This window comes from Etheostoma spectabile, chromosome 1, assembly GCF_008692095.1.
Source record: "Etheostoma spectabile isolate EspeVRDwgs_2016 chromosome 1, UIUC_Espe_1.0, whole genome shotgun sequence".
Classification (NCBI taxonomy): Eukaryota; Metazoa; Chordata; class Actinopteri; order Perciformes; family Percidae; genus Etheostoma; species Etheostoma spectabile.
Genome location: NC_045733.1, coordinates 8,154,165 through 8,276,060, shown reverse-complemented (window position 1 = coordinate 8,276,060; position 121,896 = coordinate 8,154,165). Strand labels below are relative to the sequence as shown.

Sequence of the window (121,896 nt, the reverse complement as noted above, 5' to 3'; positions counted from 1 at the left end):
TGTTTTATGTGTCTGCAGAACAAGAACCTGCTGAAAAACAGTTTTTAAACTGAGTCAGGCCCGTTTTTACATTGTAATGTAATCGTTACTTTTTCTAACTTTCCTGAATAATAAATATATGAAATGAAAGTTGGGTGTAGTTATGCAGGGTATCATGCTCTAATATACTGGAATTAACAAGGGCGTACATGTCCCATCCTATCAAATGCAACCTAATGTCAATTAAGCAGTTTGTACACACCCACTGTCCTGAGAACCAGTCTAATCAGGTTTATAAGTGAAAACACTTGTGTGGGTGTACAAACTGGTGTGTTTTAGGTTAAGCTTATTCTGCTGTTTGTTTACGGTGGGTTGGACACAAAAATAAAGTACTGTTGTATACAAGTTCACACAGACACACACAGACACACACACACAGACACACAGACACAGACACACACACACACACACACACACAAATAAAGGTCAATGAGAACTTCTGATACTTTAGGGATGGTGTTTTATGACAGCTATAAATAACAACAAAAATCAGTTGCCCCCACAATGTAGATAAGGGTGAATGGTTACATTAGACAAACGCTCATATATCGATGCTACATAAGGGAAACAACCATTTTATGGCACAATCGGAGGACACTGTGGTTTGAAAGACTGCACAGTGAGAAGCCAACAAACCTTTACAACTTAATGAGCCAGAATATGTTGGGTTGGGAGCTACTGAGGTTTTATGATCCAGAACGGGTCCGTGTGAAAAAGCTGACAGAGTTGTCAGAATGTATATGGCTCTGACCTGAGTCCAACTCTGACTCTTGACATCGTCACTGCCACTTTGAGCCTGGTGGAATATTTGACTTGAGGTGTTTCTCTTGCATGAACAGTACTGGAGCCCGGAGAGATTCTGCCAATCAGAGTATCACAGCCCACAAACTACTGTATGTAGGTCAAGTTTGGCACGAGTTGGGTCAACTGAGACAACAGTGATAGAGAGAGCTAATGAAGAATACAAGAGTGGTTATGATACAGAACAGGGAGAGAGGCCTGTGAAACCAAGCGAAAAAAATCAAAATCAAAAACACCAAACCCCACTGTTCCACACCTGTAAATAGAAGAAGATAAAAACTCTGGAAACACGATGGTAATTACAAGGATCTCAATGTACAATATGTCAGCTGCGTGTAGAAAACAGATGCATTCAATTGATTATTTAAAAAATATATATATTTATATGCACATACTCTTTTGTACAGCGGCTAAACACTTGTTTGGTATTAAAATGTGCACCCCTGTATCTATTGTTTTGTCTTTAAATATTACTACCTTGATTTACACTGCTTACTTAACATTTTCGCCAGAAATGTGTGTTTTAGTAAGTTAATAAAAGGAGGTAAGCAACAATTCTGCCTTCCCTTTCATAAAACATCCAAGTGAAATGCCAAGAGTTCTTAGAAACAAAAATAGAGAACTAGTAAGAGTAGGTAACTAGTTTTTTTTCACCTGCATATATATATATATATATATATATATATATATATATATAGTGAAATTAACAATTAACCCCGGATCTCTTCTTTAGACACTGGCTGAGTTATAGGTTTGCAAACACAAAAAAAGAGAAAGAGGTTGGGAGAGATTTCTATTTGGCTAAACATCAGTGTTTGCCTGCTGACTGAAACACAGATGAATAGACATTGTACTGTTTGTTTAAAAAAGAAAAGAAAAGAAAAAGTCCTAATATACTGTTCTAGACCTGCAAGATTGTGTTGTTGCAGGAGAGACGTTTGCAGTCTGCTGACAATTAAGATAAGCTTTTCTCCAGTGATGTTGTCAAAAGGTTACGCAAACAGTGTATGAATGGCCAAGAGACAGCACATACTGTATGCTCCTCCATCACAGAGGATTGCAATTGCTTGAATTTGTTTGTAGTCAAGTTGTTTATTAAGAGATTACAAACTACTTCAGTCACCCAGATTTTAATTGTCTTACTTTTTAAAGTGTATTTCATATTAATGACATAAATTCTTGCAAAATAATTATTCAACTTTACGTGAATCCTGAGTAACCTTTTAAAAAATACTTAGAATCAAATAAGGAAAATGAAGAATCCATTCATTGAAACAGCACTCCTTATCTCAATGCAACATATTAACACCAAAGGACATTTCACTGATTAAAAACCAACCATCACTGAAAGGACACACAAACATACACACAAATTACATACTAAAATAATTCAAATGTGCTCTCTTTCTCCCTACTCATTCTCATTATCACATTCCCGCCAAAATATTCACACACTCAAACAAAATATAGCAAGGAGAGTTAAAGAATCCAACAACAACAAAAAAAGACGGGTGGTACACGAATAAAAGCATCAAAAATGATGCAGATATAATGCTATTAATCAGTCAACATTTCAATAATGTCTCTGTGACTGAGTCTGATACAGTGTTTCGTGTCGCCAGCAAGGAGAGAGAACTACACAAGCCTAGGCTCTGGGCCAATATGGACTCATTAAAGGTTAAGACGGGCACATTTGAGATATATATTATATAGATATATAGATAAATATCAATATATCTATATATATCTATATATAGATATATAGATATATATATATAATTCAAAAATATACCTGACATTGAGGCTGAAACAGTCTCAGTCTTGTCTTTCCGTGTTTGAACTGTTCGCTTTGGTAAAGGGTGTCACTCGCTTCGTCATGTCGCTTGCTTCATTATTTTTACTCTACCTTTCAGTTTTAAATAGTCAGGAATTGTACCTAAGGGAGGTGTAAGCGCTTTGCATTCAAGGCAGCATCACAGCCAGGAGGGCGAATTAATGCTGGACCCCGTCCATACTCTTCTTCTGCACCTTTTCCTCTACAGTTCTGGTGCTTTTTTTTCTGGGTGCACTCGACTCTCCATGGGGTGAAAGTGCATAGGAGTTGGGCTCCCACTGTTGCAGCAAGGATCCGCTCACAGTAGTAAGGCCTTTTTGTTTCTCCAAAAACAATGTGACTGCTTACGCATCTGAGTGTCTGCACAGTGAATCTTTCAAAATGTGTGTTTGTACGAGAGAGAAAGAAAGAGAGAGAGAGAGAGAGAGAGAGAGAGAGAGAGAGAGAGAGAGAGAGAGAGAGAGAGAGAGAGAGAGACAGAGAGAGAGAGAGAGCAAAGTGTGTTTTATGTGCATTTGTCACCTATGTGTGTGTGTGTGTGTGTGTGTGTGTGTGTGTTGGTGAAAGGCAGGTGGTTGAGGGACTGCCTCTCCTCTTCTTTTTCATGCGACTCTGTCCTTTTCCTTCGTCCTCCCGCTACTGACGCTCCTCTCCCTCCTCCTCTTCCTGGATGACCTGGATGTCATCTGACGGGGAGGTGGGCAGGCTGGCTGGCAGGCTGGGGAGGAGGCCGTCAGGCTGCTGCTGTTTGCCCAGCTCTTTGCTCTTCTCCTCCTCCTCGATGGTCTTCTTCCACACCTTGTGGTTCTCTGTCAGGTGCTGCATGATGCTGCAGAACAATCTGCGGCGCCTCTTCCTCCTTTCTGCAACGGAGAAAACAAGGAAATGTTTCAGGAAGTCTAGATTACTCTGTTTTTGCATAGTAAACTTGACAGTACTGGTGAGCTGTTGGTGTCTTACTTGGTGCCAGCTCGTCCTCTAGCTCGTCATCCTCATCTTCATCTGTGTCTGTGTCCACCTGCCCCTCCTCATCGTCCTCGTCTGATCCCTCTCCATTAATCCAGTGGCCGGGAAGTAGGCCAGCGGCGTCGTAGGAGTTACAAAGTGGTCCTACAATATGTGTTATGAAGGACTCCTGTAGCTTTGCCAGCTGCGGGGAGGAGCGGTCCATGAAAGGGCTGATGGGTAATCCCAACCCAGCTTCCTCATCACCCTGCAGTTTAAAAAAAACAAAAACAAAAAGAGTATGGTCAAAAATGTCTCAGGGACATAGATCATTAGCGATGTGCCTTGATACAAACTACATCACAGACACAGAGGAACATTTTTTTGTATAATGCAGAAAGCCATATTACCTATGCAGGATAATGTGTTATCATCATGTTGTAAATTTGAATCTCTGGGATAAATTATGGAGGGATTATTGATGTCAGTTATTAATCTGTTTTTGTCTCTCCCCCCTTTTTTCTTGTTTGTCCTTGTTTACTGTATTTGTAACCTTGGTGTTAGGTTCAGGGTGGGGCTGTTCAAAAGATGGATTTGATATATAAATGTGTCAGTTATATGTTCTCTTTAAAAGGCAGTTTGTAGTGGGGAAAAAACAAGAGAGAATTTGGTGTTGCTTTTTACTTGAAGAGGCCATATGCTAATTTTCAGGTTCATACTTGTATTTTGGGTTTCTCAAGATCATGTTTACATGCCTTGATGTTAAAAACACACATGCTTTTCCTCATACTGTCTGTCTGAATATACCTGTATCACTCTATCTGAAATGTTCCGTTTGAGCACTTCTCTCTTTGAGCTAATGGAAAACTCCAGTCTGCTCTGATTGGCTTGTGAAAAAAATATTGCACAAGGTAGTTCTAAAGCGGTGGCTAAAGCCTGCATGTGACATGGGAAGGTGAGCTAAATCTAAAATGGCTTGTTGAATTCTATGTTTTCTAGGCAGTCCACAAAAACATACTGACTGGGTTGTCTGATTTTTTTGTGGGTTGGTAGGCACTCCAGATAACCAAATGTATGTGTACAAGCACTAAAAAAGTGAGTTTTTTGTAATATGCCCCCTTTAAGTTAGAAATATGAAGATAAAGATAGAATTACATGTTTGTGTTAATTCGATACCCTCCGCAGCATAAGCATGCAGTCGTACCTGCTCATAAAACTCATTGACGATGCCTTCTGTCCACTTGAGGTGTAGATCACGGACTTTGGCCGGCCCATTGATATCTGCCAGCTTGATACACACTTGGCACACCAGCAGCCTGTCGTTCTCATTGGTCCAATCAATTCCCGGACTGTTCACATCATTCACCTGTTAACAAACAAGCAAACAAACAAAGATGGATGCCTTAGTACAACTGGACAACTGATTTTTCCAGCATCCATTATGCTGCAAGCTGCTCCACTAAACTGTAACGTACCATCCTCCTAATGTTTCAATAAATTATTTGCCAGAAATTAAAGGATCAATAAATAGATAATTATCTATTCTGATCATACAACTCAGATTTCTTCATCTCAGACCTTGGCATTGAACTCAGCCAGGAAGTCAAAGTGCTTCTTGAGGTCTGTGGCCAGTATAGCCTCGATGACGAGGAAGCGAAAACGCTTGAACTCCACGTGATCCAGGTTGACCAGGAAGTTGAACTCGGGCCGGGACAGATAGAGGCTCCAGGCAGACGCAGCGTGGTGGTTCTCCAGCACCGACCTGTCATTGTACAGTACCGCCTGCACCGCACAGGAGGGAAAAGCAAAGCGGTGAGAGAGGGGAGAGATGGCATGCTAAGAAGATTCCTACAATTTCCTTTCAAATGTCAATAACACATTTGCCTACATATTATGTATGCATATGTGCAACACAATTTGTATTGACTTTAAAAATGGCACTTAGTAAAATGAGGTAAAAAATGGACAGGACTTGGTTATGAAAGTAGAAATGTAACAGGCACAAAGTATAGCTGTAGAGAGAAGCAGGTTAAAAGCAGTTACGGGGAAATTAGACAACACAAAAGGTTTAAAAGATACTTTTAACAGACATGGTGGTTGTCAACATTAATAGTAATCAATAGGTTGGGTTCAGGGTTCCCTCTCCTTTCTTGTAACCCACTTTCCTGGGACTTAAAAAAAAGAAAAAAAAAAAAAAAAAGACAGACAGTGGGGGTGCTATCACTGGTCATGTTGAGAAAGTACAATATTTAAACTGGGACATGCAGTTACCCTTTTCACCCTCATTTACATGGCGGGGAGAGAGCACAAATGGCCATGTGGTGTGGAGTTAATTATACATGATCTCTCCTTGAGACACAGTTTGGAGAGATAATTTAATAATTAGAAATAGGATTTATAATTTATCTCGGGACGTCAAATAGTGATCACCCTTCTGTAAACCTTGCTTAAAAAAAGGCTTCTTTTAAATTATACTATGCATTTATTCTTGTGTTTTATGTGTCCTAATGTTTCTATTTTGTTTTTAACTGTCTATTCATGTGTCTTATTGATTTTTAATGCTTATGACTTTTAACTGTTTGTACTTGTGTTTTATCTGTTTTAATGATTTTGTGTAAAGCACTTTGAATTGCCCTGTTGCTGAAATGTGCTATACAAATAAAGCTGCCTTGCCTTGCCTTGCATAGCTTGGCTTTGTGTTATATAGTATGTAAGGAAAAGTCATCTATGAAAATGTTGACTTTGAAGTTAAAGATTAACCGTAAAACTGGAAACACAGGGTTTGTGTAGGATACTCATAATACATGAGGACACAACATTATTTCAAGTGAATTGTTTCTAGTTCTGCAAATTCAACAAGGTGCAAACCTGTTGCATAACATGTCCCTCACCACGGAGTGGATAACTTAGGAAAGTACGGACAAAGGCATAAATGCTGATACAGAAGCAAATGCAAGATCCAAAATGTTATACCGCTTGATGATTATCCATGGAGGATATTGTGTATTTCTTTGTAAAGCTTGGCCAACTGTGATAATAGTGCACATACACATACAGTATGTACAGTTATGTACAGGTATAATAGAAATGTTTAAAAAGCACAGTGCTCCAGTGATAACAAGCAAATTGGTCACCAAGTTTGAGAAGATTCACCAATGAAAGACATAAAAACTCATGTAGTTCATTTTAGCAGGAAGGACACAAGTTTGAAAAAAAGCTACGATGACATCTAACCCTGTGTGCCAGACATCAAGTCCAGGACTGTCCTGATGTACACAAGGACAGGACCGATGTTCGTGGTGTCATCAACATACTAGGTATACATATATACTAGGTATACAGTATATGTATGCTGACTGGCAGGGGTTATAGAATTTCTCTTCGGGGAGGTTAGTCTCACTCCCTCAGTTGCTTGTGTATATACACTCACCGGCCACTTTATTAGGTACCCCATGCTAGTAACGGGTTGGACCCCCTTTTGCCTTCAGAACTGCCTCAATTCTTCGTGGCATAGATTCAACAAGGTGCTGGAAGCATTCCTCAGGGAGTTTGGTCCATATTGACATGATGGCATCACACAGTTGCCGCAGATTTGTCGGCTGCACATCCATGATGCGAATCTCCCGTTCCACCACATCCCAAAGATGCTCTATTGGATTGAGATCTGGTGACTGTGGAGGCCATTTGAGTACAGCAAACTCATTGTCATGTTCAAGAAACCAGTCTGTGATGATTCCAGCTTTATGACATGGCGCATTATCCTGCTGAAAGTAGCCATCAGAAGTTGGGTACATTATGGTCATAAAGGGATGGACATGGTCAGCAACAATACTCAGGTAGGCTGTGGCGTTGCAACGATGCTCAATTGGTACCAAGGGGCCCAAAGAGTGCCAAGAAAATATTCCCCACACCATGACACCACCACCACCAGCCTGAACCGTTGATACAAGGCAGGATGGATCCATGCTTTCATGTTGTAGACGCCAAATTCTGACCCTACCATCCGACTGTCGCAGCAGAAATCGAGACTCATCAGACCAGGCAACGTTTTTCCAATCTTCTATTGTCCAATTTCGATGAGCTTGTGCAAATTGTAGTCTCAGTTTCCTGTTCTTAGCTGAAAGGAGTGGCACCCGATGTGGTCTTCTGGTGCTGTAGCCCATCTGCCTCAAAGTTCGACGTACTGTGCGTTCAGAGATGCTCTTCTGCCCACCTTGGTTGTAACGGGTGGTTATTTGAGTCACTGTTGCCCTTCTATCAGCTCAAACCAGTCTGGCCATTCTCCTCTGACCTCTGGCATCAACAAGGCATTTCCGCCCACAGAACTGCCGCTCACTGGATGTTTTTTCTTTTTCGGACCATTCTCTGTAAACCCTAGAGATGGTTGTGCGTGAAAATCCCAGTAGATTAGCAGTTTCTGAAATACTCAGACCAGCCCTTCTGGCACTAACAATCATGCCACGTTCAAAGTCACTCAAATCACCTTTCTTTCCCATACTGATGCTCGGTTTGAACTGCAGGAGATTCTCTTGACCATGTCTACATGCCTAAATGAGTTGCCGCCATGTGATTGGCTGCTTAGAAATTAAGTGTTAACGAGCAGTTGGACAGGTGTACCTAATAAAGTGGCCGGTGAGTGTACAGACGTGGTGAAATGTTTATGCATAAACCCATAGTTTGAAGATCTGATCTTTTGTTTCTGTCAACACAAGTGTGTTTATGTGTCCCAGTGAGATAAAATTAGTTTGTCAATTCAATCTAAAACACCTTAAAGTACCAATGAATGCCTATTTTATCTTAAATTACCTGAGGTGCATTAGTGGCTACTAGAAAGGCATTTGTGCGACCGGGATGGTCATAGTCGTGCATTGCAGCTGCTACATAAAGGGCCATGAGCTCCAGGGCAGGTATGTTCCAGGCCAGGCAGCCATAGCTGTCATCTGAAATTGAGGAGCTTTTGGAGGAGGCGTAGGATATCCTGCCTGGAGAGATCCCACTATCTGAATCTGGAACATGACAACAGACAAGATAGCTGTCAGTCACAGTGATGGAAAACAAAGTGTAGATCTACACTGCCGTTGTAAAATCCAGTTAGAATTGTGGCTTTTCCACAACTGAGCAAAATCTTACTTTTGACTTTCATATAACCGCCATTTTCTCATCCCCTTCTCTCTTTCCGCACTTTTCAAATGACATCTGTTTTGGCAGCGTCACTGTTTGACTTCAGTGACTAAGCCTATTTCTAATGACGCTATAATATCATTAGTAGATTAAGTAGAGTATGACGTGGTAAAGTCCACACCCAATAAAAGAAGAAACCTCTAAAAGTCACAAACTAAATCAGTCAGAATTACTGTATTTCTGACATCAGAGGGTGGCGAAATAGAGAGAAAGAGTCTACACACTAAAATGTTTCTCTTTATTTGGTGACCTAATTGGACATTTCTTTGTAAGATTATTTTGTAAAAATGGATTGGCCTGAGACGTCTAAAAGGTTTCACTCCTTTACAGATGTCTGCATTATAACATGTGTTTTATAAACTGTAACAACAATCTTTGACCACTGAGTTTATGAGCCCTACCTGTGTCACTTCCTGTCACATGCTCACTGTGAATCTGCTGGAACCCGGGAATTGGTCGAGTGGTCAGGTACCAGACAGCATGGAGCACATCAGTAGCATGGACCCTGTTGTGATCTGCAACCAGAATAGTTAATTTAAAATAAATCTATTTTTACCACTTACAGTACACCAGCACACAATAGAAAAATTACATTGTTTATGGACAACTAAAACGGCATCTTAGCTTTACCACACAATGGCAATTATAAATATAAACATCCTGGAGTAACACATCAACAAACTCCAACTACGAGTCTTTTAATTTCTTGAACACTACACAGAGTGATACTTACAGGGAATGTCCCTGTAGCCACTTTCCAGAGCACAGAAGTATGCCATGAACTCCCTCACAGGGATCTTGAAAATTTCAAACAGACATGTATCCTGGAATAGGGTGTAAGTCACCTGTGGAAACACAAGCCAGCTTTACTGAAACAGCATTCAGAACAGGACAGATCACCAGCACCCTTGGAGATGGCGGCAGGTTGATGACGTAGCTGCACGGCAAGGCACGCTAACCACGATGAGCCACGCTTTCACTAAGCCTTAGAAAGTAGAACCACTCTGCTTATGCTGCTCCTAACCAAGTATTTCCACTTCATTTAAGTACTACTAAACCATTGATCCTGCAAACCATGCCTCCGAAAGTTACAAAAAGTAGATCAGATCAAGGAGTTACAAGCCCGGACGATGGAGGAGATGTATTGACATTGGCATCCATAGCAGCTTTATTAGAGGAAAATCGGAAAGCCCTCTCTGCTGACTTCAACGCCACTATGGCAAAATTGGAGAAAAGGCTTGATCACATACAAGCGACGGTATCCGACAATGTTGGGAAGATTGGGGCGCTCGAATTAAATGCTAACCTACAGGACGAACGCCTGCTAGCTATGGAAATATCATGTGCCAAGCTAACTGAAAGCAATGCTAAACTAGCTGCTAAAGTCACCGATCTGGAATCCCGTAGCCGGCGCAAAAACATCAGAGTGCTAGGCCTACCGGAGTCAATTGAGGGATATAATCCATCCACGTTCTTCTCTATGATGCTGTTTGAGGTCTTCGGCAAGAAGATTCTGGATTCTCCGCCGGAGTGCGACAGAGCTCACCGGACCCTTGCAAAGAAACCACAGCCGGGCCAACGGCCGAGACCGGTCATCATCCGTCTTCATAAATACCAGGTCAAGGATAAAATAATCCGCGAAGCACGGATGATGAGGGGTCAGTTGAAATACCGGGACAATTTGATATTCATCTACGAGGACTACGCTCCGGAGGTTCTGGAACAACGACATCAGTACCGTGAGGTAATGGCGGAGCTATACAAACTAGAACTTAAGCCAGCCTTGCTGTTCCCTGCCAGGCTCACCATTAAACTGAAGGAGGGAGGTAGGAAAGGCCTTGCATCGGTTGTGGAAGCAAAGGAATACATAGCGTCTATTCGTTAGACTATCATTATTCACCAGACATTTGAGCATGATTGTACTTGTCTGGTTAACGGCAAACCAGAACAACAGACTGTGTCTTGGTTAGCCTTTTCGTTTTCCTTATTTTTTCTGCAGCCCCTGTGTGCGTAAGCATTTTTGAAGTATAGTCTTATGGGTTTTATGAATGATTAACAAGACAGTTGACTTTTGTCCCACTAGGTATTGTATTTCTTGAGTTCATGTGATTTACTCTCCCTATCTTACGTTTGGGTATTTTTCTTCAATACATTAATCTTATTTCAGTGGAAATAGGGATGAGTATTTCTAGGTGGTTAAAGAGCTAAAAATATAATTGGCAGTTACTTTTCCTTTTCTTTTTCTTTCTTTTAATTCTAAATTAAACTTTTGTTGGAAATAGACGTGGATTATCGTTATCCGTGTAAGCGTTTAAGAATATAAGATGATTTTTATGTGTTACATGTTACTTTTATAAGATCCCAGCAAACCTTTTGGTCAATCAACTTAAATATTATAGTATTATCTCATATGGCGTTCGATGATTTAAACTTTGATGGAGAGGAGTTAATGTCTGTACTGATATTGGTAAAAATTTAAATTGTAAATATATATTCCTGAACAATTAAAAAACTTAAATTATGTAAATAACTACTCATTATGCACCTTAATATTAGAAGCTGTGGAAACATCATGAGGAATTAGCTAATTTACTTTTAACCTCTGACTGTAGCTTGATGTCATCGGCTGCAGTGAAACCTGGATTAATGACAGGACCTTTACTGTAGTCTTAATCTTAATGATACAAGCTAGTCACCAAAAACAGACTGGCCGCCCAGGTGGTGGTGTCTGTTTATATGTGCATGCCAGACATCATATGGATGTTGTGATGATATTGTCTTAGATGATAATCAGTGTGATTCACTCTTTATTGAGATAAACCTCAAAAAGCTAAAAAACTTATAGTAGGAGTAATTTATCGTCCCCCGACTCTGACTTTGATACTTTTAAAATTAAAATGGAAGACATCTTATTCTCCATAAACAGGAAAAACAAAGATTGTTTCGCTAGGGGACTTTAATATTGATGTTCTCAAAGAAGATGCTATCAAAAATGCCTTATTAATACTTTACATTCTTCTTCCTTTTTTTGTACCATAAATCAATTTACTAGAGTGACTCACTCCACAGAGTCAGCTATTGACAATATCATTACAAACATTCAAAATGCTAGGCTTGAATCTGGAGTTGTGTTATCAGATATTACTGACCATTTTCCAATTGTTTATTTCTAGAATCTGATAGTAAGATTAAATTACAGAAGCAAAAAAACTAAAAACTAAAATCCTAAATGAGAACTCTCAACAATTGAGGGGTAGTTTACAGGCAAAAACTTGGAAGTAATTATGATTGTAATGATCCAGACACTGCATATGACTACCTATTAAATGAAATCACAAATTCTATTAATCGTACCATCCTGAGAAGACTGTAAATTATGGTGGAATTGGTCATAACCCTGGCTCACAAAGGGTATTTAAAATCTATTGCGCATAAGAACAAACTTTACAAAAAGTCTTAAAAAAACCAAGTGCCAAGAATAAGAAATTATACAGTAATATAGGAATAACTCACACATATATTAGGAAAAGTAAAAGTAGCCATTATTCATACCTCATTCAAGCATCTAAGGGTGACTCTAAGAAGTCTTGGAAAGTGCTAAATGAAGTACTTAATAAGAGCAAAAAACAGCACGTGCTTCCAGATATGCTAATAACTCCTCAAACGATATGATCTAGCAAACACTTTTAATAATTACTTTGCCTCACTTGGGGAAAAACTTTCTAATAATATAAACACAACCGCAGGGTATTTTCTCTAATCACTATTTGCAAGGCAACTACAACAATTCTTTCTTTATGAAGCCAACGGACTGCAACGAAGTCATTAAAATCATTTCAGACTTACGAAGTTCGTACACTGGGTGAGGATGAAATCTGTAGCTAATTCTGAAGCCATTGCAGGTTGATATCATTGAGCCACTACTTATTGCATAAAACCTTTCGTTGTTCTCTGGAATTGTGCCGAAAAGGGCAAAAATTCTAAAATTATACCAGTTTTTAAATCTGGGGATAAAAATGATATGAGCAATTATCGTCCCATATCTATTTGCCTACAATTCTAAGGTTTCGAGAGAGTAGTGTACAAGAGGTTAAATGGATACACTTGACAAGTAAATATTATTGTTTCTTCCCAATATGGCTTAGGAAAATTAGTACCACATGCATGGCTATACTAGATCTGACTGAAAAGATCAATGATGCCATTGATAAAGGTGACTGTGGTATTGGTATTTTTTAGATTATCCAAAGCATTTGATACTATTGATTTGGATATCTTATTGAACAAATTACATCATTGGAATTAGAGGACTAGCACTTAGTTGGTTCAAAAGTTATCTATGTGGCAGACAGCAATTTGTAAATATTAAGGAACAAATTTCTTTAAGAAAACCCATTAAATTTGGAGTCCCTCAGGGATCCATTTTGGCCCTCTTCTGTTTTTGTATAGTGTAATGACTTTGAAAATTCCACTAAGGTTTTACATAAGTTTATTGCTGATGACACAAATTTATTCATATCACATAAGAGTCCAATTGGACTGGAAGAAATAATAAATAGAGAATTAAGAAATGTAGAAATTGGTTTCGGTGTAATAAATTATCTCTTAACATTAAAAGACAAATTACATGTATTTCATTCTAATCAAAACCAAATAGTAAACAAGCATGTCTGTGTTAAAATAAATGAACAAATAATTGAAAGAGTAAATGCCACTAAATTCCTTGGAGTTTATATTGATGAAAATTTAAATTTCAAATGCCATATTGATCACCTAATTAAAAATTATCTAAATATGTCGGACTATTTTTTAAAACTAAGACATTTACTTCCACACCCTACACTGCATCACCTTATATAAAACTTGTTTGAACCGCATTTAAATTATGTAATACTATATGGTGTAACACTTTTCCTAGCCATTTGGGAAAACTACATAGTTTACAGAAAAAGTTATACGGCATTAATGTGGTCTGAGCCTAACACCCCACTCGTCCTCTATTCATCGTCTTGGATTACTGAGGCTCCCTGAACATAACATATATCATAATGCCGTATGATGTTCCAGGTTGTTCACAGGTGAAACGGCAGGTTATGTGAGCTTGTCCCAATCTGTCGTCCCTGTATACCTATGATACAAGGGGGAAAATGCGAATTACTGGTAAAAACGTCGGTTAAAATGTACGAGCCTGAGTATAGTTTGTAGGGGACCGCAGATTGGAACGAGCTTGAGGAAAACTTAAAATTGGTGCATTCTGTCTCCATCTTTAAGAAACGTGTCAAGGAAAAAATGCTTTTTCATATTGTTGATCATTTTTATAAATTCTATAATTTGTGCTGGGATTGTTTGTTTATTGTGTTTGGGTTTTGTTTGTTTTGTTTGTCTATGGTAATGAGTTTGGAGGTGTGTTGGTTGTTGGGGTGTTTGTTTTCGGGCCCCTCTGAAAGCTTTAGTAGCTTATTTGGGGTTCCCATTTCATGCGTCTGTATAGGATTGTTGTGCTCATGGAATGTGTCTGAATGTACAATAATGAGTGTGAAATAAACGAAACGAACGAAACGAAACAAACCCTCACTGATACTCAGTAGAAACATTAAACATTATCATAGAATAATTTCATCGTCTGCTGAAATGTAATTTGAAAGCTAAAAAAGTAATTTAAACTCCCTGAAATGTGTATAAATTAATAATAGTAAAATAATAATAAGTGTTGCACATTTAGATTCAATTTAAACTAAAAGTCCTGCTAGCAGGCTGCAATGATGATTATATCCAACTTCATGGAACGGTTTGATTTCTTTATCAGGAATGGACAAGCCAGCCAATTCAAACACATACTATTACAGCTACAGGAGATAACTGGTCTGCGCTTGTTGTACTAACATAGCTTAGTATCCTTCCACTCTTCCCTCCTGTTCGGTCCACCAGGTCAAAAATCTGGAAGTTCCAGGTGTTCATCCTCTCCATGAGAGCCTCATGTTCCTCCAGCATAGGATCTACTTTGAACTCCTGCTCACCCTGAGCAATCACAAAACGTTGTAGAGATTAGCACAAGTACTTTTTTTATTGACATATAATGTTCTAAACAAAAAAACTGAATCCATATATACTTAATCATTGTAAGCAAGTCTACGTACAAGTATGAGCTAACTGTCTGAAACACAACTACAGCTGATACTTATGGGAAGGAAAACTACAAATAACATGACAAATGGAGTAACTGTTCCATCTTCAGTAAACAATCGTATTGGAACTAGTAGCCCGGTAATCACACACCTCTGATTCCTGAGTCTGTTGGTCTGTGCTCGAGCGCTTCAGCATCTCCTCCTCCGCCTGCCCCTGGTTCCCTGCAACGCCTAGCCTCCCGTCCCCAGACAAGTCCGCCTCCACGCTCTCCTCCCTGATCAGAGGCTCTCCTGGGAACTCTTCAGCCGCTGCATACACAGAGCACAATGAATGGTGAGCCTTAACGCACACGCACACACACACACATATAAACATATTTATTTTATTTTTTGCTCTGCATTATCACATTGCTTTTCATGTGAATGGATTTAAAAAAAATACAAGGCAGTCACATATTTAAATGGGCTTTTGATACTAGAATCACTAGTATATATAGATTATTTATTTTACATATTTTAACCCTTGTATTGTCTTCACTTTTGGACCCTCTCGTATCCCTTGGGTCAAATTGACCCGTGACTTCTTTGCGGTTTTAAAAACAATTCTGAAATGAAAAAATGTCATAATCTATTAATAAATATTGTACATATATGTTTAGGGAATGCAATCAGTCTCTACCAGAACACAATTAAAAATCGAAGTGGTATTCGTTTTTTGTCATAATGTTATAATTCATGTTAAAAATCCATGTGATCTTTGTTATGGTCATATCCAGAACAATTTTCTGAGTCAGAAATACATACAGAAAATAAAGTGTAAGTCTAGCAATTCAACACATTATAAGTTTATCAATACAACCCTTCATTGGAATATCACAGGGACAAGACATACAATGTGAAATGCTCATTCTTTTGTGTGTGTGCACACTTCTGTCTGCATTTGTATGCACAAACTTGCATTATATTTGGAGTCCAGCAGAGGGCAGCATTAACCCCCTAAACTTCTTACAGAAGTGTTACTCTTTTAATCTCCAACACGTAGCAGTGGTCAAGGCTGTCTGCCTCCACATCAATGTGTATTAAATTGAATTGTATGTACCTGAGCGCCTGCGTTGAGCCTCATTGGCAAATGGTTGATAGGATTCCCCTGTATCTCCGCTTGAAACGCCTTTGAGCATCTGACGACCACAGCTAGAAAGGACACAAATTCACAGCAAAGACAAATTGCAACACATCTTTTGTTAGAAGCACTAACATAACAGTAACACAGTAACATGCCACTTAATTACTGCAGGTCTCACCTGGTGCACAGGTGAGGAGGGAAGATGGAGCTACGGAAGGTCTGCTGGAAATCAGGTGAGCTGAGGGTGTAGCCCAAAGGCTTGTGCAGGTTCAGATTGACACTTGGCTTTGTCAGGAAGTCAGCCGTGTCTGGGAACTCCACAGGCGATCGAGTGACAAGAGACGACGAAGAACCTGCGCCTACTGCGAGAGCACCGTGGCTTGGTGAGGTGAGTGGACTCAGGCTCGGAGAGGCGCCTGGAGGGAATATGGGAAAAGAGAGAGGCACGGGATTCAGTCAAAACATGATAAATTAATCCACACAAGTGTCTTTGGGAAGCAGTCTTACCTGCTCTCCTGGACCCTGCATGATAGGTGAGGGTAACAGAAGAAGATCTCTGCTTGGGAATGGTGAGCAGATTTGGATTGGGCCCATTAGACAGACCAGAGCTGGAACACAAAACACATATATTCTACACTGGCTCTAAAATAAAACATTTATTAACCATAGTTTTTGCACAGATAAGGAATAAGATATCTTATGCTCGATATCTCACTGTCAGGCATTTTGCCTCAAACCCAAAGAAGCTCACTTCCAATATAGCCAGTCTCTACTGCCATCCCGTGGAGAGATATTGACACTACACCCTGGTATCAACAGCAAGTTTATTTTTTGAGTAAATTAAACACTGTGTAATGGATTTGTTCACAGTCACTAAAGATGCCGGATTTTCTCTTGAAGCTTGCAAACAGGAGGTACCGATATTATAGTCGACTTAAACTTATTCCTTGATTGTGTAAAATGTGGATCTGTTTCTTAGTTTTTACTCAGAGAAGAGACAACACTATTCTATGGTGTGGTAACAAGTCCTTGTGCTTTTGTTTTCTCTGCGCAAGCTGAAACTCACACAAGGCTTACGGGTACATTTTATTGTTGGCAGAAACACAATGGAAGGAAGTGATGGAACACAATTTCTCTCAGTTTCTTGTTTGTGGATAACACCTGATATAACACAAACTGAGAGAGGATCGGTCAGTTTTATATATATATATATAAAAAATATTTAATATGTACATTTGTTTCTCAGCTGATGATAGCAGGATTTGGTCTGCCCCATAAAGTCGGGTTTATTGATTAGAAAGCTAACTTTGGTATATGTATGTAAAGGAATTGAGGAAAAAGTAAACTTGTGAATACAATACTTACAGTTTTAACTGTCAAATTAGGTTTCTCTATTCAAAACCAAATGCAATCTACATTTCTCACCTTGTTATCTCAATGCAGATGTAAACTACACAGTTGACCTGATTTCCTGTGAAGTGCACTATTTCTATTTATATAATGAAGAGGATTTCTCGCATATTTAGAAATCACTGAGGCCCATTCATAACTTGAACAGTGAACTCAATGTGCGCAGGTGCTGCTGAGCAACCTGAGGAAGAACATAGCTGGAGTACAGTCACATCATTCAGATCTTGCAAGAATAGCCATTAATCTGCTCCAAAACTAGACAGATTCAGGGTAAAGTACAGCCTAGATGATGCATGTGAGCAATTCTCAAGACAGTGTGTGTCTGGAAGTATGTGTGGGTACCTGGTCAGGTTGAGGTCCGGGAGGGGTCTCTTGCCACTGTTGCGTTCCCAGCGTAAAGACGAAGGGTCAAGAGGTGGGAGTGCAGAGCACGAGGAGGAGGTTGAGCTGCGCCTGGGCTGAGGGGTGGGGAGGCTGTTTCTGCTGCTCAAACCCTGATGGGGAAAAGAAGTCTCCAGTGTATATATACTGTATATACTGTACACACTATACACACATATATATATATATATATATATATATATATATATATATATATATAAGTACACACACACACACAATGTTTTTACACAAACTGAAGACGCTGGTCATATACTTAAACATTTTCACATGTGAAAAACGATGAAGCCATTAGAAGGCACCTGCAAAAAGAAAACACAGGGTTGCAAGGGCCATACCTTTAAACCGGCTCAACTTTTTCCACAATACGTCATGGAGCAACACAATACATCATTTCCTCAAGTATGTTTGAGGTTGAATTCTCTTTTCTACCTTGTGACCATCAAGATGAAGGCTACAATGACTGTTGCTCTGTTAACTTTCCAAAGCTTTAAAATGATTTCTCACACAGTTAAAACTGCTGTGTTTGAAGGAACGATTAGTGTCTGAGTTAGTTCCTAAGTTTAGATACTAGGACTCCTTCAGTTCTGGGACTTTTTGTCTGACTGGAATGGGAATTGCTCATCTCTTTATGTATCCATACTAGGTTGGTGCAGTGGTAATACTTGTACCAACCTTTATGGGTTTCCTGTCAATCCTCTCTACAGAGTCCTCCACCTCATCACAGGGGTAGAAACCCGGGAATGGGGTGAAAGGGTTGACCCTGGGCCGGCACGAGCCTGAAAATGTCCCCATGAGGCTTGAGATGCTGCGCAGGCTTGAAATGGTGTGTGGCGAAAGAGAAGAGTCCATCAGCAGGTCTGACACCAGGTTCCTGGCCTCGTTGATGACTGAAAGATCCACGCCGTTGCCACTCACTGCACCCTGCCATATGCACACATACATCACACATATTAGGGAACAGGGCAGTAAATGCACTGTCAGTGCAGCACACACAAAAGTAGTTTTCAAAATGTTCGTGGTAATGTTTTTTTCTTTTGAATGTGATAGAATAGATCCCAAATGTTGGCTTATAGCTTGTTTGAGAAAGTGTTGTCTCGCAGCCTCCTGCTGAAGTGTACTGTAATATGGAGAACAAACAGTGTGACAACCTACTGATTCATAGCACTAACTTAAAAGGATGTTTGGGTTAGCCGTGTTGCAGTAGGAACAATAACAACTACAGTATAAAAATAAAAAATAGAATAAACAATAAATAAACAATATCTAGAGCCCATATGAGAAGTGCAGTGCGATGCTTATGTCTAAAGTGAAAGTGTAAGAAAACACAACAGGTGTGATGCTTGCTTTATTCAGGGCAGGTTTAAGGTGGGAAAATGTCCTGGCTGGCTCGGCTCTCTGTCTAACAGTAACAAGTCATTTTTGTTCTGTGGGAGCTAATATATTTGACAGATTACGCAGATAGTTCAAACAAGAAAAAGAATGTCAGAGTAAGATAAAATGTGGCATGGCAACAATTCCATGGCCATAGTATGGCAGGTTTTACACAATGTGTATTTTGCCTGACCAAAAGATGTCAGCAAGAGAACTGAATGTCCTAAAGATGACTTATGGGCAGCTTCTACTGTTGGACTACAGCGGCCGCTCTCTCTAAATAGATATGTATTATCTGTGTGTTACCTGGATGAACCACCTTCAAACTCATGACATGAACACAGTACTGACCTGATATTGTGGTTTGTACCAGTGTTTCAGATCCCAGTCCCACAAGATCATCTGAAAAACACAAGAGATCAGTCAGTCAAATGTCATCATTGCAAATATTGTTTGTGCATAACAGTAAATATGAAATCATATTTCCCATAGAAAGAGCACAGGCTTTGACCTATGCTCCACTTTTAGCACACGGCCTAACAACTTTTCAGCAAAGGCACTAGAAGTTCAACGACAAAACTTCTGCTCATCTATTCTGTCCTTTACCCAAACACACAGTGTAGTAACAGTTTACACTGTCCTGCACCACATGATGCACTTTTAGTAAGGGTATGCTAATGCACAATGCCTTTGCGACAACAGACTGAGGCCTTTCACTAAAAGCAAAAGAAGAAAAGCAAACCACTAAACCACCAAAGTGCGTCTACAATGGAGCTATGAGATCTTATCTGGCTCCAACTACGTCAATCGGCACCACTTCCACACTATCTGTTGGTACCCAAACAGGAGGTCTCACACATTACAGTGGTTTACAGTCAAAGTTGTTGCAGGTTTCGTAACACTAAGTTGATAGACCTGAAATAATCTAATCCTTGAGAACAAGTATAAGTATGGAATTAGTTAGATAGCATTTAACTAGATTTGTACAGTCAAATTATACTTTTGCACATTTACTGATTTTCCTGCATGCATTTCATTTTGTGTTAGCCATGCACATTTACACTTAGTGAAAGCACTGAAATATATAACCTCTGACAGCATAACAATTGAAAACATAAAGTCAACTATTTGTGATGAATCCTAGTCCAATCTGTCATGCAGCGACAACCCCCCCCCCCCACCTATTTTAGGTCTACCTGCATGTTTTAATGGGTAGAAATATAGCAGTTTGCAATGTAAAATCTGGGCCGTATTCATTTCTGTTAAAAAGCCAGCAAGCAGTCTCACCCACCACCACAAGGGGGACAAACAGAGGATTTTTTAAGCCTCATTTTGAGAAACTCCACTAACACCAAGGACCTCAACCTAACACACTAAAACATGAAAAACAAACCCTCACATATCCTTCTTTTTACCATGACCCAGTCATCATATTATCAGGAAAAAACAAAGCACATCATATCACATTAAAAATGTAAAAAGATTTTTACTCTGGATTGTCAATGTCAAGAACTTCAATAAGATATTATACTATGCAGTAATTTAGCAAACCAAATTAAAATCAGATTTTTAAAGTTAAAATGTAATGTGCACTCTTTCACTACTTTTCCACATTGTGTGATTACAAAAAGAACACATGCCAGTTTGCAAAAGCTTTAAAGCCAGGTTTTTAATGTAAGAAAAACATTTGTATACTAGCTTTTCTTTCCAGCTTTCTGTAATAGTAATGATTTTAAACAGATGTTTTAATTTTCTGTATTTGATGCATACAATGCATTAAAGCTATTACTAAGGTTGTTAAATTAATCAGTGGCTCTATCCCATCTCCTCTAATCAGTAACTGTTTCATTGATCAAAGTGGGATGGTGGGTGTTTGTCATCAGCATCTGTACAATGCTGCCAAACATTTAATATGGCAAATAAGCCCTGCCATGGCAACCCAACATAGAGGCCAGCAAACAATGCTCCATACACCATGGCAACAGGATGGCGGGAGACGGCCGGAGGACAGAATTGTTGGCCTTCTGCTTGTTTATGGAGAGAAGCAGAAGGGTTGAAACGGAGAGGTAGATGGGTAAAAGCTGAAGGACAGGATGTCATTAAGGATGGGAAGGTGACTTAAGGACAGAACTATACAGAGATAAAAAGAAAAGAATAAAAGAAACAGACAACTAAATACGATGTACGCTTGGCCTTCATTTACCTCAAATAAAGATAATGTTTTGTTCCATTTTTTATTGACCCTTAAGCTCAGTACACAGAGACACACTCAAATGTCTTTAATGTGTCACACAATATGGCGTAGTATGTGTACAATCTGTCTACACCTCACCATTACAGTATGCCTATGCATAATCTGTGCACAATGGACAAAACATAGATGTCCTCTCTGCCTCTTACAAGGCACAGAAACGGGAAAAGATGGCTGAATTGGGGTTATTACCACCATTACATTATGTGCCATGTAGTCTATACTGACGACCTTTAATTTACAGGATTGTTCCGGTGCCGCCGGAGATTCCGCTGGATGTCCCTTGCCTTCCACGTTGTTTGTGTTGGCATTCTAAACTCCAGTCGATTCGGAAAACGTCCTCCGAGCTATAACCGACAATCAAATTAAATTAAATCTTTTTTTTTTAAATTCTCATCAAACACTCGACAGCCATTTGAATTGCAGAGCTCGCCCCATCAAAAACAAGTTCCTTCCCAAGGCTATTTTGAAGAGGTGCCGTATCTGCGTCCGGCCATGCGTCTGGCGCTTAGCGCAGCCCAAGAAGATTGTCATTGGTTTAAAGAAATGCCAATAAAACCAGAGCAAGTTTTTCTCCTATCCTGTATTGTTGTGTGGACTAGTCAGACCTTCCCCCGCAGGGCTGTGGAGGAAGGTCTGACAATGCGAGATTATGTGCAAAGCAACATCTTATTTACATTGAGGGCCTTGTGCAAGTGATGAGATTAAAATGTTGAACAGGAGATATTTTCTTTAGGGTTGTTATGACAACATGACATGAGGGCAGACCCAGAGATTGAGACACACAACTCAGGCTCAGCTGCTGACACTTGAGACACCTGTGCACATGCACACACTCATGCAATTTATTTGTTATTTTTCTTTTTTGAACTATTACATCTATTATTTATTTTGTACTACTTTATACTTCTACTCAGTTACTCAATTACGTATATATACATATACATACACACACACACACACAAATCTATTAAAGATAATAATCTATTATTATAATTATTATTCATAATCACATAAATAGTATATTTTGCCCTTACTTTTATTTAAGTAATGTTTTGCTTGCATGATGTTTTACTTGTAATGGAGTAGTTTTAAGAAACAATATAAATCAGTAATATAATAAGAAATCATGCTTTAAACCAAAGCTATTAGTATTAAAAAGAAGACATGTTTGATTTTGTGTGGACATTTGTGCAACTGCTAATTATAGATATGGGTCATGTCTGCAAGAATGCCTGACAGCCTACCTTTTCAACTTGACCTCTACTGCTCATATATTTCACTACTTTTTATTTAAATCTTCAACAAACGGGCACAGACAGGGCTTGTTAGACTCATTCAATTGGCCATATCCAGTGTATCTGCCATTCTGTGTGCACACCTACATGTGGATGAAGCTTATTTATGGTGTCGGTATTTACAAAAGGGAAATAACTGCACTATATTTATGCACACCTGCACAAATATATAGATTTAAAGCAAACAAGGACACACACACACACACACACACACACACACACACACACACACACACACACACACATGCACTTAAATGCACATGGAAAAAATGAAGTACACGTCAAAATATCACTTCACACACACACAATTATTTAACATATAACACAAGTAGTAAATATTTCCTAACTGGAGTCAATAAACCTGCACAAGCTATTAGATGGCCAGTTGTTACACCTGTGTGTCATATTAGCTAGGCTCTGTGGCGTGAGAGGTGCTAGAACTGATAAAAACACGCTAATAAGAGTGTGGGGGACAGAGAAAAGGTATCAATGGCAGGAAGGCATTTGTATGGAGAGAAGCAGGGCACTGCTGACGTCAGTGTGCGGCGACACAGCGTCAGCAACCGTCTGCACACGACGATAATGAGGACTGGGCTCTGGTTGTCAAGACACACACAGGAAAAAAAGATGATACGGAGAGAGGAAAAGAAAGCACAGGCTGGGTTGATTCTTTTAAGCATGTTCAGGAAAGAGAGCTAACCAGATGTGCGTGTGTGCGTGTGTGCGTGTGGCCCATTGGTCGGGCATAGCTTGAACTGCCAAGATATGGCTAGCCTGTAGCAGAGTGCCAAAGCTCTGGCAGGTTAGCTGACAGTAGGCCAGCAGCTGAGGCAACTAAAGGAAGGAGCAGACTGCGATTAAAAAAACAGCCTCTGAACTTTTGACCCAGACTGACTCACTGCAAAGATGTTTCCTACACTCAAACACACACAAAACCGACCCATATAAGAAGATATTTTGCAACTATACTATAATATATTCTGGATTTAATACACTTTCTTTCATCTGCAAAATGCATTTTGTGTTAAATATTAACATAACATTAAATTCAACAGTCTCACTAAATAGTTTTAAGACTTTGGAAGAAAAAAAACATCAAAAAGTTGCACAAATGTATACGATGAACTCTACCTTCCAGGGTTGAACATTTCAGAAACTTATTGTGTTCTTGGGTTTGTAGCCATTGCCCTTTATAAAATAATGATTAATATGCAACAAGGACTTATTTTTAGCCACTTTTTGGCATGATGTCTTGGAGCAAAATCTACATAGAAAAATGATTAGTGCTAGACTCTCAGTATAAACTCAAGAAGATTTTTCTTTGCTGTGCATCTTTTATCTGTCAATTCAAAAGCCCTGTTGACACTATTAGCACGTATCTCTGCATAGTTATGTCTTGAAAGATTAACTTCATAGAATTTCTTAAGATGATGTTAATTTGAATGTTTAAAACATGTATCTAACACACGACACATTTGTAATTATTTATATACCGTATGTTATCATTTTATTAATAATTGCTAATATTCTTTGTTTAAATCTCGCAGCCCAATGGACAGATTTTTGGTAACTTTAGTTTCACTAATATATATTAGACTACTTAAAACGTAGCTAGCATGACACTTTGGATCAGTCGCTTTTCAAAGTCACAATCTGTCACTGTCCGCCGAGTAGTTTAAATAATAAGTTGGTAGATAAAGTGACAAAGTTGTTGTCTGTGAAAGGTTTTATGAGATAAAGTATTCCTCCCAGTGGAACCAGCAAGACAATCCACAGGACCAAAGACTTGTAAAAATCTTTTTGCATCTGTGCTGCTTGGCTCACCACCAGCCTACAGGTCAACAGGGCCAACGGGAAAACTCATGGTACTCCAGATGGTTAGTCCGCCTATGGCTGTCACCAGTGTTGTCAGGGCAACCTGGCAGGCCCATGGTAAAATTCTTTGACTCGGGAATGGAGCTTGTGCAAAATGTCATCCCTCTCTTTCACACTCGTCTACCACTTCACTGGACTGGTGTTGTAAAACCCTGAAAAACCCAGCACTTATTAGTGTAATTTGGAGTCTTCTTTTAAACTACTTAAGTATGACAAGATCTGTTTCTTTTTTAAAGATTATTTTTTGGGGCTTTTCCCTGTTATTAGTGACAGTGGATAGACATGAAAGGGGGAGAGAGATGGGGGATGGCACGTAGCAAAGGGCCACAAGTTGGACTCGAACCCGGCTTCCTTGAAATTGTTAAAATTCAAATTAAATTCAAATCATCCAAAGCGTCTCGTTAGTCTGGTTATAGTAGACACTGTCTACTATATAGTCTACAATAATATATACTATATATAGTATAGTTCTGCAAAACTTTATATCTCGACAGACAGAAATGAACAGCTTGAAACAATCCACTGTTGTCCAATATTCCTCTGCCCACTACACGCTACATCCTCTGCTTTATAGGTAAACAAGCATTTATGGCCGACGTTACTTTTGGGCATGTCACCATAGAATTTTCACTGAAAAATGTACAGTGAACAATCAACAGGAGACACAGCTTGCTGGCGTAAAGAAAACAGTGGATGTGGAGAAATGTTAACTTTAGGAAAGCAAGAGACGGTGGAGAATGGTAGCAAAGAGCAAGTATCAAATACTGAGGTTGGATGTTTCTTGAAGTAATAAGTTTAACAGGAAACACTAACACTTAGAATGCACACCGTGTTATACATGTAATGTGATGTTTGCCTCTGGTAAGACAAAGTTTAAAGATTTTGAAAGGGAGTTTTGTAAGTTTCTACCTCTCTAACAAAAAGGCACATGTTGGGGTTTAGTTCATGGTCAACCAAGGGTGTTACAACTGTTCAATTATTATTAAACAGAACAATGATGCCTGTTTGTCTTCTGTCATACATTTTTCATAAAGCCTAATGTAATTCAGTTCAAAGGTAGGTCTGAAGATTAATCCATACAGGCTTTCTTTACCTGATACAAGTATCACATGACATGTGATACTATAAGATAAGCTGATCTAAAGCACAAAGTAGTACAGGTTACCAGCCAGGCAACTATCCAACCAGTGTGCGGTATCTGTATGGCATTAGGTTACTTGACACCATGTTCCCATATGCTACAAAAGAATAACAATGTAGTAACAATGAGTTAATGTCACACGACACCAGCACAGAGGGAACGCTGGTGTAACTTAAACAGTTTTGGCTCTGGATATTTTTTTTTTTTTTGTATAATTTAGATTACATTTTAGAAACACCCATCCCAACTCACCAACAACTTTTTAGCAAACTAAAAGGATCCGTGAGCCCATTGTTATCTGTGTTTCCATGGCAGTATAAAGACCCTTGGAGATAGGGCTAATTAGCAGGGCCACATGGAATCTGCGCTCGCAGAAATCTGCAAACAAATTAAAAAAACAAAAATTAAATTGTTAACACATCTCCACCCCAAGCAAAAACATTCAGCTAAATTCTGCAAATGTTCATGACCTGACCGCAGCCGGTGAAGCTGGACAGATAACATGGGCGCAGAAATAACAATAGCTCCGCTTCACAGCTAATGCAGTTCGGTATGGCTGCCTATGTTTTATTTAAAAACAAAAGTAGCATTCACAGCTGTGTGTCTCCACAGCAAATCATCTGTTGAGTGTTTGAGATTGTTTTCTTAAGATTATTTGTGGGGCATTTTCAGCCTTTATTTTGATAGGACAGCAGAAGACATGAGAGGGGAAAGAGAGGGAATGACATGCAAGAAAGGGCTGCGGTTCAGAGTCAAACCCGGGCCCGCTGCGTGGAGGAGTAAACCTCTATATATGGGCGCCCGCTCTATCAACTGAGCTATACAGGCGCACGAGTGTTTGATGGTTATTTATTTGTGCTTTTGAACGTAAGCCATGAAACAATCAGAAAATACCATTTTGTTTCTCTCATTCACAGGCTATCTTATTTACAGCACCACAGCGCTCTCTCTCTCTCTCAGTCCGCTTGCCCGTGCCATGCTCTCAGCTCAATCGCTCCATCTGTCTCATTTTCTCTCTGTCTTTTTTAAAATGAGTTGAGAAGCTGACCACAATACCTGACTGTATTTTTAATGTTGTCAAACAAAGAAAACATTTTGAAATCGCAATTAACAAAAGTTGAAGCAGTTGCGGCGGTTATACCTACAAACATCATCCCAAAAGTACCCAGAGTAGGTAATTTTTGTGGGGTCAAATGTCCACAGAATTTAATTTAGAACGTGGTCTGTGTGGTCGAAACACAATAAGTTCCTCAAAAGGATCCTAGTCCCTGGGAAAGGTTTCTGCTGTCGAAAAGGGGCTATAGTGTCCTTACTGATATATTCATGTGGAACACACATGTGCCATACCAATTTTTTATTAAACCAACCACAAAGTTTCAGTAAGTTTTCATCACATTACAAGATTGCTCTGAGGCACTATTACACAGAACGCATTTTGTGTAAACAAATCTTTTTCCTCTTCACACCTCAGCATTATCGCACATTAGATAGGGGCGGTATGCTTATTATCATCTGTACACTAAACAACTAATGCATGATTGCTATCTTGTAATACAGTAAGCTTTGGAAACTGTACATCGACATGCATTCACCCACAAAGTAGACACACCCACCTCGAGCTCATGACCTGACCTTTGTCAGAATGGAACTTAGAGTCAAACAACTTTCCCAAACCTCCCTTTGTCTCTCTCCAGACAGCCATGGTTGTTGTTCTCCAAGGATTAATGAATTCCACTTTCCGTGTTGAGCTACACTACAGATGCCTTTTCATATGCACCACCCACTAGCCTCAAGTCTAAGAAAGTGAACAGAGTTTGTGTGTAACTGTTATTTGTGGGGGACATCTTTAACACTGATGTATCACCTACTCATGAGTTTGTGATGCTTAGTGCATTCCAAGAAGAGGAGGACTTTCTATGTTAAAGGGTTTTCTGTGCTGTGTTGATGTAGACAGTAGTTTCTCAGTAGTTAGATATTAAAGATAATTTAAATATAACCAACTAGTTGAGTTCCAGATTTGACCTATTTAAACACAGATATAATATTCTTATTTTTTTTTTATTCAGTCAAGTTTTGCCACCAGATATGCCACAAGCTCATATTAATTACTCAATTAACTTAATTAACTCAGTTTTACTAAAACTAGCAAAAACATTTGACCTCAGGACTAGAACTACATAAAAAAGCTAGCTGCAAATATAACACTGAACCAGGATCAGAAGGATTTCCAGCAAAACAAAACAATAAATCCACAACATCAAATTCAACAACCAAGCCTGTCTGGTTTACGTCAGCAAAGCTCAGAGTTTGTTGCAGCAGAATGAGTGCCCTACACAGTCCTCTCATCCTCTATTTCAGGTGCACATCATGTGGTTTTACTACGGCGTTTTGTTTACATAAGTCAGGAGATGTACAGCACCCAACCTATAGACACACACCCACTAATTCCTTTGAAGCAGAGAAGATAGCAGTTGCTGTCTGCTTTCTGGGTGTTGTGCATTTTTCTCAGAAAAGTACAGATGGACCAGAACAAGGCTGACAGAAAAACTGAGTGAATGAGTTGCGCGTTTGCAACATGAGCCATTTTAGCGGTAGCAGGACAATTTCTTTGTTTGATGGTGCTCCTTCCCAATATTGTTATTTTGCCAAGGCCAAAAAACTGGACAAATCCAAGGGACATGAAAGTGGTGTGGTTTTATCAGACATGTATATGGCCATCATAGTTGGTTTCCATCATTGTGGAGAACCATTAAACAGGCACAGGTTCCTAAAAGGCTACATTTGCTATAATTTGCAGAAGCATGGGTGTGAGATGAGTTTGAGGAGGATATGGTGAAAACGTTTGGAGGCTCAGGAAAGGAAGGCAAGACGAGACATCCCTCAGGCTTCTCTAGGGCTGCAGGTGTGTCTTTGTTTCAAGAGAAAGCCTCAAGGGATACTTAAAGGTCCCAGCGGATCTTCCACATGGTCAGATTTACTGCATCTCATTTGACCTGGGATCACTTTAGCATCCTCCAGAAAGAGATGCCGAAAAAAAAAAAAAGATGGATGGATGACTGGAAAGGTTAGAGCTATATTGGTCGGTCAAAGATGATTACTTTTTCACTTAAGCTTTTGAACTTTTCATAATTTTCCACCTTTCAAAGTATCTTAGCTATTTTCATCAATACAGCAAATAAGAAAATATAAGTTGACAGCAAGTTTTGGGCAAACAGTAAAACAGAGCTTCAGAATATCTGCATTTACCCACATATTTAGTCAGTGTGAGGAACATGGAATGAGCCGTTTTTACTCACCTATTCATTTTACTCAACCATTTGTGTTTTCCCTTGCCGTGCATTGTGTTGCGGAAAATGCTTCAAAAGATCATTAAGTGGAACAGGCAACAAGTTGTGCAATACGATTGTCTACTGTAGCTGTAGGCTGCCTAGTGGGCGGCTCTGCGACACAGCAAAATTGTGTTTTGAGGTCGACTGAGTGTCTTCTTTTTTGGAAATCAAAATATGGTCACCCCATTTTAAACATTATATTAAAAGTGAACAAGAGGGTTCATTTTCAGGATTTCAGGACTCCCTTTCATTTTGTAAAATAAGGGACCGTTCGGTATTTATGGAATGGACCACCGGAGGAAAATAGGGGAGGGTTATGTCTTTTTATTCTTTGTTGAGGGGAAGGTCGTACTAATTTTTTCAGTCTAGGAGGAGGGTCACCCAACTTTTGTATTCATGAAAACAGCAACATTTCAACGTGGTTTGTTTGGTGCATATTTTTCCATGTGGCTTCATGTAGCTCTTTAAGTCTAGGCCCCTCATCGCTAGCAGATGAGTCCCTCCCTGTTTCCCTGTTTAGTCAGCCAGACAATTTGAGCTGTAGCTTTGTAGAGATGCGCGATTGCCCAAACTGAATAAATCCTGCCCGCACATACAGTATAAACACAAAACTGCTTTGCTAGTTCCATCATGTTGTAAATAAGACGTCTGCTGGAAAAAAATAATTGTATTCATTAGCATGATTGACGTCCTATTTAGTTCAAAAATATCAAAAAAGCTTTTATTTTGAAAAGTCGAAGCTCTTGGACAACACGCAGCCAGGAGGGCATGAGACAGGAGGTTTCCAGGCTGCTATCTAGGCTTGAATTTAAAACATGTCCAATTCTATAATATAAATTTGGTTTTGAATTCTTACCTATATTTTAATTAAAAAAATGTACTAAAATAAAAAATATATTTTTTTAAATGTAGTTTGCATATAATAAATTGAATTGAATCAATTTGTTATTGACAGTAAACATTTTGCTGGTTATAACTTATTTAGTTTGTTTCCGTACATTTTCTTTTACCGGCCAGATTATTTGTTTTAAAGAAAATATAAATAGCATTATAGAATTATACAGCAATATTATAATCATAAAAAATTACAGAAAACCTTTTTCTTTTTATTGTTAGATAGAAGATAAAGAGATGAATGACAAGGTGTTTCGTAGTGACGAGACAGAATCCTCAGTTTAACTGTCAAACTTTGTCTGTATGAGTCAATGAGTACTTCCACAATCTGAATAAGGTCAGCCCCAGTAGATCAATGATAAACCTTTTCCCACAACAGTATTTTTCATGCTCAAATGGTCTGTAACGTTTTGATTTTACTCAACAGCCAAACTCATTAAGCCAATGCTGGCAAAATACAGCCTGCACACTACGTGCAGTGTTTAAAGACCGACAAAACCATAAAAAGAAAACCAGATGAAGTTGTATTTGAATCTGACCTACACCATGCATCTTTTCCTTTTCAATATAATTCCCCTGTGTGCTATCTACTAAATCAGAAATGACAGAAAATTTGAAAAATGTAATCTCATAAACTGCTAGAAAATAGGTCGCATCTACTAAGGAGTTGCTTGGACATAGTATTTGAAACTGTGTCCTTTATTCTGTATTCACTTACAGAGCTAAGCTGCAGGTTAGATACGCTCTAGGTATTTACTTAACTGTTTATGGAAGACTTGTCACACATTACATTCTTCACTGCACACACATATTTAAAAAAATAAAAATTTATTACTCATTAACAGAGTTCAGATTATTAAAAGTGATTCAAATAACAATTACATTTGTTTTTATTTTGTTATTCTACAGGGACTATTCCGATTGAGATTCAGAATCTCTTTTACACAGGAGTCCTGGCCAAGACAACAGACTTAAAACAATTCCAGTTGGGGACTGCAAAAAGACTGGCCTTAAAATAATCCTCAAATCGAGTCAAAAGGAGAAAATCTCAGGATGACAATTTTACATAACAAAACATATTCCAGATAAAGGAATTTAATCCATGCATGACTTTAGCCCCACATTTACTGGAAACCATTCAGTAAATCATGAGCCTATAAATAGCAGTCTGCAGTACAGGCTATGTATGCAGGTTACATATTATCTCAGCTCAGATTTTCTGTTGAGCTGGAACGCACAATTCATAGCTATCACAAAAGATTGGCAAGAATATATGCATGTATGACCTTTGGAGAGTGGTGGCAGAGAGCCCAAGAGTAAATACTCTGAATAGTACTTACTCAAAGACCTTTCTGCTGACATTGATTTGCTGATCTGCAGGTTCATATAAATATCCCAGGTCCACCCAGTGTTAACACAAGTAATTATTAAAAGGACCATTGACCTTGTGACGCACAGAGAGTACAATCAGAGCCTGATGAGGGCTTCGTGTCATAAAATAACATTTAAGCAACTGCTTATTATGGTACAATAAGTAACCATCTCTGATTGGTCCCTCTGTTTTGTTTCCCTTTACTTACTGTAACACCTGCATTTTCCTCTACAGTACTTAGATCAGCGCAAGTTTGGTTTCCAACATCTGTTTGAAGTTAGTACTATGAAAGCTATGCCAGGGGACAAAGGTGATCTCAGTGCCAATGTTTCTATTGATACTGTGCCCAGGCAGCCCTGGATCAGATGGCTTTACTGTCCCAAGACATCCTGCACACGTGAAAGTGTTATATAAATATTTGATTGCATGGCTTTTTGATTAAGCATATATTTTATAACCATACATTTGTTGTATGTTTACCATCTTACTCATTGAGTTTTGTTTTTTTTAACTCCCCAAAAACCTAATGCCGTGTTTAAACCGGCAATAGTGTTAGGTCAAAAACTACAGCCTACACATTTCTATAAATGGGACCGCTCTGGGCTCTGGCACAAAAACACAGGGTAGTCCGTTAAAAACGTTGACCCTGGCTCACCTATGCAAAACATCGTCATACAGCAACACACTAAATGGCAAATCAAATATGTGCAAGTGCACATTCCAGGTAGATTACTCTGTAACGTGGACAGCACAGCTCAAGCGTGTACGTCACAATCACCATAACTGAGATTAAATTATGCCACTGTGATAACTTTCCAGAGTTGTAAAACTCTTCCTCATAATATAATAACCTTCTGCCTGGTGTTTTAGCATCTGATAGGCCTTTAGTATGTCATCATGGATAAGATCTGATAACAGTAATTGAATGACAATTCACATTATGTTCCAATTCTTGAAAACATTTAGTATGTTAACGGTCACATGTACTGAGGCTTGATAAAAAAAAGACAGGGAAACATTGTGGACATGCTGATAGGACACCTTTGAAACTGTTCAGTCGTGTATAATTCAGTGCTGAAGTGATTAGTGCATTAAGAGAAAATTAATGGGCAACAATTTTGAAGATGGATTGATTGGTTAAGTCATTCATCAAGCAAAAATGCTGCACACACTGTGGCTCCAATGTCTCAAATGTGAGAATAAGCTAAACTTTCCTTTTCTACTATGTCAATTAAAAATACATTATGTTACAGAAAAACACAAACTGTGACGTTAATTGTTTTATTGCTTGGGATGTTTTGCAATTTATAGTTAGTAATTTGTTGTACTTTTTTTCTATTCTGACAGGTATTTTGACAAAAAGAAATGGTCCATATTCTAACTTAGACTGTTTCCTTCCATCAAAGCGCATACACGTCAGGTATGTCCTTCGTGCCCTTCATCCTTTTTTGACCACTGTGGAGCCCAAGACCGAGCTATAGTTTGGAGGATGGGAGGCCTGAGTACAACAGGGAGGTTATACCTGATATGGACATGGAGCTACATGAGGGAGGCTCGAAGCCTTGTAAGGGAACATCTGGCTTTATCATGGAATCAGTGCAGGCTCCTCTCATAAACACAACCTAACGCCTGAGCCCTGGAGCTCTGGCCAATAACAAGCATGTGAACAAAAACGCCATCCATCAGAGCCGAGCAGTGGGAGGAGGAGTTAACAGGGAAGTACAGAGAGAGTGAGACAGACACAAAGAACAGAAAGAAGAGACACCACAACAGAAATTGTGTGTTGAGTAAATCATTTACAATCAGGTGATCAACGCTGGCTGTAGTCAGCTTCTTATTTCTACTTTACGTATCAGATTCACCAACCTCAACTTGTGATAACAGAGGGTGGGGGGTTGAATTAAAAGAAAAACCTTAAGAAGCTTACAGTTGTACGCTGAAAGTTAAAAGTCAAAATCAATATAGAACGGGACGCTCTGGAGTGCCTCAACATCTGTCAGTCTACTTGGGTTTATAGTTATTCTAAAACACACTTAACTAACTTATGGTTATACAGTATGAGGGATAGGGTTAGGCTAATTTAACCAAATTCAATAAACTCTTCTAGACAAATTCATAGTGAGTCTGTTTGTGTGCTACATAGCAACAAAGGGCAAGTTGCAGCCTGTCCTTCCCTGCTCTCCTGACGGTGGTGTGAAGGCCTGGGTTTGATCACAGAGAGAAAGGTCAGCATCATACGGGGATCCTCCTGTACGGGGTACAGCTACAAAGGTATTTCCGTCTAGCAATTGTAGCTGGATATTATTTTTACAAAGTCTGATAGTCTACAGAAACTTTGCTAAGTGATATAAGATCATAAAATAAGTGCTGTAAATCAATACATTCACACACACTCAAACCCCAGAGAGTTTTATTATTAAGCTTTACAGCTCTATGAAACCTTTAAGCCTCTTTTTGAGTCAATATTTTGGTTTTACAGCAGCTTATATACTGTATGGTTCAGTCCAGTCAGATCACCGCTCTAATCAACTGCCGGTTCTAGCGGTAGCAACCAAAAAGCTCTGACTAAAACTCTTGAACGTTACCTGCCTGACAGCAGACAGACAAAGTTAACAACTAGCTGGTAAAGAAAGTGAAACACGTAGCGACCTAAATACGCACACATTTTTCTCAGGCGTTAGTGGAGGCCAAACCAGAGATAAAAGAAAAGGGAATTTTGGACTTACATTCCTAAGATGCCGAGAAACATGACCCAAATGAGATAATAATGTTGCTCTATGGCTGCTGGATGTGTAAGTAGGCAACTGTTTGCTAACATATTAACAGGTAGAAGGCCAAGATATTACAAAACTGTGTGTCTGTAAGCTAGTTTTCTGGTTTTGGATTTCTTCTGCCCTCTAGTCTCCAGAAATCCAAGAATGCAACAAACATACTCCAGTTCTGTCATTCTATTCGACACGGATGTTATGGGCAAAACGCCCTCCTTCAGTGGGAGGCAAATACCCACAAGTGTGCAAAAATCCACTTCCCTTGGTATGGCCAGACAATGGACTACTGAATGCTTTCTACTACAATGTGTGGGCACACAGCAACCCCATGGTGATAGTTGCAACACTATAACACGTCGGGGACTAAATCCTACAGTAGCGTAAGAGGCCAAAAATGTCTTTTGTCGCAATGTCAGAGAGCAATAAGTTAATGTTTCATGAGAATAATCCACCCTGGGTTGGTACTGGGGTGGAGTGTTTTGGTGTTTCACATTGTGTAGTCCCTGGTGTTTTAGCGCACACATGATGAAGTGAGACTGTCATTGTGCCAAGAGGCCACTACGCTCCAAGAAACAAACATGGAGAAGCTGCTGTTGGAAAAGAGAAAGTGAAGACGCAAGTTTTACAAATCCAAAACACAGGAAGGACGACCAGTCGAGTCAAGAAGTACTGACCAACCAATCAATTCCATAAAGTTATGCTGTAAATCTGTCCAACAATTTCTATAAAACAAGATCATAGAAAACAGTATAGATGCTCCTAACGACTAATTTCCCTGACATTTACAGGTCCCATGGTATGAAAATTTCACTTTATGAGGTTTAATGTTAATATGCGGTAATATTAAGGTCCTAGGTCTACTAAGGTCTATATAAAAGTATTCAAAGAGCACCATGTCATGGGACCTTTAAACTAGTCAAGTAGTCTAAGTCTAAGTAAGAAAACACTCAAAAGAAAAACATGGATTGCATTGAGCAATTTGTAATCTATAAGGTTAACACTAGAAAGGCCAATGGATAAAATGTACCCAGCCTGGCATTTTTAAATGCATGTAACTCTGTTATTATAAAACCCCTTCATTTCTCAGTCCATGATTTTTCCAAAAAGGGGTTTTTAATCACTAGTGATTTGGGGGTAAAAAAGAAAATTGATCAGCCCAAAAAATCGCCAGCGGGATTTTTTCCCCTGCGGGAAAGTGTTTCCAGCCATTCTTTTATCTTTTCCACCAAAAGAGAAACCTAGATTTGACTGATGAGGGGAAATCGATCAGGGGCGATTAATAGCCGTCATTTTCACAGATGGAGGAATTTTCACCCGATGATGGGGACCCCACCCCTTTATCTCGCAGGACTTCCTGATGCTAACAGACAGGTGTCTCGTTGCAGTCCATTCCCACACCATTGGACTTAAACCCGTGTGCAGTTTTAAGTTAGCCTCGCATACTAGATAAAGTAATTGAAAAATTTTTATTTTTTTTTTGTCCTAAACCCAATGGGCAAAAGTTCAAAATGGAGCGGAACTAGGGGGAAAATCACCCCCTGGGGGTGTGTGTGTGTGTGTGGTGTGTGTGGTGGGGTTTGTGGTGTGTGTGTGTGTGTGTTTTTTGAGCTGTAAAAACCAAAAGGGGCCAAAACTACTTAAATTTTATTTTGTCAATTTAACTTGTAAAAAAAAAAAAAAAAAAAAAAAGATATTTTGGGGTTACCGACGGTTCGGGCGGGGGGGGAAATATGTCGCCAGCATTTTAGGAGTAAGGGGAAATCGGTCTTTTACGAGTATCTGAATATTTTGTGTTTTAAAAGGCCTTTTTAAATTTTTAACCCTTTTTTCAATTCCCAAAAGCCCTTTTAATGCCTCGGGAATTTAATAGTCCCCGGCTGCTTTGCATTGCTCTTCAAGCGCAGCGTGCAAGCGGATTCTTGAGCTACTGGCTAACCCTGTTCAAGCACATGGTTGGCTACTTCAGTCAAAACATATGTGAGCCGGGTACTGCGAGTGGTTTCAGTGTATGCCAAACCAGGGGAAGGAAAAACCGGGATGACTCAAAACCCCCGTTTTCGGTAAACAGGTGGAACAGGACTAAAGACCAAGGGAAAAGGACAAGGCAGATTGGCCTAAAATAAAACAAAAAACACAACAACAACAAAAAATTAATAAATTAATAAAAAGTATTTTTGGTGTAACTGTAAGAGCATCAAATTTTTTCAAATGGGAAAATGCGCACACCCCCAAAAATAGACCACAAAAAAACATCCTAATGCTGTTAAAAAAAGTTATTAAACAATGAAGTGAATAAGTTATAATTTTGAAAAAAGCAGTCTTTTTGAAAGTGACAATCTAAACTTCCTTACAAATGCATCACGAAGTTTACATTTAACAGCTTTTTCAGAGACTGGGGTCTTTATTACTCTGCCCCCTTCCCCTCTTAGACGACAGACTCAGCAGGGGTGCTGGCAGAGTGCGGGCGAAACCCAAAGCTGAAACCCCCAGAGTCAGCTTTTCGTCTGTAAATTAAATTAGACTCGGGAAACTCGTGACATCACCTGAGAAGATGCCACATGGATAAATATGGAAACTGGTCGTCAAAGAGTCAAGTCCCCAAAAAAACCATGAGGTAGGTTTTTAAACAATTTTTGGAAAGCAAAGGGGGGCCGACATGTACGATTTCCCAAATTTGTGTAATACAATCCTTTTGGACAAGCTTTAAACTCCTAGGAATAAAGACATTGTGGCATTGCTGAAAAAAGGGGACCCCATTTAAATAGTACCTAAAGCAAATATAGCAAATTATTGCCAAGTGGAAGAATGCAGCAGCCTAAAGAGAGAGCTAGAAAATGAGAAGTTGTTTAAAGAGACTTCTTCAAGAAACGTGGCATTTGCACATATCACGCAAAATTTAAACTTTTTTTTTCTCAGAACTCATTCCACTTTGTGAAATAACAGTCGCCAAAAGCGGGTTTAAAATCTATTTTTTAAAATCTTTTTTAAATACTTTTTCAAGAATGTGATTTTGCCCTTTCGTGTAGTTTTTAATCTGAAGCTCTGACACACTGGATGGACAAATCATTTAGCTACAGTATCATGATATATAATATTGACTTAGGGACACCCACAAAACGTTTCATTGCGGTTTGTTTTGGAGAGTAGCGTTGCCTGAACGTCCTCCTGAATGTGACCTTTAACTTGTTTCTCTAACTGCTCTGTTGCTCCATGACATGCAAACAGTTAGATTCACTGCATTATCTGCATGTACAGCCTATTAATGTGTCTAAAACATGATAAATTATCTTCACTGTGTACATAGCTTAACAGACTACCTCTAAAATAGGTTTAGCTTGAGGGCTGCACAGTATTTTTTTTAGCTTTAGTAATCTTTGATTCAACAAGCAATTAAAAGGTGATTAGTTAGATTACATATTGATGCCTTACCCCATGACTGGCACATGACGTAAAGGTGAAATGTATGATGATTATGAGTGTCTTTTAAGCATACCGTGATAAATTGGTCTCTGTACCTTAATGTGGTTGTGACAGCAAGCAAGAGCATTTGTATCTGCATGGGAGGATAAATTCTTATTTTTTGTAGCATGCTACTTGGTGTCATTATTGCCATTGAGCCCAGTTGTACTCCACTGTATCCATATTCTTTCAGATCACTGTAAACCCAGTGATCTGAAAGTGAATTAAAATGTATTGTGATTACAAGATTTGCACATTTAAGCCAAGCTGTATTTACACATATATTAAGGCCAACATTGCAGTGTTTGTTCAGCCCAAATACCTGTGCAAAAACTACAATTGCATACAACATGTATTTTGTCCCCACAAATGGAAAAAATATGATAACCTTATAGTCCATTAGGAGTCTCACCAAAAAAATAGATAAAGAAAGCAGAAAAGAACTGTTAACCAACTAGCTAGCCTAGAAAAATGTAAAATTAATTTAGCATCTTTTGTGTTCCTTAATTTATTTTGTCTGTTTTTGCTACTTGTACAAACTACCAACCTGATGTGTGCATTTTTGTATTACTTAGCAACAGTAACACAAAACTTTCCTATATGATCCCTATGGCGGGTACAGTTTATCTTACGACGCAAATACTGCATCTTTAATCCATGCCTACCCCCTGCCAACAACTTCTGTCTGCAGCCGAGCACCGGGTGCCTAATGCCCCGTGTCTATGGTGCCATGCCAGGGCGCCTGCTGTTGATATGTGGCATCAGGTCCACTGTTGACCCCAGTGATCCTGTGATACAGCAAGGGTTGGGACAGATAAGGACAAAAGGAGTTTCGCACAGCAGCAGGCAATCCAATGCACTGCGGACTGTATCATTATAAGTAAGATCCAACTCTGCAAAGATTTTATAGTGTACAAATACATTAATATAGTGTATCTTTATGAAATAAAGAAAGATATAACTGGCTTGCGTCACTCTACAGTGTCAAGTGTGCCCATGAAGCTAAGGAAGATTCAGTGCCTTGACAAACAACATCTGTAACAGTTTCACTAGTGTGAACTGGTCTTCTGCTTGAATGAAAGTCTCTAAACCACTGCCAATCAGGGCTTGATTCCTGTATATCATTCCCCAGAAATTAATTTGAGCACATCATGTCAAGGAGGCCTTTCCAGGGATTAATAACAGTTCGGGGCAGGCCACAGCTCGGACTGTATCTGAACAGCACATTAGACCGACGGCGGACGATCTCCTTGGTGTGTCAGGGCCTTTCGCTGCAGAGAGGGTGTGCGTTTAAAAACCTGTACCCTCCGCTCCGCTCGCTCTGCCATCAGTGAGCTCCGTATGACTGCTGCAAACACTTATCTCTGCAAATAGACCCACCAGTATCTACTGGTGCTCGTTTATCTCCAGCAGCAGCCTGGATCAGCCACAAAATCTTACATCACAGTCTTCAGAGCACAGACGCAGCAGACATGATGACCGTCTGGTACATTACTTCGTCATTGCTCTCTAACTTTTCTCACAAAAAAAAACAAAGACGCTGCCTTGTGTGTGTCAGGCAAGCATAAGCAAACTATTCTGTTTTTGGTATTGTAGCTTTCACGTTGACAAAACAAGTAACTCTTGCAAAGTGAAAACTAAAACAATAATGAGTTGTGAAAAGATGAAGCACGCTGTTATTTTAACTTGAAATGTAGATAAGCTTTTTGTTTGGTCCACTCTAACGGGTCAAATTTTGTGTGCAACAGGAGAGAAAAAGGCAGGGCGGAGGGGTGAGGGGGATGATACAGGTCCCCGGGAATTGATTAAACTGAACAATGGCGAGCAGATCCAAAGCAACCTTGGCTGGATGGGGGAGATATGACACTGGAGCTCAGAGTCAGAGACTTTCCTCAGACACAAAATATATCTACAAAATCTCACTTACATTATGTGAGGGGGTGGGTGGGGGGTGTCAAGCATTTGAGTCTGTGTGTGTGTGTGTGTGTGTGTGTGTGTGTGTGTGTGTGCGTGTGTGCACGCTTGTGTGTTGGGGGAGGGGCGGACAAGGGTTAGAGCAAGAAAGAAAAGGAGACAGTGACAGACTAAAGAAAAAGTGAAGAAAAGGGGGTGGGGATTGGCCGGGAGCAGTTTCTCCAAAAATGCTTATGCTTAAACCTCACCAATACACTTTGAAACATTTACTTTTACCATAAGTCACTCAAAATAAATTGTGCAGTTATTGGAAATGGCGATCCTGTTGGTTGAAGTTAGGGTTTTCATTGCAGTGACTAATAGAGCTTCTCAGTTTGCCCTTTTCAGTGGGATCTGCCCTCAGCTGCTAAACACACACAAGCCCTCCTCTGTAGCTGCGGCTGACGTCAACCGTCACTTAGCAACCGCCTTTTGGTGTAAAAGCAGCAGTGCTGACACCGTTTTCAAAAGAGACGCACAGAGAAAGACAGAAAGAAATTCAGAGAGAATGAGAGACAGAGATTGAGAGAATAAAACGAGGGAGAGAAAGGGAGGGAGGGAGAAAGTAAGTGACTACAATTTTGGTGTGATTCCTGTGGGATGTTTAAATGAAATTGCAATGAATAAAGAAAAAAACAAAACATTATTGTAAGCATTTTCAGTGCAACAAAAAAAAGCTGGAATCAGGCTTGTCTGACCATCCCATCACATAATTACATAAAGCTTTCAGAATAGTGAAGGAAAAGATGTTATATAATAAAGTCGTCTGGAGACTATTAACAGTCAGTAAAACCTATGGTATGTACTCACTTAAATACAACTTGATTTTACTACATCCCTCCCCTCATGCTTTAATTCCCACAGCAACAATTTACGCATGGGCTCACACCATCTATGTCATGGCAGTCTAATTTAACCAACCTGGACTAAACATACCCAAGCTCTCTCTCCCTATACTCTCACCCTGTCACTGCACTAAGCAAACAGTCAACACATGCAAGGTTCAACAACCTCATCCTGAACTGAAAAGCTCAGCCACCTGAAATGTTTGCATTGTTGCGTCTCTTGTGGAGTGATCAAAATCCTTTGAAACGAGCTGTGCAGTAAAAACTCTCCAAAACTCCTCAAACTAAAAAAAACTTGATCGTGTTGCAAATAAAACCAACAGCGCGGGGAACATTTTGTTATTACTTATCTTTTCAAATCATTTTACATTTGCTACTTTTTCAAGTAGTAAAAACAGACAAAGTATGAGAAGCTGATACAATGGTTGCAGAAGGAAAAAAAAAAAAAGAAGCTCTAATTAGCCCCAACTTAGTTGATGGCAGTGGCTCGGCATCCTCCTCTCCAGTCCAACATTCTGGGCCTCAGCGATACACAAACACAGCCACGGATGAGCTTTGTGCAGACAATAATACAAGCAGATCGACGAGGTCAGGAGATCACATCAAGGCTCATTAGAGAACAATAAGACACGCTGCACGGCTCTTTATCCACAGTTTAAAACAGAGCATCAAATAAGCTATAACCCCAACATTGTCATACAAGTATATTAATAATAATAATAATGGCAAAGACATGAACAATAATATTTGGTGAGCCCTCTTTTGAAGGTGACTCTTCAGACACTAAAGTCATTAGGGTTAGCTCTGGTAGACCTATCATGAAAACTAAAGAGCAGCAAGCTAATTGCTGGGGATCATGACGCAAACCGTTTCCAGGGTAACCTGAGTTTTGGAGTACCCGCTCCAGCATTTCCTCATCTGTTTGCACTCACACCAGCAGGCTGACAATGCAGCCGCTGCATCCTGTTTCACTCTGCAGTCAGCCAAACACACAGTACCTCACTCAACTTAACCCTTTCTACTTGTCCTGCTGCTGCCGATGAAACATTTAAAGCAGCTAAGCACAACAGTTCTCACGTTAAAGACTAGAGGAGTAGAATGAGAATATAATTCACAGAAGCCCGTCCGGATCCAAAAACAACAAACCACATATTAAAACAGTACAATTCCCAAAATAATAAAATGATACAGGCAACATTCACAAGTGCTGATTCAGCTCTTGATCTGGCATTTCTAAAATGTTATCAAAGCTACCTGTGGCATTGATGACGCGTTGCTAAGCAATGAATTAGGACATCTTGGTCTTCATTTCGCAACTGTTACACAAGCTCCTAAACACGGAGGTTAACTTCACACGTCACTCTCTTCAGTCAAGCAACAGCTCCGCTTCCCTTTTCAGCAAATAAAATAAGATTATAATAATCAGCTCTAAGACACATTAACAACACTCTCACTAAAGAAGGCCATATTTATATAATACCTGGATTGTAAATTAAACTGGATGCAGAATAAGACTTAATACTAGTATTATTTTCAGATGGATCTGAGAGAAATTGCACACAACACTGTTCATATCAAGATTTAAGTCTTTTTAAAATAAATCAAAAATAAACACACATCACATTTAACTGAAGATAACATTTAATGCTCTTTATTTCAGAGCAATCCACTTTTTCTCTGTCAGCACAGTTCTTAGGAGCGGCAGTCTATTTCAACTAAAGCGATATCAATTGTATAAAAAGAACAAATGAAAAATAAAGGTTGAGCTCAAAAGGTTATTAAACTAATATACTATACTTATCTTAATTAAATTACATTTGTTTTTTGTTGAAGCACAAAAAGAAGATTGTGGTGAACCTAGCATCAGGGTTTAGTTTGAGTATCCTTTATACATTTATTTGTTTAGAAGGAAGCAATAGATAGATTAATATATATATATATATATATATATATATATATATATATATATATATATATATATATATATATGCGCCATCACGCTTGTGATGTGAGGGATTTATTGTGTACTGGAAAATAAAATTGACTGCTTGTTTCAGCACGCACAACTCATCTTGAATTTCCCACGTGTTGTTTAGACAGTGAACCAAAGGCAAAAGAGCTAGCAGACAGTTTTCCTGAACGCACAGAAGCTTTCATTTCCACAGACAATACAGATAAAGAGGCTGAGGATGCAACCAGTAAAAACACTACACTGGGTACAATGTCATTTGGACATGATTCTATCTCATTAGACCACTGACAAAAAACAACAAGGATATTATTATTTTAAGTCACAAATCTACTATTAAATTTTAAACCAAAAATCTACTATTATTGATTGATTGATTGATATCTTTATTTCGAACATGCAAGAGAAAGTGTATACAAATATTAGATTTAACACTAATTACTTTGGCTGTACTTGTCTGTACAATACTGATGGAGGAGGATTTGTCCAATCCAAGTATACATTACAACTAGTTCAGTACATGTACACCACTGTGCTGATCATGTCAGCATTACATTGAGTTTCAGCAAGAACAAAAAGTCAAACAATCAAAAAAAATATATTATTTTGAAATACTTCAATAGCTTTGTTTCATTTCTGAATGAATAAGCTGAGTGGTTTCTCCGTGGCATTTGTTTCTCCTAAAGATTCGTTCTATTGCACAGCGTCTGAAGACGGACAATTTTTCTTTCTCATCACGGCTGGAGGCAGACACTATATTCTACAGGGCGATTAATAAGACTTCGCATTTTTTTTTCTTTTCTTCTTTGCAATCACCCTGTGGTACGTCACTGGGTTGTGACGTCAATGTTATATCATTCCACATGGCTTTACAGCAAGTGAACGTGACAGCTGAGAGCTGCTCTGCGTTTCATTGCTCTCCCTTCCAACCGTTCTCTCTGCAGCCTGCTTCTCTGTTCTTGTCTGGAGAGGGGGTTAGTTAAGTGTATTATTTACCCCTGCCTGCCCCCGTGGAGTGGTAACCACACAAAAAGAGGGCCTTCTCCCTGAATTGTACGCTGCACTGTCAGCACTGCCTTGAAGGTTTTACTCATGAAGTACAGCTTTATGCTATTAAAACGCCCAAATTCAATAATCTTACGTAAAAAGATGATCTTGACTTTATCGACTTCCTCTCAAAAAAGCTAACTGGGTCTCAGAGACACATGCTGGCATTCAGGGTGGACAATATAATCATTGCTTTGGATTTTGGATTTTAAATAAATGACTAAAGACACACATCCAAATATGCAGCAGACAATTTGTCACTTGCAAATTTTGGGTCTCAATTTGTGACCATTGTGGCTATTGGACAGTCGCAAGATACACGCTTCACTGATGTATTCAGGTCTCCTATTGAAGAAGAATTGTACACAATAGACGGACACTGTCCATGCAATAACTCTAGGATTTAGTGAGCCTAACCCCTGGCACTTGCAGTCGTTTCATGAAGCATTGGTTGTGCAAGAGGTTTTGAGTTCCAGTGCCAAAACACAAAACTGAGACTTGAAATTATCAGAGCAAAAATGAACATTAATTAAAGCTGGAACAGGCTAAATCAGACCATTGTTTGTAGTGCGCTGGGTTTTCTGTTTTGATGTGTAAATCACATTTGCAGCTTTACAGAGACAGAAACTTTTGTCCTGTTTCATGATTTTTAAATAAGCAGCCTTAACACTGTTTCAATCCAGTGTGTATAATAATAAAGACTCTAAGACGTCAGCAACCATGAAGGGCTTTCCTTCCTAGTCAGTCTGACACATTTAAGGATCGCACCGCCAATGAATGAGATGTGCTCAGCGACAGAGACTGTTGCAGAACTACACTACACTGTGTACAAGCAAAGAAGACTGAGAAGTTGACCATTACAAAAACAATGTGGCCATAACATGACTTGAAAATGAATATTATGTAACACTTATTATCATTTTTGTTTGGTAGACGTGTTGTACATGTGGAATAGTACAATTTTAGTTATAATATGAAAACAACGTTTTCATCAAATTTAATGTTAAAAAGATGCTTTAACTACATGGTGACGGGGCGTAAAATGTTTTTAATAATATTTGATAATATGACATATCTATATATCTATATATATATATATATATATATATATATATATATATATATATATATTCTTATGACCCATGGTTAGACCACGCTACTGTTAAAATGATTCTATAAGCTTGTACTAATAAATAAGGAGAATTTAAAAAAAGAAATATTGAGAAATATTTGCTTGATTGGTATGTGCAAATCATATTGGAAAATATTTAAAGACTGACCTAAGAGACTGACTGTATTGAAACTGTATGCGTACTAGTAGCTGGTGAAACGTGTGCCATCAGACAGCTGAATTTGAATTAGGTGATCAATGAAGCGTGTTGGTAGTTCTTACTTGTTGGTACCAGTGCATGCCCATTATCTATTAAACTATGTTTTTCTGTTTAATTTTAGGAAAACGTTTGGTTTTAGATGGAACTGTCACAATTTGCATCTGCCATGCATACTGCCTCGTAAAGCAAACATTGAAGGTGTTCTCTTCTGCTTGCAGACAAATATTTGGACACATTCCCAACCTTTCAAAATAGCTGCCGTCTATTAATATAAATATAAAAATGTAAAAAAAAATCATTTATTAGCACCTAGCAGCCTTTATAGGGCACGTTACAACACCCAACATTTATTATGTAGAATTGTGTGAATTCAGTTGATGCCACAAAGCCACTTTTTAACGTTCACTTTAAAGACATGGCTAGACAGGTGGACATCATTTTGATGGGAATTTGACATGCAGGTCAAGCTAGCAACTCGAATGTCCTAAAAACATTACAAGGTAGGAGCTAATTGAGACTTATTATAAATATAAATACATATTTTTGGCATGCATGTAGAGACTGATTTTGCAACACAGAAATAAAAATAGTGAAAACCTGCTCATCAAGGTGTTGCTCTACAGCATCACTAGGGGCCAAAAAACTCCTCAGTTTACTTTTTAACAAAAACAAAAGCAGCAGCCTTTGTCGAAACATTAGAGAGATCCATATGCAGTTTTATTTTATCGCTTTGTCTACACAGTGTAATGTACAATTAATAACTGTTAATGTTAATTAACTATTGTTGTTTTGTTAACCAGATAACTTTAGGTAGCCCTTTCAAGCTTTCTGTGTGCAATTACTTCAGAAGGGTGAAGAAATAGTTGTGACAAAACATCAGAAACCTGAATGTCCAATAAAATATTCACACCCTGTTTCCTCAACTTGAACTCACAGAATGGATTTACAAATTGGAAGGGATATAAAATGGAACAGAGGCTACAAACTATTCTCATTTCAACCATTTTTGTATTGTTAGGTGCAGGTATCACCCAGGTATTACAGCTTCTTACACGCAAAGTTACAGCTCTTTAATTCCCTCATGGTACATGACAAGTGAAAAGCTGGATACATGAAACCACAGGTATTTGGTGGCACAACTCTCGCCCTGCTGTCCCTCGTTCCGAAGCAGCATTTTTAATTTGAATATACCAAAAAAATAGGATAGTGTCAACATGCAAAATGTTGAAACCCACATTAATGGAGCGTTTGTGAAGAACGTCAGATGGTTCAAACACGGATATAAAATGCCAAAAGGATTCTCATGATGGCTAAAAAGATTCATTTTAAACAATGTTGCTACAGCGAATGATAGAAAAAACAAACTCAAAACAGTACAGAGTCTCAAAACATCAACACTGCCATTGACAGTGATAATAAAGAATGCCAAGTTTGTTTTAGTTTGGTTAGGTCCTTTTCACCGGTGACAGTTATCTGTTGGTTATACAGCGTCAAGCCAAAGTACTGCTTCTGCAGTTACCTGCAGTATAATATCTTACCTACATGAATTAAAGGCGTTGGTTAAACTGTTGACAGTTTTTGGTATACTGTCATATGATTTTAAGCAACCTGGCAGTTTTCCATAGCCAATTTAAAAAGTTTTCTTAATATATAGTTTTCAAATTTTTTTACAATTCTTATCTGGACCAAAACATTTGCACTTTCATCTACATGATGAGCAGCAGAAAGGGGGGGTTGACTGCTTGCTCCATAGCAATACACGTCACGATTTAGCATTTTTTCTCGTAATTCAATAAATAAATAGTCTATATTAGAGATGTCACAATACAAGACGTTTAGTAGTGGACACCAATACCAGTGAAATTCCATGATTCTCAATACCCAATTTAATACCAAGGTAAAAAAAAAAGAAGCAAAAAAATAAAACGATAAATCCCATGTACTCCTTAAATAATGTGTATTTCAGGAGAAGGATAAAAAGGGGGGGGAGGCTTCTATTTTTTTCCGCTCCAAAGCCTGGCTTCACCACACAGCTAGCATATACAGTAACATCGTCCGTGAGTTAACCTGGAACTTCTAAACTGCAAGTACCTCAAGTGAAGTCTGTTTCTCTCTGCCGTTGTTTTTTCACATAGAACCAGGCTGGTTAAAGTTAACTTAACTGACGTTATGCAAAGATCCAGTGGAACAAGCCCTAACGTTAGCTAATGTCAGCTATCGTTAAACGTCAGGCGCTATGTGAAAAACAAAGGCAGAGAGAAACAGACTTAGTTGCGGTTTGGGATTTCCAGGTGAACTTGGGAAAGCCTGTAGATGTCCGGTAAAGCCAGAGGCTACTGTGGTAGGCCGTCAGTTTGCACCATGCGTGCAAGGAGATGAGACGCTCTTCACTGTTCTTCAGCGCTTTTCTCTAAGCCTTCTTTGAGCAATCACTCTAATATAATCGGGATTTCTCTGTATGTGTGTGCGCATGTGTATGTGTGTCTCTCTTTAAATTATCTAATGAACCGTGTATCCAATCTACTTCACACTTGGTTTCCTGGGTACCCAATGAACTCAGGGTTTGGAATTTCGAGCAGTTTGGACAGCATTGGATAGTTGATATTAATAAACTGTGAATTAAACTAAACGACCACACAGTAAAAGGTTGAGGAAATAAGGTTGGGGAAAAAAGCACTGCCATAACGCTTTTCCATAAAAGCATTTCGCTAAGAGAAAACTCAATAAAAAGGGATTTTTGCCGACACTAGATCTCAAACAAAAGCCAATATCTATCATATTAAGTTGCTGGGAGCTGTAAATTTACCACTTTTAAGTACACAGCAGAACATAACGTCATCTTGGAGCTGACTGGGCAAGGAGAGAAGTCTTATTCATTTAACGGTAGACTAGAACACTTATATATGCTGCCCTGTCAGGTCCGGAAGTATTGTATCCCTCGGTACCTACCAACCGGTTATAGTGCAGAAGTATCTGTTCTTGGGACAGTTCTAGTCTATATAAAGTAAGCACACGGTAAAACCTGTTTGTGTGTAACCCTGTGAGAATTAAATACTTGACAAATAAAAAAGTACAGAGCCTTGTCCCATTTTATTAAAAACTTTACTGCAAAATGAACATAATGTGTAAGGATTAGAGCGTAGAGCATCTTTCAAATAACATAAGTAACAGTATTGTCTCAACGCAGTTTGGCCGCTGGCTCTCCAGCATTGCAATAGAAACAATGTAGAAAAATATAGACAGACATTTTTATATCGTTTTGATGATATACAATGTCATATCGCCTAGCCCTATCGCCATCAGTAGTTCAAATTCTTAACGTTTCCAAAATTTTGATTATGGAAAAAAAATACTTTAAGATTCGAGAACATCAACACCGCTAATGGGGCTACACTGCTAATATTGTAGGCCATCATACTATCCCAATGAGTAAGATCTGTCCCAGCATGCAGTGGGCACAACAACCTCAGACAAGTTGCCAGTAAGCTGCATCATAGGGCTGCCACCTACAGACACACTCAACCCAACATTTACAACTTTGACATAAAGTTTACTGGCAGAGAGGCTGACAAATCCCTTTTTAAGGACGGTGTGATTATGACGCAGGTGATAACATTTGCTTGAAATTTAGACTATTTTTTTACTCAATATGGATTGCGATGCGAATAACTTCTTAATCACCACTTTTGCAGTTTTTGTTGTTCTTTTTATACATCTTACTCATTCCTGTCTACAATTTACATTAACACAATTTTACACAGTGTAAAAGAGCTTGATATCTGGCTGGGGATCTAATATTTCTTTATGTAATAGGATAAAGCAAAAGGTGAAACCGTGCATGGCCTTCATACAGGTTCTTAAATGATCCAACCTGTTTTTCAGTTTTAGTTTTCACGCATTGTTTAAGGCCTAACTCAATGTGACTGTTAATCTGCTAATAGCCTAAAACACAATGAAGTGGAAAAACAACTCCTGGAAATAGCACAACTGAGACAAACTGGATATAGCCTACATTTTTTGTTTTCTTATCATTTTTTACAACGCTTAAAGGACACAAAAACAATGCGTGTGAGCTGATGGCTTGGCATCCACTAAAGAACTGCATTATAGTTTTTTAAATACACCGTTTAAAGATTTAAAAAGAAAATACTGGCAATAGTGTTGGCATTTTAGCTACAAACTAATTAAGGAAACAGCTTGCATCAGCTTTTTTTTTTAATCCACAACATATTGTATGCAACATGACTGTTTATTTAGAATGGACATCACTCAAGGTGTGTTTGTTTACAAAACTAATGCAAAGCAGAAAAGAGGACACTTTGCGGTGGAACTGTTAGTTGCTTTATGTAAACAGACTGATTTTATACACCGTGTGCAGGCTTGTGTATACAAGCAAACAAACAAAAAGAAGAAACACATGCTGAATGTGGACTGTAGACGCTGAATGAAGCCTGCGTGTGCTCCCCATCATTTTGTTTTGTTGACTGCTACGGTCACATGGGACTTCAGGCCACATCACTAGCTATGCTGCTGCTTGTGTTGTTATTCTGACATGCTGATGGCCACTCACATTTCATTGATAATCTGCCATATAAACTTTTAAATAAATGTAGACAATTTAGGCAACGCACACATGCCTCAATCATTTTGCTATGAGTGCATGAAGTTAGTTGAGTGTATTGCTGACACATTAGACATTCAATTGCTACATTTCGCGTGCCAGTTTACACATTCACTGTGGTGCTTCTAACAAGACTAGGCTCTGGTTTGGTTTAGATCAAAACAATTAAAATTACTGGCCATAATTATTTTAAAATACACGTTTATTACAACAACAAAAAATGGTTTTAAAAAAAATGGTCTTAAACTATGGACCTTTGGCAGTGGTGGTGGTGGTGGGGGGGGGGTCTTCTGAACCCCCCCCCATCTACGGGCCTGCAAGTACAGTGCACACATTGGCATGCTGAATGTTAATTAGAAGTATTTCTAGGAGTTTAAAAACACAGTCTAATAACCCAGTTGAGTCATTCCCAATGCAATCCTGAAAACTTTACAAGTAATGTACTTTGCATATCTAATAAATTATTAGTAATAATTTGGTTAAGCTTTGTTCTGTGAGGGAATATGGTTGTTTTCTTTGAATTTGCTTTGTGGCCTTTTCATGACAAAAGAATGGGTGTTTTCCTCTGATGCACATGTGTACTGGGGGCAGCTGTGGATGATCAGTGGGCCTGTTTTTGAACAATAACAAGACAGACGTGATCCTGCAGGGGAAGACCTACCTGTTCTCTGGATATACAGGGCAACGAAGGTCTGCGAGGCATTTTACAACTGCCATAATAGCTGGTCGACGTTTCCCCCAGTGAAACACAACTGGACCTTCTCCTAGGTCTGATCACAGGGACCTTTTCCTCCGTGGTGGAAATCCCACTCGGTGCTTCCCTCGACGGGTAGTAACGGTCAAAACAGAGCCCCAACAGGGAGCCCGAAACCCCCGCAAAGCAGGCAAAGAGAGGTCTTAGCAGTGCAGGCAGACCGCTCAAACTTGTGAAAGAAACAAGCCACACAACGCTGGCAAAAAACAGTATGAGAACACTGTGTTTGAGTTTCAGAGTGGGGATGAGGGTGAGCAGACCTACACATCCCAACACGAATAACAACCTGCCCACCATTTGCATCTGGTGTTGGTCCTCTCCCCATTGCAAAAACCGCAACACCAAAAAATCCCCGAGGTAACACGATGCTGGCAGTGACACGAGCCAACATTTACTGCTCTCCTTCTTTTTCCTCCTCAGGTAAAACGTTAGGAAGAAGAAAGCACATCCCACGCTGAATAAAGGACTGATGGACTGGGAGAAGCCCGACAAAAAAGTCCGCAAATCCCAAAGCGAGTCACTTTGCAAGCTCCTAGAAATTAGGAAAGACACTGCGAAGACCACAAGCGCGCCGACGTAGAGGGCAGAGACCTTTAACAATTTGGAATTGTCTTCGTTGGAAAACCTAACGTTGCACACGTTAAACAAAAATCCCCTGTGATGGTCCTGTTTGAGAGGGGTGACGCAGCTCTTCACATAGCCGTTCCTGAAGCCCTCTGAGCTGTTTACACTTCCAGCTCCGTCGTGGTGCCTTGTTTTACTGTGCAAAACCTCTCCTTCCTCCCGTGCAGCCATGGCTCGACTGGGACTCCTCGTATCCACGCAAAAGTCCCCCTCTTCTAATATTCACGCCGTGTTAACGCTGAACTACATGACAGCAAAAGCACTCCATGGTCACTCAAACGTGCTCCAGCACTTGGACTAAAGAAAGAAGGTGAGATGTTGTTTTTACAGAATGGGAGCTCTCTGTCGCCGCCTAGAGGCAACAACTCGGACCTCAGGGCTTTGTAATGTGGAGCGCTGAACAAATCCTAAACTGCATCAATAATGTAATATAATATAATATTTATCAATATACACTGAGACTGCAGTTAATGACCAAACGTTTAAAAAGTTCCCATTTAAAGAATTTAGAAAATATCACTAAAACTGACGGTTACATTACCATAGGCTAACTCTAACGTCACCCCGTCACACACTACGTATAATTGTTTCAGGTGTACTTTCCTTGTGTTGTAGAGTAGTATTTATTATAATTAATTTGAAATTTGTCGGGTTTTATACCTGATTTCATCTGTATACATTTTGAATATCACTTTGTTTAAAATGGAGATAGGCCAATTAAGTGAATTGAGCCAACTCAAACTTGTTAATATTTGGAATACTTCTCATGTTTTTCCTCGCGTATTGATTACATTTAGCGCGGCCATAGCCTAATTAACTGTACAATTAAAGTAATATTTTATCATCATAAAATAAAAAATAAAAACTTTTGTTTTTGTTTTGTCGCCACTGCGTCGATGCATCATGTTGCTCTGGGATCGTTTGGTTCCGCCTGCTTTCAGTGCCTTGAGCTTGGCAGGATGATTGTCGATTAAACTGATCAATAACACCAAACGTGTTATATTAACTTATTTGACAACACCGTAACCGGCTTCAACTGTCGAGTGGTGGCTAGATATTAAAATAAATATATCGTTTGACATATGTTACATAAATAATTTAGCAAGATAAATAATACACAGTCAAAGGCATTGTTCATGGCTAACAAAAAAGAAGCCCCACTGGATGCCCTGCTAGCTAGCTAGCTAAATAGGATGACTTCCACAAACCTCAGCCAGCTACTGGGATCAGAAGGAGAAGGAGAGAAGCTAAGAATCACCAGGAAGCCACTACTTACATTTTTAAAAGAAATGATGAGTAGAATTTAGAATAATTGTAGTCTGACATGATGTTACCCACTCCAGTACAGTAGGTGGCGGTATGAACCTAAAAGTTGTTTGCTAACCTATCCGCCATTACTTAAGAGAGAAAAGAGAACCTAAGCTAGCTTGTTGACATCATAGACCGTTAATATTACAGACAGTCCATGGTTGACCTCCAGAGCATTCTGTTAGCAGCATAATACGCTGACAAGACTTGATTGGCTTAATTGAATATAAGTATTTATCCGTGAGAACTGCCATCTTAAACAAACACGTTCTTACCCTGGTCCTGTTCTCAACTGTGTAACGTTATGTCTTTAACAGATTAATCTTAGAGTTGTGACAGACAGCCAATGGGCTTTTTTTTTGTTTAATCAATATAGCACATTTCATTAAGGTAAATATAATAATAAAAATGAAATATAAGAAAAGAAAAGAAAGAATATCCACAATAAACTGACACACACACACACAGTGCAACGTACACTGATAATTTCTCAAGAGTAAATAAGCCTAAAGGTTTTCATTTTGCTTAACTTGGGCTGAGTTGCCTCAGATCATAAAAGACACTGCGTGACTTTATCATGTGGATTGCACATTTTCTGATTTGCACTATGGATCTACAGATGGAAGACCCTGCTTGCATTCACAAAACGCTTGCTTACTGTAGATTTAAAGACTACTGTTGGTTAAGTTTTTGTTGTCAGTGGGGTGAGCAATGCTGCCCTTTAACACTAGATAAACTTCTATAACTGTGTCTTTCGTCTCTTCTTTAGTTTTACACATCACCATGGCAACCCTTTATGTGCTATCATTCTATGAAATTGTCTATCAGTGTCCTTTTATATATTTCTTCCTTTAAGGTAATCTGAATGATCTGGCACAATTAGATCTTGTTGTCTTAAAATAAACCATGGCTACAGAACAGGATAAGTTAAATAAGAATCCTGTAATGAACAATGGTTTTAATACGAAGCATACTGTGCAGAGTAAATAGAAGCATGTGTAGCCATTGTTCATTGGCAGACAAGGCTCTGTAATGTAACCAAGTACTTTGCTCTTGCCTTGAACTAGAAACCCTCCTTATCATAAAAACTTTAATTTGAATATGTAAACAATGTAAACACTTGCATGGAGGTGTTAATCAGTAGAATGATTGTAGTCTACGTTGGTGTTTGCATCCATGAAATACTACACCATTTTTAGCGTGTTAAGTTTGTTTGCAAAACTCACAAAAACTATGCATTTTCCTGAAGACACCTATACTTACAATTTTGTTTGTGTCACGACAGCCTGATGTAGCTTAATATGCCTCTGTGCCATTGGACTCCATGGTCCTCAAAAAACAATTACACACATTATACAAAACATATCCTTTCATTATGATGAACATGGCCAGTGCAGTTTGTTCTTGCACAGGGCATACTTATTAATTTGATAAATTACTTGTTGGTTTTGGTCTTTAATAATAATAATAATAAATTTAATGGTATTGGTTGACAGCAATTGAAATAACCTAATTAGACTTAATAACTCATAACCTTTCATATTAAAAAATACTATCAAAACGTTGTTTCAGTTTTATCAGGGTAGCTTTAAAACTCATTTTAAATTATGGAATGGAAATAATCCATTTATATTGATGCTGTTTGTTAAGGGGCCTTTGGTCATGGGTTATTGCATTGCTGTATATGGTAAGTAAAGAGTAAAATTTAGTGACTTAATCGAAGATTTTCACTTTAAGACAAAGTATTCAGTTTTCTGTGTATCCACTGTATCACCAAGGCTAAACTTCCACTGGAGGGTGCTGCACACCATTAATATTGACAGTAATTAAATTTTAGTTCAGCAATGTTGGGGTTTTCTTTTCACACTTTTTAAATTATTTGTTTGTGTTTGTGATTCAGGGGTCAAGTCTGAAGAAGACTGTAGCAGAGACCATATGAACCAATGAACTTTGTAGTGGAAGTTTTCCAATACTGAATTCTTGGTAACATGATTATGTCCAACATTGTATTTACTAGATGCACAGTATGTCTGTGTGTGTAATGAAATGTCATAATGAGTATTGTCAAAGAAAAGATTGTAGGACCCCAGGAATAATAGCTTTTAGTGTATGCTGAAGCTAATGGGGATTCAAATAAAACAAACAAACAAACAGCATTTTTGAAACTTGTATTTTGTGTTTTCCTTAAAATGTTTACATTGCATTGCAATGATCACTAGCCCTTGATCATTTTTTTATACTAAATGTCAATAAAGTCATTATTGGAGTTTAATTCTTCAAAACCCATCCATTTCCCAGCTGTTTATTAGGGTCATAGTTGCATTGGCTACAGGCTGAACATAGCTGCCCAGATGTTTTTTCTTTTCCAGTTCATCTATTGGGGACTGATCAAGGTGCTTTATATTCACAGGTGGCATACACACAATCAGTATACACATATACTATATATTATTATAATGTCAATTTAAAATGTACAATAGTAAAATAATAGTTGTAATTGTAAACGTAACAATTTCACCCTGTGTTTTTCCCATAGACTGCACAGTAGGCCTATAATAAAAATTTTCCTCGTTAGGTGTTATTGCGCTCGCGTTTGAACCTTACGGCGCACGGTAGCAGTGATGTGGCTCAGAAAGTAGCTTGTCTTCCACGTCAGTAGGAAGTAGTGCAGAGCTACAGAAGAGACAGCTCACCAAAAAGGGAGCTCCTGGGGACTTTTACAGATGTAATTATCCAAAACTGGATACCGAAGGCTACTTCGAAGGGTAATAATCGTGCTATAAGGTAGGTTATGTCACTTAGTTAGAACCAACATGTGGGCTGTTTTCTATCCTGACCCTTGGTTACTGTTAAGACAGCTAGCTAGCTAACGTTACTGTCCTCCATTTCATTGCTAGTCTGGGCAGAAGCTAAGCTGGTGTTAGCTAACGTTCGCTAGTTAGCAATTGATCGTAAATCTTAACGTAATCTGACCAATTGAATATTCTACTAACTAATTGATGTTTGCGTTTTATTTAGGCTTAACTGCACAACTGCTGGTTTTAACACAGAACGCTATCAACGCTGTAACAGTGAGTTAGCTCCAGTGTTGGGCGAGTTTTTTTTTTTTAAACATCCATGGGGTGTTAACGCTGCGTGTCACACTTTCTTGACTTGAGCTTTAATGACCTAACGTTACGTTATCGTAACATGGAACCTTAAGCTGCTTTTGCTATCACAGTGACGGCGTAGCCAGCCTGTGTTTTTTGTGTCTGCAGCGGTCTAGTTTTACAGACTAAAGCAGCAGAAATGGTAGGAAGATATCGGAACCTTGTAAACACGACGTCTTGACTTGTGACTATAACGTCGTTATCTCTTCAAAGACTGCTCGGCAGTAATTCGGCTGCTCGCCCCGACGCTATATTGTTTTCTCAGTCAAGAGATGCCAGCAGCTATGTAACTTTTTTTCTTCTTATCATTCTGGATTTAACATTAGGCATTTTTATACTATCAAATCCATTTGAGATTTTTTATTTTTTTGACTTCCAAGATCATCACATAATTTGTCTGGATTGTTTGGGTTCCCAGTTAGCTGCAACACACAGGCGACCTACTCATCAGCTCGGATCTTAATTTGTCTGCTGTTATGGTGGTGACTGCTACCAAAAAAAAGTGCACCGTTGCCAGACAAAATTTCGAGCAGCCATTTATGTCAAAGTCTTCAATGCTGACATAATTCAACATATGGGTATTGTGAGCAAAAGCGCTAAGTAATTTAAAATGAATCAAACACACAAGCCATTAATTAGATGCTTGTATTCGCAAGTGTTTATACTATCAAATACTTTCAAAAAATGTTTTGCTAACCCCGTCCGCAGTTCTGTCAGATTTTCTTCCAGAGTGTAGAACCATTGGTGAACATGTCTGTTTGTAAGACACTGAACATTGTGAAAGGCTTTGCATTTTTGTATATTTATGTTTGACTATGTGTGTTTTTTTAGTTGTGTTATGGATCTGAAATAAAGTTTATAATATGCAATGCATTAGCCCAAGCAAGCTTTTAAGTTAAAAGGATATGTTCTCAATAGAGCTGGACAATACGGAGAAAACCAAATATCACAATATTTTGGACCAAACACCTTGATATCTTTAGTGTAGGGTTGAGTATTTGGTGCTTTCACAATATATATATATATATATATATATATATATATATATATACACAATGACATGTTTTGACAAATACTAATCAGTAAAATGGATATAATGACTAAGCTGGTAAAGGCAACTAATAAAACAGCTAGATGAATTCAGAAAATGACCACTTGAGTGTACTGCAGCCTTTAAAAACAGAAAAAGACAACACTTATGCCATATTACGATATCATGATATACAAAATCTAAGATGATATCTAATCTTGTATCACAATATTGATACATATAATTGATATATTGCCCGGCCCTAGTTTTCAAATGTTCTGTTTAAAACAATTGTCAGGTGCACAAATGCACATTGAAACAGGGTTTGCAAGGTGTTATCATTCCTCCTGTTCACACTGTTCATACTGGCCATTAGAGGCCCCTTCTAATGTGATGGGGGACAAGTTCATAGTCCAGTTCAGTGTGAAAATACATTTCAAAATGTACTTGAAGTTAATATGAGGTTTCAGCAGTCTGAGTTAAGCAAATCTACGGTTACATAGTTGCCTCTCAAACAAATGCCTTACTCATCACTTTAAATAATCCAAGGGCCTCTGGAAGGAACTCTGTTCTGTGCGGTGACAGCAATAAATAAACAATGAGCTAATGTGCTGTAAACTTGCAGTTTACTCCCAGTAAATAAGTAGTAGTTACATTTGGTAAATCATGCTTTGCCTAAGAGCTAATTGCTGTCTCAATTAGCTCTATTTTTTTGACAGTTTCCCCATTAAAATAAGCCCTATTATTGATACCTGGAAGACTGTTCTGGGTTTTAAAAAGCTCATTAGAAAAGTTGTCTGGTCCCATTTTCAAAACGATTTAACATTCCTTTTTTGGCTGGTGCAAAGAAATTTAATGCACATGTTGCTGTAAAGGAGATTTATTTTGTGTCCTTTCTTTATGCAGATTTTGTTCACTCTATGGGTTTTTTGTAGTTGCATCCCACATTTTCTGCCCTTATAATAATTAGTCAGGAGTTTGTGTAAATGTTTTTTTCCCCCAATTTAGTAAATGTACTTTTCTTCTGTTTCTCGTAGGTACTGTCAAGTGAGCAAGATTCATCGGGATTCTTCTAAACGAATACAAGCCCAGGAGCAAAATGACTGCTGCAGAGAACGTTTGTTACACTCTGATCAATGTGTCATCTGACTCAGAGCCCCCTTCGGAAGTCAGCCTAAAAGCTGATCTAGGTAACCATGCTTAATGTTAACTTGCAAATATACAGTATATTACTTAACCTGAATAAACTTTGCTGATGGGAGATATTCATTTCTAAAATGTCTGTCTCCACCTCAGTACAATGGAGGCGATTAGAATTTAGTTTGTGCTACTCAGAGTTGAAGAATACAAAAATCAAAAGAATTCTGGGGATTCTTTCTTCAGTAGAAAAATTATTAAAGTGCTAAAATGATTAATTGCTGATCAAAATGCAAGTCACTTAACATCCTCAGTGAGAAAACAACAATTTCCTCCTGAAAATTCTAAGGTGTAGATATGGTAATACATAACACATTTTTGAGAACATGATTATCACATTCATATTAGTAATAACAAGAACCATTTTTTTTTCTACAGAAAAAGGGGAGATCAAGGCAAAGACCGAAGCCCTGAAGAAGGTCATCATCATGATCCTGAATGGTGAGAAGTTGCCAGGACTGCTGATGACCATAATTCGCTTTGTGCTGCCACTTCAAGACCACACCATCAAAAAGCTGCTGCTGGTTTTCTGGGAGATTGTTCCAAAAACAACCACAGATGGAAAGCTGCTTCAGGAGATGATCCTGGTTTGCGACGCATACAGAAAGGTACGCTTAATTGACTCAATCTGAAGATCTGTGTGTCTATATGTTTGGTATTTGCTCCATTGTTATACACTATATGTAACAGCTGGGAAAATAATTTTTATGAAGGCGTATAAAAACAAATAAGAAGACTTCATTTTAATATATATGGAACTAGTCGTATATGATGTTAAAATGCATACATCTGATTGGATAGCTGAACACCAGTTTGGCAGGTTTAAGTGACTAAATTCACATAGTATCCATTTGTGCTTACTTTATAACATAATAATGGTATGAAAATTTGTTACTTGGTTGGAATAGGTTTGTTTCATTATTTATTTATTTTTACATTCGAAAAAATCCACAATTGTCTCGTAAAATCTTTCTTCCAATTTCAGGACCTGCAGCATCCCAATGAGTTCATCCGTGGCTCCACTCTGCGTTTCCTGTGCAAGCTGAAGGAGTCGGAGTTGCTTGAGCCACTCATGCCAGCGATCCGGGCCTGCCTGGAGCACCGGCACAGTTACGTGCGCCGTAACGCTGTCCTGGCCATTTACACCATCTACAGGTACAAACTGATGATGTTCACTTGACATTCCACATACGTACATTTTTTTTTTACTTCATTCATTAGTGAACAACAAACCACTGATGATATGTGTTTGTTTTAGGAACTTTGAGCATCTTATCCCAGATGCTCCAGAGTTGATCCATGATTTTCTCGTCAATGAGAAAGATGCCAGCTGTAAGAGAAATGCTTTCATGATGCTGATTCATGCCGATCAGGTCTGTAGCATATTGTCCTTTTTCTTACTTTTTAATTTAATTTATATTTAATTTGTTTATTAATCCCCAGTGGGGAAATTACAATTTACACTCTGCCTGTACACTTTGTTAGTAATCACACACACTGAACTACACAGTAGTAGAACTACACTCAGGTCCTATACATGCACTAATGGAGAGATGTCAGAGTGAGTGGGCTGCCAGCTGAACCAGCGCCCTGAGCGGTGCCCTACGGACTGAGCTATTGCCACCCCAAATATATAATTGTTGTGTGCTACTAGACCCACCTAACTCACATCATGTTGTTCACATCTTACAGGATCGAGCGCTGGATTACCTCAGCACGTGTATTGACCAAGTTCACACTTTTGGCGACATTCTCCAGCTGGTCATTGTGGAGCTGATTTACAAAGTGAGTTGAGGCCTTTTTATTAGTCTAATTTAAGTTTTGTAACACACCACCATATTACCAGATTAGCTTCTTTAATGTCTGAACTCTTCAAAACTGCTTTTTTTTTATCTCTGTCTTTTAGGTTTGCCATGCTAACCCCTCTGAGCGTGCCCGGTTTATCCGTTGCATCTACAACCTGCTGCAGTCCTCCAGTCCAGCTGTTAAGTATGAGGCTGCTGGCACTCTCGTAACCCTCTCCAGTGCTCCCACGGCCGTTAAGGTACATTAGCAAGTTTTTGTGTAAGTGTGTTTAAGTCATACTGTATATAGGGTACTGGTATTGTACTACACTTGACCCAATAGCAGTGATGTCTTTGGTCTTGTATGGTCTCATAAGTGTTCTTTATTTTTGTTGGACTCCAGGCTGCTGCCCAGTGCTACATTGATTTGATAATCAAGGAGAGCGACAACAATGTGAAGCTGATTGTTCTCGATCGCCTGATTGAACTGAAGGACCATCCAACTCACGAGCGTGTACTCCAGGTACGTTGATTTATTGCAGTTAACAACTAAAATGTAATGCCTGATTAACCGCAAACAACAATGCCCTCTATCTCAAAAAGGTTCTTATTAAGGAAGAACATTAACCAAATGTAAGCCCTACTAAAAATGACTTTGTTAGTGGTAGTATTTATGATGTTAGTCTTTTGGGTCATGATTGTTATTTAATATGACAACATAACAAAATGTGTAAGAAAATATACAGAATTAATAGTTTATAGCGTTAAAAGCAGCAAAAAAAGTCAGGAAGATATTAGAATTTAGCATTTATCATGAGACGGCACCAGTTTGATGCACCCACAGTGCACCACTTAATTTGGTTGTCATCCATGCTTTTTATCCAGGACCTTGTGATGGACATCCTGCGTGTTCTCAGCACTCCTGACCTGGAAGTCCGAAAAAAGACCTTGCATCTGGCACTGGACCTTGTTTCATCTCGCAATGTAGAAGAGGTCAGTGGTGTTGCACAGTATAATATACATGTTGTTGTTATTTTTATGTTGGTTATTCATTATCCTTGCTAGCTAGCCACATATCCCAAAAAGTAAGCCGTTCCCCTGATCATTTAATATAACACACATACAAAAATATTGGTTCAATTAAAGATGACATGGCACGGAAACCAGCTTCAAAAAGGTTAAAAAAAAAAAAGAAGTTAAATGTGGGTCTGCCGAGCTCCTACCCCTACTAGACGACCATTTAGCTGCAGCTAGCTTTGAACTGCTCGCTAGCTGTCGCCCATCGCGTCGTAATATCCGCCGGTCAAATCTTAAAATATGCTACACGCCGAATATAATCACAGATAAGAAGATGGCTAGATTTTACAATCATGTGTGGTTACTAACTGATCATAGACACTCCGTGATTTACTGCATGGATTAACGTATGATATATATAAAGAATGTCTGCATTTCCCAGGGCCTGGATGGATCCAGGCATCCATTAGAAAGTTGCATTGGCACACCCAGTGAACGACGGTATGTGGGTAGCCACAACCAACCATGTCCTCTAAAAACATAGGCTACGTGTTATATAAATGATTACTTAAGTAAAGAATATATGTTAAAACAAAATAAACTCTAGATTGATGTCTAATCTTTGCCATTATGAGTTACCTCCCCCCACCGTTAGCGTAGCATTGCATACCTGTAACCCAGCCAGTTACAAAGAACTGACTTTTAAAAGCTTTGAGATTAGCACCAGTGTGTGGGGATACCCCGTTCATCACATAGTGTTACAGAGCGTGTGGACTGAAGTCGGGCAGACGGAAAACGTTGGGAAGAAGAAGGTAAGGGTCGGTATCCAATCCCACTATTTCCAACTTCTCCAAATGCCGCTCTATGTGAGCACCTATAGATGACCTATCTCGACCAATAACCGCACGGCAACTTGTTGTTCAATAAAAGAAGCCACAGAGAAGAATATAGTATTATTACAGTTTATTTAGTGTTATTCATTTTAAACTGATTGAAACTAATAAAACTTTCCGCTCGTCCTCTACACTGTTTAGCTTGTGCTTCCAGTGATTCTGCCATCCGTCATGGCGTTGTCACATGGTCGTGGTCACATGTTTGCAAAGGGTCTAAACTGCAAATATAGTGACATAGTGACTATTTGTTTTCTAGTTGGTGATTGTTTTGAAGAAAGAAGTGATCAAGACAAACAACGTAACAGAACACGAAGACACTGATAAGTACAGGCAGCTGTTGGTGCGCACTCTCCACTCCTGCAGTGTGCGCTTCCCTGACATGGCGGCCAATGTCATACCTGTGGTGAGTTTGCTTTTATTTAAGCACATAGAAAAAACAAAACGTATTTAATATTTCATAGCTCTTTGAGAAAGACCTAATGGTTGTTTATATAATAGGAGTAAAGTTAGACTTCTCCTTGTGTTGATATGATTTACAGCTGATGGAGTTCCTAAGTGACACTAATGAGGCAGCTGCCGCTGATGTGCTGGAGTTTGTACGGGAGGCCATTCAGAGGTTTGACAACTTGAGACCTCTCATCATCGAGAAGATGCTGGAAGTCTTTCACGCCATCAAAACTGTCAAGTAAGGCTTTCTAAGCACATTGAGGAGGAATAATGGGCCTCGTTCAGCAATATCTTCCTAAGTTTTTTAGGCGTGCTCCTGAGTGTGCATAGATTCTGTTCTTACCTAAGAACAAATCCTGAATAAGAAAACATTGGTGAATGCACAAATCTTTTTGAAAACTGCGCAAGTGTTGTTTAAGATGGTTATAAAAAGCGGGTCCAATTTGGGTTAGCCTATTTGATTTAGATCCGTCGGTAAGTTGATCAACGATGAAGTATATCAGTATTTATTCTTACATTTATTCTTTCATAGACTTGGCTGAGTTGTGCCATCAGGGCTGAGTAGTATATCATTACAGGACTATGTAGCATTGTGAATTCTCAAGACCTTTGTCACCACTGTCATTTTTCAGGATCTACAGGGGAGCGTTGTGGATCTTGGGAGAATACTGCAGCACCAAGGACGACATCCAGAGTGTGATGACAGAAGTACGCAGGTCCTTGGGAGAGGTATGTTTATTGTCAGAATTTAATGTAATACAAGCTGACCTGACAGTCCCAACTTAATTAAAATTGTCACATATATCTAACATCGGTCTCTTGTGTGGACAGATCCCGATCGTAGAAAATGAGATAAAGAAAGAGACGGGAGAGATGAAACCAGAGGATGAAGTGAGTGCGGCTCCAGCGCAGAAGTTGGTGACAGAGATGGGCACCTATGTGACACAGAGTGCCCTCAGCTCCTCCAGGCCTTCCAAGAAAGAAGAGGATAGGTAAAAATAGCTCATGGTTGACAAATCGCTGTTTGCTTGTAATATTTAATTGATTGTATGGAGTTTGGTCATCTTACCACCCAGCTCACTCAATAAACCAGGGTTTCCGCAGGGTCTTAAGAAGTCTAAAATTTCAATATCTTGCCATGGTTGTAGTTCTTTCATATGCTCGTCCAAATGTAAATGAGACCAACATGCAGCTTATATTGCAGCCAGACAGCTTTCTTGTTATTGGTGCGAGTCTCTATTGGATTGTACCACAGATATAAAATGTTTTTTTTTAATTCTTCAGCTATGGGGAAGTGTAGGTTAAGTGATACTGAAAAACAGAATTTAGGGCTTAGTTAAAGTCTTAAATTTCATTCATAATGGTCTTAAAAAGGTCTTAAAGTCTTAAATTTGACTTGGTGAAACTCTGATAAACACTGGTTTGGTTTTTCCAGACCTCCACTCAGAGGCTTCCTGATGGATGGAGACTTCTATGTGGCAGCTTCCCTGGCCACCACACTGACCAAGGTGGCCTTGCGCTATGTTGCTATTGTTCAAGACAAAAAGAAACAAAATGTAAGTTGTCCTCGCTTCACACCTTTTTTAAACAATCCTTAAACCAGTGGCCTTGCTCCTCTAATCCCTGCTGTCTCTCTCAGTCCTTTGTTGCAGAGGCCATGCTGATCATGGTCACTGTGCTGCACTTGGGCAAGTCCTCTTTGCCCAAGAAGCCAATTACAGACGATGATGTGGACCGCATCTCACTGTGCCTCAAGGTCCTGTCAGAGTGCTCGCCACTTATGAATGACATTTTCAACAAGGAGTGCCGCAGATCCCTGTCACATATGCTGACTGTCAGACTGGAGGAGGAGAAGCTGTCACAGAAGGTAGACCTTTGACTCAAGCTGCATCTCATGTTGCTTAAATTGCCTCCTTGAGTCCTCCACTTGCCTCCCTTCCAAGGAGGCATGGGAGAGAAACAACGGGCAAATGCGTTTTCCTCTGAATTGTCACATTCATTCGTCATCTGTTTGGGCGGAGTTAACAGCTCCTTCAGCTGCACGGAATAAATTAAGAGTTTTGAAACAGCCTTCAAAGAGGAGGGACAGAACAATTTCCGGGTCAGTCGAGGACGGAGGAGTCGGGGAGCTGTCATATTAGGGCCATGGGATGTACCCTCAGGGGGCTGAACTCAATATTTAACCTCCTGACAGTTAGGCACAGCTAACATTTTATGTTTGTAGAACATGTGATAACCATGACCATTTGAATTCATCTGATTTCTTTTTGTTACCCATTTGTTATTTACATCTTTGCTTACTTTTGTAGGTAGTTATGGTGTTGACTCTGTTGTGGGTTAACTATAGGCCGGATTATCCCCACCAAAAATAACCATACTTGTTTCATATTCTGACCACAGAAAGAGTCTGAGAAACGTAACGTAACCGTGCAGGCAGACGACCCAATCTCCTTCATGCAGCTGACAGCCAAAAACGAGACGACTTCTAAGGAGGACCAGTTCCAGCTCAGTCTGTTGGCTGCTATGGGCAACACTCAGAGGAAGGAGGCTGCTGATCCTCTTGCTTCAAAACTCAACAAGGTGCACCACAAGCCCTGCTGAAATTTTTGGAAATTACATTGAGAGAAACAGTACCGTGGGGGACAAATCTAACAAATTTCCCCATTCATTGTTGTAATTAAAATGCATAAAAATTTGAAGACCTGAGCATGGCATTTATCTCAGAGGGAGATGCTATATTTGATTGCACAGTGGGAAAGAGAACAGTTGTTCCTGTTCGTGTTTGGATTTTACCAACTACTCAGTTGTAGCGTTATTTATTTAAATTTCATTTAATTGGGCCAAGGGTAATAATATTAATATAATTGTTTTTCATGCAAGACATACTTTATTTTCATTCCACTACACTGCAGCTAAAGTCCATGTTGTGCCCTGTTAGAAAGGGAATCTAAAGAAAAAAAAACATTTAATCCCTAACTGTGAGGAAATAATTGCATTCACTTCATGTCATAATTAATATTTAAATCGTACCTATTTTTGTTGGTTCTAGGTGACCCAGCTGACTGGCTTCTCTGACCCAGTGTATGCTGAAGCCTACGTTCATGTCAACCAGTATGACATCGTGTTGGATGTGCTGGTGGTCAACCAAACCAGTGATACTCTCCAGAATTGCACCCTTGAGCTGGCCACTTTAGGTTAGTGTGGTTTCTTTTCCACCTCACTGGACCCAACGTATGTCTTCTCTATTAATGCTGATCCACGACAAACAAGTGTGTTTCTCACATTGCACTATGTATGGGTTGTACTAAATGTATCCATTCCACAGGTGATCTCAAGTTGGTTGAGAAGCCTTCACCTCTCACTCTGGCTCCTCACGATTTTGCTAACATCAAGGCCAATGTCAAGGTGGCTTCTACTGAGAATGGCATTATATTTGGAAACATTGGTAAGATAATAACTTTGTGTCTGTTTCCCATCATAATTCAACTTATGGTATGCTTTGTTCTCTGTAACCAGATAATGTTTTCTTATTTGAGGGGATGTTTGATTCTTTCTTTCCAGTCTATGATGTATCGGGGGCTGCTAGTGACAGAAACTGCGTCGTCCTAAGTGATATCCACATTGATATCATGGACTACATCCAGCCAGCTTCCTGCACCGATGCAGAATTTAGACAGATGTGGGCAGAGTTTGAGTGGGAAAACAAGGTAAGCTTTGCATCTCTGCTTTGTGGCCAGTTCCTAGATACAAACTGTTGTTCTGTAGTTTTCTCTATTTCCATTTTTTATGTATATATATAAAAACAATGTAATAAAAACAAAATTGGAAAATGAAAAAAGCATGACCATTGTAGATGGTCCCTAAGCAATCTTTCTTTGTTGCAGGTGACCGTGAACACCAACATCACTGACCTAAATGAGTACCTTCAGCATATCCTCAAGTCCACCAACATGAAGTGTCTGACTCCTGAGAAGGTTGGTATCCGATACATCTGCGCAAAGAAAGCAAATGAGTTTTTAAATCTGGCAGGAATCCGAAAGATAAATGAAATGGGCTTTTCAAACTATTGGAGCTGGTGCATGTTCCGAAGAATAATACGCGGCCTTTGTAGGAGTCCGATTATAACTCAGTCAGTAAACCATCACCAAGCCCATCATGCTAGACGAAGTGTTAATCGTGTGTTATTGTTGTTGTTGTTGTTGTTGTTGTTGTTGTTGTTGTTGTGGTGCTTGTGCTGTATTCTCAACTATTTTCATTTTACAAACCAGGCACTGTCTGGCTTCTGCGGCTTCATGGCTGCCAACCTTTATGCCCGTTCTATCTTTGGAGAAGATGCCCTGGCTAATGTCAGTGTCGAGAAGCCCATCCACCTGGGGCCCGACGCACCTGTCAATGGACACATACGCATTAGAGCCAAAAGTCAGGTGGGTCACAGCTGCTGCACCATCAACTGTAGCATGCACCTTAGAAGTAAAGGCTTTGTTGAATTGATTTGTTTTCAACTTAAGCAATGCAACCATTTAATCTAATACCTTATTGAAAGAGTTGGACTGAACTGCAAGGGAAGTGAATATAAGAAATAACCCGTTACATGGGATGTTGCGCTGAAAGCTTTGTGCTCTTATCAGGATGTATACAATCTGTTCCAATAAATCCTCCCTCCTTCATTTCACAGGGGATGGCCTTGAGTCTCGGTGACAAGATCAACCTCTCCCAGAAAAAGGCAAATGTCTGAGACAACTCTGGTCCAGCTTATCCCTCTGACTTTGTTAAAGTCACCCGCTCTTCTTTTTTTTTATCATCCATCTTACAGTCTTTTCATCACAGCAAATTAAGAACTCTATATGGTCAGTTTCTTCCATGCTTGTTTCTTTTTTTTTCTTTTTTTTTTTTTTTTTACATCATCTTTGTCTGCAAACTACATTTGAGTAAGGCTCTTTCCCTGTCCTGTTTAATTTTCAATAAACCTATGTATTAAAAGAATAAGAGAACTTTGCACCATTTTCTTTCATCTTTACTAATCTTTTCCATTTTCAAACTATATTGTAAATTTGAAAATCTAAAGTAGCTTTGGACAAGGGCTTGTGAATATGTATTATTCATTTCCTGTACTTGGGACCTAAGTTTCTGTTAAAGGTTTTAATTGATTCATGTGTAGTGTGACATTACATTTTGATGACATAGCTTGGAACTTCAATTAATCCTGTCAATAGACATATTCAGACATCTAAAAAGACAATTTGACACTTTTCTTAAGGTGATTGTACTGCAAAGTGAATGGACTCCTGCCCGGACCTCCTGCTGTGTCCAGCTTCACAGCTCCAGACTCTTGATTAGAATTCCTTAAATGCCTCACTTGATATCATGCACAGTGTGAAATTGTCAGTACCCCCCACATTGACATTAATATTCTAACCTACATACATATCTTTGGCAGGGACATGATTTGTTTTAATAATAACTTATTACAGTGATTTCAAAGGTACTCACAAAGCCATGTGCAGGTTTTAATGCCACTGTGATAATGAGATGGAGATGGATTAGTGTTGGCAGAGAGTCACATATTCCACTTGCCCTCCTGTTTATAATTCATAAGTAAAGGGACAATTCTGGGAATATGCCAGATTAAAGGGTCACAACCCCAGTCATACATTTAAAATATCTGTGAAATCTTTCTCTCCAGGGGGATAGACAAAGGTTGAGAGGTGGCTTTGCGGTCAGCTTCAGCTGTGAAAATAAACAGTTGGCTATCTGGCAGCAAAGTCACAGCCAAGCTACTGTGTTTACGCACCGCCTCTGGAGTTAGGGTAAAACTCAGTTGTTACAATCACAGCTAACTCCATAACCAAAGACCTGAGCTTTTGCACCCTGTGTTTTTATTATGATCTTCTATTTTATGCGAGCTATCATGAAGACAGAAGGTACCTCAAAAAAGAATCACTGTTAAATTCTTTAATCCCTCATATTTGTAAAGGGATTCATACTGGGATTGTGGAGCATTACCTTCATGGTGGATTTATTATATTTTAGCATCAAAGCAACTTCTTTTTTTTATCCTCACATATTCATATATGTTTGATATTGTTTTTGTTTAGACACCTGGAGTTTTACTCTGATGTTTTATAAATGCCTATCCTGCATTTTCTTACAAGAATTGCTGCAGCATTTATTTTTATTTATAGTTTATTTTCCATAGCTTTCTAAGCTGCTAACAGACGTGTCCTCAGTACATTAAGCCCTCGTCAGTGAGGCTGTTTAGCAACACTATGTAGATACGAATTAACTATTTATATGAATGGCCGAATTCATTTTTATTTTCTTGAACGCTCTTCATCAAGACAAGAAGAACACTGAGGTGCACGGTTTCACGTCCAGCCTCTTTCTTGTGACACTAGGTGGCGCCACAGGTATCAAAGTGTGTTGGTGTTCTGCAAAATATAATCCTGTAGTGAGATTTGCCATAACATGGCATGTATTTGACATGTTGACATAATACAAGTCACACTTGTACACACTGGAGTAGACTATCATTTTAGATAAACTGGCTTAAGTCTGCACTTCGGGCTGAATGCTAACTGCCATTTGCAGTGACAGAAAATCATCCATCACTTTTGTTTTCAGTGGTAAATTATCATGACAGACTTAAAAGTGCAAGAGGAACATCCCTATGATTATGTACAATATATATATTGTAAATAATCATATATATATATATATATATATATATATATATATATATATATATATATATATGCTTTTGTCTTGTAAATGAAAAGTCACTGTAACACAGTATACCAATGAAAATTTGTAGCTGAGAGTAACAAAGGTCAGTTTTAAAATTTGCCTATTTGTATAGCCTATTTTGATTGCTTATGATAAGTTCTCTGTACCTCATCTGTATTAGACATTACAGACTAATGGGACAATTCTACTTTTACAGAAATATATATTACAAAACTTGAACTTTATAGGATATGCTATTGTGTGTGTTCGGTTTGTATTGTGTGTGTAAGAGACAGTAGGAGTAAAGTCCGCATCTTTCACTGAGTAGTTCACAAAATAAATCTGTGTGGGTGAATTCATGGTTTACAGCATGAAAGCTGGCCTATACGATGTGAGGAAAACTACTACTTCAACAAAATACAGTTTATATTACTGGAGGCTTGCATTATGGTGATAGCTGCAGGGCATCTTCATCATGAATGTAGGCTATAATTGGTTGCAATTACAGTAAGGAGGCATTGCTTTTTGTGTCTGTGTGTGTGTGTGTGCGTGCGTGCGTGCGTGCGTATTGCGTGTATAGGCTGTTTGAGGACAGGAATATGACTGCAGGGTGTGTGATGGCCTAGTCTCAGGACAGTGCTGCAGGGTGGGTTAAGACCATAGACTGTATAAGACTGTGTGTGTGTGTGTGTGTGTGTGTGTGTGTGTGTGTGTGTGTGTGGTGTGTGTGTGTGTGTGTGCGTGTGCGCGTGCGTGCGTGCGTGCGTGTGCGAGAGTGTGTGTGTGTGTCAGACTACTTCTAGGTGGGGTGTTGAGGCAGTCACACGCAGCCTGTAGAAGGGCCCCTAGCGCCAGACATTAGTACTGGTCTGCCTGAGTGCTATCGGATCCTCAGGTCGAACATCACAGTCTTCTCGAGGCAGAAACACGGTCAGGCGTATGGACAGGCAACCGTAGCTCCGCAGATCCCTCCCTATGTATCCGTGCACTAAACGGACTACACCGACGAGTCATTTTTGGCACATATCTGGACTCTTCTCTACGCTCTGGTCTCACACACTGCAGGGCCTCTCCAGTTAACAGAAAAAGTGGGTGTTTGCTGCTCACTGGTGTTCCGGCAGCAGCGGCGGCGGCGGCGGCGGCGAGCGCAGCGAAGTGTCCTCGATGGCAGGCTGGAAGGACGGCTCGGTGCAGGAGAAGTATCGGCTGGTTGTGGTCGGCGGCGGCGGAGTCGGCAAATCAGCCCTGACTATCCAGTTTATCCAGGTCAGTAGTGTGCACCCTTCTCATGAAATTAGCCCCGGCTTTGATTTGCTCATCCGAAAACACGGCGAGAGAAGAAGGGGGAGGCCAGACACGGGCACCCCGGTAGCGGATTCCGGGGTCTGTTTTCTTCAATACTTTACCCGAGGCCTACAACTATTTACCGAGGGGTTGTTAGAAGATGTTAGGGTGAGGTGGGAAGCCTCATTTTGTGACTTAAACGACGAAGGACGACTGTCACTTTAACACGACGATATCCGACATCCACTTCCACTTTGCCGTTATAGCCCCTAGTCAAAAGAGAAAGGAAAGTGGGTCTGCGGAGTTGTCCTATTTTATTAACTTGCTGAAAAGTAAGGTAGCGGATTTAGAACCCATGCTAAGATTTAGTCCGTAATGGGCTACCAAGCCAGATTAATAGAGAGTGTTATAAAGTTGCACAAAACTCACATCATGAATATCATCGACGTAGCCATAGGCTACTAAAGAATGTTAAAACATAGGCTACTTTTAAATTCATTTTTGAAAGCCACCAAGCTGTTCCAAAATCTCATGATAAATATGTGAACAGAGAAAAACCTTAAGGGTTGAATGAGTGTAGCAGCAGCACTAAATGCCCATTGAAAGATGATTAACTTTTGTGTTCAGATGTAGACTTTCACCGAGGTATAGCTGCTGGTCAACCTCATCCAAAGCACTTCCAGTTACCGAAGGCAAACAACCACACTTAAACAATAAATAAAATAATAGCCTACTAATAATACCTACTTGAAAACCCATCATATGCCACATACAAATGTTGTAAACGGTAATACCTCCATTTATCCCTGGTTGCATTCCAGCACACTGCAGACTTAGCTTGCCTTGCTTTGACCTTCCGGGCTTTCATAATAGTAATTTAGCCCCCCCCACACACACACACACACGCACACACACAGACACACACACACACACACACACACACACACACACACACACACACAAACGACTGACAAACGTTGCCCTTTGCTTTGCCTTGCGCATTTCCCCCTCGTGTCAGTGCGTTACTGACCAGACTGCAGGCAGCTGCATGTCTCCACACCGTCAGACAATAGTTGGGTGGCAGACGTTTTAGAGTGGGGGTGAAAAGCTTGTGAGTGTGTGTGTGTGTTAGGGGGAGTTGTTTCTAATGAGGGTTCAAAAAGCTAATTAACTGCATACCAAGTAAAAAGGGATCAGATTGCTGTGCACAGATTTATACCATAGCCTACTGACCCTACTGACCTGAGGTTGCTGAATATGGAACACACAGAAGACATTACACTCGATTTAACAACGCTGTGATAACACTAATGTTGTAATTGTGAAGTTCCACATTCTTGATATTTGCTCTTAAATTAACACTTCTAGCAGAAGATTGTGTTATAATTGCATTAAGGTGGATTTACATGCTAACAAGATTTTGTAATAAAAACACTCCTCCTCTTAGGATTCTCTTGCCAGATTAATGGACAGCACACCAATGTTCAACACATTCAAAAGCCCATTCTTGAAAGCGTTATTATTTCAGTTGGGTGAGTTTAACACTACCTAGACTAGAGTATATCATCAAGCTGTCTGCATCACGCGTTTGCTATACATTTCTTCTTGGAAGTTAACAGTAAAGAGTAACACTGTAGACTGTCATTTATTCCAGTATTGGTGTGGGATTTTTCTTGAACATCCACTTTGTGTGCATTTTCTATTCAGTGTGACCACAGTTAATTTTTTCTGGCACTTTTCTTGCCACCGGCTGGCATATCTGGTGCCATGAAAGTGATAGAGATTGAGATGTTGACAACAGGACGAGAACATACATTCTCTTCAGAAGTTTATAGAAGTCGCCTGCCAAGGGAAAATACCTAACAGCTGATTATGAAGTCGAGGCTTTACCCAGTATTATGTTCAGTGTTGAGCAGGTGGGGGGTCTGAGTCAGCCTGGGTGGGTTAATGTTCATGGACCATGGGGATTTTGGCCCTTTAGCAAAAGGAAGTCCCTCTACTGCTGTTCTAAGGACCTTCTAGTTCTGCATGGAAAAACATGACCTGCTTCCTGAGTCACTGGAGCCGCGTGTGCGTATGTGTGTGTGTGTGTGTGTTAGCATTAATCTTGACAGTATTATCTTATGAGTATTAGATTCAGTGTTGTTTGTTTTGCCAACAATATTAAGTGACATCTTTTTCTCCAAGAGTTATACAAGACTAACAGGGAGGCAATTTATCATTTGATATCCTGTGATCACATCAAGTAGGTGAGTAGTTACTATTGTAAATAGGCTGGTAAAATTAGGCTTCTTGAGGTAGTTTTGCAAACAGTCTACTGTGCAAGCTTGATTTCATAGAGGAGAGGTGCTCCAACAGTTATCCAGTAGGGTCTTCTTGTGTCATCATGTGTTGTTAGTTTTATGTGCATCAGTATATGTGTATTTGGGGGGGGGGGGGGGGGGGGGGCGGGGCTATGGATGACATGACACATTAACCATTTTAAGAAGCACGTTTTAATTGTGTGTCATTGGAAAATGTTCACAACTGGAGCAAATGCAATACCTACAGTAAGTTCCTCCTATCTTTTTCAATAACATGATTTTAAATATACTAAATTATACCAAACTCTACAGTGCACTGAAGTTATCTCAAAAAAAGCAACTGTACACATATTTCCCCCCACAAAATGAGTTATGATTTCAGGAACATGTGATTTAATTATTAACCAGGACTTTGAATCAATACTCGATTCTACGGGCACATTTCAGTCATTTCTCAATAACACTGAACTTTGATACCCAATACTAATCATGAAGGTGCTAAATCGAATCTAAGACAAAAAAAAAAAAAAAAAATTCTGGGAGTCAGACGATAAAAGATGATGTTGCTAGCAATAACAGAGTGGCCGGTCCCTGGGAGCTGGTGGCCAGCCTAATGCCAAGCAGTTGACTGAACTTGAGATATGTTGAGATGACATAACATCGAGTCATCTGACAAAAGTTATGGAACACAGTGGGTTGTTATAATGTGACGTCGGTGAGTGAGGAAGCATCCCAAGTAAGGGAAAACATGACTCACATTGGCCATGTGAAGACTGCGTGTGTGGGGGGTGTTGTGTGTGTTGTGTGTGTTGTGTGTGTGTGTGTTGTGTGTGTGTGTGTGTGTGTGTGTGTGTGTGTGTGTGTGGTGTGTGTGTGTGTGTGTGTGTGTGTGTGGTGTGGTGTGTGTGTGTGTGTGTGTGTGTGGTGTGTGTGTGTGTGTGTGTGTGTGTGTGTGTGTGTGGGTGTGTGTGTGTGTGTGTGTGTGTGTGTGTGTGTGTGTGTGTGTGTGTGTGTGTGTGTGCGCACTCAAAAACACTTAATTTACACAAATAACAAAGAAGTTACAGAAATGAAATAGCTCTATAATAAGATGCGTGATGTGATGGCTAGAAGAGAATCATGGCATCGCATGCTCGCATGCTTGCTAATATTAGCGTGGTTGCGGGCCCTCGGCAGTGGAGTGTCATCCACGAGAGCAAAACATCCTGACTGATCAAGTCCAGACAGATTAGTTGACAATTATTGTAGACCTCAGCTGGATTTACAGCTAGTGACCTCTCTCTTCCTCTCTTATACTCCTACTCCCTTTCCACATATCTCACATATTTTTTGATTGCTTAGATTGATTGCATGGAGTTCATTGAGGAGGAGTGTTGCCATAAGTAATAATTCAGTAGAATAAACATGGATTTATAAGGACAGCCCTCTTTAGGCCTGTGGGGGGAAAAGTGTGAAAATAGTAGCGCTGAATGTGGTGATTGCCATTTCATGTGAATTTCTCAGAAACCGTCACAGGTGGTTAGACAACATGTTTGCAATGCGGCGCCTTTGTGCCTGTGTGTTTTTTTGATTTAGTTTACAAATGTAGTTATATGTAACACCACACACGGCATACCTTCAGCCCTTTTATGGATAGAGGCAGTTTTGTAGCTTTCTGTCTGGCTTAGTGATATGTCACATGCCATACCGCTGAGTGCAAACAGTTCCATTTATATTCTGGCCAGTGTTTCTTCATCTCCTTTAAGGGAGTTAATATCTTTTCTTTGTAATGGAAGACTGAACCATATGACAGTAAGCTTTTTTTTACTGCAGCTGCAGCTGCATGTTTGAGCCTGTAAGGGCAAGTGATTAACGCACATTGTTTGTTTAGCTCTGCAGGAGGGTCACCTGTTGATTTCTCACAGAGCAGGAACCACAATGACAGCCAAAAAGCCATTATTTGGTTTAGACAACAGGAATTCTAACCAGAAAAAACATGTATGTAAACATATAAACCACAAATATTGATATTTAAAAATGTAGGGAAAAAAAACTTCAGCACCATGCCACCTAAAGCAAGCCTCTTCAAATTGCATTCAGTGACTATCACACAAAATTCCCATACACCTACTGTTTTTTGAATGGCTTGACAGTCACTTTGCTTGTGAACCATCCATTCAGTTGAAACTATCAGCATGCTCAAAAATGAAAGAAAACAACTTGTGTTCTGTGTGCTTCTCTAAACAGAATGCATTGTGTATATAATACCTGAAAAGCAAAATAATCTTAGTCATTTTTATAATGGGTAGTTGACCTTTTCACTTCTTTTAAAGATTGGATTTAGAAATCTTAATGTGGTGCTCCACTCACATTAATGTCTTTTTCATGTTAGCATGCTCTAGTAAAAAGTCAAACAATTGCCTGCTTGAATTGAGCACAGTACCACAGAGTTGGTGTGACTGTGCTTTAGTTCCCCTTTCCCAGCACCACCCTTTACCCTCATTGACTCTTGTGCTGCTACAAAAGCTAAGTTCCACCTGCGTTGGGTCTGTCATTTTATAGGATTTCCTTATTTGGTCTCCTTATCAAAAGTTAATGTAATAACTTAAGCTGTGTCTAGATTGAAAAGAGCAGGATTTATGTTTAAGAGGGATGGAACTTATCTTTGTCAGCTTGTTCAGAAGGGTATTACAAGTTGTTTAATAATTATAAAGTAACTTAATATTGCTGTTTCAGGCACATTTGTTCTCCTACTTATACCAAAACACTATCAGATGTGCTTGGGTCGTGAGCAAAGTCAGATAACATGCATTGACTTATTCAAATCAACCTCAAATGCAAGTTTATCCTGCGTCCCTGTGTTGGTTTAAAAGAACTAGAACGCTGCTGTGATAAGGAAACCTTTAAAGAGGACCTTTTGGAAATTGGCCTTAACTGTCCATTTTGATTCTCTGCTGAGGCTCTCCTTCTTCTATGTGCATCTTTCTCTTGTTTCAGATATCTCTATGCAAGTGTGCGTACTTAATTATATGTCTTTACTTGTCGGACCTCAGTGAACACCAAAGTAAGATATCTAGCAAGATAAAGCCTATCATAAGTATATTTCTAAATACGTTTTTTGTGTGACCAATCGGTTATGAATTCAGCAGCCCTTGTGGTTGGTGCCTGTGTAGCACTGAAGCAGCCGGGGTTGTAGTGTACAGAGCATACATAAGTCTTCACAAAATACTTTTACCTTTTGTTAGTCAACTGAATGGCCAGGATCCTGAGGCGTGTAAGAGTTGACATATCATAGCAACAGTAGTACACAATTGCCTGTGTCATTGCCTGCTGGATGCTGAGAACACCTATTGTACCTATTGTTTGTTTGTTTTTACTGATTGTGACCGGCGGGATGGCTGTCCAACAGCTACTCCAGAGTACGACCAGATTGCCATACATTTTGCCATGATTATTTATTGTTCCCAGGGGCTGGACCCTAATCTTTTTGGGGACTGTCAGACCACCACCATCAGCCCAAAACCCATACAAATATAAAACATTATGTAGATATCCACGATGCACACTGAGGACTTTTTTGCTTCCCAGAGGATGAACCATTGAAATGTAGACTCTTTTGCAAGATATCCTATAATATAATGGGAAGGCTTATGTAAAATGTGCTGAGTACATTCATGCTTCCAAGGAGATAAAACCCTTTGATTGTAATGACCCCATTGCCTTTCCTCTAGTAACACCCCCAGGACAAGTTTTACGATTGTTTCACCCATAATTTCTAAGCATCTCAGTCTATTTAGATTCTAATTAGATATAAGTAAATGTTTTTGCCATTCAACATTGTCCTATTGTTGGATGTGATAAACATTGCAGCACCGAAGGCCACTAAGTGGGGCTTTATGTTTTTAGGCTTGCATAAATACATGAATGAATACATTCCTGTTGCTGAGGTAATTTACTTGAATCTGGCAAAATGCCATGCAGCACACCATAGGAATGTCCACGCAGAAGGGAGTTTGGTATCTGTAAAGACACTCCCAACCATCTGGAAAAGCTCAAGAGACTTGCAGGTCATCCCTTATGCTCCAAGCTAATGAGAAACTAATGACTATCCAGGGAGGGAGACTGCTCTTAATCAGCAATAGCTTAACGTACAATGGACATAAATACATGAGGCACAACTGGATTATTGTAAATTTTTGTGGTTGATTCTAGTCTGATGATACAATGTTGTACCCCTGTTTATAGTCAATAAGAACTAATAGTAGTAGATTTTCTGATACACTTCACCTTCCCTTTATCTCTGTTTCTTGTGTGACTTTCAGTGGCCTTTACCTGTTTACACATTAACTTAAAGTGACTTTTACACACACACACACACACACATACACATACACACCGATACTAATACCTGAAAAAAAACAAAGATATTACTCACCTTCTTTTGTCAGTGTGTGCTCCCTCATTCTTAATATGTCTCTTATCATATCTGTTTGTAGTTCTCTGTTTTGCTTTTACAAAATAAGCCTTATTACTCATGTCAAGAATTACGTTACACTAGGGCAGTGCCCATTCAAAATGTGCTTATTTGGAATGACCAATTGCTTGGCCTCTGGTATTGTTGCTTACAGCTTTCCCCAGAAACATTTTAGCCCGAAATAACTTAAAGAAGGACCCTATAGCAACTCCACTGTATACTACTGACTTGTACTTCTGTTTCAGAAAAAAACATTGCACTACTGGTTACACTTCAAATTCAGAATTAACTTATAAAATATCACAATTAAACAGTATTCATTATTAGTCATTAAACTATATATATATATATATATATATATATATATGAATCAATTTTTGGAATTCTATCAATCGATTTTGAATCTGTAGAGCTTAAATTACGATACGAATGTGATGTCCGTGTCATCACCATTCATATCTATAGACTGTGGGAAACACTGTCATGCTCGCCTTTATTCACACAAAGTATCTTGAATGATAGTACCCAGAGGCCCCCGTGTTTAATTCTGTACGTCAGCATGCTGCATGTGATGTATTTGTTATTGTTCTTGGACAGACGGACCTACCGACTGCCAGAGTTACAGAGACTCCTTCCTTTTATAGATAGATTACTGTACACAATCATTTTTTGTTCAGTAGAAAAAAGAACTTCATCCATGACTTGGGGCTGTAAAATGTCAGCTATCTGGCAGGTCAGAACATATGACGTCGTCCTCAAGACAAGAGAAATGCCACTGATTATTAGAATTTATCCATCTACTCACACATTGACTAAGATGCAAGCTTGAATGCAACAGTAAAAGTAGCTCCATGTGAGGGCCGTTACAGAAAAGCTTAAGTGAGCTATTATCCTTTGTAAAGCTTGTATTAAAAGAACATGTCTTTTAGGGTGATAAGATAGAAATTAGATTGTAAGCCAAATGGTGTCCGTGTGTAGATGCTTTCTAAAGTAATTCAAGTTAACCTTTTCTTTTTTATTTCTTTATATTGTTTTTGGGGCTTTTTGGCTTGTATTAAATAGGATAGAAATTGACAGGAAAAGGGGGAGAAAGAGGTAAGATGACATGCAGCAAAAGAACCTGTGCCACTGCGGTAAGGACTGAGCCTTCACATGAACCTTAAGAATCTTGTGTTTTTAGGTCTGTGTTTAGTTTGTTTTGCACAATTCACTGTTTTGAATGGGTGTTTTGAGTACACTATATAGTGTGAAATATTCAGCAAGTACCATATAATCTGAATTAAGGAAGGTAGGACTCAAACCTCACTTACCCGTTGTTAGACTAATATTAGGAAAGAGGGGATGACCTATGACTAAATATGCAGATTCTAAAGAAAAACTAAAGTCGGATTAAACATCTGCATTGGAAAATTGGAAGATGTCAGACCTATAGGTACTATACATACAGACTATTACTCATGGGTTGATTTACAAAGTACTTCCTGTGCCAACAATAGATACATTTGTATATAAACTGGTTTTGATGCTGCAGAAAATAACACAATGATCAACATTCAATTAAAAGTTGTCCAGTTTTGTTTCAATGTTGACAAAGTTATTTGATAGGTGAAGCTTTCTGCTTCGTCCCCTCAGTCTGTCTGGGTTTACCTCAAAGATTGGTTCCCTCTGTATACCTCTATGTTATTTACATAGAAAACACTGGGGGACTGGACCACACAGACCCCAGGTAGCCCCATTGATGTACACTATAGGCTGAGTGAGTCACCACAAGCAGAGACAGTCAGTGAGACAATCTGTGTGTGTGTGTGTGCGTGTGTGTGTGTGGTGCGTGTGTGTGGTGTGGTGTGTGTGTGTGTGTGTGTGTGGTGTGTGGTGTGTGTGTGTGTGTGTGTGTGTGTGTGTGTGTGTGTGTGTGTGTGTGTGTGTGTGTGTGTGTGTGTGTGTGTGTGTGTGTGTGTGTGTGTGTGTGTGTGTGTGTGTGTGTGTGTGTGTGTGTTGCTACTTAATCATTATATACAGTACCAACTGTTGTTGATGTGCCCAGGAGCAAGGCAATTTATCCCCAATTTATCACTGTCTTCATAATTTATTTAAAAAAATAAAACATTTTTTAAATCTACATAAAGTCAATAGGCTACTTTGGTACTGTCCTGACTCATGAATCTTATCCTTTTGTTAAAAACTGAATGATTCATTGCTGTTTTCTAGAAACAACATTCTCTCTTATGAACCACATCTCAATTAATTTGCACATGCTGCTTTTCAATATTATATATAATATGACATTATGTAAAAAGACATCATATGCTAAATATGGCTTGCAACTAAATTGTGTTTGAAGTTAAACTGAATGCATTTCAACATACAAAATTACATTTTAATAGTAGCACTGTGAGTCATACACAATTGTTTATGCATACTTTGAACATTTCCCTCTGATAGGTAAAACCAAAATCTTATATTCACCTGCAATATTCCCCGTTGTTTTCCGGTCACTGCCCCTCAGATAGTCAGACAGACAGGGAGGGCAGCGGCTTTCTCTGTGTTGTTTTTTTGGCTATTGTTCTGTATTCACACATCTGTCTGTTTCAGAATAACTGGCCACAGTATCAGGTCTCACATCTCAGAGTCGTATAACAACAACACCGACTATGGGAAACAGACATGCTGCTTTTTTTAGTAACCCACTTCCACCACCTTCTAACATTTAGCATTCCAAATTTATGTACACATTTTTATGTCGGCATACTACTATGCAAGTGTTGCTTTTATATATAGTTTCTTATTTATTGTGTCTCTTTTTGAACATTGTCTACGCTGTAATGGAAAAAAGTCCGCCTTTTGTAGTGTGTCTCATGTAGAGGAGACATTTTTCATACAGCTTTAGTTGATAGAACACTATGAATGGTTCTTTTTATACATCTGTGCATGTCGCTGATGCCAGGCACAGAGCTGCCTGCCAGGCAGCTGGTGGACATTTGGCATGTCTCATGCAGACACCGTCCAGAGGCCTGTGGGGCACCTGCTGTCCATCAGGGGGAGGTGAGGCATGGAATGAGACAACCCCTTAACAGGTGACAGTACAGCACGACTCACTGTCCAAATTTGCTGATGGCAGTGGCCAAGTGTGACTTGTGTGTCCACTCAGTCTCTCTCCCACTGATAAGAGGTCATAATCAGAAAGGCTGTTCAGTAGGCACCAGGTACATGTTTAGATACATTTAGGAATGTCTGAGTTTGGTTGAGTCAGTTGCACAGCTGTTGTGTGACTGTTAGACAGATCTAACACATGCAGCAAATGTGACTGTGCTTCAGCACCAGTTGGTGTCGGCAAGCCCGATGCAGTCTTTTAACTTGGCACACGCCAGTGCAAACCAAGTCAACAGCTGTCATAAAAAGTGTTTGGTATGTTGAACCAAAACATTGCCCACTCACTGCCAGGCCCCTCTAGATGCTAGTTAAAACATGTAGAGCTTAGGCCCCTGCGCACACAATAGACATTCACCTTAAAAAGCTGGCCATTTTAAAAGTTACACTCTACTAGTCAGGTGTTAGGCCACCACAAGCCTCCAGAACAACTTCACTTCCATTAGGTTGAGATCTGTTGAGTTTTAGAGCCATAGCATCCATTCACATAATTTGCATGCTCATCAAACTGTTTATTGACCCATCCTGCCCTGCATCTGCAGTTGTTTCTTTTAAATTTTTCACCCATCTGTATTTGCATTCTTACAAGAATTTGTAACTGTGACATACACAGTTGTTGAGTTTGATCATTTTCTATACCCAATAACATTATTATTTTTTGATGGTGGCGACTGGGTAGGCAGGGAGAAACCATCAGAGAGAGAGAGAAGATTGTTCCATTTAGTGTTATTTAGGAGGAGTTGCCTGCTCCAGTAATAACATTTCTGCTGCCTGTGTTGTAAGACTGCTGGCCTGAAAGCACACAACAGTAATGCTGCTGTGTATCTGACATGATGCCAGTGAATGGCCCCATTTCCTTTGACATATCACCCCATGCTAAGAGTTATAGTCTGCAGCAGAGTACACTGGTGCAGAAATACACACTCAGCAGCTGTAGCAGAAGGGAGATGGTGGAGAAGATGAATACATTTTATGCAGGTGCTGTACAGTTTAATCTTTTAAGAGGTATTTGGGAGAGAAATTATAATTTTAAAGTAGATAGCATTAGAAAAGTATTTTATGTGCTGGTGTAATATGTCAATTATGGGTATTTGGTTAATTATAGATTATTAAACGTCTATAATCTTAATGGGTAAACCAACTCTTTGAATCCTCTTCATTTTCAGTGCCGATCAGCATCCCATTATTCGGTCCTTCATACGTTTTTCCTGAAAACCATAGACTACAGACTGTGAGCCACACTCCGGTGAGTGACTTTGTATGGGGCTTTTGAAAGTCACACAGTAGTTTCTCTGTCCACACTGCCACTGCAGTAGCTGGTGTCCTCTCACTGAGCCGTCACAGTAAAGCTTTGTTAATGTGAGCATCTGCAGTACTAATTCTGCACCAAGACAAGCAGATGAAGAAAAATAAAGCAGAGAATGAACCAAAAACAAATGGAAACAATAGACTGTCTGAGACAAATGGTCACAACAAGCCTTGAGAGTCTCTGTATATAATGATGTACTTTATGTTTTAAAAGTTAGCAAGACAATGAGCTTTCTGGGCCAACTCTAGGAACTCCAGGTTTGTTAAAATCTTTTACGTTATCTGGTTTGTATTATAATACTCACTCCCCAACTACAGAAACCTCACTGCTACATTACTCATCTTTTCTGTCAGCGCCTTTGCTTCATTTATCCTTAACATTTATTCCACCTAATTTGTGGCGTTTTTGATACACTGTCACATGGCCCAAGGTTTTCCCACTTTCACAAAAGCAGGCATTGATGAGATTTCACCATAGCAAAATGCAGTCAGGGGGGAATGACCATGTCTTTTTAGAGAGTAACTCTTATCAAAATATGTCTTTATTTTCTGTCCCTCCCAGCAAAACAAGGAAGGGCCGTAGAGAAAACGGCAGAGATAACCCATCAATGGCTGGGCTTAGGGTAGGCTTAATGCAGGGAAGGGGAACATTAGTGATGATGTCACATGATCAGCTAGAACAATAAGGGCAGCTCACACAGTTCCCCGTCTTTGTTTTGTTCTGCTTAATCAGTTTGTGGGCTTCTAAAGTATTTACACAGGTCTCCACTTATAATCCAACAAAGCGTACTTATGAAACAGCGATAACGAAATAGTTTGTAGTGTGACTATAGAGCAAACAGGCGGCTTTGAGTCCAGTGATCGGGTGGAAAAAGGCCTTTAAATGGCACCTCTTTGATTCTGCGCCTTTGAGCAGGTTCAAAAGTGTTCAGAGTCCAGCACACATTGATATTTAGCAGGGTGATTGAAGTCTTAATGCCAGAGAGGTTAGAAGAGAGCAGGGGGCTGACTGGTGGGACATTTATCCCCTGCTTTATTCTCTGCATGAGTGCTCTCCCAACTCTACAGCCATTCACATACTGTATGTGGTTATGTAGTTTTTTTTTGTGGAACACCAGTATGTCCAGCATAGTTGTAATAAATCCAAGTACCATGTTAGTTTTTTGATTAATGGCAACTTAAATGAAAATTAAAATGCTTTTTTACAAATATTTATAAATATGAATAGTTTGGACAATATCTGGTACAATGACATTTCACTCTGCAGCCTGAAAAGGTACAGTTCACTCCAAAATCAAAAATGCATATTTTGTGTGACAGCAGAGATGTAAATATTAATGGCGTCCTCCTCAGTTGAGCTGTAGCGTTAGCTAGCTCAGGTGAGCTAGCAGTGTCGGTTAGCTGCAGCTACAGCTCAGCTGAGGAGGATGAGCATGTTGTCCATGAGTAGCCTATGCTTCCTTCTGCGTGGTGATTCGGTTGGTGGGAAAGAAAATAGTTCCTACATGAAACGGCTCATGTCTGTAGATTATCTTGATTCATGATTTTCTTGAAAGAGAGTATTCTTTTTGCGCTTTGAGCACCACAAGGCAAGTGCCATCTAGTCCCATGATATTTGAGAGGGGACAAACATCTCCACGGCCGATGTCTCCAACACTGGGCAACTCACTATAAAGCAATCTAGATTGTGAAAAATACGTATTTTTGATTTTGGGGGTGAATGTCTCTTTAACCACAGGGATCGGGGAATATATAACTAGTGAGACAATGAGACAGGTTGTAAACAAACCAGTTTAACCCAAATACAACCCCCCTTTTTATAAAGTAGAAATGTCAACTAAAAATATGAGGATTTTCTGGTTGTCTTTTTTTTTTTAAAGATTTTTTTGGGGCTTTTCCCTTTATTACAGTTGATAGAAGTTAATAGGCATGAAAGGGGGAGAATGATGGGGGATGACATGCAGCAAAGGGCAGCAGGTTGGATTCAAACCCGCTAGAGTCCACCCCTGGTTGTCGTGTGATAGTAAACTAAATATCTGGTTGGATAAAACAAGGAAAATACCTTGGGCTCTAGGAAATTATAATGGGCATTTGCCATTAGAATTTGACATGTTAGGATATTTTAGGGACAATTAGTAGATTCATTGGGAAATTATTTGTCAGATTAATGGATAATGAATATAATCCTTCAGTTGCAGCCCTAACATTTACACTGGATAGTTTAGGTATTAGTTTTAACTTTCACTCTTGTTTTTACTTTTAAATAGCCTGTCAAAACTGGGGATTTGCTCACAGTCTGATAGGTCATCTCATTACTCCTTCATCTTCAGTTGCTGTCGCTGCGCCCCCATATCTCAGCAATGAAGTGACAGAGCTGTGGTATGCATGACCAGGACCCCAAAAATATCCACAAAGGAAAAAGTTGAGAACTGAGGAAGACATTTGTGGTTTAAAAAGTTGTCAAGCCAATGTAGAAGTAAAGTTTATGCAGTTTATTGTTACCCAGCAGCTCAAAAAAGTGTGGATGTGCGTGTGCCTCCTGATTGCCCGAAAGTCCAGAGATAACAGAATTGGCCTTCACTTCATATGGACTCAACATGAAATCATTTTATGAAGTTTTTTTGTTTTTTTTTAACAACTTGGAAATTAGTTTTGCCCATCATTTCTGTTGCTTAAATACAAAATCATATTATCCTTTAACTTTAGATTTGCAGGATCTGCATTTCCAGTGAGGTCATATAGTACTGGATGGATGGAAGAGTTATGCCAACGGTTTGTCTGGTGAGGCAGAGTTTCACTGGTCAGCCGGCATTTAAGAACATGACAATGATTTAAGGGACAAGCTATTGATCTGTTGCGCATTAGGAGGAATAGAGTTTGTTGGAGTGCTGTGCATGGGTTCATTCAATTGGGCATCAAGCCAAGTTCAGTGCTACACCCAGACTGCATTCTCTGTAAACTTTCAATGAAAGTGTTATTACTGTGGATGTTAAACATGCAATTTGACCATTCAGCTTTCCAACAGAGTTTTGAAAATGACTTGTGTCAATTGAAAGTTCTAAAGTAATTCTTTTCAGCAATGTGTACTGTCTTAAAGTTTTCCCAGCGTTAACAGAATGCTCCCCGGTGGCCCTTTTAAAGCAGTGGACGCATTGTGTGCTCTCTTTCTCTCCATGTGTATTAGGTATTGAATCAGTGACCTTTCTGCTTTGTATGAGCTCATGGGAAAAGTGGGTGTTTCCACAGGAAGTTAATGCCTTTTCCTCCCCCTCTTTTTCTCTCGCTCTCCCACTCCATGTTGCCGACAGTCTCCCTCCCCCCTCAAACCTTTGATTCCATCTTATTTTTTCCACTATTCCTCACTTCAAGCACTCTTAAGTACTCAACAAAACAATGCTCTTCACTCAAATTCATGTGCCACTTGTGTGAAAGCCTGTGAAGCATGGGAAGAAAGGCGGAAATGGAAGAGCCCGGACAGTGTAAAAGTGCAAGGAATAAGTCCTCACTTCCATCTGTTTAACATTAAATCCTCATAGTGACTACCAACAGCTGCTCAGAGTCCAACCCGAGAGGTTTGGCGAGGCAAGGTTAAACCTGCGCTTGTTCAGGGACAGGAAGTTAAGTCAAATCCCCCAGTCAAATTTCTCTTTTTTAGACGCATATAACAGTAGATTAGAGTTGACTGTGATTTAACCTTCAGGGTAAAATCCTTGAAAAGAAAGAAGCATGAATATTTATGCCATCATACATGTGATGTATTTATAAGCATGCACAATATATGAGTTGTCATGATGTGTTATCAGAAATGAATCCTCCCAATCTGTCACATTCTGCTGCTGTCTAGCTGAGGTTGTGACCTGGCAGGCTCCAGACTGTCTGGCATAACGTTTGTGTCCTTAATTGAAATTGCTGCACTTGGCTGTTGCCCACTGAACATAACATGGTTCACCTGTCAGCTGGAGGACCCCCCCCCCCCCCCCTGTACTAATTTTTGCTTAGGCAGGGGTGCTGCCTGAGCAACTGCCTGAGCAACTCCCCCTCTACCCTACCGTCGCCTCGTGTGGTGGCCACTCCTATTTAGCTTCTTGGGGTTGATGTCTTAGTCTGTGTAGCTGTTTGTATTTCTTTGTCGGCAAACTAAATCACTTGTTGTAAGAAAATCACAGCTTCTCCTGCCACTCGTAGAGTTGTTTTCCTGGATAATAAATGATTATCTCAGACAAACGCCATCAATAGCCAATGAGTCCGAGCCTAGTCCTACAGCTGGGATGACGTCATCTAAAAAGAAGTCTCTCTGATTCAGATTCTGATACATGTGTATGTCCAAATCTGAATTGGTGAAACTTATTTTCTTTTCAGAGTCATTGTACTCTCTCTTCAATCTTTCCCAAACAAAGCTTACTGACTAAACTAAAGAGTCTTGAGTGTTGTTGCTCACCTTCAGTTCATTTTGCAAAATGCATGACACCATGCTTAGTTTATTTTCACACTTGTTCCTCCATCCAGAGTTATTCTTGCATCTTTGTTACATGCATCTTTGTGTTATTTTCTTAGTCCACATTATGCACAAAACAAGTGAGTTAAAGTGATGGTTCAGGAGTTATCCAGAACTCAAACTGAGGAGGTTTGAGGAGTTGATGCAAGCACTTTGTCAAAATAAGACAACATTTTAAGTTTTTTGTTACATCCACGGTTCTAAATGACAAAATCTCTTTTAGTATGAATTAAAAAAGTGTTAGAGTGAGGAGGAGGAGGTGTGGGGATATTATAAATCTACATTTTTCATAATAATAACATAATATAAACATAATTAATTAATAGCTGATAAAAAAGGCTGAATTTCCATGTAAGCTCTATGAGCTCTCATTGGGCATCGCACCTTACTCGGAAAGTACTTATTTCCTTGTTTTAGTTCAGCAGTCCCTCTCATTATGACAATCTAGTAGGCAGGCACACTATTTCCTTTCATGTGTGTAGGTGCAGTGTGTTTTAGTTAATTAATCGCCCAAAGTTTTTTTTTTTTTGTGTGGAAATCTCATGTTGTTATGCTTTGGTGCTGAATCTGTGGTTTTGTGCTCTGCGTTGTTAATGCTATATTGGTTAACAGTCAAAGCGGCAGCTCTAACCAAACAAGTAGGATAACAGACAGAGATGGAAAAGGATCTATATTTAGTGTTCGTAAAGCTGTTTGTGTGGAGAGGAAGTGGGTGCATAGTGCAGGCATTATGTTGATTATACGCCTACATGTATCACCCGTTCTTGCTTTCCTTTAGGCTGGCAACCGACAGTCAGACAGGATTTATTGCTTTGTGTCTCTACTGAAGAGCAGCGGGCTAAAAAGAAACCTAAGCAGGTGCTTGAAATAATACATAATGTCGTACTTATTATTGAATTGTGGGGCAGATTAGAAGACACACACACATCCACAGGAAGTTTATCAAAAGCAAATGATAATTATGTAATCAATTTAGCCATAAGACAGTAATCAATAATGAAAATCATCATTTGTTTTAGCCCTAGTTTCTCAGCTCTTCTTTGTGTGGTAAGTTCAATCCGTCTGTGTTTCACAAAGCATCCAAATAGAGAACAGCCCAACACAAAAGCTGTGTTGCAGCTGAGATTAATCCACCGGTCCGGTATTTTTGGCGAAAACAGACCTCTAATGTTTTCCTGGTGTGAGCGTCCATGTGCGGTTAGTGGGTGGAGGGCTGGGATGTATGGTTGGAATGCTGGTGGGGAACTGAGTGACAGGTTTGGACTTTGGTAGGTAGGCGGGGTATGGGAACATGTCGTCTGTGACGTCACCACCACCCAAAGGCTCGGCTGGGCCAGCTGCCTGCTGCAGAGGTGGAGTTTCCTTCCTGGTGAGCTGACCGGCACTGAGTGTGGCCTGACCTACCTTGCCACCAACATCTAAACTGTATTGCAGCTTGGTTCTGCAGGCTTTTGGATTTCTCTCTCTCTCTCTGTTTTATTATTTTGTTTTAATTTATCAATTGTCTTTTTTTGTACAGTGTGCTAATGACTTCTTTTAGCAGAGGCAACATCCAAGGATGTTGATAATACTGGATTTACAGGTCACAAATACACACACACAATGGTGGTCATGTCATATTATATGTCACCAACGATTGCCTAAGTGAAGCTTGACTTTGTTTAGTTTCAGTTTTTTTAAGCATCATTCCATGGTCAATGCTGTTATAAAGCAAGTTGGCTCTGTTTAAATAGTAATTTACCTCAGCTTTGCAAAGTTGCTGCAGAAATGTAACGCAAATGCCTCAGTCGCTTGTGCTCAGTGCAGTTAGATAATTTATCTGAGAAGAGGGCATCTAGCAGTGAATCTACTGCACACAGGCCGCTGTAGACCATCTGTGTGTGTGCTGGCTGTCTCCTTATGACGGCTCTCCAATGTTTTCATGGATATCGGTCTTAGTATGAAGAAGAAAGAAACTTTATGTATTCGTCACATTCAATCGTACAGTACGTTGTAATGCATTTGACCCATCCTAAGCATTAGGAGCAGTGGACAGCCACATAGCAGCGTCCAGGGAGCAACTTGGGCTTCACTGTCTTCTTCAAAGAGACTTTGACATGCGTACAACTGACTTACAGTGGGGCTCGAAAGTTTGGGCACCCCGGATAAAAAACTGTATTAATGTGCATTAAAAAGCCAAGAAAAGATGGAAAAATCTCCAAAAGGCATCAAATGATAGACATTCATATAATATGCCACAAAAAGTTAGATTTTATTTCCATCATTTACACTTTCAAAATAACAAAAAAAAAAATGGCGTCTGCAAAAGTTTGGGCAGTATTAATTCCGACTTTTAATTAATTTTCCTGGACTATTGTTGACTGCCCCTCAGATCTCTGCAGGTTAAATTGAGACTGCCTTTAAACTATCTATCCAATCTGAATTTTATTTTGCACAACTATTTTGTAGATGTTCTGCGCGGAGCCTAGCAACGCCCATGACGGATGTGATTGGTTTAAAGAAATGCCAGAGCATGTTTTTCTCTTATCCCGGAATGCTATGGGGAGTAGCCCGACCCTCCTCCGCTTCGCAGCGTGTGGATGGTCTGGCAAAACGAGACTACCTAACAAAACACTAATGACTCATTTTTGAGACCGAAGTTTTCAGGTTTGATACCCTGTGCAAGATGCAGGTGATGGACGTGGAAGTAACTTTTGGGTAACCCTAACCCTCCCCGAAACATTGGGGCAGCTCTGCTGTACTCATACAGCCTGATTTATTCTGTTTGAGGAGCATGTTGCATCTGATGAAGTCATGGACTAATACAAGGATTTATAGGTCATACTACTGGACGTGATTCAAGCCAGCTTATGTCACATAGTTATCGGTGGATCTCCTGAGTCATGGTGCGCTCCCTCACCCAGCCCATTGCCCAGCCAGACCGAGCTACAGCCCTGTTAGTGCTGGCTCTGGTGCTGCTGGCACTGCAAAACAGCCTCATCTATCACGGGAAACGGCTCTGAAAGAATCAGCTCAGCCGGAACAGCTACACTACCCATGCATGTGGAGGGAGGGGAGGAATAGCCAGAGGAGTGCGGCGCTCAATGCGGCTGCCCGAGGTTGACAGAATAGGAATAAGAGGTTGACAGGAAGCCGAGGTCACGTGCTTAAGCAACTGCTGGGAGAGTGGTGGTACTGGTGGTGGGTGGGACAAGAAACACAAGCAGTTTATTTCTCTTCTCTTTCTGTCTCTGTCTCGTCGTCTAAAGACACACTGCCAGTGCAGTGCAGTGAGGCATGTTCTAGGATACACAGTAATACTGATAAATTATTGAACAGTGGTGAGTGAATGTGACATAGGCCGGCACGCTTGCATGCTGCAGAGCAACAGGAGAGTGAAAGGGATCCCTCCCTTTTTTACCTGCATCTCCTGCAACAACAGGGTGCTGCTTGAGCAGAAAGAATTTGTTTACAAAAGACAATAAGTTGGAATCACAAACATTCACATGTTAAAGTTGGAGCTTAAGATTATAACTGATATTGATAATTGAAAGTTTAAAAAAAATCTGATGACAATATCTGCTCATGACAGGCTATTTGGATGAAGATATAGTCCTTACTAAGCAGGTTTTTTATACAGTCAGTGCCTTCTGGAAGACAGCATGTAATCGTGATGAAGCTTCAACTATTAGTTGATTAGTCAATCAACAAACATTTCATCAGCAACTATTTTGATAATAATCATTTTAATCACTTTTCAAGAAACAAAAGCCAAACCTTTGCTAGATTTCATCTTCTCAAAAGTGAGGATTTTATGCTTTTTTGCCATTTAAAGACCTCAAACACATCTAAGACATTTCTGTACAACAATTAGTTGTTACCTATTGGCCAACATATGAGCCCCTATGTCTCTGTAATAAGCTAAAATTGGTGACTAATATTGGTCATGCAGATGTTTCAGTCGGGCTTTAGTGATAATTATGAAGTGATTTTCCTGATGTGTGTAAGCCGTCCGTTAGAGTTAATGCAAGATCTATCTTGTGTTCCTGGCTGCCCAGCAAATAAGCAGTATTCAACACACAATGTGACTGTAAATGAAAAAAAAATAGTTTGGCTTGTTGTTAGAACAGCAGGGAATCCTGTCTGGATTTTCTGTTCTCGGGATCGCTCCATGTTTTTGGGTGTTGGTTTGACATTCCCTGAGCACTCCCCTAAGCTGTCACCACTTAACTAGTCCCCGAGGAGAGCGAGAACTACAAAACATGGGAAAAATGTAAAAAATGCATGACTCCTCCTCCTACCGGCTCCCAGCCCCCTGGCCCCACCCTTCCAGTTTAGGTTACTAGGAGACAGAAATCGGCCCCAGAATAAAAGAATCAAAGCCTTCAGGAGTGAGTGGTGTGACTGTTGCAACTAAGGAAACATCTTGTAAATGTGTTATGAACTTGAAAACCAGCCTGCTGTCTCAACATAAGCAGTGGTTGTTATGTGAGGGAATATTTACATGACATTTTTTTTGTGCAAGTGTCTGCAGACCGTGTGTTTACCTCCTGTCTGCAGTATAGTTGTAAAGGTAGAGGTCAGTACGGCTGGCTGTGCTGTTGTCACCATAAACACAACGACAGAATAGCTGTTTGTTCTCATATCCATTCACTATGAAGCCAAATCCATGGTACATGACGCTGTTGACAAAATAAAGTGTACCCAGAACCGTCAGTAGTACCTACCATGCAATGCACAAAGGAAATGGAAGAGCTGCTCACAGCTGCAAAACGAAAATGAATTGTGGATGGTGGTAAAATATTTCCAGGAACACCTCAGAATAATAATAAAAAAAACATTCTGATGTCTCTCCAAGTATAATTGGCAGTGTTATGCTAAAGTCGCACTTTGATTGCCTTTGCACAGCACACATATTGCTTTATTTCCTGTTAGTAAAGAACATTAAAGCATGTTGCTTTCTTGCACACTTTCTGCAAAGATCTGTATGTAGTGAGTACTGTTTACAGTTAGTATGTAAGTGGGACACAGCTTGTATCTCATCCTGACATAATTCATAGACCCCAAGACATATTCACAGTTTCTTCTCTCTCTTTTGTCCTCTTCTTTCTCTCCTGCAGTCATACTTTGTCACCGACTATGACCCCACGATTGAAGACTCTTATACCAAGCAGTGTGTGATTGACGAAAGGGCAGCCAGACTTGACAGTAAGTGCACTTTGCTAACCAAACATGACAAGAGTAAATGCACACATGCAAAAAAAACTACACACGTATGGTATTTGCATGTTTCTATTGCATTCTATTGTACTTGAGGAATTGACTGCAGAGGTCTATTATTTTATGTGTAATTTGCGTTGTTGTTCATGTACACTCTCTAGTCCTCGACACTGCTGGACAGGAAGAGTTTGGAGCCATGAGAGAACAATACATGAGGACAGGGGAGGGCTTCCTGCTCGTCTTCTCAGTCACTGACAGAGGAAGGTAAGTGACAGTTTGTGTCATGTGCAAACTCACAGTTACAAGCTCACTTCTCTGTCTTTCTCTCTGTTTGCACACCTCTGTTTACTGTTCACAATTGCACACCATCTTTCTTTACCCCTCTGCCTCATGCTCTACTAAAACCATAAATCTTGCACCGATACTCTCACTTGTCGCCGCTTGTACTTCCGGACCCCCTTGCTGTTGTTCTTGTTGTCATTTTCTTTTGTTCTCAACATTCCTCCCTCATCCTGTTCTCTTGAATTCACTTATTTGTGTACCTTAACTTCCTATTTGAAGCCCATGTGCTATGTTAACAATAGTATGTGGGCTAGTATCGAGGTATCTTTAGTTACATGGCAATTTTAATGGACTTGATAAGAATTTCATAACTTTTAAAACCATCATGGCTTTTTAATTTCAGTATGTATAGAAACTCTTTTAACCCTTTTAAACCCCACTGACCCACTGGTGAGTCAAAGTCATGCCGTGCAGCTTAACATTGTTTAAATTTTACTTTAAACCTTAGTGGAGATCTTAAAGTTCCCAAAGACACCAAATATGTCAGGTAGAATTTTTGGGAATTGTCTAGAAATGCAACGGCGGTCTCTGCCGCTACCAGTAAAAACTAGTAAGTAGAGAGGTCATTACTGAATGTGTATATATTTATTGGCTTTTGCAGGAATATAGCAGACCATAAATAGTATCAAAATAGGGTTTGATTTCATGAAAACATTGAAAAACACATTTTAAATGTGTTTCACATCACACTATAAAATTCTTCTTGTAGTCCATCTGTCAAACCCCATCGTCCCTGTCTTTGTGTCCATGCCCAGCACTGCAGTGAGCTGCATTCCCCTGCCCCCACCCACAGCCCCCTCCCAATGTTTATGTTGTAAACAGTATTTCCTTCCTCCATTTATATTGGTCAAGTCTTTCCAGATTTACTATGTGCTCACCAAGCTGCCTGCGGGCCCGTGGCTGGAATGCCGTCCTTGGTTTGTGGTTGCATTCTGGCTCTTTTTTCCCCCCAGATTGACATTTGTATTTGCTGTTTGGTTAAAAAAGTGCACATTATAGTGAGACAATGGTCAGGTCAGTGCAAAGAGCAGAACCTCAGACAAACACATTTTATGTTTCTGTAAGAGCACAGCTGACTTCCTTTTTTTCTTTGCTGACACGTTTAACCCCGCACTTTAACATTGCACTACTTTATCAATGTTTACACATGTGTGTGTATATATACACTTTTCATACACAAACTTATATCTGTACATAGTTTAATTGTCTATGTTTTTAGCCATATGTTTATTTCTGTGTATATAAAATTAGGGCAACAAAGTATAAGGCCTTATATATGTTGCTGTTTACACTGACTTGGCCAGTAAAGCTGATTCTGATTCAGTCTGATCCACAGAAGCCGTGACCCCAACTTCTGGGTGACGAGTGTGTTTGTGTGCCTGGGTGGGTCATTTAGCTACATTGCGATATCGGGCACATGCACATTTTTAGATTAATCAAACCTACACATAAAACATTATATTACCTGTTTGTGCAGAGAACGCCACATAACACTATGTGATATGTTTTACAGCTTTGAAGAAATCTACAAATTCCAAAGGCAAATTCTCAGAGTGAAAGACAGAGATGAATTCCCTATGATCCTTGTAGGAAATAAAGCAGATCTGGAACTACAGAGACAAGTAAGTCCAACAGATTGCAGAGATCTGAACCCACTGACTGACAAACATATACCCTTTTTGATCATCTGAAGAGATGGTATATCCACCACTCTGGAGGATTCACATTTGCATATTTAAAAGTGAAAGCAAGTGTTGCAGCTGCTTCTGGGTGCCAAGATACAACAGGATACAAGTGTATGAATAAAAAAAGAAGCTGTAGAAATAGTGGTGTCAGGAGGGGAGGATGGATGGAGAGAAAAGGGAGTTTGATGAAATGACAAATTGTCTGGCTGTTAGTACACAGTCGCTTGTCACTTCCTGCAGTGAGTCCACATCGCCCCCTTATGGTGAAATTAAGCCTTACAGGCACATGCACTGAGGCTATTTATCATCAATGGGTTTTATTCCCTGAAATCAGTATTACAAGCCTCATGTGAAATTAGCTTGTGTTACTGTATTACCTATTATTTATTATTTCCATATGAGACATGTAGATGCTAAACACAATGTATTTGACAACATTATAGATAATGTTGATAACTTACAACATGTGACCTAATTAGCTTGACGGCAGCTCTGTAATAGAAGCCTCAACATAACACGTAGTAACATCACAGCAACTTCATTCACTTTCTTTCTGTTAAGTAGTCTGTTGCTATCAGGGAATATATTCTAGTTTTGGATCTAATTACCTTTTGCATTAATAAGGTCCAGATTATATGCACATCTGTTTCAAAAAGATGGTGTCCCAGATGCATACATATTAATTTAAGTGTGTTGTAAGTTTACAGGTGAGAAATTAAAGAATTAAATCAATCAAATGAAAATGATTGTGGTATTGAATGACAAAAACAAAGGGTGGAAAATATTGCGAAGCTCAGGATAAAGCCTGGTCAGGTTGGAAATGAAGTGAAAGAAGTGTCAGTGTAAATATTTAACACTCATATTTCAATATATTTTTAGCTGAGAAAAGGTGCTAAGTTGGAAAATAACAAAGTTCTTCTTTCAGTGTTATTAAGGGTCACTTTCACTTGGATGTGAAAGTCTAAACATGTGTGGTATGCAGTACAAACTGAATTCTACATACTTAGCCATGTGCATAAATGGTATGTAGCACTCACTACCGCAATATTACTAAGTACTACTACAGCTTTGTGCCCTGTACAACTTTCTACAGGGGTAATTAGTTAATACAATAAACACTGTTGAATTTCTAGGGTAATATTTTAAGACTGAGGTCATAAGGTCATGCCCATTCTAAAACTGTGGAACTATAGACTATATGGAACTTTATGCCATCATTAAGCCAAATCACAAAATATAATTATCCATGCACACCTGAAAATGAAATTGTATCAATTTGCTGAGATCCAAATCCAGTTGGAGCCATAGTTCCAAAAGCCAGAAGAAGTGGGTGGTGAGGGTGCAGTGGATATTACACATGCTTTTGATGTAGAAGATCTGGGTTTGATTCCCACTGCAATACATGAACCGATGTGTCCCTAAGCAAGACACATAACCCCTAGTTGCTCAAGAGGCGTACAACCTCTTATATATAGGAATTGTAAGTTGCTTTGGATAAAAGTGTCAGCTAAATGACGTAATGTAATGTAAAATCCATTATGTGTTGTAAGTACAACTATTTTCTTTATATGGTTACGTAAGTTGCAACAAGAAGCCTTAAATGATAAGACTTCACAATTGGACAACAAATTATTCATGGGAGCACTTAAGCTAATGTTTGTATGTAAGTATTACTTTAAAGATGAGTATTTGTACAAACAGTGCATGCTATCTCACAAACTCCCGTTTTACATTAATGTGACATTTGTTACCACTTTACTGCGCCGCATCATTTCTACCTTTCAGAAGAAAACAGATAGAGATGGTTCAGCATAAATGCATGTTTTGTTTTGAGGAAAAAATGCTTTTACAGCCCATCATTATTATTCTTCTTCCATTTGCCTCAGGTAACCCAGGAAGAGGGCCAGCAGCTGGCCAGACAACTGAAGGTCACATATATGGAGGCTTCAGCCAAAATCCGTATGAATGTAGACCAGGCTTTCCACGAGCTGGTTAGAGTAATCAGGTTGGTGATTTATAAAGGGAACTTTCACATAATATCCTCATATGAATCTTTCAGTGCCTCAAATCTGCAGTTTTTTTAAAGCTAAAACAGTGGCTAAAACGATTCAGGCATTTCTGTAATAATAATAACGCAGAATACAGTGAGGGTTTTGTACATGTACACATTGAATATTCATTACTCAGGGTGGCACCTAGGGATTAAGTCGATGACCATGAATCACAACGCTCCTGGTTTACGTCTGGCCAGGGACCTTTGTTGCATTTCCCACTCCTCTTTCACTGTCATTTCTCTACTGTCATCTAGCCGATAAAGACATGGGATTCCCCTAAAAAAACACACTCACAAAATCATGACTAAACTAGCAACAATCAAACTTATTTTTTTGGTAGGAAACACATTTCTGTATTATTTATTAAGTTAACCAAAACTCAGCTGATCTTCCTCATCAAGACCGTGTGCGTGTGGCTTGATCAGATTTGATTTTAATGTTGCCTGGCAACATGAGCAAACAACCCCACATGTCACTTTCTGATTCAAAAATGGCTAAATTGTGATTGGTACATGGAAGTATGTGACATCATAGTTTTACACCTACACCTCGCCCGCTTTGAACTAGCGATAAAAAGCTGAGATAAAACACCACAGACAGAAAATCTCAGAGAAATAACCAAAACTGTTCTAAATTTGGTCATTTCTGTTTTAAAAAAAAAAAGCAAAGAAAGAGAGAGATCATAGAAGTACACAGTCAGTTGTGTCATGATAGTTTTGCTCTCTTCTAACTCCCAGGAAATTCCAAGAACAGGAATGTCCACCATCGCCAGAACCTACAAGAAAAGAGAAAGACAAGAGTGGCTGCCATTGTGTGATCGTCTGAGTCGGCCTTATCACTGTAACTCATGCAGCTACTCTCTACCACCCCACCCACTCTGCCTGACATCACATCCCAAGTGGATGACTGACCGCTGCCTTCTCCACGTGCATGACTTCAGACGGCCTTTTCTGAAATACTTTGACCAGGAACTGCTGTCCCCAGGACATCACTATGGACAACTGACAATGCCAAATTTTAACACCACTCTACCTTCAGCCGTAATCTAATTCACATGAGAGAGTCCCAACACTAAACATTGCCTTCTAAATCAGCCTGACAAATTAATGTTTTGTACTCTGAAGGACTTCTATTGCCTTGTAGTGACATTTGTACTTGCTACCGAGATTGAATGAAAACTATATATCCAGAATGTTAATGAATTACTTCAGTTTTCCGTGTCTGACCAGAGCAGAGATTATCTTATGAAGCTTTGTGTATGTTGTGCCATATCCACCTTTGCTCCCATGTGCTAATCTGCTACTGTACATATGTGACATTTGTTGTGATTTTCAAAGTGTACTTTTAATGATCTATTAAATCACCACAGTGAGGTTGAGTTTGGTTTTACGTATATGAAAATGAATATATAAGTATGTATATAAATATAAAGCCTAGACAGCCCTTAAAGCTACAATGATAGAACTTTCTGGCATTCTGCAGTGGATTTTTCTTCTTTGCCTGTGGTTGCTGCTTTCATCTCAATTTCCAAATATGGAGTGTATACTGTATTTGATTTTATTTTTTAAAAAGTCTTATAGAGAGAACCATTCTTATCCTATGTCATCTCCTCAATGTACCGAAAGTAGCAAATTTGTCTGAATTCTTTTCCTCGAAGGCGGCGGTTCAGTCAAAATTGGACATCATACAGTACATTGTTTCAGATTTCTAAGAAGCAGTAGATGAACTTATTGGTAGCACATTGTGTATCTTTGACAACTAACATGATTTCAGATCAAAGCACTGAACACTATGTTCTATATTCAACTTTTGACAAGTAATGTTATCACATCCATTTGTTGCCAATCCAGAAGCTTTCAGAACTCCGTTCAGTTCAGATCATTCCAATATAATGCATCATTTCTGTCAAACATTTAGTCTACGATATAGATTAAATCAAAACGTGTTAAATATCATTCCAATAACACAGTGGCAATGTATTTGTTTTGTGTCCTTGAATTATTCTCTTAGATTACTATTTTACCCCCAATGATTTGTTAGTTGGAAAACCAGGACAAGTGGAAGCATTGAGCTGCACATCTTAAAATAGCCGTTTTCGGGACATGAACTCACCGGACCTGCCACCTGTGGAGCTATCATCGCCACAGGCACAAAACACTGTTCTGCCCCCCCCCCGTTCCACTACTGTACTTCTGTTCGGGCATATAAATGAAGTACTGCAGTTTGTTTTTCATGTCATCATCTTGTAATATAAACAAGAAAATCAGATGGTGGAGCTAATGGACTTGATTAAATGTTTCTACTCTACTTTTATACATTATTTTCTTATCAAACTAGTTGACAAGTATTTTTATATGTTTATAAGTGAATAATACACATTCACAGCATAGCTGTGTATATATGTAAAGAGGAATATTTAATTCTCTGGATTATTTTAAACTGAAGATGACTGTTGGCCCAAATTTACAAAATTGGAATCTTTACCCAGAAATGACCAGAATGTTATTCCTTATTGTAATGGAGCTGTAACGGAGAATATATTTATCTTTGAGGTGTTCACCACCAGCTCAGAGTGTAAAATTCCAGGTCAGGTGGGAGAGGGTCTTAGAAATGATTCTGGTCTTTAGGAGCTTAAAACTTACATGAAGGAATTACTATAATCAGTGAGATTTGAAATACCCACTCCCCATTTTATTGGAATTGTTAGTGTACATCCAAATCATACTGTTTCTTTCTTTTACTTCCATATCGGTGTCTTTTGCCCTGTGTCTAGCTTTTGGTGCAAAAATAAAAATCTGTCATTGAGCCAGATGCGGTAGAGAATCTTTCTTTTAGATTCAAAAAGCGGCGCAAATCTGAATCTTTTACAGAGCCTGTGTCAGTGAAAACATTATTATTCAAAGCATGACTCCAACTGGTGGTATAGCATCAATACGACCACGTATATCTCAGTACACAGTAGGGATCCATTAGGGAATTTCTTCAATACCTTATCTTCCCAATCCTGTTTTTTAGTCCTGATCTACTTTGGTTTAAGTTGCACATAAACAACATGTTTCCTTCTGGATTTTATTTGTTTTCTTTTCGTTTTGGAAGCACATTTATTGGAATTTCCAAAAGACCTTTGGCCTATTGTTGAACTTTGCTGCCACAGCATCAGTCTACTGTATAGGAGAAATATTATTTTCGGGAGGCAGTATAATAGTACATTTTCTGCTGCAGACACACATCTAGGCCAGACCCTCAAACCAAGCACAGTCTTCCTGCTTCTTCCACATAAATGCATACACATATCTGACCACTGAGGGGGCTGTTAACACCTACGGGGTTAAAATAAATAAATAAATTACATATAGACATAGATGCAAATGCAGCAGAACAACATAAAGAGGTTGTATTAAGATGATGAGCAGCTTCAGTGCTTCTTGGCATAATTTTTATACATGCCTCTACTGAAGGGACGGACACCATTCTTCCAAAGTATATTTTCCCCATTGTGTGTTTTGATGAGGGTGGCGGAGAGCGCTGTCTATCACGACAAATAGCATCCTTGTGAGCCCTTGCATACGCAAAGAGAGAATCAAAATTTAAATTCAAATCATGGTGACAATATTTGCTACTACACAAAAAGTGAACTTGGAAATAGAAAATGTCTTAGTGTTATTTAGGTGTCCTCCAGCCTTGGCTGAAGAATATAGACAATAAGGTATGGAATAATCTCTGGATTAGTTCACCTAATGATAGGTTGCTTTAAAACGTCTGCAATTGTGCACAAAATTGTGCTGACATCCAATGCGTTTTGTTTGCAGCTGGAGTCTTCATGCAATTAACAACGTGCTGTGTGTGAGTCTGATTCTGTGGAAGAATATAAAAAGTGGGCCTATATTAATTGAATTACATCCATGTCCAATTATTTCTTAAAGTGCACATATTCACATACACTTGAATTCAGCATTTGAAAAATAAAGGAAGAGAATTGTTTGTGGGTTACAGCACAGCAACTGTCTGCCTGTTTGCACTGATCAGCAGCGAGGTTATTTAGCTATATTGACTATTAGGCAGTCATGGGTTGCCATATATTCAATATAAACAAATCACAGTTTCATCCATTGATATTGCCTGCTGTTTCATTAGACTGAAGTTTCCGAAGCTATTGACACTAAGGATACAGTCATTAGGAATTTTAAATCAGCAATTAATCAGCGTTTCGTGTCCGCGAGGATGAAATAAATCCGCGCGCACAGTGAGCTGACAGCTCGCTCGCGCTCCCCTCTCTGTGGTGGTATAGCCCATAGGCGAGCGTCTGACTGCACTGCACAGCCTCTGTTGCTCATTCACTTAACGGCGATTCCTTGAGTTCGTGTTTGGTTTGGTTTGATTGAGGACGGAGAGACGAGCGTTTACGCTTTCATTTTGACGTCTCACCATCCAGTCCAGTCCGTACAGCTCGCCGGAGACATGGAGGGAGTCAGCAGCAACAGGAGCATGTCTTACAGTAGGTGGAGTTATGACAGGTAAGCGAGCTTTCCCCGTAATGACAAGTGTACGTTTCAAATGCTAGTTTTCATCTTTGCGTTTCGTTTGTGTTGTCAAGCTAGGCCGATATTGTAAAGATTGGTGGGAACCCCCTCGTGCCTAATTAGTTGACAGGTGCAACGGATTTGGAATTGAGAGATGCGATGTGAGTGTGTTAAGTCGCCTCAGCATCACACTGTCTCCTGACAGTTACACAGGGATGTTAGCTTCACCATGTCCATGGTGTATTGACACATCTCACACCGTCCTAGACAGCATCATAACCAAAACATTCACAGAAGATCTGGTTTGGTGTTTATGATACTCATGGCTTATGTTAGTCATGGTAGAATACTCAATAAGTTTATCTATCTATCTATCTATCTATCTATCTATCTATCTATCTATCTATCTATCTATCTATCTACCAACTTCACATTAATACTATAAGTTATAAGTTATGTGCTTGAGAACTGACAATGTTTATTTTCTACTAATAACAGTGGTAGCAAATCTGTGTAAGATAATGTGCTTCAATCACAGAGCTGGACTTAATAGTCAAGAATTTGGCAGGCTGTGTCTAAGCAGGGGGTGCGACTGTGATCAGGTCAGTTTGGCACATATTCACACAGGCATGTGGAGTATGAAACACAGAGAGCATAGATTGTTTTGTTTTTTAACATGTAATAACCTGTGGAGCCATGGTGGTCCTCAGCCTCAGTCCTCCAATAGCGGCATTTTTAGAATACAAATTTTTGGAAAAAATAAATGCATTTGGATGCTTTCCAAGGTGTGATTTACACACACACATTTCAAGAAATGAGTATCATTTTCTGTGTGTGTGTGTGTGCGTGTGTGTGCACGTGCGCAACTGCTGTGTGATGACATATTGTCAGACAAGTGTAATTAACTTAGTCAGTTTGAAGGGTCAAGGCTTGGAAATGGCTCTTATATGGAAGAAAACCCACTGTAAGAACAGTATGTCCAATACACGTAATCATATTAATGCATACATACTGTGTCTCCACCAGGTAAAAGCACAAAAAATGATCTCCAAGAAAACCTACCAGCCAACACACATCAAAGAATACAGCTCCTGATAAGCTGGCCAATTCCTCCTTAGCCCACAATTTGGAATACAGTGGATGTTGGTGGATATAATGTGGCTGTATTATTGATCACCAGATGCTCCATCAGTAGAGGAGGCTTTAACCTGATCACACAATACAATTGGTATTCTGAGTCTATGCTTGGACATCCCAAGAGACTGCTGCCAGTGCCAGCGATCTTTTAGCCTCCTAAGATTTCTCCCATCGTTGTGAAATTGTGTTTTTTGTGTGCAAGCAGCTTTAGACTGTAAGAGGTGTTAGGCTCTGTTCATTAAAAGAGGAGTATTGTTTTCATCCAGAAAACTAATAGCTTTAGTATTAGAGATTCACTTCCCAGTACTTATTTCCCAACTACAGGTGAACAGTTTGTATTGGGTGTGAAAATCAGCAGCCTCAAAAAAGTGATGGTCCTACTGGAGAAAATTGAAGTTAGAACTGAACTGAACTGAATTTGAATTGATTGCTAAATCTTTGTTGAAGCCAAAATCAAAACAACCCATAACAAATTGCGATGTTACTGTGAGACTTTCTTACAGGCAAGACATTAACATTAGCATCAGGGGTCAAATTTAGGTCTCTAGTGTACACCTTTTATCTTATTGAACTAATAATCAGTATTCCTTACTAAAACCCACACTAAATACGAGACAGTTGTAAAAAAAGTCAAATTTCCATTAGGCCTGAAGGCCACCTGTTTGATATTCATGCATGTGCTGATTTCGCTTGTCTTTATACTTTGCCAGCCAATCTGTACCATAAAAGATCTTGTCAAAGAGCAGTTAGCTCTCAAATGGCAACACAGACTCTAAAAGGGGTGAAAAGGAAAAAATGGCATCTCTTATGTACTAACAGCACAGGGCCCATTTGAGTTGGGGGGGTTGAGTACATACAGCTAATATATAGATACACACATGTCTGTATTTACCCCTACAGGACCCCAAAGAGACATCCAGGACACCTATTTTCCTTTCCCATTAAAAGCTGTACACGCCTATGGTTTACCCTCACAGGTGTTTTCAATGATTACGCCTGATTAGAGGAGCGTGTGGCTGTACATACTGTGGTTGTCTGAACCTCCTATTAGTTTTGTAGTACCTGTTATCGACGGAAAAGCCACACCTTTCTCTTGCCTGTTGGCTTATAAACGTTTTTTTAAGATTCATTTTTTGGGCATTTTTAGGCTTTTATTTTCACAGGACAGATGAAAACATCAAAGGTTAGAGAGAGGGGGAACTGAATGCAAAAATGGGCCAAAGGTCGGAGTCGAATCCTCAACTGCTGCATTGAGGAGTAAACCTCTATAAATGTGAGCCCTCTCTACCAACTGAGCTAACATGGCCACAAGCGCTACATGATTCGTCCTGATACTCAAAAGTAGTTGTCCCTATGGCAGTTGATAAGATTAAACCATTCATTCCCTAGCTAAGGGTTAAGTTACTAGATTCATACAGACCTGGTAGTCCCTTTTGAGGTTGACAGTGCTGTAACTTGGTACATTTACTCAAGTGTTGTACTTAAGTACAAATTTGAGATACTTGATTCTTTCCTTCTCAGGCCACTTTTACTTTCACTCCTCTACAAGAGGCTAATATTGTTATTTTTCATCCACTTCATTTGTGAGACAGCTTTAGTAACCAGTTACTTTACGGATTAAGATTTTTGCATAAAAAAACATATGAAAATCTTTTTAAACTACCTATAACAAGTTATATACTGTAAGTACAGCTGAAACGATTAGTCAATGAATCAGTTGATTGAAAGAAAATTGATTGGCAACTATTTTATTATTGGCTACTTTCAATATGGATTAATCTGCTGATTTATTTCATTAATCCATTATGTAGTTTGAAAAAATGTGTACAATCCTTAATTATTAAAATGAAAATCAGCAAATCTTCACATTTTTGTAGGTGGAACCTTTAAATGATTTTGCATGAAAAATGACTAAAATGATCGTAGGCGGGGCCAAAAAAATTTTTTTTAAAAGGCCCCCCAGGGGCCCCCCAATCCGGGGAAAAAGCGCGTGCCCAAAATTGAGGTTTGCCCTGACCGGGGTCCGGGTTGGTGGGCCTGCGGCCCTTTGAGCAGTTTTCCCCCCCCCCCCCCTTTTCAACCACACCGAAATTAAGGGGCCAAAAGCCCAAAAAAATTTTAAAAAAAAAAAAAAGAGCCCACCCAACCAACTAAAAACTTAAAAACCCCTAAACAGGAGATAAAAATCCCAGGATAAACACTTTTTAACTTTAAGTACTTTTTCCGAAGACTTACTACTTTACTACAGTCCCCTTTTGAATGCGGGACTTTTACTTGTAAAAGGTTTTTTACAGTGGGGAATAGAAACGTACATTCACCAAGTAAAGATCTGAATACTTTTTTCCCCCGCAAGAAATTTTTAATTTATAAAAACAAAATGGGGAATAATAAAAGACTCAAAAAAAGCCCCCTTCAAGTTTTGAGTAAAACCACCCAACATGTTTTTTTTTGCAGCCTTGTAATTTTGGTAGATCGGGGACGGCCTACAGCTAGAAAAATAACCTGTGTCTGGCCCACTCAGTAAACGGTCCCGGAGATGGGGGGGAAAGGGGGGGCTACAAATAAAGCGGCCTAAAGCTTAAAAAACCCAATGATCATGGTTTAATAAAAGACGGTTTTCATTTAAATTTCAGGGTTTACATTGTGTTCCCCTTAACTGCAAAGGGGTATAAAAAAAGAAAAACAATGAACCCAAATTATTAGTTAAAACACCTTGATATAAGAGATGGAAATTTTAAATTGAATCAATCAACTCCAAACCCCATCGGGCTTTTTGTTTAATCCCGAATCGGTTAAAGAAAAGGATTTGTTTTTTTAAAATTTGGTGGGGATTGGAAATAAATGTCCCAAATTTTTTGCGCACTTTTTACCACTGACTTGTTTTTTTTTTTTTGTAACATTTGTTTACTTAAATTGGGGCCATCCCCTCACTGTTTTGGTTCCACAAAAACCAAAGGGCGCTGGCCAGGGAACTGTAATTGGTGCGCTGAAAACAGACTCGGGGGCCTACTTTATCTATAAAGGTAAGAAAACAATTTTTTCCCCAAAGTCTGTGCCTTTTGCTTTTGGCCACCATAATGCGTTGCTGGCCTTTTCACGACCCAAAAAAAAATCCAAAATGGATGAATCGAAAATGCTGGTTTTGGGGTTTTAGTAAGGGGGCAGAAAAAAACTGCTTTTGGGAAAACATGGCGTGACTTGCGAGGGCGGTTACCTATTTTGGTCGGGGGGTTGCCTCTGAACGCAAGAGCATGGAAGTTACTCACCCTTACCAAATTTACGTTTTTCTACTGTTGCAATGTTTTAGTGAGGATGCACAATGCACTCACATTGTAAACCTTGTTTCGTGGTCTGGAAATTTGTCTTCTTGTTTTTGGGAGGTTTGCTTTTATGTCTGGTTTTTAGTGCTTTGAATTACATCTGTACTCTTTTGGAATCCGTGTAGCTGGGCTGACTGAGGAGAAATGCAGCAAGAAGTCTCAATGAATTTTGTGTTTGAGGTGCTTTCATAGAGTATTGTACTGTTGTCTGAATAACAACTGTACATGAATTTGGTTTCAGATCCGGTTGATCTGGGGTGTGCTCATGTCTGTTCAGCTCGTGATGCAGGCGTGAGTCTATGTGTTTGCACTCTCTATTGCGTTACAGAAGCTGTAACCTGCTGCTGAATGTATGTTGAGTGAGAGTATTATGCAGAAATCTGTCAAGTGTTTGTGAGTCACAAAAAGAACCATGCTCCGTAGTTGGAAATAAAAGGTTTGAGATTGATTCATCGGTCTCCATCATCCAAGAAGACTGTTACATGCAGTTTAAAAGAAAACAATTTTAAATAGTCAAAAAAAAAGACATCATAGATGAGAGTGAGCCAGAGGTCGATTGGAGAGGAAAGGTTAAATGGGATTGTCATGATGATGATATTTGCTCTGACCCAAACTATCAGACAGACAAACAGATGGATCGATGGAGCAAGAAAGAATAATAATCATCTTTAGGCAGTGTTTTCTCGTAGGGCACAGATTGGGTTAAATGTGTGTTTCACAAACAAAGGTATGTTATTATTCAGCAGTGCTGCAAAATTCCTAATCCACAAATTGCTGACTGAGAAAAATATTTCTCCTCTAGACATTTTTAGTGTGTCTTGAAGTGAACTATGAATAAGCAGAGATTTGATATTCAAAGTCCAGTATTTTGGCTCCACCTCTTCAGATTTCTCCCCGTCTTCAGAAACATGTAGTATGGTGCCAGCACAAGTCACTTTAAGTGCTGTGCCTGTCCGAGTGGAAACATTAGGTTTTGGATTCAGAGGTAACCATTGCACAGCATAATGAAGAGAGCTGAGCCTGGAAAAGATACCATTTTCTATGACTGCTGCAGTACAGTGCAGGAGAGCAGCTGAAGTGACAACTGTGTCTGGAGAGTGTCAGGACGAACACTCCGCCTGCTGTGAGAGCCTGTCCACAAACCCTAACAATGATTGATTTTAGAGTATCCCAGCACTCTGGAACCATATACTGTATCATCTTTAGAAGTTACAATTTACTGTGACAACTATTGCTTTATATTTAACAGCCTTGGGACACCACCATAATTTAGCTGTGTTGGTGTTATGGCATGCTTGTGGAATATTTCCCCCCTTTGCAAACCTGGGGCCTGTTGCACAAAACCAGGATAAGGGATTAAGTCGGGCTATTCAAGTTATCCTGGATGAATTTAGCTTTGACTCGGTTGCACAAAACCAGATTGAATTAAACCCAGCCAAGTAACCACGGAGATTTATTCTTTGCGGCTAGCCTGGTCCAGAGCAGGCTAATAGCCAGGCTAAGCTTAATCCTGGAGTCTCATGTGTCAAATCAGCTGCCGCTCTGATTTGAATAAACTTGTTTAACAGTTATTCAGTTGTGTTCTGCATGTGTTCTGCTTTATTTTTATTAACATGCATTAGCCTACTTGTCACTATTGTTGTCGCAAGTTTGATTTAAACCCTACTACAGTTGTTTAGATGGTTAGAAATGGTTGCCCTGGCACCCAGATGCAGAGTGGCTTGGGAGAGTCGGGACTTTCCCCTAGGGACGGTAGTGTTTCGAGGCTGCCTGGCGTGCGGCCGCTGACCGGTGGCCGCTGCCTGTCGGCGGACCTGCGAGTCGCGTCAGTGTCCACTCTCGCTGTAAAAGTACAGATGAGCAGCGCAGCGTCCGTGGTCTCAGCTTCAGGTTTATACAGGACGCTCCGGAGATTAAGTGTGACGATATTAATGCAGCAATATTCCCAGATGATAATAATGGCAGACTGGTCAGAGACCAATACATTCATGATTTCATTTTCTTGTTGCTTGTCCTTCTCTAATATAGAATAGTTTTGTGTTACTCCTTAATATGTAGGCATAATGTTTTTTATTATAGCTTACTTTGGTTTCATAACCTTCTCAATTAGTCTCACATCACTGGACCAATAACGTGGCCTATATAGCCTACTGTACGTGTATAGTGTAGTTTACATTCATCACACCGGGAACACCACAATGCTTCTTAATCTTTTTATTTTGGTGCGGTCACTTGTCAGAAGAATTAAAAATAATAATAATATTGTTTACATATGCTCAAAGCGTGTATTGAAGTCACTTACTTCTTTTTCTAGTTAATGTCCCTTCTGATTGTTCTGTATGAACATTAATTGTACAAAGAATTGGATATAGCTTATAGAGATTTGTGCATATGGTTGTAAAACATGTTCACGCGTTGTGAATAAGGGTTTGAAATTAAGCCTAGAGTCCTTAGGGTACATTTCCCGAAGAACATTAATTCCCTCTGCTCACTTTTAAGGCAAAATCTAAATAATAATACATTTTATTTATATAGTGCTTTACATGGTAGGCTACTCAAAGACACTTTACAGTAAAACCAGCACATTTATCACATAAAAACAGAAACAACATGAAACTAGCATATTTAAAGCAATTAAAACACAGTGTAGCCTACAACTTTGTAAAAATGTGGAGTGACTATAGGCTAAGTAGATATTTTTACACCCTCGCACATTCAGTTGGGTCCGCTATGTTGGGCTTTTTCTCTCTGTTTGATAAGAGCTGTATTTCCCTTTTTGCCTATTATATTCTTCACCTCCTCCTTACTTTCCATTAGAAGCTGCTGCTCATTGGGTGAAACATATGGCACATGCGTCTTCTCAATTCTGCATCAGTAAATCTGCGATTGATACCGTGGTCTATTTGAGAAAGCCGTAAACGTGCACTTATCCCAGCTATCCACACCTGGCTTGACCTAGCTTCACCTGTACATCCTGGCTCGGCAAACGTGCAACCGATTAAGCCGCGATGAGTGGATCACACTAAGTCAAGCTGCACTTTTTCACTTATCCTGGATATCTTTATTCTACTTTCGTGCAATAGGCCCCAGGATGAAAAATGCAGTTTCATACCTTTCAATTGTTTTTCGGGGTCAGGACTGTCATTTCCCATTTGTCAGACCTCCTGACTCTCCAGCTCAACGACCGCTTTGCTGTCATTATGCAGTTCATAGCTCAGTTACTGTCCACCTGATTCTGCAGTAACCACAGCTACCAACAAAGCCTTTCAGCAATGCTGCTACATTTCTTGTTTTTGCTTGCAGCTGTGCCCCGCCTCCCCCAACTGATAAAAACCTGTGAAACTTGATGGATATAGAAATCTCTAACAACCTAACCAGTTCAACACATCTGTTGGGGTTTTGGGCAAGATAATTGAAAATGTCAGATGTTGACATCCTGGTTAAGAAATGTTTTTTAGCCATCAGTGGCAACTAAGCAGGAGATGGCATTTAGTTTATCTGTCCACATATTTTGACCTGACACACAAACATACGTAAACATGTCAAAAAGGTCTTCCAGGAAAAGTTTAATTTAATGTAAAACAATCACATACAGTTTAAATGTATTGCCTGATAATAGTAAGCTCCTGTACAACTTTCTTGTTCTAAAATATTTACAATAAAGACAATGGACAGAATCTGAATGCTGATTCTGTAGTATTAAACCAACCAAGTTGATGAAGGCGATTTTGTTATGGTACACGGGAGAGGATTCAGATGCGGACACCCACGGTAGAGTGAAATAGGAGTTTATCAGAAAACACAAGGAGAGCCAACAGGGAGGAGGCGCGGTGAAGTCCAGGTTTGAGATGAGCCAGACGATAGTGTGCCGGGAAGTAGTCAAGGCGGACAGACAGGCTGGTGGACTGGAGCAAGCAGGCTGGCAGCGAATACAAGCACGGAGTAACTGTGGTAGACGGAGTACAGGTCGTTAGACGGAAAACAACTGAGTAGCCGGCGCACTATACCAAGTGAGGTGAACCAACAATGAGTAAAAGTTGAACCAGGGTTTTTAACAGCCAGGGTGATGATTGATGAATTACAGGTGCGATGCACTGCAGGCGGTGAAGAGCCAGGATAAGACACACCCACACAACACACAGAGACGACTGACAGAAACAGCAGGGAGGGGAAAAACTGGGAAACAAAAGGAAGGGATGAATGGCAAAGCAAACCCTAACAGATTTAAGGTAAAAAATGACTTTTTACAGATTTTGTTATGTTGTCATATGATAACATGTCAATTTATTTTACAAAAATCATAGCATTGCTGCTTAGCAGATGCCCACATTTTGGTTACATAACTGTTTTTTAGATGTTACTTGTTGGACCATCAGCTAGCAACAAAACCAGACAACATAATGAATATAGTGTACAGATATGAGCTAAAGAGGATAATAGTGTTTGTGCTTCTGGATCCGCTGAGGTGAAGCTCAGGGACTGTTCAGGCGGAGATCAGAGGGAGTTTGTGAGGGCGCCACGACAGAAAGGCAGCCAGCCTGTCAGCCCAATCCGTCCTCTGCGGTTAAAAAGGAAAACATTGCATTGTCTGGGGAAACAAGCCAGCTGACCTGCTGCTGTGGTTTGAAGCCACACCTCTTATAATGTAGCTGACAAGTAGGATCTGACATCAGGTGCAAAGGTGGAGAAGCTTCTTTTCTGACATCTCCCTCTGTACTTTGGCTCTTTAATGCTATGCTAGCAGGCCATGAGCTTTGAAAGCTAGACTCTAAATGTACACTATAGATGGTGAGGTCCCTATAATGGTTCTAAAAACAAAGATGCCCTTTGTAAAGGAGCAGTTAGCTAATATAAATACAGTACTTCTGACCAGACAACAGCCCTCAAAGTTGTAATGCTACTGAAACTATCCCTCCCTCGTCAGAAATAAATGGTCTTGTTTAAATAGATTTGACAATCCAACATACGTATCCATTCATGCATCCAGTTGTATCTACTCATAACATATAGTCTTATCTTATTTACACAATTTGAAATTGATTATTTAAATCAATGCATCTTCAAGCTCAATAAACCCCATTGGATGCCATGCAAATTTTTCAATGTAGTGTCTTATTTGATTCTATTTACGTGGTATGATGGTATGGATTGCATGCCAACACCTTCCAACTCAACTCAAAAACATTGTATGTGCAATTTTATATAATACAACAAAATCTCTGGAAAACAATTTCTTGTATCATCTCAGTAAAGTTAATCCATACACATTCCATAGATTTTAGAATTATATAATTCAATTTACTCTATAAACTGCAGTGATGTATATATCTTAACTTATCTTGGTCCAGTAAATGTCTAAATTTAGAGAAAGCAGTTTTGAAGAATTTCTTGTTCTTCTTGATTTATTGACGTAATACATTACAGATCCAGATAACAAAAGACAATCAGCTGCACAGTGAAGGACGGAGCCTCTTAACTGTCCTCTGGTGACACTTGATGTTTTTTTTCTTCCTGTGAATAGTTTGAAAAAATGATCTTTGAAGTGTGAGAGCATGCATAAGATGCAGATTAGAGGTGTGGAGGTGTTTGTAAGAGACAATTTTCCAATGCTTCAATCATTTCTCAGCAATGCATATTGTGCATATGTGTTAAAAGAAATGAATAATAGTCCCTTATTCTGAATCTCCAAACATTTCATTTGTTACCAGCTTGTTATAAGCAGCCATTATTTACAAGAAGCCTTGAATTTGGAGTGTCTCCAAGCTCAAGGATTTTAACCTTAACAGAAAAGTCTACACACAATAACCTCAAACTCATGTCACAAAAATGCTTTCTAATTTCACAAAGAAAAAAAGCCTATTACGACAATCATTACATAATGCCAGTCAGCATCAGTTGAAACCAATGCACCAATATTCTATTTTTTATTTTTTTTAAATCTGCTCTGCCTGAAGTAAAATCAAGTATTGCCAAATGCCGTCACTAAAGGTAACCTTTTCTCAGATTGGCATTTCTGACCAGTTTCATCAAAGAAATAGCATCGCCTATAAATCACAATCACTATATAAGTGGCGTGATGGTGTTGGTTGCCTCGTCGCTTTGATGCCTTTCCTGTCTTATTAAAACAGAAGAGGTTGTTGGTTCTCTTTTACATCAAAGTGGATTTGTGTTAAAATTACCCTTTGAGCAGCAGGTGTGCCTTTAAAAGCAAGAGTCTGAAGCAGCATGACAAGCCAGCTGTGCCCTTGGCCCGTAAAGATGGTGAAGAAAAAAAACATTAAGAAGGCAAATATACTTTATAAGACTAGTACCTTGTGTAGGTGTGACTAAGTGCTTCAGGGGTAATAGCCATCACCACGGTGTGTTGATCAACACGCAACACAACTTCCCTTTTTTCCAGTTTGATGAATATGTGTGGTCTACAAGGAAGGGAGACACAAGCACGACAGCAAACAATTGCACAATGAATACGTTTGCAACTAATGACAACAGTAAATAACATATACAGTAGCTAACACAGCACATTCATATCAATAGAATACTACATTATTTCCTACTCTTGTGAGCACTCAATTAGACAATATCCATGAAAGGCTAATGAGCTAAACTGAGTCAAACACATAATTTAATGATGTGTTGCATATTTCTTAACACATATTTGTAAGCTACATATTAGATACAGCAAGAACACTTAACACACTGAACTGATTTCACACATAAGAATCACATAATCCAGAAATAAATTCTGGGGGGGGGGGGGGCTGTAAAAGTAGGCATTACTGATTATTGCATTTTGACAGTTTTGGCAGACACAGGTAATACACAAGCAAAAACACACTGTAAACTGGTAAATTCGGTCCACTACAACTTATTACTGCTTACTAAATGTAACTCCTGTTTTTCTACAGCCCTAGCTTACTCACTGATTAGGCCACACCAGGAGCGCACGCTGGGCCAGGGTCGGCTGATGCACAGGGCATAATTAGGTCTACTCTCACCACAGAGTCTTTTAAACTTGAGTAAGGAAGTTCCCTTTGCCTTTCCGTAGCTGGCCAGATTTAATTCCATATAAAACTAATCTGTGATAGGAGAGCAACCATACAGTAGGGCAAGTAAATGCTTTCTGTGTGATTATTACATGGCTTGGTTGAATTCTAATGTAAAATGCTGTCTGTTATTTTTTTGTTATTAGGCCGTTGCTAAGTATAACACACTGTTGCAATAGACACAGTTCTGTTCACTTTGGAGGACAGCTATCAATCAATCTGCTGAAAGAAGTCTGGATAATTCCGAATCCGAACGTGGACACACTGATGCTAATGTGTTAGCTTAGCTAGCTACATTGCAACATGTTTAACGTTAACTTACAGGTGTGTCAACATGCAGCGGCTGTGCAAAAAGGAAACAAGATGAATGAGGACATACACGTCAACCAGGGCTGCCAACTCTCACGCATTGGCCGTGAGACACACGCATTTGACTGGTTTCACACGCGCACACGCCACACCCCCGATTTCTCACGCTGAAGTGTCGAACCGGTTGGTCTAATTTCTGAAAGATGAGTTTATCTATAGATCTAGCTGTTGAGCCGCTCGTGATCGACTAGTTGTGCTTTCAGAGACTGTGGGGGGTTCAAGAGCGCTCCCTGTCTGGGGAAGTTTCGAATTGTCGCATACTGAGAACATTTTTTTTCACGAGCCATCCCAGGTGCGTTTCCCCGGCTTCAGGTCTGAGCTCTGAAGATCACAGACCCGTCCGTCGCTTCGTGTCCACTCTCTGTAACAATAGAGGTGAGCAGCGCGGCTGGTGGACCCGCTCTGCTGGGGGGGCAGTGACGCGTTGCATCCGTGCGTAGACCTCCGATGAAGAGCAGCGTACAGCTCCTCTAAACTTTGTCAGAGACCAGAGACCGAAATGAGCCTCTGTGTCTGTGCGACGGTCTGAGTGAGATCCACCATATCAGCGGGGCAATGACATGTACAGCAGACTATATTACAACTCTCCACATCTCGGACAACAGAGATGGGAGGAGTTATATTTTGAATGTGCACAAAGTTATAAACATGAGCAAAAATCTGATGAAACACATCGGAGCTATACTATACTATATATAAAAACTATATATACTATACTATATATACTATACTGCAACGTTGGGCCACTATGGTGCTTCTCTAACCTCGGTGCATCTCTAAATGTAACTGTAAATAATTAATTTGATGTTTTATAAAATGAACAAATAGTCTTTATTTTCCCAAAAAGTAAATACAGTAAGGGGGGCCCAGAGGACGAGGGCCAGACATTACTGAACCTTGGCACAAAGGTTAAAGGATTAGAATCTATGTAACTCAATGGTTCTTATTCTTTAGAATTTCAGTGGTCTTAGTTGATCCCTCAACATTAATTTAACTTTGGGTCCCTGGTCCCTACACCAGGGACCCCTGGACCTGTTCACCACAGACCCAAATCTTCTCAGCTGTTGCTGACATATGCTACTGTCTCTTCATGTGGTTCATTATGTTTGGCACATTGTCTGGGTCAGTTCTTATATCATAAGAAGTTAATAATGTAAATAATGTATTTGCTAAATGCTCTAAAACCTGTTGATACTACAACAATGCAAAGGCTCTTAACCCTACAGTTTTGCACATATCATGTAAGACTTGATTTCTCCATTTTTTTAAAAAAAAAACTCTCCAGAAAGTGCCATTTAATGGTTTATTTTTCAATTTTTTTTCCTGGGGGGGCATACCCCCAGACCCCCCTAGGGAGAGCCCCATCCCCCCAGACATATAAGAAATCGCAATTTATCCCTGAAGGATAAAGACCCAAAGAAATTGTTTTTTATACTGTTTACTTGAATGTTATGTTTGTCTGTGGACCAAATTGGTTAAAATGTCTTGTCACCGTGGGATAGAGGGAAACGCAATTTCGATTTCTTTGTATGTTTTTGACATGTGAAGAAATTGACAATAAAGCTGACTTTGACTTTGACTTTGTACGTGGCAAAATATGGGTTGGCCCCCCCAAATCTCACTCCAAGGTTTTGGGAAAAGTTGGCAGCCCATAAGTTGTCATTCATCGTGTAACACTTCACCGTCCACGAAAATGTGCAGCTCAATGTGGATTAGAGTAGCCGATAGCCTGCTAGCTCACTACAATACTTCAGATATTGTTGTGCCAATTCCTGCAGTGATTAAAACAGCAGCTGGGTAATTTGTCCACCACGGCAGCGCCCTATAAAATAAGGTGGTGTTGAGTAATAGACAAAGGATTGCATTAAACAGCTAGTTAGGCCTACTGAGTTTACGTTGCTACGGACGCAGGATTCCATTTGTGGAGACGGAATGGACTATTTTCTTTAGCGGAAGCAATACAATCATATTTAAATCAAACTCATTTAAATCAATATTTTGTGTCAAATTATTGATTGATTTGGTAAGTAGCCATGTAATAAGTGGGATAATGTAGAGTGAGTCGGTTGTTATAGCAGCGAATGCAACCCCTTCAGGCTGATTCAAGACCCCTCCCCTTCGTGTTGGGGTCCTGGTCACCCTGTCAGGGTTGTATTCGCTTTAACAACCGCCTCGCTCTACATTATTCCTTACATATGTATGTGTGTGATGCTCCATCAGCAGTGCTGTTGCATTCTTTTTCTTACTCAGGTGTCTTGCATTGTTTATTCTCCATATGTTTATACCACAAATGTTTATTCCTATACATTTTCCTACTGACTAAAGTCATTTGTCAGTTATTTAAACCTGTATGTTTGGTATGCACATTTTTCCTCCAGCAGTCTGCGCTGATGATGCTTTTTTCACCTTCATGTGTATCAGATACACTCTGAAAAGCATTAGTGCCACAGGCATATCTGTAAAGGTGTAACCCATACATTTATGCAGGTACTGACACATTTGTTAACAGTCATGTTGATATATGATAAATATACAGTATACAAATGTAAATACTCATACATATACACACATATCTGTCCAGGTGCATGCATGAACTCATGTGTTGTGCTTAGTGTTGGGAAGGGAAGATTTGGTCTGATACTGAATCAGTGACACTACTCTTAAAACTGTGCTGATTGTATAGATATTCTTTGCTGTCGGGTTGAAGGTGTGTGTGTGTGTGTGTGTGTGTGTGTGTGTGTGTGTGTGTGTGTGCAGCATCCATGTTTTGGCCAAAAAATACACTTAATACCCTTTTAGTATTTAATACATATATTAAATCTGGAAAGACATGGATGTAAACTGCAACTTGACTGGTAGGTGGAGGTGGACACCAGCAAGGCAGTACTTCTAGTACTTATCTCCATCCTCTCCTCATAACTCTGTACCACTGGTTGATATTCAAGACTTCTTTCCACAGTACACTGTGATACAAAATTACGTGCAAGTTCACAGCTTAGAAAAAAAATACAGCACAGAAACACTTAAAACACCGTAGGAAAAAGTTGGAATATTTAGCTATATACGTGCAAATAAATAAATGCTTATATGGGTGTGCAGAGCCAGTGTGTATAGTGATAAATATACCAAGTCAAAAAAAAATGAAAAATATAAATATCTAGATATATACAGTTGTGAGTATATTGTGATGTATAAATAAATAGTGGTGTGTGTGTGTGTATATATATATATATATATATATATATATATATATAGTATTCATATTTAAAATGAAAAAAGGTGCAGTCAGAACAAATTATGTACATGAATAGTAGTCAGATTTATTGGTCTGTTTTAGTGTGTTTCATTGTTCAACAGTCTGACAGCAGTGGGGAAGAAGCTGTTTTTGAACCTTAGTCCTTGCTCTCCTGCCAGAGGGGAGGTGGGAAAACAGTCTGTGGCCAGGGTGAGTGGGGTCTTTGATGGTGCTCTTTGCATTTGACATGGATCTTTTCTGGGCCAGCTCCTGAATGGTCAACAGAGTAGTCCCAATAGTCCACTCAGCCATCCTCAACACTCTGCTCAGCCCCTTTTCTCTTGTTGCGTTAAAGTTCCCAAACCAGAGATAAATGTCAGGATGGACGGACTGAGGTGGGCCCTCTTCAACCGCAGCAGGAAGTGCAGACGCTGGTGTGCCTTTTTGATGAGGGAGGAGGTGTGCAGGTCCCGGGACAGGTTGTCAGTCACGTGAACCCCAAGGAACTTTGTGTGTTTTACAATCTCCACAGCAGTCCCATTGATGTGATCGGGGCATGCACAGGCTGATTTCTCCTGAAGTCAGCCACCATCTCCTTGGTTTTCTTGACGTTCAGGGCTAAGTTGATTGTCCTGCACCAGTCTGCAAAAAGTCTCACCTCCTCCTACATGCCCTCTCATCTCCGTCCTGGATAAGACCCACCACTGTTGTGTCATCCACGTACTTTAAGATGTGATTGGTGCTGGACTTTGCACAACAGTCATGAGTCATCATTGTGAAGAGAAGAGGGCTGAGAACACATCCCTGCGGGGAACCAGTGCTCAGTGAGATGGTGGTGGATGTGTTGTGGATATGTGTGGGATTTGCATCTGGAGCTGGTTGCTATGGTGAAACATCATAGCGTAAAATGGAGAAGTGGTGTCAAGATTTTTTCAGAAATGAGATTGTGCGTGTGGAGGGTACAATTATGTATCTCCCATCGATGACCAGACTGTAAGTGTGAACACACGCAGTTTTATCTCCTGCTGTCCCTTCATTACTTGGGAGAGAATGAACATCATACTGTTGTCATGCCGGGTCAGATTTTAATTGTTCTGCTGCTCTATGTTAAATACAAAGATTATATCTGTAATCGTAAGAAGCACAAAAAAACTTTTTGAATATGGAGACTTCAACCATTCAACAAATAAAAAAAATAATATATTATGCAGTAAATACTCATATATATATATATTTTTTTTTACAAAGTAACAACTCTTATTAATCAAGACAAACAGGTGCGAGGTAGTTATGATTGGCTGTCCGTTGAGTTAGACCAAAGCAACATCCAGTCACATAACTGGATTTGTCCTGTTTTTCTTTTTTAATGTCTTATTCATCTATGTAAAACTGCATACTTAGACTCAATACGGCCAAAGCATAACTGGCACGGTTTGTTAGAAACATTGGCAAAAAGAACTCTATGGAGTGACCAATGCTCTGTTGTAGCACTTTCTAAGGTACACCAGCATATCTGGGTTAAACCAGGTAAGGAGGGGCCTCAACACAAATTACCAGAAATAATGTTTGAAGTTGGGAACTGAAAATCCACCATCCTCTTTCCTCCTCTGTAGAGTAGACATTTTAAGTCGCTTCTGCTTGCCTTTAGATAAATTTAGATACTGATTGTAATTTATGCCAGTAATCAGCAGGAGGGTAGTGAGGCAGCATAGAGCTCAAAAAATCCATCCTGGGTAAAACATTCATGTTAACCACTGAGATATGGCTTGAATCAACATGGGGAGACCCATCCATTTTTCCATGTCTTTCAAAATATTGTTTAGAGCAGCAGAATAGTTATTTAACAATATAGTTTAAGCAAGGGAAGTCCTCAATGCCTGCACATTTAAACTGCTTAACAATGATGATGTTGGCAGAGATAGTTGAAACGCGGGCATAGTCATTTAAGCTAAGTAGTGCAGACTTTGACCAGTTAATTTTAAAGCCTGATACACTTCCATACTCCTTGCATAATGATAGGTGAGGAAGAGACTGAGAGGGGTTTTATAAAAAAAAATCATTGTCCCCAAATAATGAGAGATGATGCTGTGTATTACAAATGCATATTGGAAAAATAACACATAATGCCGGACTTAAAGGGCAACCTTGGCGGGAGGATCTAGCAACTGGAAATAAAGAGGAGGGGATGCGTCCGGTTAGGGATTATAATACAAAACTTTAAAAGTGCCCTGCCACATAAACCCTTTTACTTGCATTTTTTGAAATATGTTAGGTCCATATGTGTTTGTTATGTTGTGAATGTGAACATTAGCTGCTACCTCCTCTGTCAGCTCTAGCCACTGAAAAGAAATAAAGTGAGAAATCTGGTAAATTACAAGGCCTGGTCAGTCTGCTGTCATGTTGCCTGAACCCGCCCAGTTGCGCTGGGTAAAATATGTTGATAGCCAGGCTCTCATTGGCTAGCTGTTAGCAAATCAGAGTCAAGCAGCTTAGCTCGTTGAATATCAATGAGAACTGGCCCAAATCAAAAGTCTTCCTGCAGGCTTTTTATACCATGCTAGAGCCTTAAAACAAGGTAACCAAGGCAATTTTTCCACAATTTTTTTAACAAAAACAAGAAACTGAAAGGACAAAACAGCAAGCCCATCGGGGAGGAGACACTAGCCTAGTAGTGACCTAGATAACCTGAAGGCTTTATTAAACAAGACAGAGATGCCATACAAAAACACACTTTCTTTAATCATATCAGATAACAGTGCAATAAAACTAAGACCATCCAGCCCCTCCTTCAGCCCGAGCTTCGCCTCCATATCTTGTAAAGCGTGGCTATGGCTGTCAAGAATACTTAAGTTGCTTTCCACGATAGTTTTTAGATTGTTCACGTCAGATCTGATAGAACCAAGGCTTGCAGTCAGAGATGCTAGTTGAGCATGAATAGCAGTTAGCTTCTCATTTTGATGTCCCACCTGTTGAATCTAAGAGAAGCGTGATTCGAAGTAGCTTTTCAGCTTCTCCAGCAGTGCCTCTGCAATTGGCATCAGTATCGCTGCGTTGTGCTCTGCCCTTGTTTGCCATTCTGTTTTAAGTCATTCGGACGAGCACACAGTGATAACATTTCGAAGGAGGAACCATATAACAAAACTATTTGGCAGGGTTTGGCCAGGAGCTACGCTCTAAGCTGCCATCTTCGTCCAGCTGATCACGTGACCTCTGCACTGTTGACTCCTGAACATTTAATGAGTTTCTCACTGTATAAATTGATAACCAACAGACTGTCCTATACTGACTCTCTAATGTGAATGAAAGATCTTTGTCACATTTGTCTCATGTTATTTCTCGATCTTTAGTCAACTAAATCTGTTTTAACGACCATGATGTCTATGTCTAGCCAGACGTCGTTATATTCATTCTAACCAGAAAATGAGTCTGTCACTATTGGGCTGTGATTATGGGGCATGTTTCAACCGAACCAGGAAAGAAAATGCCTCTGCACTCAACTGGATACACCTTCAACCAATCAGAGCAATGTAACTCAACTGTCAACAGAACTCAACACCAATGAGACGAGCAACCACTCTTTGCATTTCGGTCCTAACTTCCAACTTTTAAGCTTGTTTGTGGCTGGATATATCATTTGTTTTGTGCAAATGTGAACATGGATAACTTTAGTGATAGTGAGGTGCTTGCTACAGTTGCATTTCTAGTGATGAATAGGCAAAAACACGTTTTATTTCTCTAATTCACGGCTTTGTTCTAACAGCAGCCACCTTTTGAAGTAAACAAATTCAACCCAATGGCTCTGTGGTGACGTGGTTGATTCTGTTTCTGTTGATCATCTGTCCATCATTGTATAAAGCCCGCCCTTACAATTTCATTGGTCAAAACAGATCTTGTTTGAGCATATTTGCTCCACAACGGATCAAGTCCAGACCTTCATCCAAACTTCCCAACCTCAAATGTTGTGGGCGGGGCTAAATTTGGCTGGATTCCAGGCTAGTCTATGTCAGCTTATTCAGCTTGTTTGTGCTGTAAAGAGTGGGGAAGAGCCAGTTATTAAGTAAGTAAATATCTCCAACAGCTATTACCATCAAGGCATTTGGTTTTTATCAACTGAAAAACCTGTGACTGTAGATTTGTGATTGACTGTCACTGACTTTCATTTTCAACATGATTCATTGGGTTTCATTATATCACGGTTTCACTGCACTCTAAACGTAAAGTCATCTTTGTAAATGTGAGTAAGATATTTACCATTTGCAACACTAACATGACAAATACAAGAATGGGACTGGCACAGCAGAAGCAGTGTTCAGCAACTATATTTCCATACCATTCAGTGCTGTTAGTTCCTGTCAAGATGTGTGTTTGCAGTAACTGAGTTCCCCTCCCTCACACAGAAAGTGTGAAGCTGTTATTGTAGGGTTTGTGAAGCTGGAAATGCAAAAGCTTGTGCTATTGTACAGCACCTCCATGTGTCCATAAGTAATCACTACACATTTCTGTCACTGTTCAACGAGTCCCTCTGTTGGTCAAGAAAAAATAACCACTGCCATGATGTTACTGTACGCTGCATGTACAGTCCAATGTCGATTAATCACAGCTATGGCAACTGAAAAAATGGTAATTGGTTTATGTTTGTGCATGTGTGTGCTTTCTTGAAACAGATATTATGGTAGCCGGTGAGCTTTTAAATGATAATTAGTCTCCACTGTTGCCATGGTCACAGGAGCTAACTGGCAGAGGAGCATGTATCAGAGGAGGCAGTGTGACACACAGAGAGAGACATCAGCCGCTGCATTCTTTCGAAAAATGCTGATTTAGGATGCATGGGCTGCACACATTCACACCACAGCGCTCCTTCCATCTCTCTGTGTGTGTGTGTCCATGGAATTAAAAACAGTCATTAACACTACCCTCTCAGAGTCACAGGGTCATGGTCAGCTTCTTTTTTCATGGAAAGGTGTTTCAATTGAACATGACTTCACAGTGAACAAGCTGTAGCCGTGTCATTTTGGTATCGTATGGCTCACAATTTCCTGCTTTTATCTACAGTAATTTGCTCATGTGATTCACAGTCTGTAATTACCGTGAGGTTTCCAAACCAGAGATGATGGCCGTGAGTGTGTGGCATTGCAAAAACTCACTGCAGAACAAAAGTTAAAAAGGAGGAAGATAAGTATGAGCAGAAACAGCTTAGAAACAGTGAGTCACATGCACATCATTCTCTAAAGATAGATGCAGAAATCACACACTGTAGAGCACCTGACAAGATGACACTGTCATTTAACATCTCTGCCTCTGCTGCCCTTCTGTCAGCATGGTGTGAGTTAATGTGTGTGTGTCAGTCTGTATAGGATTTAATTTGTATCCTCTGTGTAAAGCAAAGATGGGTCATTAACCTATAAAAGGACAAATTATGCCTTGATTTTTTTTTTTTTCACTTTTCATGGTCTGTTAATGCCCACACAGTGTGGGGAAAATGTATTGTATGAGAAAGGACTGTGACAGTTTTGCAATATACTATAAATACTTGAATATGTACAGTGAGCCAAAAGGTGTCAACTGGTCTTAAAAACATTGTGACATAAGTAGTACTTCCTTTAATCTTGAGAATACTTAACATGTACAAATATATTATAGCATGAAAACCCTAGACCTAAAATAGACAGCTGCCTTGGGAAATGTATAACACTGAATACATTAACTGTATGTGAACATCAAATATCTTTAACTTGCCATAAAAAGCTTTAGTCCTACCTGTTAGCTGTCAGTGTGGAGAGAGGAAGTGCTCAAATTCTTGGACGAATAATGTTGATGACATGATATGACACAATATGCACTCCAAATAATGTTAGAAACCATGTAGATTAACAAAACCAAATGCTACATTTCACAGTTCACAGCTGAGGAAAGTTTGATTCAACTATAATTCTGTAACAAAACCAGGGAGTATACTGGAAAATTACATTGTGAGTTTAGGGCATAATTTGGTTATCTAGAAATGTAAACACATCTGTATATACAGAGGGGGAAATGTGGGTGATGACTCATGAGTCCATATTGGGTTTTGTGCCTCTAATTATGCTAAGCTGTGTATCTTTGTCTGTTGCCCCTGGAAACAAGTGGTTTCCAAATGGAAACCCTGCCGTAAACATCAATTTATCAAAGCAAAAGTCATATTGTCTTTGTTGAGGTTGTCGCACTGGGGGACTGATTCAGATCTCTGGCTGTTCTTACGTCTATTAGAGTTTATGTAATGCTTAGCAAATACCTTATTAAATGTGTTTCTATTTCTGGTGGTGAGCTTCAGCTTACAACTAACTACCTGTTTGTCAGTGCAGTTTTTGGCTTTTGCTGCCACAGATTTCAAGACATTGTCACTTGTTTACAATAATGAAACATTAGTGGAATATCATCCAGTCTGGAGTATATCTTTAAGACTGTTATTGGGAAGATAAATTAGTTCTGAATTAAATGTCAGTGTTATCGTTAGAGATTAGATTATTTTACACCTCTCCCTCCAGCCCATGGGCCACCACCTGTGGGAGGATCCAAAGGGGTCGGGTGCGCTGCTATATGGGTGGCAGCGAAGGTCAGGGGCTTCGGACGGACCAGAACCGGGCGGCAGAGGCTGGCTCTGGGGACGTGGAAATGTAAACCTCTCTGTGGGGGAAGGAGCCGGAACTTGTGCGGGAGGTGGAGCGCTACGGTTAGATCTGGTGGGGCTTACCTCTACGCACAGTCTCGGTTCTGGAACCGTTCTCCTGGATAGGGGTTGGACTCTGTCCTACCCCGGAGTTGCCCATGGTGTGAGGCGCCGGGCGGGTGTGGGGATACTCACAAGCCCCGGCTGAGCGCCGCTGCGTTGGAGTTTACCCGGTGGACGAGAGGGTCGCCTCCCTACGCTGCGGGTGATGGGGGGGAAAACTCTGACTGTTGTTTGTGCATATGCACCAAACAAGAGTTCGGAGTATTCGGCCTTCTTGGAGACCTTGAATGGAGTCCTGTATGGGGCTCCCAGTAGGGGATCCATAGTTCTGCTGGGGGACTTCAATGCACACGTGGGCAATGATGGAGATACTTGGAGAGGCGTGGATTGGGAGGAACGGCCTCCCTGATCTAAACCAGAGTGGTTGTCTGTTGTTGGACTTCTGTGCTAGTCATGGATTGTCCATCACAAAACCATGTTCGAACATAGGGATGCTCATAAGTGTACTTGGTACCAGACCCACCTAGGCCAAAGGTCAATGATCGATTTTAAATCGTTTCATTGATCTGAGGCCGTATTTTTTGGAAAATCGGGTGAAGAGGGGGGGCAGGGGCTGTCAATGATCACCATTGGTGGGTGAGTGGGGTCAGGGGGTGGGGGAAGACTCTGGACAGACCTGGAAGCCCAACGGGTTTAGTGGCGGGGTAAAAGGGGAACGTCGGGAGGAGGCCCCTGTCCGACGGACTTTAAAACTCACACCTCCGGCAGAGCTTTTCGTGAATCTGTGGAGGTTGGGGGCATGAACTGAGTGGACAATGTTCAAAGCTTCCATTGCTAAAGCTGCGGCGGGAGCTGTGGTCTTAGGGTAGGTGCCCCCAAGGGGCGGTAAACCACGAACCCCCCTGGGGACACGGTGGTCGGGGAAAAGCCGTCGATGAAGAAGGAGTCTTTCGGGATATGTTGTCTGGAGGATCCGGAGG

At 39.6% G+C, this 121,896-nt stretch overlaps 3 protein-coding genes across 5 annotated transcripts; 2 read left to right on the top strand and 1 right to left on the bottom strand.

The window, feature by feature from the left end:
- Window positions 1-3,159: 3,159 nt before the first annotated feature.
- Window positions 3,160-51,091, bottom strand: pde3b (phosphodiesterase 3B). Of its 3 annotated transcripts, none has more exons than XM_032522785.1 (16): window positions 50,046-51,090; window positions 19,583-19,633; window positions 18,533-18,781; window positions 17,801-17,952; window positions 16,556-16,656; window positions 16,227-16,464; window positions 16,025-16,116; window positions 15,077-15,234; window positions 14,684-14,809; window positions 9,534-9,645; window positions 9,202-9,315; window positions 8,426-8,625; window positions 5,198-5,401; window positions 4,824-4,985; window positions 3,635-3,887; window positions 3,160-3,537 (listed from the first exon to the last, which is right to left on the bottom strand). In XM_032522785.1, the coding sequence occupies exons 1-16, from the start codon at window positions 50,931-50,933 to the stop codon at window positions 3,311-3,313; spliced, it is 3,327 nt and encodes a 1,108-aa protein (XP_032378676.1). In that variant the 5' UTR covers window positions 50,934-51,090; the 3' UTR covers window positions 3,160-3,310. The 3 variants fall into 3 exon arrangements, 2 of the variants coding, with proteins under 2 accessions (XP_032378676.1, XP_032378666.1); XM_032522775.1 differs by having other exon boundaries at window positions 3,161-3,537; window positions 14,684-14,818; window positions 50,046-51,089; XR_004332968.1 differs by lacking the exons at window positions 3,160-3,537; window positions 3,635-3,887 and having other exon boundaries at window positions 4,874-4,985; window positions 5,095-5,401; window positions 14,684-14,818; window positions 50,046-51,091.
- Window positions 51,092-54,643: 3,552 nt separating this feature from the next.
- copb1 (COPI coat complex subunit beta 1) lies at window positions 54,644-66,583 on the top strand. Its single transcript, XM_032516871.1, has 22 exons — window positions 54,644-54,854; window positions 57,287-57,439; window positions 57,825-58,054; window positions 58,432-58,601; window positions 58,705-58,819; window positions 59,139-59,231; window positions 59,353-59,490; window positions 59,634-59,753; window positions 60,116-60,223; window positions 61,397-61,543; window positions 61,680-61,825; window positions 62,220-62,316; window positions 62,419-62,579; window positions 63,023-63,143; window positions 63,227-63,454; window positions 63,988-64,167; window positions 64,637-64,781; window positions 64,913-65,032; window positions 65,149-65,294; window positions 65,472-65,561; window positions 65,856-66,011; window positions 66,263-66,583. The coding sequence occupies exons 2-22, from the start codon at window positions 57,349-57,351 to the stop codon at window positions 66,320-66,322; spliced, it is 2,862 nt and encodes a 953-aa protein (XP_032372762.1). The 5' UTR covers window positions 54,644-54,854; window positions 57,287-57,348; the 3' UTR covers window positions 66,323-66,583.
- A 2,536-nt stretch (window positions 66,584-69,119) lies between these two features.
- Window positions 69,120-97,389, top strand: rras2 (RAS related 2). The gene is made up of 6 exons (XM_032516804.1): window positions 69,120-69,576; window positions 90,400-90,487; window positions 90,661-90,763; window positions 92,355-92,463; window positions 94,413-94,531; window positions 95,318-97,389. Exons 1-6 carry the CDS (start codon window positions 69,475-69,477, stop codon window positions 95,403-95,405), a joined length of 609 nt encoding a protein of 202 aa, XP_032372695.1. The 5' UTR covers window positions 69,120-69,474; the 3' UTR covers window positions 95,406-97,389.
- Window positions 97,390-121,896: the final 24,507 nt, after the last annotated feature.

What these genes read in the sequence shown, in the direction of transcription:
- pde3b (XM_032522775.1), bottom strand. Translation starts at nt 50,933, where the DNA reads ATGGCTGCACGGGAGGAAGGAGAGGTTTTGCACAGTAAAACAAGGCAC. An exon ending in CCTCCTCACCTGTGCACCAG is followed by an intron (nt 16,117 to 16,226) that starts GTGAGACCTGCA and finishes TGTCCTTTCTAG; the next exon opens with CTGTGGTCGTCAGATGCTCA. An exon ending in GTGGAAGGATACTAAGCTAT is followed by an intron (nt 9,646 to 14,683) that starts GTTAGTACAACA and finishes GTGTTTCCACAG; the next exon opens with GTGACTTACACCCTATTCCA.
- copb1 (XM_032516871.1), top strand. Translation starts at nt 57,349, where the DNA reads ATGACTGCTGCAGAGAACGTTTGTTACACTCTGATCAATGTGTCATCT. An exon ending in TTTGCGACGCATACAGAAAG is followed by an intron (nt 58,055 to 58,431) that starts GTACGCTTAATT and finishes TTCCAATTTCAG; the next exon opens with GACCTGCAGCATCCCAATGA. An exon ending in TTGTGGAGCTGATTTACAAA is followed by an intron (nt 59,232 to 59,352) that starts GTGAGTTGAGGC and finishes TCTGTCTTTTAG; the next exon opens with GTTTGCCATGCTAACCCCTC.
- rras2 (XM_032516804.1), top strand. Translation starts at nt 69,475, where the DNA reads ATGGCAGGCTGGAAGGACGGCTCGGTGCAGGAGAAGTATCGGCTGGTT. An exon ending in TCAGTCACTGACAGAGGAAG is followed by an intron (nt 90,764 to 92,354) that starts GTAAGTGACAGT and finishes TATGTTTTACAG; the next exon opens with CTTTGAAGAAATCTACAAAT. An exon ending in ATCTGGAACTACAGAGACAA is followed by an intron (nt 92,464 to 94,412) that starts GTAAGTCCAACA and finishes CATTTGCCTCAG; the next exon opens with GTAACCCAGGAAGAGGGCCA.